Source organism: Petromyzon marinus, chromosome 25, assembly GCF_048934315.1.
Source record: "Petromyzon marinus isolate PM22_M1 ecotype Great Lakes invasive population chromosome 25, UKy_Petmar_22M1.pri1.0, whole genome shotgun sequence".
Taxonomy (NCBI): Eukaryota; Metazoa; Chordata; class Hyperoartia; order Petromyzontiformes; family Petromyzontidae; genus Petromyzon; species Petromyzon marinus.
The window spans coordinates 14,659,498-14,800,403 of record NC_133691.1 but is presented as its reverse complement, the minus strand read 5'-3'; the positions used below and the strand labels follow the sequence as shown (position 1 = coordinate 14,800,403).

General features: G+C 53.9%; 1 protein-coding gene across 1 annotated transcript; it reads left to right on the top strand.

Annotated features, from left to right (window-relative positions):
* The first annotated feature begins 60,015 nt into the window (after positions 1-60,015).
* Positions 60,016-121,413, top strand: LOC142929091 (uncharacterized). Its single transcript, XM_076069543.1, has 3 exons — positions 60,016-60,033; positions 115,108-115,258; positions 118,505-121,413. Exons 1-3 carry the CDS (start codon positions 60,016-60,018, stop codon positions 120,289-120,291), a joined length of 1,956 nt encoding a protein of 651 aa, XP_075925658.1. The 3' UTR covers positions 120,292-121,413.
* The last annotated feature ends 19,493 nt before the right edge of the window (positions 121,414-140,906 follow it).

The window sequence follows — 140,906 nt, the reverse complement described above, 5'->3', positions numbered from 1 at the left end:
CCCTGGTGGTGTCCCTGTCCCTGTCTCTGGTGGTGTCCCAGTCCCCGTCCCTGGTGGTGTCCCTGTCCCTGTCCCCGTCCCTGGTGGTGTCCCTGTCCCTGTTGGTGTCCCTGTCCCCGTCCCTGGTGGTGTCCCTGTCCCCGTCTCTGGTGGTGTCCCTGTCCCCGTCCCTGGTGGTGTCCCTGTCCCCGTCCCTGGTGGTGTCCCTGTCCCCGTCCCTGGTGGTGTCCCTGTCCCCATCCCTGGTGGTGTCCCTGTCCCCGTCCCTGGTGGTGTCCCTGTCCCTGGTGGTGTCCCCTTCCCTGGTGGTGTCCCTGTCCCTGGTGGTGTCCCTGTCCCTGTACCTGGTGGTTTCCCTGTCCCTGTCCCCGTCCCTAGTGGTGTCCCCGTCCCTGGTGGTGTCCCTGTCCCCGTCCCTGGTGGTGTCCCTGTCCCCGTCCCTGGTGGTGTCCCTGTTCCCGTAGCTGGTGGTGTCCCTGTCCCCGTCCCTGGTGGTGTCCCTGTCCCTGGGGGTGTCCCTGTCCCTTTCCCTGGTGGTGTCCCTGTCCCCGGTGGTCTCCCTTTCCCTGTCCCTGGTGGTTTCCCTGTCCCTGTCCCTGGTGGTTTCCCTGTCCCCGTCCCTGGTGGTGTCCCTGTCCCCGTCCGTGGTGGTGTCCCTGTCCCCCTCCCTGGTGGTGTCCCTGTCCCCGTCCCTGGTGGTGTCCCTGTCCCCTTCCCTGGTGGTGTCCCTGTCCCTGACCCTGGTGGTGCCCTTGTCCCTGTCCGTCCCTGGTGGTGTCCCCTTCCCTGGTGGTGTCCCTGTCCCTGTCCCTGGTGGTGTCCCTGTCCCTGTACCTGGTGGTTTCCCTGTCCCTGTCACCATCCCTGGTGGTGTCCCTGTCCCCGTCCCTGGTGGTGTCCCTGTCCCCGTCCCTGGTGGTGTCCCTGTCCCCGTCCCTGGTGGTGTCCCTGTCCCCGTCCCTGGTGGTGTCCCTGTCCCCGTCCCTGGTGGTGTCCCTGTCCCCGTCCCTGGTGGTGTCCCTGTCCCCGTCCCTGGTGGTGTCCCTGTCCCCGTCCCTGGTGGTGTCCCTGTCCCCGTCCCTGGTGGTGTCCCTGTCCCCGTCCCTGGTGGTGTCCCTGTCCCCTTCCCTGGTGGTGTCCCTGTCCCCGTCCCTGGTGGTGTCCCTGTCCCCGTCCCTGGTGGTGTCCCTGTCCCCGTCCCTGGTGGTGTCCCTGTCCCCGTCCCTGTGGTGTCCCCGTCCCCGTCCCTGGTGGTGTCCCTGTCCCCGTCCCTGGTGGTGTCCCTGTCCCTGGTGGTGTCCCTGTCCCCGTCCCTGGTGGTGTGCCTGTCCCCGTCCCTGGTGGTGTACGTTTCCCCGTCCCTGGTGGTTTCCCCATCCCTGGTGGTGTCCCTGTCCCCGTCCCTGGTGGTGTCCCTGTTCCCGTCCCTGGTGGTGTCCCTGTCCCCGTCCCTGGTGGTGTCCCTGTCCCCGTCCCTGGTGGTGTCCCTGTCCCCGTTCCTGGTGGTGTCCCTGTCCCCGTCCATGGTAGTGTCCCTGTCCCCTTCCCTGGTGGTGTCCCTGTCCCCGTCCCTGGTGGTGTCCCTGTCCCCGTCCCTGGTGGTGTCCCTGTCCCCGTCCCTGTGGTGTCCCTGTCCCCGTCCCTGGTGGTGTCCCTGTCCGTGTCCCTATCCCTGGTGGTGTCCCTGTCCCCGTCCCTGGTGGTGTCCCTGTCCCCGTCCCTGGTGGTGTACCTTTCCCCATCCCTGGTGGTTTCCCCGTCCCTGGTGGTGTCCCTGTCCCCGTCCCTGGTGGTGTCCCTGTCCCCGTCCCTAGTGGTGTCCCCGTCCCTGGTGGTGTCCTTGTCCCCGTCCCTGGTGGTGTCCCTGTCCCCGTCCCTGGTGGTGCCCCTGTCCCTGTCCCTGGTGGTGTCCCTGTCCCTGTCCCTGGTGGTGTCCCAGTCCCCGTCCCTGGTGGTGTCCCTGTCCCTGTCCCCGTCCCTGGTGGTGTCCCTGTCCCTGTTGGTGTCCCTGTCCCCGTCCCTGGTGGTGTCCCTGTCCCCGTCCCTGGTGGTGTCCCTGTCCCCGTCCCTGGTGGTGTCCCTGTCCCCGTCCCTGGTGGTGTCCCTGTCCCCGTCCCTGGTGGTGTCCCTGTCCCCATCCCTGGTGGTGTCCCTGTCCCCGTCCCTGGTGGTGTCCCTGTCCCTGACCCTGGTGGTGTCCCTGTCCCTGGTGGTGTCCCCTTCCCTGGTGGTGTCCCTGTCCCTGGTGGTGTCCCTGTCCCTGTACCTGGTGGTTTCCCTGTCCCTGTCCCCGTCCCTGGTGGTGTCCCCGTCCCTGGTGGTGTCCCTGTCCCCGTCCCTGGTGGTGTCCCTGTCCCCGTCCCTGGTGGTGTCCCTGTTCCCGTAGCTGGTGGTGTCCCTGTCCCTGTCCCTGGTGGTGTCCCTGTCCCCGTCCCTGGTGGTGTCCCTGTCCCCGTCCTTGGTGGTTTTCCTGTCCCCGTCCCTGGTGGTGTCACTGTCCCCGTCCCTGGTGGTGTCCCTGTCCCCGTCCCTGGTGGTGTCCCTGACCCCGTCCCTGGTGGTGTCCCTGTCCCCGTCCCTGGTGGTGTCCCTGTCCCCGTCCCTGGTGGTGTCCCTGTCCCCGTCCCTGGTGGTGTCCCTGTCCCCGTCCCTGGTGGTGTCCCTGTCCCCGTCCCTGGTGGTGTCCCTGTCCCTGACCCTGGTGGTGCCCTTGTCCCTGTCCGTCCCTGGTGGTGTCCCCTTCCCTGGTGGTGTCCCTGTCCCTGTCCCTGGTGGTGTCCCTGTCCCTGTACCTGGTGGTTTCCCTGTCCCTGTCCCCGTCCCTGGTGGTGTCCCTGTCCCCGTCCCTGGTGGTGTCCCTGTCCCCGTCCCTGGTGGTGTCCCTGTCCCCGTCCCTGGTGGTGTCCCTGTCCCCGTCCCTGGTGGTGTCCCTGTCCCCGTCCCTGGTGGTGTCCCTGTCCACGTCCCTGGTGGTGTCCCTGTCCCCGTCCATGGTGGTGTCCCTGTCCCCGTCCCTGGTAGTGTCCCTGTCCCCGTCCCTGGTGGTGTCCCTGTGCCCGTCCCTGGTGGTGTCCCTGTCCCCGTCCCTGGTGGTGTCCCTGTCCCCGTCCCTGGTGGTGTCCCCTTCCCTGGTGGTGTCCCTGTCCCTGTCCCTGGTGGTGTCCCTAACCCTGTACCTGGTGGTTTCCCTGTCCCCATCCCTGGTGGTGTCCCTGTCCCCGTCCCTGGTGGTGTCCCTGTCCCCGTCCCTGGTGGTGTCCCTGTCCCCGTCCCTGGTGGTGTCCCTGTCTCCGTCCCTGGTGGTGTCCCTGTCCCCGTCCCTGGTGGTGTCCCTGTCCCCGTCCCTGGTGGTGTCCCTGTCCCCGTCCCTGGTGGTGTCCCTGTCCCCGTCCCTGGTGGTGTCCCTGTTCCCGTCCCTGGTGGTGTCCCTGTCCCCGTCCCTGGTGGTGTCCCTGTCCCCGTCCCTGGTGGTGTCCCTGTCCCCCTTCCTGGTGGTGTCCCTGTCCCCGTCCCTGGTGGTGTCCCTGTCCCCTTCCCTGGTGGTGTCCCTGTCCCCGTCCCTGGTGGTGTCCCTATCCCCGTCCCTGGTGGTGTCCCTGTCCCCGTCCCTGTGGTGTCCCTGTCCCCGTCCCTGGTGGTGTCCCTGTCCCCGTCCCTGGTGGTGTCTCCTTCCCTGGTGGTGTCCCTGTCCCTGTCCCTGGTGGTGTCCCTGTCCCTGTACCTGGTGGTTTCCCTGTCCCTGTCACCATCCCTGGTGGTGTCCCTGTCCCCGTCCCTGGTGGTGTCCCTGTCCCCGTCCCTGGTGGTGTCCCTGTCCCCGTCCCTGGTGGTGTCCCTGTCCCCGTCCCTGGTGGTGTCCCTGTCCCCGTCCCTGGTGGTGTCCCTGTCCCCGTCCCTGGTGGTGTCCCTGTCCCCTTCCCTGGTGGTGTCCCTGTCCACGTCCCTGGTGGTGTCCCTGTCCCCGTCCCTGGTGGTGTCCCTGTCCCCGTCCCTGGTGGTGTCCCTGTCCCCGTCCCTGTGGTGTCCCCGTCCCCGTCCCTGGTGGTGTCCCTGTCCCCGTCCCTGGTGGTGTCCCTGTCCCTGGTGGTGTCCCTGTCCCCGTCCCTGGTGGTGTCCCTGTCCCCGTCCCTGGTGGTGTACCTTTCCCCGTCCCTGGTGGTTTCCCCGTCCCTGGTGGTGTCCCTGTCCCCGTCCCTGGTGGTGTCCCTGTCCCCGTCCCTGGTGGTGTCCCCGTCCCTGGTGGTGTCCCTGTCCCCGTCCCTGGTGGCGTCCCTGTCCCCGTCCCTGGTGGTGTCCCTGTCCCCGTCCCTGGTGGTGTCCCTGTCCCTGTCCCTGGTGGTGTCCCTGTCCCCGTCCCTGGTGGTGTCCCAGTCCCCGTCCCTGGTGGTGTCCCTGTCCCTGTCCCCGTCCCTGGTGGTGCCCCTGTCCCTGTTGGTGTCCCTGTCCCCGTCCCTGGTGGTGTCCCTGTCCCCATCCCTGGTGGTGTCCCTGTCCCCGTCCCTGGTGGTGTCCCTGTCCCCGTCCCTGGTGGTGTCCCCGTCCCTGGTGGTGTCCCTGTCCCCGTCCCTGGTGGTGTCCCTGTCCCCGTCCCTGGTGGTGTCCCTGTCCCCGTCCTTGGTGGTGTCCCTGTCCCCGTCCCTGGTGGTGTCCCTGTCCCCATCCCTGGTGGTGTCCCTGTCCCCGTCCCTGGTGGTGTCCCTGTCCCTGACCCTGGTGCTGTCCCTGTCCCTGTCCCTGGTGGTGTCCCCTTCCCTGGTGGTGTCCCTGTCCCTGTCGCTGGTGGTGTCCCTGTCCCTGTACCTGGTGGTTTCCCTGTCCCCGTCCCTGGTGGTGTCCCCGTCCCTGGTGGTGTCCCTGTCCCCATCCCTGGTGGTGTCCCTGTCCCCGTCCCTGGTGGTGTCCCTGTCCCCGTCCCTGGTGGTGTCCCTGTCCCCGTCCCTGGTGGTGTCCCTGTCCCCATCCATGGTGGTGTCCCTGTCCCCATCCCTGGTGGTGTCCCTGTCCCTGTCCCTGTCCCTGGTGGTGTCCCCTTCCCTGGTGGTGTCCCTGTCCCTGTCCCTGGTGGTGTCCCTGTCCCTGTACCTGGTGGTTTCCCTGTCCCTGTCCCCGTCCCTGGTGGTGTCCCCGTCCCTGGTGGTGTCCCTGTCCCCGTCCCTGGTGGTGTCCCTGTCCCCGTCCCTGGTGGTGTCCCTGTCCCCGTCCCTGGTGGTGTCCCTGTCCCCGTCCCTGGTGGTGTCCCTGTCCCCGTCCCTGGTGGTGTCCCTGTCCCCGTCCCTGGTGGTGTCCCTGTCCCCGTCCTTGGTGGTGTCCCTGTCCCCGTCCCTGGTGGTGTCCCTGTCCCCGTCCCTGGTGGTGTCCCCGTCCCTGGTGGTGTCCCTGTCCCCGTCCCTGGTAGTGTCCCTGTCCCCGTCCCTGGTGGTGTCCCTGTCCCCGTCCCTGGTGGTGTCCCTGTCCCCGTCCCTGGTGGTGTCCCTGTCCCCGTCCCTGGTGGTGTCCCAGTCCCCGTCCCTGGTGGTGTCCCTGTCCCCGTCCCTGGTGGTGTCCCTGTCCCTGACCCTGGTGGTGTCCTTGTCCCTGTCCCTGGTGGTGTCCCCTTCCCTGGTGGTGTCCCTGTCCCTGTTGGTGTCCCTGCCCCTGTACCTGGAGGTTTCCCTGTCCCTGTCCCCGTCCCTGGTGGTTTCCCTGTCCCCGTCCCTGGTGGTGTCCCTGTCCCCGTCCCTGGTGGTGTCCCTGTCCCCGTCCTTGGTGGTGTCCCTGTCCCCGTCCCTGGTGGTGTCCCTGTCCCCGTCCCTGGTGGTGTCCCCGTCCCTGGTGGTGTCCCTGTCCCCGTCCCTGGTAGTGTCCCTGTCCCCGTCCCTGGTGGTGTCCCTGTCCCCGTCCCTGGTGGTGTCCCTGTCCCCGTCCCTGGTGGTGTCCCTGTCCCCATCCCTGGTGGTGTCCCAGTCCCCGTCCCTGGTGGTGTCCCTGTCCCCGTCCCTGGTGGTGTCCCTGTCCCTGACCCTGGTGGTGTCCTTGTCCCTGTCCCTGGTGGTGTCCCCTTCCCTGGTGGTGTCCCTGTCCCTGTTGGTGTCCCTGCCCCTGTACCTGGTGGTTTCCCTGTCCCTGTCCCCGTCCCTGGTGGTGTCCCTGTCCCCATTCCTGGTGGTGTCCCTGTCCCCGTCCCTGGTGGTGTCCCTGTCCCCGTCCCTGGTGGTGTCCCTGTCCCCGTCCCTGGTGGTGTCCCTGTCCCCATCCCTGGTGGTTTCCCTGTCCCCGTCCCTGGTGGTGTCCCTGTCCCCGTCCCTGGTGGTGTCCCTGTCCCCGTCCCTGGTGGTGTCCCTGTCCCCGTCCCTGGTGGTGTCCCTGTCCCCGTCCCTGGTGGTGTCCCTGTCCCCGTCCCTGGTGGTGTCCCTGTCCCCGTCCCTGGTGGTGTCCCTGTCCCCGTCCCTGGTGGTGTCCCTGTCCCCGTCCCTGGTGGTGTCCCTGTCCCCGTCCCTGGTGGTGTCCCTGTCCCCATCCCTGGTGGTGTCCCTGGCCCCGTCCCTGGTGGTGTCCCTGTCCCCATCCCTGGTGGTGTCCCTGTCCCCGTCCCTGGTGGTGTCCCTGTCCCCGTCCCTGGTGGTGTCCTGTCCCCGTCCCTGGTGGTGTCCCTGTCCCCGTCCCTGGTGGTGTCCCTGTCCCCATCCCTGGTGGTGTCCCTGTCCCCGTCCCTGGTGGTGTCCCTGTCCCCGTCCCTGGTGCTGTCCCTGTCCCCGTCCCTGGTGGTGTCCCTGTCCCCGTCCCTGGTGGTGTCCCTGTCCCCGTCCCTGGTGGTGTCCCTGTCCCCGTCCATGGTGGTGTCCCTGTCCCCGTCCCTGGTGGTGTCCCTGTCCCCGTCCCTGGTGGTGTCCCTGTCCCTGTCCCTGGTGGTGTCCCTGTCCCCGTCCCTGGTGGTGTCCCTGTCCCCGTCCCTGGTGGTGTCCCTGTCCCTGGTGGTGTCCCTGTCCCTGTCCCTGGTGGTGTCCCTATCCCTGGTGGTGTCCCTGTCCCCGTCCCTGGTGGTGTCCCTGTCCCCGTCCCTGGTGGTGTACCTTTCCCCGTAACTGGTGGTTTCCCCGTCCCTGGTGGTGTCCCTGTCCCCGTCCCTGGTGGTGTCCCTGTCCCCGTCCCTGGTGGTGTCCCCGTCCCTGGTGGTGTCCCTGTCCCCGGTGGTGTCCCTGTCCCCGTCCCTGGTGGTGTCCCTGTCCCCGTCCCTGGTGGTGTCCCTGTCCCTGTCCCTGGTGGTGTCCCTGTCCCCGTCCCTGGTGGTGTCCCAGTCCCCATCCCTGGTGGTGTCCCTGTCCCTGTCCCCGTCCCTGGTGGTGTCCCTGTCCCTGTTGGTGTCCCTGTCCCCGTCCCTGGTGGTGTCCCTGTCCCCGTCCCTGGTGGTGTCCCTGTCCCCGTCCCTGGTGGTGTCCCTGGTGGTGTCCCTGTCCCCGTCCCTGGTGGTGTCCCGTCCCTGGTGGTGTCCCTGTCCCCGTCCCTGGTGGTGTCCCTGTCCCTGTCCCTTGTGGTGTCCCTGTCCCCGTCCCTGGTGGTGTCCCTGTCCCCGTCCCTGGTGGTGTCCCTGTCCCCGTCCCTGGTGGTGTCCCTGTCCCCATCCCTGGTGGTGTCCCTGTCCCCGTCCCTGGTGGTGTCCCTGTCCCTGACCCTGGTGCTGTCCATGTCCCTGTCCCTGTCCCTGTTGGTGTCCCCTTCCCTGGTGGTGTCCCTGTCCCTGGTGGTGTCCCTGTACCTGGTGGTTTCCCTGTACCCGTCCCTGGTGGTGTCCCCGTCCCTGGTGGTGTCCCTGTCCCCGTCCCTGGTGGTGTCCCTGTCCCCGTCCCTGGTGGTGTCCTGTCCCCGTCCCTGGTGGTGTCCCTGTCCCCGTCCCTGGTGGTGTCCCTGTCCCCATCCCTGGTGGTGTCCCTGTCCCCGTCCCTGGTGGTGTCCCTGTCCCTGACCCTGGTGGTGTCCCTGTCCCTGTCCCTGGTGGTGTCCCCTTCCCTGGTGGTGTCCCTGTCCCTGTCCCTGGTGGTGTCCCTGTCCCTGTACCTGGTGGTTTCCCTGTCCCTGTCCCTGGTGGTGTCCCCGTCCCTGGTGGTGTCCCTGTCCCCGTCCCTGGTGGTGTCCCTGTCCCCGTCCCTGGTGGCGTCCCTGTTCCCGTCCCTGGTGGTGTCCCTGTCCCCGTCCCTGGTGGTGTCCCTGTCCCCGTTCCTGGTGGTGTCCCTGTCCCCGTCCTTGGTGGTGTCCCTGTCCCCGTCCCTGGTGGTGTCCCTGTCCCCGTCCCTGGTGGTGTCCCCGTCCCTGTTGGTGTCCCTGTCCCCATCCCTGGTGTTGTCCCTGTCCCCGTCCCTGGTGGTGTCCCTGCCCCCGTCCCTGGTGGTGTCCCTGTCCCCGTCCCTGGTGGTGTCCCTGTCCCCGTCCCTGGTGGTGTCCCTGTCCCCGTCCCTGGTGGTGTCCCTGTCCCCGTCCCTGGTGGTGTCCCTGTGCCTGACCCTGGTGGTGCACTTGTCCCTGTCCGTGTCCCTGGTGGTGTCCCCTTCCCTGGTGGTGTCCCTGTCCCTGTCCCTGGTGGTGTCCCTGTCCCCGTCCCTGGTGGTGTCCCTGTCCCCGTCCCTGGTGGTGTCCCTGTCCCCGTCCCTGGTGGTGTCCCTGTCCCCGTCCCTGGTGGTGTCCCTGTCCCCGTCCCTGGTGGTGTCCCTGTCCCCGTCCCTGGTGGTGTCCCTGTCCCCGTCCTTGGTGGTATCCCTGTCCCCGTCCCTGGTGGTGTCCCTGTCCCCGTCCCTGGTGGTGTTCCCGTCCCTGGTGGTGTTCCTGTCCCCGTCCCTGGTAGTGTCCCTTTCTCCATCCCTGGTGGTGTCCCTGTCCCCGTCCCTGGTGGTGTCCCTGTCCCCGTCCCTGGTGGTGTCCCAGTCCCCGTCCCTGGTGGTGTCCCTGTCCCCGTCCCTGGTGGTGTCCCTGTCCCTGACCCTGGTGGTGTCCTTGTCCCTGTCCCTGGTGGTGTCCCCTTCCCTGGTGGTGTCCCTGTCCCCATCCCTGGTGGTGTCCCTGTCCCCGTCCCTGGTGGTGTCCCTGTCCCCGTCCCTGGTGGTGTCCCTGTCCCCGTCCCTGGTGGTGTCCCTGTCCCCGTCCCTGGTGGTGTCCCTGTCCCCGTCCCTGGTGGTGTCCCTGTCCCCGTCCCTGGTGGTGTCCCTGTCCCCGTCCCTGGTGGTGTCCCTGTCCCCGTCCCTGGTGGTGTCCCTGTCCCCATCCCTGGTGGTGTCCCTGTCCCCGTCCCTGGTGGTGTCCCTGTCCCCGTCCCTGGTGGTGTCCCTGTCCCCGTCCCTGGTGGTGTCCCTGTCCCGTCCCTGGTGGTGTCCCTGTCCCCGTCCCTGGTGGTGTCCCTGTCCCCGTCCCTGGTGGTGTCGCTGTCCCCGTCCCTGGTGGTGTCCCTGTCCCCGTCCCTGGTGGTGTCCCTGGCCCCGTCCCTGGTGGTGTCCCTGTCCCTGTCCCCGTCCCTGGTGGTGTCCCTGTCCCTGGTGGTGTCCCTGTCCCCGTCCCTGGTGGTGTCCCTGTCCCCGTCCCTGGTGGTGTCCCTGTCCCCGTCCCTGGTGGTGTCCCCGTCCCTGGTGGTGTCCCTGTCCCTGTCCCTGGTGGTGTCCCTGTCCCCGTCCCTGGTGGTGTCCCTGTCCCCGTCCCTGGTGGTGTCCCTGTCCCCGTCCCTGGTGGTGTCCCTGTCCCCATCCCTGGTGGTGTCCCTGTCCCCGTCCCCAGTGGTGTCCCTGTCCCTGACCCTGGTGCTGTCCCTGTCCCTGTCCCTGTCCCTGGTGGTGTCCCCTTCCCTGGTGGTGTCCCTGTCCCTGTCCCTGGTGGTGTCCCTGTCCCTGTACCTGGTGGTTTCCCTGTCCCTGTCCCCGTCCCTGGTGGTGTCCCCGTCCCTGATGGTGTCCCTTTCCCCGTCCCTGGTGGTGTCCCTGTCCCCATCCCTGGTGGTGTCCCTGTCCCCGTCCCTGGTGGTGTCCATGTCCACGTCCCTGGTGGTGTCCCTGTCCCCTTCCCTGGTGGTGTCCCTGTCCCCGTCCTTGGTGGTGTCCCTGTCCCCGTGCCTGGTGGTGTCTCTGTCCCCGTCCCTGGTGGTGTCCCTGTCCCTGTCCCCGTCCCTGGTGGTGTCCCCGTCCCTGGTGGTGTCCCTGTCCCCGTCCCTGGTGGTGTCCCTGTCCCCGTCCCTGGTGGTGTCCCTGTCCCCGTCCCTGGTGGTGTCCCTGTCCCCGTCCCTGGTGGTGTCCCCATCCATGGTGGTGTCCCTGTCCCCGTCCCTGGTGGTGTCCCTGTCCCCGTCCCTGGTGGTGTCCCTGTCACCGTCCCTGGTGGTGTCCCTGTCCCCGTCCCTGGTGGTGTCCCTGTCCCCGTCCCTGGTGGTGTCCCTGTCCCCGTCCCTGGTGGTGTCCCTGTCCCCGTCCCTGGTGGTGTCCCTGTCCCCGTCCCTGGTGGTGTCCCTGTCCCCATCCCTGGTGGTGTCCCTGTCCCCGTCCCTGGTGGTGTCCCTGTCCCTGACCCTGGTGCTGTCCATGTCCCTGTCCCTGTCCCTGTTGGTGTCCCCTTCCCTGGTGGTGTCCCTGTCCCTGGTGGTGTCCCTGTACCTGGTGGTTTCCCTGTCCCCGTCCCTGGTGGTGTCCCCGTCCCTGGTGGTGTCCCTGTCCCCGTCCCTGGTGGTGTCCCTGTCCCCGTCCCTGGTGGTGTCCTGTCCCCGTCCCTGGTGGTGTCCCTGTCCCCGTCCCTGGTGGTGTCCCTGTCCCCATCCCTGGTGGTGTCCCTGTCCCCGTCCCTGGTGGTGTCCCTGTCCCTGACCCTGGTGGTGTCCCTGTCCCTGTCCCTGGTGGTGTCCCCTTCCCTGGTGGTGTCCCTGTCCCTGTCCCTGGTGGTGTCCCTGTCCCTGTACCTGGTGGTTTCCCTGTCCCTGTCCCTGGTGGTGTCCCCGTCCCTGGTGTTGTCCCTGTCCCCGTCCCTGGTGGTGTCCCTGTCCCCGTCCCTGGTGGCGTCCCTGTTCCCGTCCCTGGTGGTGTCCCTGTCCCCGTCCCTGGTGGTGTCCCTGTCCCCGTTCCTGGTGGTGTCCCTGTCCCCGTCCTTGGTGGTGTCCCTGTCCCCATCCCTGGTGGTGTCCCTGTCCCCGTCCCTGGTGGTGTCCCCGTCCCTGTTGGTGTCCCTGTCCCCGTCCCTGGTGGTGTCCCTGTCCCCGTCCCTGGTGGTGTCCCTGCCCCCGTCCCTGGTGGTGTCCCTGTCCCCGTCCCTGGTGGTGTCCCTGTCCCCGTCCCTGGTGGTGTCCCTGTCCCCGTCCCTGGTGGTGTCCCTGTCCCCGTCCCTGGTGGTGTCCCTGTGCCTGACCCTGGTGGTGCACTTGTCCCTGTCCGTGTCCCTGGTGGTGTCCCCTTCCCTGGTGGTGTCCCTGTCCCTGTCCCTGGTGGTGTCCCTGTCCCCGTCCCTGGTGGTGTCCCTGTCCCCGTCCCTGGTGGTGTCCCTGTCCCCGTCCCTGGTGGTGTCCCTGTCCCCGTCCCTGGTGGTGTCCCTGTCCCCGTCCCTGGTGGTGTCCCTGTCCCCGTCCCTGGTGGTGTCCCTGTCCCCGTCCTTGGTGGTATCCCTGTCCCCGTCCCTGGTGGTGTCCCTGTCCCCGTCCCTGGTGGTGTTCCCGTCCCTGGTAGTGTTCCTGTCCCCGTCCCTGGTAGTGTCCCTTTCTCCATCCCTGGTGGTGTCCCTGTCCCCGTCCCTGGTGGTGTCCCTGTCCCCGTCCCTGGTGGTGTCCCAGTCCCCGTCCCTGGTGGTGTCCCTGTCCCCGTCCCTGGTGGTGTCCCTGTCCCTGACCCTGGTGGTGTCCTTGTCCCTGTCCCTGGTGGTGTCCCCTTCCCTGGTGGTGTCCCTGTCCCCATCCCTGGTGGTGTCCCTGTCCCCGTCCCTGGTGGTGTCCCTGTCCCCGTCCCTGGTGGTGTCCCTGTCCCCGTCCCTGGTGGTGTCCCTGTCCCCGTCCCTGGTGGTGTCCCTGTCCCCGTCCCTGGTGGTGTCCCTGTCCCCGTCCCTGGTGGTGTCCCTGTCCCCGTCCCTGGTGGTGTCCCTGTCCCCGTCCCTGGTGGTGTCCCTGTCCCCGTCCCTGGTGGTGTCCCTGTCCCCGTCCCTGGTGGTGTCCCTGTCCCCGTCCCTGGTGGTGTCCCTGTCCCCGTCCCTGGTGGTGTCCCTGGCCCCGTCCCTGGTGGTGTCCCTGTCCCCGTCCCTGGTGGTGTCCCTGTCCCCGTCCCTGGTGGTGTCGCTGTCCCCGTCCCTGGTGGTGTCCCTGTCCCCGTCCCTGGTGGTGTCCCTGTCCCCGTCCCTGGTGGTGTCCCTGTCCCCGTCCCTGGTGGTGTCCCTGTCCCCGTCCCTGGTGGTGTCCCTGTCCCCGTCCCTGGTGCTGTCCCTGTCCCCGTCCCTGGTGGTGTCCCTGTCCCCGTCCCTGGTGGTGTCCCTGTCCCCGTCCCTGGTGGTGTCCCTGTCCCCGTCCATGGTGGTGTCCCTGTCCCCGTCCCTGGTGGTGTCCCTGTCCCCGTCCCTGGTGGTGTCCCTGTCCCTGTCCCTGGTGGTGTCCCTGTCCCCGTCCCTGGTGGTGTCCCTGTCCCCGTCCCTGGTGGTGTCCCTGTCCCTGGTGGTGTCCCTGTCCCTGTCCCTGGTGGTGTCCCTATCCCTGGTGGTGTCCCTGTCCCCGTCCCTGGTGGTGTCCCTGTCCCCGTCCCTGGTGGTGTACCTTTCCCCGTAACTGGTGGTTTCCCCGTCCCTGGTGGTGTCCCTGTCCCCATCCCTGGTGGTGTCCCCGTCCCTGGTGGTGTCCCTGTCCCCGTCCCTGGTGGTGTCCCCGTCCCTGGTGGTGTCCCTGTCCCCGTCCCTGGTGGTGTCCCTGTCCCCGTCCCTGGTGGTGTCCCTGTCCCTGTCCCTGGTGGTGTCCCTGTCCCCGTCCCTGGTGGTGTCCCAGTCCCCGTCCCTGGTGGTGTCCCTGTCCCTGTCCCCGTCCCTGGTGGTGTCCCTGTCCCTGTTGGTGTCCCTGTCCCCGTCCCTGGTGGTGTCCCTGTCCCCGTCCCTGGTGGTGTCCCTGTCCCCGTCCCTGGTGGTGTCCCTGGTGGTGTCCCTGTCCCCGTCCCTGGTGGTGTCCCGTCCCTGGTGGTGTCCCTGTCCCCGTCCCTGGTGGTGTCCCTGTCCCCGTCCCTGGTGGTGTCCCTGTCCCCGTCCCTGGTGGTGTCCCTGTCCCCATCCCTGGTGGTGTCCCTGTCCCCGTCCCTGGTGGTGTCCCTGTCCCCATCCCTGGTGGTGTCCCTGTCCCCGTCCCTGGTGGTGTCCCTGTCCCTGACCCTGGTGCTGTCCATGTCCCTGTCCCTGTCCCTGTTGGTGTCCCCTTCCCTGGTGGTGTCCCTGTCCCTGGTGGTGTCCCTGTACCTGGTGGTTTCCCTGTCCCCGTCCCTGGTGGTGTCCCCGTCCCTGGTGGTGTCCCTGTCCCCGTCCCTGGTGGTGTCCCTGTCCCCGTCCCTGGTGGTGTCCTGTCCCCGTCCCTGGTGGTGTCCCTGTCCCCGTCCCTGGTGGTGTCCCTGTCCCCATCCCTGGTGGTGTCCCTGTCCCCGTCCCTGGTGGTGTCCCTGTCCCTGACCCTGGTGGTGTCCCTGTCCCTGTCCCTGGTGGTGTCCCCTTCCCTGGTGGTGTCCCTGTCCCTGTCCCTGGTGGTGTCCCTGTCCCTGTACCTGGTGGTTTCCCTGTCCCCGTCCCTGGTGGTGTCCCTGTCCCCGTCCCTGGTGCTGTCCCTGTCCCCGTCCCTGGTGGTGTCCCTGTCCCCGTCCCTGGTGGTGTCCCTGTCCCCGTCCCTGGTGGTGTCCCTGTCCCCGTCCATGGTGGTGTCCCTGTCCCCGTCCCTGGTGGTGTCCCTGTCCCCGTCCCTGGTGGTGTCCCTGTCCCTGTCCCTGGTGGTGTCCCTGTCCCCGTCCCTGGTGGTGTCCCTGTCCCCGTCCCTGGTGGTGTCCCTGTCCCTGGTGGTGTCCCTGTCCCTGTCCCTGGTGGTGTCCCTATCCCTGGTGGTGTCCCTGTCCCCGTCCCTGGTGGTGTCCCTGTCCCCGTCCCTGGTGGTGTACCTTTCCCCGTAACTGGTGGTTTCCCCGTCCCTGGTGGTGTCCCTGTCCCCGTCCCTGGTGGTGTCCCTGTCCCCGTCCCTGGTGGTGTCCCCGTCCCTGGTGGTGTCCCTGTCCCCGGTGGTGTCCCTGTCCCCGTCCCTGGTGGTGTCCCTGTCCCCGTCCCTGGTGGTGTCCCTGTCCCTGTCCCTGGTGGTGTCCCTGTCCCCGTCCCTGGTGGTGTCCCAGTCCCCGTCCCTGGTGGTGTCCCTGTCCCTGTCCCCGTCCCTGGTGGTGTCCCTGTCCCTGTTGGTGTCCCTGTCCCCGTCCCTGGTGGTGTCCCTGTCCCCGTCCCTGGTGGTGTCCCTGTCCCCGTCCCTGGTGGTGTCCCTGGTGGTGTCCCTGTCCCCGTCCCTGGTGGTGTCCCTGTCCCCGTCCCTGGTGGTGTCCCTGTCCCCGTCCCTGGTGGTGTCCCTGTCCCCGTCCCTGGTGGTGTCCCTGTCCCCGTCCCTGGTGGTGTCCCTGTCCCCGTCCCTGGTGGTGTCCCTGTCCCCGTCCCTGGTGGTGTCCCTGTCCCCATCCCTGGTGGTGTCCCTGTCCCCGTCCCTGGTGGTGTCCCTGTCCCTGACCCTGGTGCTGTCCATGTCCCTGTCCCTGTCCCTGTTGGTGTCCCCTTCCCTGGTGGTGTCCCTGTCCCTGGTGGTGTCCCTGTACCTGGTGGTTTCCCTGTCCCCGTCCCTGGTGGTGTCCCTGTCCCCGTCCCTGGTGGTGTCCCTGTCCCCGTCCCTGGTGGTGTCCTGTCCCCGTCCCTGGTGGTGTCCCTGTCCCCGTCCCTGGTGGTGTCCCTGTCCCCATCCCTGGTGGTGTCCCTGTCCCCGTCCCTGGTGGTGTCCCTGTCCCTGACCCTGGTGGTGTCCCTGTCCCTGTCCCTGGTGGTGTCCCCTTCCCTGGTGGTGTCCCTGTCCCTGTCCCTGGTGGTGTCCCTGTCCCTGTACCTGGTGGTTTCCCTGTCCCTGTCCCTGGTGGTGTCCCCGTCCCTGGTGGTGTCCCTGTCCCCGTCCCTGGTGGTGTCCCTGTCCCCGTCCCTGGTGGCGTCCCTGTTCCCGTCCCTGGTGGTGTCCCTGTCCCCGTCCCTGGTGGTGTCCCTGTCCCCGTTCCTGGTGGTGTCCCTGTCCCCGTCCTTGGTGGTGTCCCTGTCCCCGTCCCTGGTGGTGTCCCTGTCCCCGTCCCTGGTGGTGTCCCCGTCCCTGTTGGTGTCCCTGTCCCCGTCCCTGGTGGTGTCCCTGTCCCCGTCCCTGGTGGTGTCCCTGCCCCCGTCCCTGGTGGTGTCCCTGTCCCCGTCCCTGGTGGTGTCCCTGTCCCAGTCCCTGGTGGTGTCCCTGTCCCCGTCCCTGGTGGTGTCCCTGTCCCCGTCCCTGGTGGTGTCCCTGTGCCTGACCCTGGTGGTGCACTTGTCCCTGTCCGTGTCCCTGGTGGTGTCCCCTTCCCTGGTGGTGTCCCTGTCCCTGTCCCTGGTGGTGTCCCTGTCCCCGTCCCTGGTGGTGTCCCTGTCCCCGTCCCTGGTGGTGTCCCTGTCCCCGTCCCTGGTGGTGTCCCTGTCCCCATCCCTGGTGGTGTCCCTGTCCCCGTCCCTGGTGGTGTCCCTGTCCCCGTCCCTGGTGGTGTCCCTGTCCCCGTCCTTGGTGGTATCCCTGTCCCCGTCCCTGGTGGTGTCCCTGTCCCCGTCCCTGGTGGTGTTCCCGTCCCTGGTGGTGTCCCTGTCCCCGTCCCTGGTAGTGTCCCTTTCTCCATCCCTGGTGGTGTCCCTGTCCCCGTCCCTGGTGGTGTCCCTGTCCCCGTCCCTGGTGGTGTCCCAGTCCCCGTCCCTGGTGGTGTCCCTGTCCCCGTCCCTGGTGGTGTCCCTGTCCCTGACCCTGGTGGTGTCCTTGTCCCTGTCCCTGGTGGTGTCCCCTTCCCTGGTGGTGTCCCTGTCCCCATCCCTGGTGGTGTCCCTGTCCCCGTCCCTGGTGGTGTCCCTGTCCCCGTCCCTGGTGGTGTCCCTGTCCCCGTCCCTGGTGGTGTCCCTGTCCCCGTCCCTGGTGGTGTCCCTGTCCCCGTCCCTGGTGGTGTCCCTGTCCCCGTCCCTGGTGGTGTCCCTGTCCCCATCCCTGGTGGTGTCCCTGTCCCCGTCCCTGGTGGTGTCCCTGTCCCCGTCCCTGGTGGTGTCCCTGTCCCCGTCCCTGGTGGTGTCCCTGTCCCCGTCCCTGGTGGTGTCCCTGTCCCCGTCCCTGGTGGTGTCCCTGTCCCGTCCCTGGTGGTGTCCCTGTCCCCGTCCCTGGTGGTGTCCCTGTCCCCGTCCCTGGTGGTGTCGCTGTCCCCGTCCCTGGTGGTGTCCCTGTCCCCGTCCCTGGTGGTGTCCCTGGCCCCGTCCCTGGTGGTGTCCCTGTCCCTGTCCCCGTCCCTGGTGGTGTCCCTGTCCCTGGTGGTGTCCCTGTCCCCGTCCCTGGTGGTGTCCCTGTCCCCGTCCCTGGTGGTGTCCCCGTCCCTGGTGGTGTCCCTGTCCCTGTCCCTGGTGGTGTCCCTGTCCCCGTCCCTGGTGGTGTCCCTGTCCCCGTCCCTGGTGGTGTCCCTGTCCCCGTCCCTGGTGGTGTCCCTGTCCCCATCCCTGGTGGTGTCCCTGTCCCCGTCCCCAGTGGTGTCCCTGTCCCTGACCCTGGTGCTGTCCCTGTCCCTGTCCCTGTCCCTGGTGGTGTCCCCTTCCCTGTTGGTGTCCCTGTCCCTGTCCATGGTGGTGTCCCTGTCCCTGTACCTGGTGGTTTCCCTGTCCCTGTCCCCGTCCCTGGTGGTGTCCCCATCCCTGGTGGTGTCCCTGTCCCCGTCCCTGGTGGTGTCCCTGTCCCCGTCCCTGGTGGTGTCCCTGTCCCCGTCCCTGGTGGTGTCCATGTCCACGTCCCTGGTGGTGTCCCTGTCCCCTTCCCTGGTGGTGTCCCTGTCCCCGTCCTTGGTGGTGTCCCTGTCCCCGTGCCTGGTGGTGTCTCTGTCCCCGTCCCTGGTGGTGTCCCTGTCCCTGTCCCCGTCCCTGGTGGTGTCCCCGTCCCTGGTGGTGTCCCTGTCCCCGTCCCTGGTGGTGTCCCTGTCCCCGTCCCTGGTGGTGTCCCTGTCCCCGTCCCTGGTGGTGTCCCTGTCCCCGTCCCTGGTGGTGTCCCCATCCATGGTGGTGTCCCTGTCCCCGTCCCTGGTGGTGTCCCTGTCCCCGTCCCTGGTGGTGTCCCTGTCACCGTCCCTGGTGGTGTCCCTGTCCCCGTCCCTGGTGGTGTCCCTGTCCCCGTCCATGGTGGTGTCCCTGTCCCTGTCCATGGTGGTGTCCCTGTCCCTGGTGGTGTCCCTGTCCCCGTCCCTGGTGGTGTCCCTGTCCCCGTCCCTGGTGGTGTCCCTGTCCCCGTCCATGGTGGTGTCCCTGTCCCTGTCCCCGTCCCTGGTGGTGTCCCCATCCCTGGTGGTGTCCCTGTCCCAGTCCCTGGTGGTGTCCCTGTCCCCGTCCCTGGTGGTGTCCCCGTCCATGGTGGTGTCCCTGTCCCCGTCCCTGGTGGTGTCCCTGTCCCCATCCCTGGTGGTGTCCCTGTCCCCGTCCCTCGTGGTGTCCCTATCCCCGTCCCTGGTGGTGTCCCTGTCCCTGTCCCTGTCCCCGTCCCTGGTGGTGTCCCCGTCCCTGGTGGTGTCCCTGTCCCCGTCCCTGGTGGTGTCCCTGTCCCCGTCCCTGGTGGTGTCCCTGTCCCCATCCCTGGTGGTGCCCCTGTCCCCGTCCCTGTTGGTGTCCCTGTCTCCGTCCCTGGTGGTGTCCCTGTCCCCGTCCCTGGTGGTGTCCCTGTCCCCGTCCCTGGTGGTGTCCCTGTCCCCGTCCCTGGTGGTGTCCCTGTCCCCGTCCCTGGTGGTGTCCCTGTCCCCGTCCCTGGTGGTGTCCCTGTCCCCGTCCCTGGTGGTGTCCCTGTCCCCGTCCCTGGTGGTGTCCCTGTCCCCGTCCCTGGTGGTGTCCCTGTCCCCGTCCCTGGTGGTTTCCCTGTCCCCGTCCCTGGTGGTGTCCCTGTCCCCGTTCCTGGTGGTGTCCCTGTCCCAGTCCCTGGTGGTGTCCCTGTCCCCTTCCATGGTGGTGTCCCCGTCCCTGGTGGTGTCCCTGTCCCCGTCCCTGGTGGTGTCCCTGTCCCCGTCCCTGGTGGTGTCCCCGTCCCTGGTGGTGTCCCTGTCCCCGTCCCTGGTGGCGTCCCTGTCCCCGTCCCTGGTGGTGTCCCTGTCCCCGTCCCTGGTGGTGTCCCTGTCCCAGTCCCTGGTGGTGTCCCTGTCCCAGTCCCTGGTGGTGTCCCAGTCCCCGTCCCTGGTGGTGTCCCTGTCCCTGTCCCCGTCCCTGGTGGTGTCCCTGTCCCTGTTGGTGTCCCTGTCCCCGTCCCTGGTGGTGTCCCTGTCCCCATCCCTGGTGGTGTCCCTGTCCCCGTCCCTGGTGGTGTCCCTGTCCCCGTCCCTGGTGGTGTCCCCGTCCCTGGTGGTGTCCCTGTCCCCGTCCCTGGTGGTGTCCCTGTCCCCGTCCCTGGTGGTGTCCCTGTCCCCGTCCTTGGTGGTGTCCCTGTCCCCGTCCCTGGTGGTGTCCCTGTCCCCATCCCTGGTGGTGTCCCTGTCCCCGTCCCTGGTGGTGTCCCTGTCCCTGACCCTGGTGCTGTCCCTGTCCCTGTCCCTGGTGGTGTCCCCTTCCCTGGTGGTGTCCCTGTCCCTGTCGCTGGTGGTGTCCCTGTCCCTGTACCTGGTGGTTTCCCTGTCCCCGTCCCTGGTGGTGTCCCCGTCCCTGGTGGTGTCCCTGTCCCCATCCCTGGTGGTGTCCCTGTCCCCGTCCCTGGTGGTGTCCCTGTCCCCGTCCCTGGTGGTGTCCCTGTCCCCGTCCCTGGTGGTGTCCCTGTCCCCATCCCTGGTGGTGTCCCTGTCCCCATCCCTGGTGGTGTCCCTGTCCCTGTCCCTGGTGGTGTCCCCTTCCCTGGTGGTGTCCCTGTCCCTGTCCCTGGTGGTGTCCCTGTCCCTGTACCTGGTGGTTTCCCTGTCCCTGTCCCCGTCCCTGGTGGTGTCCCCGTCCCTGGTGGTGTCCCTGTCCCCGTCCCTGGTGGTGTCCCTGTCCCCGTCCCTGGTGGTGTCCCTGTCCCCGTCCCTGGTGGTGTCCCTGTCCCCGTCCCTGGTGGTGTCCCCATCCATGGTGGTGTCCCTGTCCCCGTCCCTGGTGGTGTCCCTGTCCCCGTCCCTGGTGGTGTCCCTTTCACCGTCCCTGGTGGTGTCCCTGTCCCCGTCCATGGTGGTGTCCCTGTCCCCGTCCATGGTGGTGTCCCTGTCCATGTCCCTGGTGGTGTCCCTGTCCCCGTCCCTGGTGGTGTCCCTGTCCCCGTCCCTGGTGGTGTCTCTGTCCCCGTCCCTGGTGGTGTCCCTGTCCCCGTCCCTGGTGGTGTCCCTGTCCCCGTCCATGGTGGTGTCCCTGTCCCTGTCCCCGTCCCTGGTGGTGTCCCCATCCCTGGTGGTGTCCCTGTCCCAGTCCCTGGTGGTGTCCCTGTCCCTGTCCCTGGTGGTGTCCCCGTCCATGGTGGTGTCCCTGTCCCCGTCCCTGGTGGTGTCCCTGTCCCCATCCCTGGTGGTGTCCCTGTCCCCGTCCCTGGTGGTGTCCCTGTCCCCGTCCCTGGTGGTGTCCCTGTCCCTGTCCCTGTCTCCGTCCCTGGTGGTGTCCCCGTCCCTGGTGGTGTCCCCATCCCTGGTGGTGTCCCTGTCCCAGTCCCTGGTGGTGTCCCTGTCCCTGTCCCTGGTGGTGTCCCCGTCCCTGGTGGTGTCCCTGTCCCCGTCCCTGGTGGTGTCCCTGTCCCCATCCCTGGTGGTGCCCCTGTCCCCGTCCCTGTTGGTGTCCCTGTCTCCGTCCCTGGTGGTGTCCCTGTCCCCGTCCCTGGTGGTGTCCCTGTCCCCGTCCCTGGTGGTGTCCCTGTCCCCGTCCCTGGTGGTGTCCCTGTCCCCGTCCCTGGTGGTGTCCCTGTCCCCGTCCCTGGTGGTGTCCCTGTCCCCGTCCCTGGTGGTGTCCCTGTCCCCGTCCCTGGTGGTGTCCCTGTCCCCGTCCCTGGTGGTGTCCCTGTCCCCGTCCCTGGTGGTGTCCCTGTCCCCGTCCCTGGTGGTTTCCCTGTCCCCGTCCCTGGTGGTGTCCCTGTCCCCGTTCCTGGTGGTGTCCCTGTCCCAGTCCCTGGTGGTGTCCCTGTCCCCTTCCATGGTGGTGTCCCTGTCCCCGTCCCTGGTGGTGTCCCTCTCCCCGTCCCTGGTGGTGTCCCTGTCCCCGTCCCTGGTGGTGTCCCTGTCCCCGTCCCTGGTGGTGTCCCTGTCCCCGTCCCTGGTGGTGTCCCTGTCCCCGTCCCTGGTGGTGTCCCTGTCCCCGTCCCTGGTGGTGTCCCTGTCCCCGTCCCTCGTGGTGTCCCTGTCCCCGTCCCTGGTGGTGTCCCTGTCCCCGTCCCTGGTGGTGTCCCTGTCCCCGTCCCTTGTGGTGTCCCTGTCCCCGTCCCTGGTGGTGTCCCAGTCCCCGTCCCTGGTGGTGTCCCTGTCCCTGGTGGTGTCCCTGTCCCTGGTGGTGTCCCTGTCCCCGTCCCTGGTGGTGTCCCTGTCCCCGTCCCTGGTGGTGTACCTTTCCCCGTCCCTGGTGGTTTCCCCGTCCCTGGTGGTGTCCCTGTCCCCGTCCCTGGTGGTGTCCCTGTCCCCGTCCCTGGTGGTGTCCCCGTCTCTGGTGGTGTCCCTGTCCCCGTCCCTGGTGGCGTCCCTGTCCCCGTCCCTGGTGGTGTCCCTGTCCCCGTCCCTGGTGGTGTCCCTGTCCCCGTCCCTGGTGGTGTCCCAGTCCCCGTCCCTGGTGGTGTCCCTGTCCCTGTCCCCGTCCCTGGTGGTGTCCCTGTCCCTGTTGGTGTCCCTGTCCCCGTCCCTGGTGGTGTCCCTGTCCCCATCCCTGGTGGTGTCCCTGTCCCCGTCCCTGGTGGTGTCCCTGTCCCCGTCCCTGGTGGTGTCCCCGTCCCTGGTGGTGTCCCTGTCCCCGTCCCTGGTGGTGTCCCTGTCCCCGTCCCTGGTGGTGTCCCTGTCCCCGTCCTTGGTGGTGTCCCTGTCCCCGTCCCTGGTGGTGTCCCTGTCCCCATCCCTGGTGGTGTCCCTGTCCCCGTCCCTGGTGGTGTCCCTGTCCCTGACCCTGGTGCTGTCCCTGTCCCTGTCCCTGGTGGTGTCCCCTTCCCTGGTGGTGTCCCTGTCCCTGTCGCTGGTGGTGTCCCTGTCCCTGTACCTGGTGGTTTCCCTGTCCCCGTCCCTGGTGGTGTCCCCGTCCCTGGAGGTGTCCCTGTCCCCATCCCTGGTGGTGTCCCTGTCCCCGTCCCTGGTGGTGTCCCTGTCCCCGTCCCTGGTGGTGTCCCTGTCCCCGTCCCTGGTGGTGTCCCTGTCCCCATCCCTGGTGGTGTCCCTGTCCCCAATCCCTGGTGGTGTCCCTGTCCCTGTCCCTGTCCCTGGTGGTGTCCCCTTCCCTGGTGGTGTCCCTGTCCCTGTCCCTGGTGGTGTCCCTGTCCCTGTACCTGGTGGTTTCCCTGTACCTGTCCCCGTCCCTGGTGGTGTCCCCGTCCCTGGTGGTGTCCCTGTCCCCGTCCCTGGTGGTGTCCCTGTCCCCGTCCCTGGTGGTGTCCCTGTCCCCGTCCCTGGTGGTGTCCCTGTCCCCGTCCCTGGTGGTGTCCCTGTCCCCGTCCCTGGTGGTGTCCCTGTCCCCGTCCCTGGTGGTGTCCCTGTCCCCGTCCTTGGTGGTGTCCCTGTCCCCGTCCCTGGTGGTGTCCCTGTCCCCGTCCCTGGTGGTGTCCCCGTCCCTGGTGGTGTCCCTGTCCCCGTCCCTGGTAGTGTCCCTGTCCCCGTCCCTGGTGGTGTCCCTGTCCCCGTCCCTGGTGGTGTCCCTGTCCCCGTCCCTGGTGGTGTCCCTGTCCCCGTCCCTGGTGGTGTCCCAGTCCCCGTCCCTGGTGGGGTCCCTGTCCCCGTCCCTGGTGGTGTCCCTGTCCCTGACCCTGGTGGTGTCCTTGTCCCTGTCCCTGGTGGTGTCCCCTTCCCTGGTGGTGTCCCTGTCCCTGTTGGTGTCCCTGCCCCTGTACCTGGTGGTTTCCCTGTCCCTGTCCCCGTCCCTGGTGGTGTCCCTGTCCCCATTCCTGGTGGTGTCCCTGTCCCCGTCCCTGGTGGTGTCCCTGTCCCCGTCCCTGGTGGTGTCCCTGTCCCCGTCCCTGGTGGTGTCCCTGTCCCCGTCCCTGGTGGTTTCCCTGTCCCCGTCCCTGGTGGTGTCCCTGTCCCCGTCCCTGGTGGTGTCCCTGTCCCCGTCCCTGGTGGTGTCCCTGTCCCCGTCCCTGGTGGTGTCCCTGTCCCCGTCCCTGGTGGTGTCCCTGTCCCCGTCCCTGGTGGTGTCCCTGTCCCCGTCCCTGGTGGTGTCCCTGTCCCCGTCCCTGGTGGTGTCCCTGTCCCCGTCCCTGGTGGTGTCCCTGTCCCCGTCCCTGGTGGTGTCCCTGGCCCCGTCCCTGGTGGTGTCCCTGTCCCCGTCCCTGGTGGTGTCCCTGTCCCCGTCCCTGGTGGTGTCCCTGTCCCCGTCCCTGGTGGTGTCCTGTCCCCGTCCCTGGTGGTGTCCCTGTCCCCGTCCCTGGTGGTGTCCCTGTCCCCGTCCCTGGTGGTGTCCCTGTCCCCGTCCCTGGTGGTGTCCCTGTCCCCGTACCTGGTGCTGTCCCTGTCCCCGTCCCTGGTGGTGTCCCTGTCCCCGTCCCTGGTGGTGTCCCTGTCCCCGTCCCTGGTGGTGTCCCTGTCCCCGTCCATGGTGGTGTCCCTGTCCCCGTCCGTGGTGGTGTCCCTGTCCCTGTCCCTGGTGGTGTCCCTGTCCCCGTCCCTGGTGGTGTCCCTGTCCCCGTCCCTGGTGGTGTCCCTGTCCCTGGTGGTGTCCCTGTCCCTGTCCCTGGTGGTGTCCCTATCCCTGGTGGTGTCCCTGTCCCCGTCCCTGGTGGTGTCCCTGTCCCCGTCCCTGGTGGTGTACCTTTCCCCGTAACTGGTGGTTTCCCCGTCCCTGGTGGTGTCCCTGTCCCCGTCCCTGGTGGTGTCCCTGTCCCCGTCCCTGGTGGTGTCCCCGTCCCTGGTGGTGTCCCTGTCCCCGGTGGTGTCCCTGTCCCCGTCCCTGGTGGTGTCCCTGTCCCCGTCCCTGGTGGTGTCCCTGTCCCTGTCCCTGGTGGTGTCCCTGTCCCCGTCCCTGGTGGTGTCCCAGTCCCCGTCCCTGGTGGTGTCCCTGTCCCTGTCCCCGTCCCTGGTGGTGTCCCTGTCCCTGTTGGTGTCCCTGTCCCCGTCCCTGGTGGTGTCCCTGTCCCCGTCCCTGGTGGTGTCCCTGTCCCCGTCCCTGGTGGTGTCCCTGGTGGTGTCCCTGTCCCCGTCCCTGGTGGTGTCCCGTCCCTGGTGGTGTCCCTGTCCCCGTCCCTGGTGGTGTCCCTGTCCCCGTCCCTGGTGGTGTCCCTGTCCCCGTCCCTGGTGGTGTCCCTGTCCCCGTCCCTGGTGGTGTCCCTGTCCCCGTCCCTGGTGGTGTCCCTGTCCCCATCCCTGGTGGTGTCCCTGTCCCCGTCCCTGGTGGTGTCCCTGTCCCTGACCCTGGTGCTGTCCATGTCCCTGTCCCTGTCCCTGGTGGTGTCCCCTTCCCTGGTGGTGTCCCTGTCCCTGGTGGTGTCCCTGTACCTGGTGGTTTCCCTGTCCCCGTCCCTGGTGGTGTCCCCGTCCCTGGTGGTGTCCCTGTCCCCGTCCCTGGTGGTGTCCCTGTCCCCGTCCCTGGTGGTGTCCTGTCCCCGTCCCTGGTGGTGTCCCTGTCCCCGTCCCTGGTGGTGTCCCTGTCCCCATCCCTGGTGGTGTCCCTGTCCCCGTCCCTGGTGGTGTCCCTGTCCCTGACCCTGGTGGTGTCCCTGTCCCTGTCCCTGGTGGTGTTCCCTTCCCTGGTGGTGTCCCTGTCCCTGTCCCTGGTGGTGTCCCTGTCCCTGTACCTGGTGGTTTCCCTGTCCCTGTCCCTGGTGGTGTCCCCGTCCCTGGTGGTGTCCCTGTCCCCGTCCCTGGTGGTGTCCCTGTCCCTGTCCCCGTCCCTGGTGGTGTCCCTGTCCCTGTTGGTGTCCCTGTCCCCGTCCCTGGTGGTGTCCCTGTCCCCATCCCTGGTGGTGTCCCTGTCCCCGTCCCTGGTGGTGTCCCTGTCCCCGTCCCTGGTGGTGTCCCCGTCCCTGGTGGTGTCCCTGTCCCCGTCCCTGGTGGTGTCCCTGTCCCCGTCCCTGGTGGTGTCCCTGTCCCCGTCCTTGGTGGTGTCCCAGTCCCCGTCCCTGGTGGTGTCCCTGTCCCTGTCCCCGTCCCTGGTGGTGTCCCTGTCCCTGTTGGTGTCCCTGTCCCCGTCCCTGGTGGTGTCCCTGTCCCCATCCCTGGTGGTGTCCCTGTCCCCGTCCCTGGTGGTGTCCCTGTCCCCGTCCCTGGTGGTGTCCCCGTCCCTGGTGGTGTCCCTGTCCCCGTCCCTGGTGGTGTCCCTGTCCCCGTCCCTGGTGGTGTCCCTGTCCCCGTCCTTGGTGGTGTCCCTGTCCCCGTCCCTGGTGGTGTCCCTGTCCCCATCCCTGGTGGTGTCCCTGTCCCCGTCCCTGGTGGTGTCCCTGTCCCTGACCCTGGTGCTGTCCCTGTCCCTGTCCCTGGTGGTGTCCCCTTCCCTGGTGGTGTCCCTGTCCCTGTCGCTGGTGGTGTCCCTGTCCCTGTACCTGGTGGTTTCCCTGTCCCCGTCCCTGGTGGTGTCCCCGTCCCTGGTGGTGTCCCTGTCCCCATCCCTGGTGGTGTCCCTGTCCCCGTCCCTGGTGGTGTCCCTGTCCCCGTCCCTGGTGGTGTCCCTGTCCCCGTCCCTGGTGGTGTCCCTGTCCCCATCCCTGGTGGTGTCCCTGTCCCCATCCCTGGTGGTGTCCCTGTCCCTGTCCCTGGTGGTGTCCCCTTCCCTGGTGGTGTCCCTGTCCCTGTCCCTGGTGGTGTCCCTGTCCCTGTACCTGGTGGTTTCCCTGTCCCTGTCCCCGTCCCTGGTGGTGTCCCCGTCCCTGGTGGTGTCCCTGTCCCCGTCCCTGGTGGTGTCCCTGTCCCCGTCCCTGGTGGTGTCCCTGTCCCCGTCCCTGGTGGTGTCCCTGTCCCCGTCCCTGGTGGTGTCCCCATCCATGGTGGTGTCCCTGTCCCCGTCCCTGGTGGTGTCCCTGTCCCCGTCCCTGGTGGTGTCCCTTTCACCGTCCCTGGTGGTGTCCCTGTCCCCGTCCATGGTGGTGTCCCTGTCCCCGTCCATGGTGGTGTCCCTGTCCATGTCCCTGGTGGTGTCCCTGTCCCCGTCCCTGGTGGTGTCCCTGTCCCCGTCCCTGGTGGTGTCTCTGTCCCCGTCCCTGGTGGTGTCCCTGTCCCCGTCCCTGGTGGTGTCCCTGTCCCCGTCCATGGTGGTGTCCCTGTCCCTGTCCCCGTCCCTGGTGGTGTCCCCATCCCTGGTGGTGTCCCTGTCCCAGTCCCTGGTGGTGTCCCTGTCCCTGTCCCTGGTGGTGTCCCCGTCCATGGTGGTGTCCCTGTCCCCGTCCCTGGTGGTGTCCCTGTCCCCATCCCTGGTGGTGTCCCTGTCCCCGTCCCTGGTGGTGTCCCTGTCCCCGTCCCTGGTGGTGTCCCTGTCCCTGTCCCTGTCTCCGTCCCTGGTGGTGTCCCCGTCCCTGGTGGTGTCCCCATCCCTGGTGGTGTCCCTGTCCCAGTCCCTGGTGGTGTCCCTGTCCCTGTCCCTGGTGGTGTCCCCGTCCCTGGTGGTGTCCCTGTCCCCGTCCCTGGTGGTGTCCCTGTCCCCATCCCTGGTGGTGCCCCTGTCCCCGTCCCTGTTGGTGTCCCTGTCTCCGTCCCTGGTGGTGTCCCTGTCCCCGTCCCTGGTGGTGTCCCTGTCCCCGTCCCTGGTGGTGTCCCTGTCCCCGTCCCTGGTGGTGTCCCTGTCCCCGTCCCTGGTGGTGTCCCTGTCCCCGTCCCTGGTGGTGTCCCTGTCCCCGTCCCTGGTGGTGTCCCTGTCCCCGTCCCTGGTGGTGTCCCTGTCCCCGTCCCTGGTGGTGTCCCTGTCCCCGTCCCTGGTGGTGTCCCTGTCCCCGTCCCTGGTGGTTTCCCTGTCCCCGTCCCTGGTGGTGTCCCTGTCCCCGTTCCTGGTGGTGTCCCTGTCCCAGTCCCTGGTGGTGTCCCTGTCCCCTTCCATGGTGGTGTCCCTGTCCCCGTCCCTGGTGGTGTCCCTCTCCCCGTCCCTGGTGGTGTCCCTGTCCCCGTCCCTGGTGGTGTCCCTGTCCCCGTCCCTGGTGGTGTCCCTGTCCCCGTTCCTGGTGGTGTCCCTGTCCCCGTCCCTGGTGGTGTCCCTGTCCCCGTCCCTGGTGGTGTCCCTGTCCCCGTCCCTCGTGGTGTCCCTGTCCCCGTCCCTGGTGGTGTCCCTGTCCTCGTCCCTGGTGGTGTCCCTGTCCCCGTCCCTTGTGGTGTCCCTGTCCCCGTCCCTGGTGGTGTCCCAGTCCCCGTCCCTGGTGGTGTCCCTGTCCCTGGTGGTGTCCCTGTCCCTGGTGGTGTCCCTGTCCCCGTCCCTGGTGGTGTCCCTGTCCCCGTCCCTGGTGGTGTACCTTTCCCCGTCCCTGGTGGTTTCCCCGTCCCTGGTGGTGTCCCTGTCCCCGTCCCTGGTGGTGTCCCTGTCCCCGTCCCTGGTGGTGTCCCCGTCTCTGGTGGTGTCCCTGTCCCCGTCCCTGGTGGCGTCCCTGTCCCCGTCCCTGGTGGTGTCCCTGTCCCCGTCCCTGGTGGTGTCCCTGTCCCCGTCCCTGGTGGTGTCCCAGTCCCCGTCCCTGGTGGTGTCCCTGTCCCTGTCCCCGTCCCTGGTGGTGTCCCTGTCCCTGTTGGTGTCCCTGTCCCCGTCCCTGGTGGTGTCCCTGTCCCCATCCCTGGTGGTGTCCCTGTCCCCGTCCCTGGTGGTGTCCCTGTCCCCGTCCCTGGTGGTGTCCCCGTCCCTGGTGGTGTCCCTGTCCCCGTCCCTGGTGGTGTCCCTGTCCCCGTCCCTGGTGGTGTCCCTGTCCCCGTCCTTGGTGGTGTCCCTGTCCCCGTCCCTGGTGGTGTCCCTGTCCCCATCCCTGGTGGTGTCCCTGTCCCCGTCCCTGGTGGTGTCCCTGTCCCTGACCCTGGTGCTGTCCCTGTCCCTGTCCCTGGTGGTGTCCCCTTCCCTGGTGGTGTCCCTGTCCCTGTCGCTGGTGGTGTCCCTGTCCCTGTACCTGGTGGTTTCCCTGTCCCCGTCCCTGGTGGTGTCCCCGTCCCTGGAGGTGTCCCTGTCCCCATCCCTGGTGGTGTCCCTGTCCCCGTCCCTGGTGGTGTCCCTGTCCCCGTCCCTGGTGGTGTCCCTGTCCCCGTCCCTGGTGGTGTCCCTGTCCCCATCCCTGGTGGTGTCCCTGTCCCCAATCCCTGGTGGTGTCCCTGTCCCTGTCCCTGTCCCTGGTGGTGTCCCCTTCCCTGGTGGTGTCCCTGTCCCTGTCCCTGGTGGTGTCCCTGTCCCTGTACCTGGTGGTTTCCCTGTACCTGTCCCCGTCCCTGGTGGTGTCCCCGTCCCTGGTGGTGTCCCTGTCCCCGTCCCTGGTGGTGTCCCTGTCCCCGTCCCTGGTGGTGTCCCTGTCCCCGTCCCTGGTGGTGTCCCTGTCCCCGTCCCTGGTGGTGTCCCTGTCCCCGTCCCTGGTGGTGTCCCTGTCCCCGTCCCTGGTGGTGTCCCTGTCCCCGTCCTTGGTGGTGTCCCTGTCCCCGTCCCTGGTGGTGTCCCTGTCCCCGTCCCTGGTGGTGTCCCCGTCCCTGGTGGTGTCCCTGTCCCCGTCCCTGGTAGTGTCCCTGTCCCCGTCCCTGGTGGTGTCCCTGTCCCCGTCCCTGGTGGTGTCCCTGTCCCCGTCCCTGGTGGTGTCCCTGTCCCCGTCCCTGGTGGTGTCCCAGTCCCCGTCCCTGGTGGGGTCCCTGTCCCCGTCCCTGGTGGTGTCCCTGTCCCTGACCCTGGTGGTGTCCTTGTCCCTGTCCCTGGTGGTGTCCCCTTCCCTGGTGGTGTCCCTGTCCCTGTTGGTGTCCCTGCCCCTGTACCTGGTGGTTTCCCTGTCCCTGTCCCCGTCCCTGGTGGTGTCCCTGTCCCCATTCCTGGTGGTGTCCCTGTCCCCGTCCCTGGTGGTGTCCCTGTCCCCGTCCCTGGTGGTGTCCCTGTCCCCGTCCCTGGTGGTGTCCCTGTCCCCGTCCCTGGTGGTTTCCCTGTCCCCGTCCCTGGTGGTGTCCCTGTCCCCGTCCCTGGTGGTGTCCCTGTCCCCGTCCCTGGTGGTGTCCCTGTCCCCGTCCCTGGTGGTGTCCCTGTCCCCGTCCCTGGTGGTGTCCCTGTCCCCGTCCCTGGTGGTGTCCCTGTCCCCGTCCCTGGTGGTGTCCCTGTCCCCGTCCCTGGTGGTGTCCCTGTCCCCGTCCCTGGTGGTGTCCCTGTCCCCGTCCCTGGTGGTGTCCCTGGCCCCGTCCCTGGTGGTGTCCCTGTCCCCGTCCCTGGTGGTGTCCCTGTCCCCGTCCCTGGTGGTGTCCCTGTCCCCGTCCCTGGTGGTGTCCTGTCCCCGTCCCTGGTGGTGTCCCTGTCCCCGTCCCTGGTGGTGTCCCTGTCCCCGTCCCTGGTGGTGTCCCTGTCCCCGTCCCTGGTGGTGTCCCTGTCCCCGTACCTGGTGCTGTCCCTGTCCCCGTCCCTGGTGGTGTCCCTGTCCCCGTCCCTGGTGGTGTCCCTGTCCCCGTCCCTGGTGGTGTCCCTGTCCCCGTCCATGGTGGTGTCCCTGTCCCCGTCCGTGGTGGTGTCCCTGTCCCTGTCCCTGGTGGTGTCCCTGTCCCCGTCCCTGGTGGTGTCCCTGTCCCCGTCCCTGGTGGTGTCCCTGTCCCTGGTGGTGTCCCTGTCCCTGTCCCTGGTGGTGTCCCTATCCCTGGTGGTGTCCCTGTCCCCGTCCCTGGTGGTGTCCCTGTCCCCGTCCCTGGTGGTGTACCTTTCCCCGTAACTGGTGGTTTCCCCGTCCCTGGTGGTGTCCCTGTCCCCGTCCCTGGTGGTGTCCCTGTCCCCGTCCCTGGTGGTGTCCCCGTCCCTGGTGGTGTCCCTGTCCCCGGTGGTGTCCCTGTCCCCGTCCCTGGTGGTGTCCCTGTCCCCGTCCCTGGTGGTGTCCCTGTCCCTGTCCCTGGTGGTGTCCCTGTCCCCGTCCCTGGTGGTGTCCCAGTCCCCGTCCCTGGTGGTGTCCCTGTCCCTGTCCCCGTCCCTGGTGGTGTCCCTGTCCCTGTTGGTGTCCCTGTCCCCGTCCCTGGTGGTGTCCCTGTCCCCGTCCCTGGTGGTGTCCCTGTCCCCGTCCCTGGTGGTGTCCCTGGTGGTGTCCCTGTCCCCGTCCCTGGTGGTGTCCCGTCCCTGGTGGTGTCCCTGTCCCCGTCCCTGGTGGTGTCCCTGTCCCCGTCCCTGGTGGTGTCCCTGTCCCCGTCCCTGGTGGTGTCCCTGTCCCCGTCCCTGGTGGTGTCCCTGTCCCCGTCCCTGGTGGTGTCCCTGTCCCCATCCCTGGTGGTGTCCCTGTCCCCGTCCCTGGTGGTGTCCCTGTCCCTGACCCTGGTGCTGTCCATGTCCCTGTCCCTGTCCCTGGTGGTGTCCCCTTCCCTGGTGGTGTCCCTGTCCCTGGTGGTGTCCCTGTACCTGGTGGTTTCCCTGTCCCCGTCCCTGGTGGTGTCCCCGTCCCTGGTGGTGTCCCTGTCCCCGTCCCTGGTGGTGTCCCTGTCCCCGTCCCTGGTGGTGTCCTGTCCCCGTCCCTGGTGGTGTCCCTGTCCCCGTCCCTGGTGGTGTCCCTGTCCCCATCCCTGGTGGTGTCCCTGTCCCCGTCCCTGGTGGTGTCCCTGTCCCTGACCCTGGTGGTGTCCCTGTCCCTGTCCCTGGTGGTGTTCCCTTCCCTGGTGGTGTCCCTGTCCCTGTCCCTGGTGGTGTCCCTGTCCCTGTACCTGGTGGTTTCCCTGTCCCTGTCCCTGGTGGTGTCCCCGTCCCTGGTGGTGTCCCTGTCCCCGTCCCTGGTGGTGTCCCTGTCCCCGTCCCTGGTGGCGTCCCTGTTCCCGTCCCTGGTGGTGTCCCTGTCCCCGTCCCTGGTGGTGTCCCTGTCCCCGTTCCTGGTGGTGTCCCTGTCCCCGTCCTTGGTGGTGTCCCTGTCCCCGTCCCTGGTGGTGTCCCTGTCCCCGTCCCTGGTGGTGTCCCCGTCCCTGTTGGTGTCCCTGTCCCCGTCCCTGGTGGTGTCCCTGTCCCCGTCCCTGGTGGTGTCCCTGCCCCCGTCCCTGGTGGTGTCCCTGTCCCCGTCCCTGGTGGTGTCCCTGTCCCCGTCCCTGGTGGTGTCCCTGTCCCCGTCCCTGGTGGTGTCCCTGTCCCCGTCCCTGGTGGTGTCCCTGTGCCTGACCCTGGTGGTGCACTTGTCCCTGTCCGTGTCCCTGGTGGTGTCCCCTTCCCTGGTGGTGTCCCTGTCCCTGGTGGTGTCCCTGTCCCCGTCCCTGGTGGTGTCCCTGTCCCCGTCCCTGGTGGTGTCCCTGTCCCCGTCCCTGGTGGTGTCCCTGTCCCCGTCCCTGGTGGTGTCCCTGTCCCCGTCCCTGGTGGTGTCCCTGTCCCCGTCCCTGGTGGTGTCCCTGTCCCCGTCCTTGGTGGTATCCCTGTCCCCGTCCCTGGTGGTGTCCCTGTCCCCGTCCCTGGTGGTGTTCCCGTCCCTGGTGGTGTCCCTGTCCCCGTCCCTGGTAGTGTCCCTTTCTCCATCCCTGGTGGTGTCCCTGTCCCCGTCCCTGGTGGTGTCCCTGTCCCCGTCCCTGGTGGTGTCCCAGTCCCCGTCCCTGGTGGTGTCCCTGTCCCCGTCCCTGGTGGTGTCCCTGGTGGTGTCCCTGTCCCCGTCCCTGGTGGTGTCCCGTCCCTGGTGGTGTCCCTGTCCCCGTCCCTGGTGGTGTCCCTGGTGGTGTCCCTGTCCCCGTCCCTGGTGGTGTCCCTGTCCCCGTCCCTGGTGGTGTCCCTGTCCCCGTCCCTGGTGGTGTCCCTGTCCCCGTCCCTGGTGGTGTCCCTGTCCCCGTCCCTGGTGGTGTCCCTGTCCCCATCCCTGGTGGTGTCCCTGTCCCCGTCCCTGGTGGTGTCCCTGTCCCTGACCCTGGTGCTGTCCATGTCCCTGTCCCTGTCCCTGGTGGTGTCCCCTTCCCTGGTGGTGTCCCTGTCCCTGGTGGTGTCCCTGTACCTGGTGGTTTCCCTGTCCCCGTCCCTGGTGGTGTCCCCGTCCCTGGTGGTGTCCCTGTCCCCGTCCCTGGTGGTGTCCCTGTCCCCGTCCCTGGTGGTGTCCTGTCCCCGTCCCTGGTGGTGTCCCTGTCCCCGTCCCTGGTGGTGTCCCTGTCCCCATCCCTGGTGGTGTCCCTGTCCCCGTCCCTGGTGGTGTCCCTGTCCCTGACCCTGGTGGTGTCCCTGTCCCTGTCCCTGGTGGTGTCCCCTTCCCTGGTGGTGTCCCTGTCCCTGTCCCTGGTGGTGTCCCTGTCCCTGTACCTGGTGGTTTCCCTGTCCCTGTCCCTGGTGGTGTCCCCGTCCCTGGTGGTGTCCCTGTCCCCGTCCCTGGTGGTGTCCCTGTCCCCGTCCCTGGTGGCGTCCCTGTTCCCGTCCCTGGTGGTGTCCCTGTCCCCGTCCCTGGTGGTGTCCCTGTCCCCGTTCCTGGTGGTGTCCCTGTCCCCGTCCTTGGTGGTGTCCCTGTCCCCGTCCCTGGTGGTGTCCCTGTCCCCGTCCCTGGTGGTGTCCCCGTCCCTGTTGGTGTCCCTGTCCCCGTCCCTGGTGGTGTCCCTGTCCCCGTCCCTGGTGGTGTCCCTGCCCCCGTCCCTGGTGGTGTCCCTGTCCCCGTCCCTGGTGGTGTCCCTGTCCCCGTCCCTGGTGGTGTCCCTGTCCCCGTCCCTGGTGGTTTCCCTGTCCCCGTCCCTGGTGGTGTCCCTGTGCCTGACCCTGGTGGTGCACTTGTCCCTGTCCGTGTCCCTGGTGGTGTCCCCTTCCCTGGTGGTGTCCCTGTCCCTGGTGGTGTCCCTGTCCCCGTCCCTGGTGGTGTCCCTGTCCCCGTCCCTGGTGGTGTCCCTGTCCCCGTCCCTGGTGGTGTCCCTGTCCCCGTCCCTGGTGGTGTCCCTGTCCCCGTCCCTGGTGGTGTCCCTGTCCCCGTCCCTGGTGGTGTCCCTGTCCCCGTCCTTGGTGGTATCCCTGTCCCCGTCCCTGGTGGTGTCCCTGTCCCCGTCCCTGGTGGTGTTCCCGTCCCTGGTGGTGTCCCTGTCCCCGTCCCTGGTAGTGTCCCTTTCTCCATCCCTGGTGGTGTCCCTGTCCCCGTCCCTGGTGGTGTCCCTGTCCCCGTCCCTGGTGGTGTCCCAGTCCCCGTCCCTGGTGGTGTCCCTGTCCCCGTCCCTGGTGGTGTCCCTGTCCCTGACCCTGGTGGTGTCCTTGTCCCTGTCCCTGGTGGTGTCCCCTTCCCTGGTGGTGTCCCTGTCCCCATCCCTGGTGGTGTCCCTGTCCCCGTCCCTGGTGGTGTCCCTGTCCCCGTCCCTGGTGGTGTCCCTGTCCCCGTCCCTGGTGGTGTTCCCGTCCCTGGTGGTGTCCCTGTCCCCGTCCCTGGTAGTGTCCCTTTCTCCATCCCTGGTGGTGTCCCTGTCCCCGTCCCTGGTGGTGTCCCTGTCCCCGTCCCTGGTGGTGTCCCTGTCCCCGTCCCTGGTGGTGTCCCTGTCCCCGTCCCTGGTGGTGTCCCTGTCCCCGTCCCTGGTGGTGTCCCTGTCCCCGTCCCTGGTGGTGTCCCTGTCCCCGTCCTTGGTGGTATCCCTGTCCCCGTCCCTGGTGGTGTCCCTGTCCCCGTCCCTGGTGGTGTTCCCGTCCCTGGTGGTGTCCCTGTCCCCGTCCCTGGTAGTGTCCCTTTCTCCATCCCTGGTGGTGTCCCTTTCTCCATCCCTGGTGGTGTCCCTGTCCCCGTCCCTGGTGGTGTCCCTGTCCCCGTCCCTGGTGGTGTCCCAGTCCCCGTCCCTGGTGGTGTCCCTGTCCCCGTCCCTGGTGGTGTCCCTGTCCCTGACCCTGGTGGTGTCCTTGTCCCTGTCCCTGGTGGTGTCCCCTTCCCTGGTGGTGTCCCTGTCCCCATCCCTGGTGGTGTCCCTGTCCCCGTCCCTGGTGGTGTCCCTGTCCCCGTCCCTGGTGGTGTCCCTGTCCCCGTCCCTGGTGGTGTCCCTGTCCCCGTCCCTGGTGGTGTCCCTGTCCCCGTCCCTGGTGGTGTCCCTGTCCCCGTCCCTGGTGGTGTCCCTGTCCCCGTCCCTGGTGGTGTCCCTGTCCCCGTCCCTGGTGGTGTCCCTGTCCCCGTCCCTGGTGGTGTCCCTGTCCCCGTCCCTGGTGGTGTCCCTGTCCCCGTCCCTGGTGGTGTCCCTGTCCCGTCCCTGGTGGTGTCCCTGTCCCCGTCCCTGGTGGTGTCCCTGTCCCCGTCCCTGGTGGTGTCCCTGTCCCCGTCCCTGGTGGTGTCCCTGTCCCCGTCCCTGGTGGTGTCCCTGGCCCCGTCCCTGGTGGTGTCCCTGTCCCCGTCCCTGGTGGTGTCCCTGTCCCCGTCCCTGGTGGTGTCCCTGTCCCCGTCCCTGGTGGTGTCCTGTCCCCGTCCCTGGTGGTGTCCCTGTCCCCGTCCCTGGTGGTGTCCCTGTCCCCGTCCCTGGTGGTGTCCCTGTCCCCGTCCCTGGTGCTGTCCCTGTCCCCGTCCCTGGTGATGTCCCTGTCCCCGTCCCTGGTGGTGTCGCTGTCCCCGTCCCTGGTGGTGTCCCTGTCCCCGTCCATGGTGGTGTCCCTGTCCCCATCCCTGGTGGTGTCCCTGTCCCCGTCCCTGGTGGTGTCCCTGTCCCTGTCCCTGGTGGTGTCCCTGTCCCCGTCCCTGGTGGTGTCCCTGTCCCCGTCCCTGGTGGTGTCCCTGTCCCTGTCCCTGTCCCTGGTGGTGTCCCTATCCCTGGTGGTGTCCCTGTCCCCGTCCCTGGTGGTGTCCCTGTCCCCGTCCCTGGTGGTGTACCTTTCCCCGTCCCTGGTGGTTTCCCCGTCCCTGGTGGTGTCCCTGTCCCCGTCCCTGGTGGTGTCCCTGTCCCCGTCCCTGGTGGTGTCCCCGTCCCTGGTGGTGTCCCTGTCCCCGTTGGTGTCCCTGTCCCCGTCCCTGGTGGTGTCCCTGTCCCCGTCCCTGGTGGTGTCCCTGTCCCTGTCCCTGGTGGTGTCCCTGTCCCCGTCCCTGGTGGTGTCCCAGTCTCCGTCCCTGGTGGTGTCCCTGTCCCTGTCCCCGTCCCTGGTGGTGTCCCTGTCCCTGGTGGTGTCCCTGTCCCCGTCCCTGGTGGTGTCCCTGTCCCCGTCCCTGGTGGTGTCCCTGTCCCCGTCCCTGGTGGTGTCCCCGTCCCTGGTGGTGTCCTTGTCCCTGTCCCTGGTGGTGTCCCTGTCCCCGTCCCTGGTGGTGTCCCTGTCCCCGTCCCTGGTGGTGTCCCTGTCCCCGTCCCTGGTGGTGTCCCTGTCCCCATCCCTGGTGGTGTCCCTGTCCCCGTCCCCAGTGGTGTCCCTGTCCCTGACCCTGGTGCTGTCCCTGTCCCTGTCCCTGGTGGTGTCCCCTTCCCTGGTGGTGTCCCTGTCCCTGTCCCTGGTGGTGTCCCTGTCCCTGTACCTGGTGGTTTCCCTGTCCCTGTCCCCGTCCCTGGTGGTGTCCCCGTCCCTGGTGGTGTCCCTGTCCCCGTCCCTGGTGGTGTCCCTTTCCCCGTCCCTGGTGGTGTCCATGTCCACGTCCCTGGTGGTGTCCCTGTCCCCTTCCCTGGTGGTGTCCCTGTCCCCGTCCTTGGTGGTGTCCCTGTCCCCGTCCCTGGTGGTGTCTCTGTCCCCGTCCCTGGTGGTGTCCCTGTCCCCGTCCCTGGTGGTGTCCCCGTCCCTGGTGGTGTCCCAGTCCCCGTCCCTGGTGGTGTCCCTGTCCCCGTCCCTGGTGGTGTCCCTGTCCCCGTCCCTGGTGGTGTCCCTGTCCCCGTCCCTGGTGGTGTCCCCATCCATGGTGGTGTCCCTGTCCCCGTCCCTGGTGGTGTCCCTGTCCCCGTCCCTGGTGGTGTCCCTGTCACCGTCCCTGGTGGTGTCCCTGTCCCCGTCCCTGGTGGTGTCCCTGTCCCCGTCCATGGTGGTGTCCCTGTCCCTGTCCCTGGTGGTGTCCCTGTCCCCATCCCTGGTGGTGTCCCTGTCCCCGTCCCTGGTGGTGTCCCTGTCCCCGTCCCTGGTGGTGTCCCTGTCCCCGTCCCTGGTGGTGTCCCTGTCCCCGTCCATGGTGGTGTCCCTGTCCCTGTCCCCGTCCCTGGTGGTGTCCCCATCCCTGGTGGTGTCCCTGTCCCAGTCCCTGGTGGTGTCCCTGTCCCAGTCCCTGGTGGTGTCCCTGTCCCCGTCCCTGGTGGTGTCCCCGTCCATGGTGGTGTCCCTGTCCCCGTCCCTGGTGGTGTCCCTGTCCCCATCCCTGGTGGTGTCCCTGTCCCCGTCCCTGGTGGTGTCCCTGTCCCCGTCCCTGGTGGTGTCCCTGTCGCTGTCCCTGTCCCCGTCCCTGGTGGTGTCCCCGTCCCTGGTGGTGTCCCTGTCCCCGTCCCTGGTGGTGTCCCTGTCCCCGTCCCTGGTGGTGTCCCTGTCCCCGTCCCTGGTGGTGTCCCTGTCCCCATCCCTGGTGGTGTCCCTGTCCCCGTCCCTGGTGGTGTCCCTGTCCCTGACCCTGGTGCTGTCCATGTCCCTGTCCCTGTCCCTGGTGGTGTCCCCTTCCCTGGTGGTGTCCCTGTCCCTGGTGGTGTCCCTGTACCTGGTGGTTTCCCTGTCCCCGTCCCTGGTGGTGTCCCCGTCCCTGGTGGTGTCCCTGTCCCCGTCCCTGGTGGTGTCCCTGTCCCCGTCCCTGGTGGTGTCCTGTCCCCGTCCCTGGTGGTGTCCCTGTCCCCGTCCCTGGTGGTGTCCCTGTCCCCATCCCTGGTGGTGTCCCTGTCCCCGTCCCTGGTGGTGTCCCTGTCCCTGACCCTGGTGGTGTCCCTGTCCCTGTCCCTGGTGGTGTCCCCTTCCCTGGTGGTGTCCCTGTCCCTGTCCCTGGTGGTGTCCCTGTCCCTGTACCTGGTGGTTTCCCTGTCCCTGTCCCTGGTGGTGTCCCCGTCCCTGGTGGTGTCCCTGTCCCCGTCCCTGGTGGTGTCCCTGTCCCCGTCCCTGGTGGCGTCCCTGTTCCCGTCCCTGGTGGTGTCCCTGTCCCCGTCCTTGGTGGTGTCCCTGTCCCCGTTCCTGGTGGTGTCCCTGTCCCCGTCCTTGGTGGTGTCCCTGTCCCCGTCCCTGGTGGTGTCCCTGTCCCCGTCCCTGGTGGTGTCCCCGTCCCTGTTGGTGTCCCTGTCCCGGTCCCTGGTGGTGACCCCGTCCATGGTGGTGTCCCTGTCCCCGTCCCTGGTGGTGTCCCTGTCCCAGTCCCTGGTGGTGTCCCTGTCCCCGTCCCTGGTGGTGTCCCCGTCCATGGTGGTGTCCCTGTCCCCGTCCCTGGTGGTGTCCCTGTCCCCATCCCTGGTGGTGTCCCTGTCCCCGTCCCTGGTGGTGTCCCTGTCCCCGTCCCTGGTGGTGTCCCTGTCGCTGTCCCTGTCCCCGTCCCTGGTGGTGTCCCCGTCCCTGGTGGTGTCCCTGTCCCCGTCCCTGGTGGTGTCCCTGTCCCCGTCCCTGGTGGTGTCCCTGTCCCCGTCCCTGGTGGTGTCCCTGTCCCCATCCCTGGTGGTGTCCCTGTCCCCGTCCCTGGTGGTGTCCCTGTCCCTGACCCTGGTGCTGTCCATGTCCCTGTCCCTGTCCCTGGTGGTGTCCCCTTCCCTGGTGGTGTCCCTGTCCCTGGTGGTGTCCCTGTACCTGGTGGTTTCCCTGTCCCCGTCCCTGGTGGTGTCCCCGTCCCTGGTGGTGTCCCTGTCCCCGTCCCTGGTGGTGTCCCTGTCCCCGTCCCTGGTGGTGTCCTGTCCCCGTCCCTGGTGGTGTCCCTGTCCCCGTCCCTGGTGGTGTCCCTGTCCCCATCCCTGGTGGTGTCCCTGTCCCCGTCCCTGGTGGTGTCCCTGTCCCTGACCCTGGTGGTGTCCCTGTCCCTGTCCCTGGTGGTGTCCCCTTCCCTGGTGGTGTCCCTGTCCCTGTCCCTGGTGGTGTCCCTGTCCCTGTACCTGGTGGTTTCCCTGTCCCTGTCCCTGGTGGTGTCCCCGTCCCTGGTGGTGTCCCTGTCCCCGTCCCTGGTGGTGTCCCTGTCCCCGTCCCTGGTGGCGTCCCTGTTCCCGTCCCTGGTGGTGTCCCTGTCCCCGTCCCTGGTGGTGTCCCTGTCCCCGTTCCTGGTGGTGTCCCTGTCCCCGTCCTTGGTGGTGTCCCTGTCCCCGTCCCTGGTGGTGTCCCTGTCCCCGTCCCTGGTGGTGTCCCCGTCCCTGTTGGTGTCCCTGTCCCCGTCCCTGGTGGTGTCCCTGTCCCCGTCGCTGGTGGTGTCCCTGCCCCCTTCCCTGGTGGTGTCCCTGTCCCCGTCCCTGGTGGTGTCCCTGTCCCCGTCCCTGGTGGTGTCCCTGTCCCCGTCCCTGGTGGTGTCCCTGTCCCCGTCCCTGGTGGTGTCCCTGTGCCTGACCCTGGTGGTGCACTTGTCCCTGTCCGTGTCCCTGGTGGTGTCCCCTTCCCTGGTGGTGTCCCTGTCCCTGGTGGTGTCCCTGTCCCCGTCCCTGGTGGTGTCCCTGTCCCCGTCCCTGGTGGTGTCCCTGTCCCCGTCCCTGGTGGTGTCCCTGTCCCCGTCCCTGGTGGTGTCCCTGTCCCCGTCCCTGGTGGTGTCCCTGTCCCCGTCCCTGGTGGTGTCCCTGTCCCCGTCCTTGGTGGTATCCCTGTCCCCGTCCCTGGTGGTGTCCCTGTCCCCTTCCCTGGTGGTGTTCCCGTCCCTGGTGGTGTCCCTGTCCCCGTCCCTGGTAGTGTCCCTTTCTCCATCCCTGGTGGTGTCCCTGTCCCCGTCCCTGGTGGTGTCCCTGTCCCCGTCCCTGGTGGTGTCCCAGTCCCCGTCCCTGGTGGTGTCCCTGTCCCCGTCCCTGGTGGTGTCCCTGTCCCTGACCCTGGTGGTGTCCTTGTCCCTGTCCCTGGTGGTGTCCCCTTCCCTGGTGGTGTCCCTGTCCCCATCCCTGGTGGTGTCCCTGTCCCCGTCCCTGGTGGTGTCCCTGTCCCCGTCCCTGGTGGTGTCCCTGTCCCCGTCCCTGGTGGTGTCCCTGTCCCCGTCCCTGGTGGTGTCCCTGTCCCCGTCCCTGGTGGTGTCCCTGTCCCCGTCCCTGGTGGTGTCCCTGTCCCCGTCCCTGGTGGTGTCCCTGTCCCCGTCCCTGGTGGTGTCCCTGTCCCCGTCCCTGGTGGTGTCCCTGTCCCCGTCCCTGGTGGTGTCCCTGTCCCCGTCCCTGGTGGTGTCCCTGTCCCCGTCCCTGGTGGTGTCCCTGTCCCCGTCCCTGGTGGTGTCCCTGTCCCGTCCCTGGTGGTGTCCCTGTCCCCGTCCCTGGTGGTGTCCCTGTCCCCGTCCCTGGTGGTGTCCCTGTCCCCGTCCCTGGTGGTGTCCCTGTCCCCGTCCCTGGTGGTGTCCCTGGCCCCGTCCCTGGTGGTGTCCCTGTCCCCGTCCCTGGTGGTGTCCCTGTCCCCGTCCCTGGTGGTGTCCCTGTCCCCGTCCCTGGTGGTGTCCTGTCCCCGTCCCTGGTGGTGTCCCTGTCCCCGTCCCTGGTGGTGTCCCTGTCCCCGTCCCTGGTGGTGTCCCCGTCCCTGGTGCTGTCCCTGTCCCCGTCCCTGGTGATGTCCCTGTCCCCGTCCCTGGTGGTGTCGCTGTCCCCGTCCCTGGTGGTGTCCCTGTCCCCGTCCATGGTGGTGTCCCTGTCCCCATCCCTGGTGGTGTCCCTGTCCCTGTCCCTGGTGGTGTCCCTGTCCCTGTCCCTGGTGGTGTCCCTGTCCCCGTCCCTGGTGGTGTCCCTGTCCCCGTCCCTGGTGGTGTGCCTGTCCCTGTCCCTGGTGGTGTCCCTATCCCTGGTGGTGTCCCTGTCCCCGTCCCTGGTGGTGTCCCTGTCCCCGTCCCTGGTGGTGTACCTTTCGCCGTCCCTGGTGGTTTCCCCGTCCCTGGTGGTGTCCCTGTCCCCGTCCCTGGTGGTGTCCCTGTCCCCGTCCCTGGTGGTGTCCCCGTCCCTGGTGGTGTCCCTGTCCCCGGTGGTGTCCCTGTCCCCGTCCCTGGTGGTGTCCCTGTCCCCGTCCCTGGTGGTGTCCCTGTCCCTGTCCCTGGTGGTGTCCCTGTCCCCGTCCCTGGTGGTGTCCCAGTCTCCGTCCCTGGTGGTGTCCCTGTCCCTGTCCCCGTCCCTGGTGGTGTCCCTGTCCCTGGTGGTGTCCCTGTCCCCGTCCCTGGTGGTGTCCCTGTCCCCGTCCCTGGTGGTGTCCCTGTCCCCGTCCCTGGTGGTGTCCCCGTCCCTGGTGGTGTCCTTGTCCCTGTCCCTGGTGGTGTCCCTGTCCCCGTCCCTGGTGGTGTCCCTGTCCCCGTCCCTGGTGGTGTCCCTGTCCCCGTCCCTGGTGGTGTCCCTGTCCCCATCCCTGGTGGTGTCCCTGTCCCCGTCCCCAGTGGTGTCCCTGTCCCTGACCCTGGTGCTGTCCCTGTCCCTGTCCCTGGTGGTGTCCCCTTCCCTGGTGGTGTCCCTGTCCCCGTCCCTGGTGGTGTCCCTGTCCCCATCCCTGGTGGTGTCCCTGTCCCCGTCCCTGGTGGTGTCCCTGTCCCTGACCCTGGTGGTGTCCCTGTCCCTGTCCCTGGTGGTGTCCCCTTCCCTGGTGGTGTCCCTGTCCCTGTCCCTGGTGGTGTCCCTGTCCCTGTACCTGGTGGTTTCCCTGTCCCTGTCCCTGGTGGTGTCCCCGTCCCTGGTGGTGTCCCTGTCCCCGGCCCTGGTGGTGTCCCTGTCCCCGTCCCTGGTGGCGTCCCTGTTCCCGTCCCTGGTGGTGTCCCTGTCCCCGTCCTTGGTGGTGTCCCTGTCCCCTTTCCTGGTGGTGTCCCTGTCCCCGTCCTTGGTGGTGTCCCTGTCCCCGTCCCTGGTGGTGTCCCTGTCCCCGTCCCTGGTGGTGTCCCCGTCCCTGTTGGTGTCCCTGTCCCCGTCCCTGGTGGTGTCCCCGTCCATGGTGGTGTCCCTGTCCCCGTCCCTGGTGGTGTCCCTGTCCCAGTCCCTGGTGGTGTCCCTGTCCCCGTCCCTGGTGGTGTCCCCGTCCATGGTGGTGTCCCTGTCCCCGTCCCTGGTGGTGTCCCTGTCCCCATCCCTGGTGGTGTCCCTGTCCCCGTCCCTGGTGGTGTCCCTGTCCCCGTCCCTGGTGGTGTCCCTGTCGCTGTCCCTGTCCCCGTCCCTGGTGGTGTCCCCGTCCCTGGTGGTGTCCCTGTCCCCGTCCCTGGTGGTGTCCCTGTCCCCGTCCCTGGTGGTGTCCCTGTCCCCATCCCTGGTGGTGTCCCTGTCCCCGTCCCTGGTGGTGTCCCTGTCCCTGACCCTGGTGCTGTCCATGTCCCTGTCCCTGTCCCTGGTGGTGTCCCCTTCCCTGGTGGTGTCCCTGTCCCTGGTGGTGTCCCTGTACCTGGTGGTTTCCCTGTCCCCGTCCCTGGTGGTGTCCCCGTCCCTGGTGGTGTCCCTGTCCCCGTCCCTGGTGGTGTCCCTGTCCCCGTCCCTGGTGGTGTCCTGTCCCCGTCCCTGGTGGTGTCCCTGTCCCCGTCCCTGGTGGTGTCCCTGTCCCCATCCCTGGTGGTGTCCCTGTCCCCGTCCCTGGTGGTGTCCCTGTCCCTGACCCTGGTGGTGTCCCTGTCCCTGTCCCTGGTGGTGTCCCCTTCCCTGGTGGTGTCCCTGTCCCTGTCCCTGGTGGTGTCCCTGTCCCTGTACCTGGTGGTTTCCCTGTCCCTGTCCCTGGTGGTGTCCCCGTCCCTGGTGGTGTCCCTGTCCCCGTCCCTGGTGGTGTCCCTGTCCCCGTCCCTGGTGGCGTCCCTGTTCCCGTCCCTGGTGGTGTCCCTGTCCCCGTCCCTGGTGGTGTCCCTGTCCCCGTTCCTGGTGGTGTCCCTGTCCCCGTCCTTGGTGGTGTCCCTGTCCCCGTCCCTGGTGGTGTCCCTGTCCCCGTCCCTGGTGGTGTCCCCGTCCCTGATGGTGTCCCTGTCCCCGTCCCTGGTGGTGTCCCTGTCCCCGTCCCTGGTGGTGTCCCTGCCCCCTTCCCTGGTGGTGTCCCTGTCCCCGTCCCTGGTGGTGTCCCTGTCCCCGTCCCTGGTGGTGTCCCTGTCCCCGTCCCTGGTGGTGTCCCTGTCCCCGTCCCTGGTGGTGTCCCTGTGCCTGACCCTGGTGGTGCACTTGTCCCTGTCCGTGTCCCTGGTGGTGTCCCCTTCCCTGGTGGTGTCCCTGTCCCTGGTGGTGTCCCTGTCCCCGTCCCTGGTGGTGTCCCTGTCCCCGTCCCTGGTGGTGTCCCTGTCCCCGTCCCTGGTGGTGTCCCTGTCCCCGTCCCTGGTGGTGTCCCTGTCCCCGTCCCTGGTGGTGTCCCTGTCCCCGTCCCTGGTGGTGTCCCTGTCCCCGTCCTTGGTGGTATCCCTGTCCCCGTCCCTGGTGGTGTCCCTGTCCCCGTCCCTGGTGGTGTTCCCGTCCCTGGTGGTGTCCCTGTCCCCGTCCCTGGTAGTGTCCCTTTCTCCATCCCTGGTGGTGTCCCTGTCCCCGTCCCTGGTGGTGTCCCTGTCCCCGTCCCTGGTGGTGTCCCAGTCCCCGTCCCTGGTGGTGTCCCTGTCCCCGTCCCTGGTGGTGTCCCTGTCCCTGACCCTGGTGGTGTCCTTGTCCCTGTCCCTGGTGGTGTCCCCTTCCCTGGTGGTGTCCCTGTCCCCATCCCTGGTGGTGTCCCTGTCCCCGTCCCTGGTGGTGTCCCTGTCCCCGTCCCTGGTGGTGTCCCTGTCCCCGTCCCTGGTGGTGTCCCTGTCCCCGTCCCTGGTGGTGTCCCTGTCCCCGTCCCTGGTGGTGTCCCTGTCCCCGTCCCTGGTGGTGTCCCTGTCCCCGTCCCTGGTGGTGTCCCTGTCCCCGTCCCTGGTGGTGTCCCTGTCCCCGTCCCTGGTGGTGTCCCTGTCCCCGTCCCTGCTGGTGTCCCTGTCCCCGTCCCTGGTGGTGTCCCTGTCCCCGTCCCTGGTGGTGTCCCTGTCCCGTCCCTGGTGGTGTCCCTGTCCCCGTCCCTGGTGGTGTCCCTGTCCCCGTCCCTGGTGGTGTCCCTGTCCCCGTCCCTGGTGGTGTCCCTGTCCCCGTCCCTGGTGGTGTCCCTGGCCCCGTCCCTGGTGGTGTCCCTGTCCCCGTCCCTGGTGGTGTCCCTGTCCCCGTCCCTGGTGGTGTCCCTGTCCCCGTCCCTGGTGGTGTCCTGTCCCCGTCCCTGGTGGTGTCCCTGTCCCCGTCCCTGGTGGTGTCCCTGTCCCCGTCCCTGGTGGTGTCCCCGTCCCTGGTGCTGTCCCTGTCCCCGTCCCTGGTGATGTCCCTGTCCCCGTCCCTGGTGGTGTCGCTGTCCCCGTCCCTGGTGGTGTCCCTGTCCCCGTCCATGGTGGTGTCCCTGTCCCCATCCCTGGTGGTGTCCCTGTCCCCGTCCCTGGTGGTGTCCCTGTCCCTGTCCCTGGTGGTGTCCCTGTCCCCGTCCCTGGTGGTGTCCCTGTCCCCGTCCCTGGTGGTGTCCCTGTCCCTGTCCCTGGTGGTGTCCCTATCCCTGGTGGTGTCCCTGTCCCCGTCCCTGGTGGTGTCCCTGTCCCCGTCCCTGGTGGTGTACCTTTCCCCGTCCCTGGTGGTTTCCCCGTCCCTGGTGGTGTCCCTGTCCCTGTCCCTGGTGGTGTCCCTGTCCCCGTCCCTGGTGGTGTCCCCGTCCCTGGTGGTGTCCCTGTCCCCGGTGGTGTCCCTGTCCCCGTCCCTGGTGGTGTCCCTGTCCCCGTCCCTGGTGGTGTCCCTGTCCCTGTCCCTGGTGGTGTCCCTGTCCCCGTCCCTGGTGGTGTCCCAGTCTCCGTCCCTGGTGGTGTCCCTGTCCCTGTCCCCGTCCCTGGTGGTGTCCCTGTCCCTGGTGGTGTCCCTGTCCCCGTCCCTGGTGGTGTCCCTGTCCCCGTCCCTGGTGGTGTCCCTGTCCCCGTCCCTGGTGGTGTCCCCGTCCCTGGTGGTGTCCTTGTCCCTGTCCCTGGTGGTGTCCCTGTCCCCGTCCCTGGTGGTGTCCCTGTCCCCGTCCCTGGTGGTGTCCCTGTCCCCGTCCCTGGTGGTGTCCCTGTCCCCATCCCTGGTGGTGTCCCTGTCCCCGTCCCCAGTGGTGTCCCTGTCCCTGACCCTGGTGCTGTCCCTGTCCCTGTCCCTGTCCCTGGTGGTGTCCCCTTCCCTGGTGGTGTCCCTGTCCCTGTCCCTGGTGGTGTCCCTGTCCCTGTACCTGGTGGTTTCCCTGTCCCTGTCCCCGTCCCTGGTGGTGTCCCCGTCCCTGGTGGTGTCCCTGTCCCCGTCCCTGGTGGTGTCCCTGTCCCCGTCCCTGGTGGTGTCCATGTCCACGTCCCTGGTGGTGTCCCTGTCCCCTTCCCTGGTGGTGTCCCTGTCCCCGTCCTTGGTGGTGTCCCTGTCCCCGTCCCTGGTGGTGTCTCTGTCCCCGTCCCTGGTGGTGTCCCTGTCCCCGTCCCTGGTGGTGTCCCCGTCCCTGGTGGTGTCCCAGTCCCCGTCCCTGGTGGTGTCCCTGTCCCCGTCCCTGGTGGTGTCCCTGTCCCCGTCCCTGGTGGTGTCCCTGTCCCCGTCCCTGGTGGTGTCCCCATCCATGGTGGTGTCCCTGTCCCCGTCCCTGGTGGTGTCCCTGTCCCCGTCCCTGGTGGTGTCCCTGTCACCGTCCCTGGTGGTGTCCCTGTCCCCGTCCCTGGTGGTGTCCCTGTCCCCGTCCATGGTGGTGTCCCTGTCCCTGTCCCTGGTGGTGTCCCTGTCCCCGTCCCTGGTGGTGTCCCTGTCCCCGTCCCTGGTGGTGTCCCTGTCCCCGTCCCTGGTGGTGTCCCTGTCCCCGTCCCTGGTGGTGTCCCTGTCCCCGTCCATGGTGGTGTCCCTGTCCCTGTCCCCGTCCCTGGTGGTGTCCCCATCCCTGGTGGTGTCCCTGTCCCAGTCCCTGGTGGTGTCCCTGTCCCCGTCCCTGGTGGTGTCCCCGTCCATGGTGGTGTCCCTGTCCCCGTCCCTGGTGGTGTCCCTGTCCCCATCCCTGGTGGTGTCCCTGTCCCCGTCCCTGGTGGTGTCCCTGTCCCCGTCCCTGGTGGTGTCCCTGTCGCTGTCCCTGTCCCCGTCCCTGGTGGTGTCCCCGTCCCTGGTGGTGTCCCTGTCCCCGTCCCTGGTGGTCTCCCTGTCCCCGTCCCTGGTGGTGTCCCTGTCCCCATCCCTGGTGGTGCCCCTGTCCCCGTCCCTGTTGGTGTCCCTGTCTCCGTCCCTGGTGGTGTCCCTGTCCCCGTCCCTGGTGGTGTCCCTGTCCCCGTCCCTGGTGGTGTCCCTGTCCCCGTCCCTGGTGGTGTCCCTGTCCCCGTCCCTGGTGGTGTCCCTGTCCCCGTCCCTGGTGGTGTCCCTGTCCCCGTCCCTGGTGGTGTCCCTGTCCCCGTCCCTGGTGGTGTCCCTGTCCCCGTCCCTGGTGGTGTCCCTGTCCCCGTCCCTGGTGGTGTCCCTGTCCCCGTCCCTGGTGGTGTCCCTGTCCCCGTCCCTGGTGGTTTCCCTGTCCCCGTCCCTGGTGGTGTCCCTGTCCCCGTTCCTGGTGGTGTCCCTGTCCCAGTCCCTGGTGGTGTCCCTGTCCCCTTCCATGGTGGTGTCCCTGTCCCCGTCCCTGGCGGTGTCCCTGTCCCCGTCCCTGGTGGTGTCCCTGTCCCCGTCCCTGGTGGTGTCCCTGTCCCCGTCCCTGGTGGTGTCCCTGTCCCCGTCCCTGGTGGTGTCCCTGTCCCCGTCCCTGGTGGTGTCCCTGTCCCCGTCCCTCGTGGTGTCCCTGTCCCCGTCCCTGGTGGTGTCCCTGTCCCCGTCCCTGGTGGTGTCCCTGTCCCCGTCCCTGGTGGTGTCCCTGTCCCCGTCCCTGGTGGTGTCCCTGTCCCCGTCCCTGGTGGTGTCCCTGTCCCCGTCCCTGGTGGTGTCCCTGTCCCCGTTCTTGGTGGTGTCTCTGACCCTGGTGCTGTCCCTGTCCCTGTCCCTGGTGGTGTCCCCTTCCCTGGTGGTGTCCCTGTCCCTGGTGGTGTCCCTGTCCCTGTACCTGGTGGTTTCCCTGTCCCCGTCCCTGGTGGTGTCCCCGTCCCTGGTGGTGTCCCTGTCCCCGTCCCTGGTGGTGTCCCTGTCCCTGTCCCTGGTGGTGTCCCTGTCCCCGTCCCTGGTGGTGTCCCTGTCCCCGTCCCTGGTGGTGTCCCTGTCCCCATCCCTGGTGGTGTCCCTGTCCCCGTCCCTGGTGGTGTCCCTGTCCCTGTCCCTGGTGGTGTCCCCTTCCCTGGTGGTGTCCATGTCCCTGTCCCTGGTGGTGTCCCTGTACCTGGTGGTTTCCCTGTCCCCGTCCCTGGTGGTGTCCCCGTCCCTGGTGGTGTCCCTGTCCCCGTCCCTGGTGGTGTCCCTGTCCCCGTCCCTGGTGGTGTCCCTGTCCCCGTCCCTGGTGGTGTCCCTGTCCCCGTCATTGGTGGTGTCCCTGTCCCCGTCCCTGGTGGTGTCCCTGTTCCCGTCCCTGGTGGTGTCCCTGTCCCTGGTGGTGTCCCTGTCCCCGTCCCTGGTGGTGTCCCTGTCCCCGTCCCTGGTGGTGTCCCTGTCCCCGTCCCTGGTGGTGTCCCTGTCCCCGTCCCTGGTGGTGTCCCTGTCCCAGTCCCTGGTGGTGTCCCTGTCCCCGTCCCTGGTGGTGTCCCTGTCCCTGACCCTGGCGGTGTCCTTGTCCTTGTCCCTGTCCCTGGTGGTGTCCCTGTCCCTGTCCCTGGTGGTGTCCCTGTCACCGTCCCTGGTGGTGTCCCTGTCCCCGTCCCTGGTGGTGTCCCTGTCCCCGTCCCTGGTGGTGTCCCTGTCCCCGTCCCTGGTGGTGTCCCTGTCCCAGTCCCTGGTGGTGTCCCTGTCCCCGTCCCTGGTGGTGTCCCTGTCCCCGTCCCTGGTGGTGTCCCTGTCCCCGTCCCTGGTGGTGTCCCTGTCCCCGTCCCTCGTGGTGTCCCTGCCCCCGTCCCTGGTGGTGTCCCTGTCCCCGTCCCTGGTGGTGTCCCTGTCCCTGTCCCTGGTGGTGTCCCTGTCCCTGTCCCTGGTGGTGTCCCTGTCCCTGGTGGTGTCCCTGCCCCTGTCCCTGGTGGTGTCCCTGTCCCCGTCCCTGGTGGTGTACCTTTCCTCATCCCTGGTGGTTTCCCCGTCCCTGGTGGTGTCCCTGTCCCCGTCCCTGGTGGTGTCCCTGTCCCCGTCCCTGGTGGTGTCCCCGTCCCTGGTGGTGTCCTTGTCCCTGTCCCTGGTGGTGTCCCTGTCCCCGTCCCTGGTGGTGTCCCTGTCCCCGTCCCTGGTGGTGTCCCTGTCCCTGTCCCTGGTGGTGTCCCTGTCCCCGTCCCTGGTGGTGTCCCAGTCCCCGTCCCTGGTGGTGTCCCTGTCCCTGTCCCCGTCCCCGGTGGTGTCCCTGTTGGTGTCCCTGGCCCCGTCCCTGGTGGTGTCCCTGTCCCCGTCCCTGGTGGTGTCCCTGTCCCCGTCCCTGGTGGTGTCCCTGTCCCCGTCCCTGGTGGTGTCCCCGTCCCTGGTGGTGTCCCTGTCCCCGTCCCTGGTGGTGTCCCTGTCCCCGTCCCTGGTGGTGTCCCTGTCCCCGTCCCTGGTGGTGTCCCTGTCCCCGTCCCTGGTGGTGTCCCTGTCCCCATCCCTGGTGGTGTCCCTGTCCCCGTCCCTGGTGGTGTCCCTGTCCCTGTCCCTGGTGGTGTCCCCTTCCCTGGTGGTGTCCCTGTCCCTGTCCCTGGTGGTGTCCCTGTCCCTGTACCTGGTGGTTTCCCTGTCCCCGTCCCTGGTGGTGTCCCCGTCCCTGGTGGTGTCCCTGTCCCCGTCCCTGGTGGTGTCCCTGTCCCCGTCCCTGGTGGTGTCCCTGTCCCCGTCCCTGGTGGTGTCCATGTCCACGTCCCTGGTGGTGTCCCTGTCCCCTTCCCTGGTGGTGTCCCTGTCCCCGTCCTTGGTGGTGTCCCTGTCCCCGTCCCTGGTGGTGTCTCTGTCCCCGTCCCTGGTGGTGTCCCTGTCCCTGTCCCCGTCCCTGGTGGTGTCCCCGTCCCTGGTGGTGTCACTGTCCCCGTCACTGGTGGTGTCCCTGTCCCCGTCCCTGGTGGTGTCCCTGTCCCCGTCCCTGGTGGTGTCCCTGTCCCCGTCCCTGGTGGTGTCCCCATCCATGGTGGTGTTCCTGTCCCCGTCCCTGGTGGTGTCCCTGTCCCCGTCCCTGGTGGTGTCCCTGTCACCGTCCCTGGTGGTGTCCCTGTCCCCGTCCCTGGTGGTGTCCCTGTCCCCGTCCATGGTGGTGTCCCTGTCCCCGTCCCTGGTGGTGTCCCTGTCCCCGTCCCTGGTGGTGTCCCTGTCCCCGTCCCTGGTGGTGTCCCTGTCCCCGTCCCTGGTGGTGTCCCTGTCCCCGTCCCTGGTGGTGTCCCTGTCCCCGTCCATGGTGGTGTCCCTGTCCCTGTCCCCGTCCCTGGTGGTGTCCCCATCCCTGGTGGTGTCCCTGTCCCCGTCCCTGGTGGTGTCCCTGTCCCCGTCCCTGGTGGTGTCCCCGTCCATGGTGGTGTCCCTGTCCCCGTCCCTGGTGGTGTCCCTGTCCCCATCCCTGGTGGTGTCCCTGTCCCCGTCCCTGGTGGTGTCCCTGTCCCCGTCCCTGGTGGTGTCCCTGTCCCTGTCCCTGTCCCCGTCCCTGGTGGTGTCCCCGTCCCTGGTGGTGTCCCTGTCCCCGTCCCTGGTGGTGTCCCTGTCCCCGTCCCTGGTGGTGTCCCTGTCCCCATCCCTGGTGGTGCCCCTGTCCCCGTCCCTGGTGGTGCCCCTGTCCCCGTCCCTGTTGGTGTCCCTGTCTCCGTCCCTGGTGGTGTCCCTGTCCCCGTCCCTGGTGGTGTCCCTGTCCCCGTCCCTGGTGGTGTCCCTGTCCCCGTCCCTGGTGGTGTCCCTGTCCCCGTCCCTGGTGGTGTCCCTGTCCCCGTCCCTGGTGGTGTCCCTGTCCCCGTCCCTGGTGGTGTCCCTGTCCCCGTCCCTGGTGGTGTCCCCATCCATGGTGGTGTCCCTGTCCCCGTCCCTGGTGGTGTCCCTGTCCCCGTCCCTGGTGGTGTCCCTGTCACCGTCCCTGGTGGTGTCCCTGTCCCCGTCCCTGGTGGTGTCCCTGTCCCCGTCCATGGTGGTGTCCCTGTCCCCGTCCCTGGTGGTGTCCCTGTCCCCGTCCCTGGTGGTGTCCCTGTCCCCGTCCCTGGTGGTGTCCCTGTCCCCGTCCCTGGTGGTGTCCCTGTCCCCATCCCTGGTGGTGTCCCTGTCCCCGTCCATGGTGGTGTCCCTGTCCCTGTCCCCGTCCCTGGTGGTGTCCCCATCCCTGGTGGTGTCCCTGTCCCCGTCCCTGGTGGTGTCCCTGTCCCCGTCCCTGGTGGTGTCCCCGTCCATGGTGGTGTCCCTGTCCCCGTCCCTGGTGGTGTCCCTGTCCCCATCCCTGGTGGTGTCCCTGTCCCCGTCCCTGGTGGTGTCCCTGTCCCCGTCCCTGGTGGTGTCCCTGTCCCTGTCCCTGTCCCTGTCCCCGTCCCTGGTGGTGTCCCCGTCCCTGGTGGTGTCCCTGTCCCCGTCCCTGGTGGTGTCCCTGTCCCCATCCCTGGTGGTGTCCCTGTCCCCATCCCTGGTGGTGCCCCTGTCCGCGTCCCTGTTGGTGTCCCTGTCTCCGTCCCTGGTGGTGTCCCTGTCCCCGTCCCTGGTGGTGTCCCTGTCCCCGTCCCTGGTGGTGTCCCTGTCCCCGTCCCTGGTGGTGTCCCTGTCCCCGTCCCTGGTGGTGTCCCTGTCCCCGTCCCTGGTGGTGTCCCTGTCCCCGTCCCTGGTGGTGTCCCTGTCCCCGTCCCTGGTGGTGTCCCTGTCCCCGTCCCTGGTGGTTTCCCTGTCCCCGTCCCTGGTGGTGTCCCTGTCCCCGTCCCTGGTGGTGTCCCTGTCCCAGTCCCTGGTGGTGTCCCTGTCCCCTTCCCTGGTGGTGTCCCTGTCCCCGTCCCTGGTGGTGTCCCTGTCCCCGTCCCTGGTGGTGTCCCTGTCCCCGTCCCTGGTGGTGTCCCTGTCCCCGTCCCTGGTGGTGTCCCTGTCCCCGTCCCTGGTGGTGTCCCTGTCCCCGTCCCTGGTGGTGTCCCTGTCCCCGTCCCTGGTGGTGTCCCTGTCCCCGTCCCTCGTGGTGTCCCTGTCCCCGTCCCTGGTGGTGTCCCTGTCCTCGTCCCTGGTGGTGTCCCTGTCCCCGTCCCTTGTGGTGTCCCTGTCCCCGTCCCTGGTGGTGTCCCTGTCCCTGTCCCTGGTGGTGTCCCTGTCCCCGTACCTGGATTTTTCATTTTGGCTGGTAAAGCCCCACCGAAGTGGCTGATATCATCATCTTCATCACGTGGAAATATATCGCGGCAGCCAAATACTGTATACCCATTTAACATGGCCACCATGACAACCCCCATCCAATATGGCTGACGTGACATCCCCCATGCAATATGGCCATCAGGACAGCCCTCATGCAACATGGCCGCAATAAAGTTCCCCTTGCAACATGACCGAAGTTACATCCCTCACGCAACATTGCTGCCGTTACATCCCCCATGTCACATGGCCACCATGACAACCCCCATGCAACATGGCCACTGTGATATCCCTCATGCAACGTGGCCATCCTATAGACTGCCATGCATCATGGCCACCGTGAAATCCCCCACGTAACATGTCCAGAGTGACGTCCCCCTTTCAACATGGCCATAGTAATGTACCCCATGCAACGTGGCTGCCGTGACATCCCCCATGCAAAATTGCCACAATGAAGTCACCCATGCAACATGGCTGCCATAAAGTCCCCTAAGCAACATGGCCACCGTGAAGTCCTCCATGCAAAATGGCGGTAGTGCCTTCCCCCCATTCACCGATGGACATGTTTGCTCACTGCTGTTCTCACCTCGAGGCGATTTACTGCAGATAGGGCCGGTGCCGGCTGCTGAAAGCGCACTCCACGTGTTGTCAGAGACTCCCTCCCTCCTTCTCGCTCCAGCTTGGCTCGTCTACACGGACATACAGACACACAAAAACGATATTGGAGTAGGCTCCTCTACACACACAGACTTCAAATAAACAATAGGCCTCAGGGTCGGGGTCGAACCCACGACCTCCTGTATACCAAGTGAGGTTGTTAACATCTCATAGCCACCGTGGTGCCACAGAGTAGTGTACAGGCATCACAAACACTCACTACATCTCGCGGAGGATCGTTCCACGGTTCGGTTCGCAAGTGCGAGTTGTAAGTCGATGTTAAACGAATATATATTTCATGGAAGCTCGTTCGTAAGTGTGGGTGGTGTTTGTAAGTGTGGGTGGTGTTCGTAAGTGCTAGTGGTGTTAGTAAGTCGAGTGTAGGGGCCCATGCGTACCTCCATGGTGCTGATGCTCAGAGTGGCTTTGCTCACGCAGCAGTCCCCAAGGTCTCTGTGTGGAAAGCTGTGAGTGGGGGGTTGGAAGGGGGGTGGAGATGGTGTAGAGAGTCACAACACGAACTCACATCCTCACCACTATCCCACATCCCCCCAACAGGTACCCACCATCCTCACCACGAACCCCCATCCTCACCACGAACTCACAACACGGACTAACATTATCACCACAAACTCACATGGACTCACATCCTCACCACGGACCCAGCCTCACAAATAACCAACAACACGGACCTACAAACGTAACACAAACCCACAAGACGGACCGACACACTCACCACGAACCAACAACATGGATCTACACACTCACCACGGACCCACACACTCACCACGAGCCCACAACACGGACCCACACACTCACCACGAGCACACACACTCACCTCGTCAAAGGTTTGGCACGGATGGCTTCAGCAGAAGTTGGACGAAGATGATGAAGCTTAAGCAGCTGAAATTTGAGAAGCAGCCGTCTCCTTCACAAACCGTCTCCAACTGTGAGGAAGCACGTGATGTTGCGACGTCACCGGTGCTGTCAGCCACGCCCCTCTGAGTGACGTGCGGTGCGAGACCACGCCCCCGGAAGCCGCCTCCCGCCCCGCCTCTTTGGGCGCCCGCCACCTCCACCCCCAGCTTCTACTTCCGCTTCCGGTCGGGGCGAATGGCGGCGATGGCGGGAAAAATCTGAACTCTGTCTGGGCCTCCTCGAGGTCGACTCAGCCTGAAGATGCCGACACGGGGCTCTGTGTGAGGTGAGTCTGTGTGTGTCTGTGTGTGGTGAGTCTGTGTGTGTCTGTGTGTGTCTGTGTGAGGTGGGTCTCTGTGTGTCTCTGTGTGAGGTGAGTCTGTGTGTGTGTCTGTGTGTGGTGAGTTTGTAGGTCTCTGTGTGTGTCTGTGTGAGGTGAGTCTGTGTGTGGTGTGTCTGTGTGAGGTGAGTCTGTGGGTCTGTGTGTGGTGAGTTTGTGGGTCTCTGTGTGTGGTGAGTCTGTGTGTGTCTGTGTGAGGTAAGTCTCTGTGTGTCTGTGTGAGGTGAGTCTGTGTGTCTGTGTGTATCTGTGTGTGTCTGTGTGAGGTGAGTGTGGTGAGTCTGTGTGTGTGTCTGTGTGAGGTGAGTCTGTGTGTGTCTGTGTGTGGTGAGTTTGTGGGTCTGTGTGTGTGTCTGTGTGTGGTGAGTCTGTGGGTCTCTGTGTGTTGAAGTATGTGGGTCTCTATGTGAGGTGAGTGTGTGGGTCTCTGTGTGAGGTGAGTGTGTGGGTCTCTGTGTGTGGTGATTCTGTGGGTGTCTGTGTGAGGTGAATCTGTGGTTCTCGGTGTCGTGAGTCTGTGGGTGTCTGTGTGAGGTGAATGTGGGTCTTTGTGTGAGGTGAGTTTGTGGGTCTCTGTGTTGTGAATCTGCAGGTCTTGGTGTGGTGAGTGTGGGTCTCTCTGTGTCTGTGCTGTGAGTCTGTGGGTCTCCGTGTGGTGAGTGTGTGGGTCTTAGTATGGTGAGTTTATGGGTCTCTGTGGTGAGTGTGTGGGTTTCAGTGTAGTGAGTCTGAGTCTCTGTGGGTGTGTGTGTACATTTCCACATGATGATGATGATGTTATCAGCCACTTGGTTGAGCTTCTGTCATTTGTAATAGCCAGCGCTACATAGCTCGTTACCTGGAAAATCTATATCGTTTAGTTTAGTATTTGGGTCTCTATGCATCTTCATGGTTCTCTGTGTGTGTCTCTCTGGGTGTCTGTGGGTCTCTGTGGGTCTCTATGTATGACTATGGGTCTCTTTGTCTCTAAGGGTCTCTGTGTCTCTATGGGTTTCTGTGTTTCTATGGGTCTCTGTGTGTCTCTATTGGTCTCTATGTATTTCTATATGTCTCTATGTAACCTTCTGGGTCTTTATGGGTCTTTTGTGTGTCTCTGGATCTCTGTGTGTATCTATGGGTCTCTGTGTATCCATGGATCTCTTTGTGTCCCTGTCAGTCTCTATGTATCTATATGGGTCTCTATGTATCAGTATGGGTCTCTTTGTGTCTCTGGATCTGTGTGTATCTATGGGTCTCTGTGTATCCCTGGATCTCTGTTTGTCTGTATCGGTCTCAGTGTATATATATGGGTCTCTGTGTGTCTCTATGGGTCACTATGCATCTATATAGGTCCCTGTCGGACTCTATGTGTCCCTGTCAGACTCCATGAATCTCTTTGTATCCCTATGGGTCTCTGTGTGTCTCTGTGTATCTATGGATCTTTGTGTCTCTCTATCGATCTATATGTATCTCTATGGGTCTCTATGTCTCACTTTAGGTTTTTATGTATCTCTATGGGTCTTTATGTATCACTATGGGGCCTCTGTGTTTCTCTATCGGTCTATGTGTATGTCTATGGGTCTATCTCTAGATCTCTGTGTCTCTATCGATCTCTATGTATCTGTATGGGTCTCTATGTATCACTCTGGGTCTCTGTGTGTCCCTATGGGTTTCTATGTATCTCTATGTGTCTCTGTGTATCTCTCTGTGTCTCATTCGGTCTCTGTATCACTATGGTTCTCTTTGGGTCTCTATGGGTATTTATGGGTCCCTGTGTATCTCTATGGGTCTCTATGTATCACTATGGGTCTCTATGTATCACTATGGGTCTCTGTGTGTCTCTATGGGTCACTTTGTATCTCTATGGGTTTCTATATAGCTCTATTGGTCTCTGTGTATCTCTGGATCTTTGTGTGTCTTTATGGGTCTCTATGGATCTCTATGGATCTGTGTATCTCTATTGGTCTCTATGTATCACTATGGGTCTCTGTGTGTCTCTGTGTCTTTTTGTATCTGTATGGGTCTCTGTGTGTCTTTATGTGTCTCTGTGTGTCTGTGGGTTTCTGTGTGTCTCTATCGGTCTGTATGTATTTGTATGGGTCTCTATGGGTCACTATGTTTACTATTGGTCTCTATGTGTCTGTATGGGTCACCATATATATCTATAGGTCCCTGTCAGACTCAATGTGTCCCTGTCGGACTCTATGTATCCCTTTTGGAGTCCATGGTTCTCTTTGTATCTCTATGCGTCTCTGTGTGTCTCTTTGTATCTATGGATCTTTGTGTGTCTCTATCGGTCTCTATCTCTATGGGCCTCTGTATTTCTCTATGGGTCTTTATGTATCACTATGGGTCTCTGTGTGTCCCTATAGGTTTCTATGTATCACTATGGGTCTCTGTGTATCTCTGGATCTCTCTGTGTCTCATTCGGTCTCTGTATCACTTTGGTTCTCTTTGGGTCTCTTTGGGTATTAATGGGTTTCTGTGTATCTCTATGGGTCTATATGTATCTCTGTGGGTCTCTACGTATCTCTATGGGTCTCTATGTATCACTATGAGTCTCTATGTATCACTATGGGTCTCTGTGTGTCTCTATGGGTCACTTTGTATCTCTATGGCTTTCTATATAGCTCTATTGGTCTCTGTGTATCTCTGGATTTTTGTGTGTCTTTATTGGTCTCTATGGATCTCTATGGATCTATGTGTATCTCTATGGGTCTCTATGTATCCCTGTAGGTCTCTACGTATCTCTATGGGTCTCTATGTATCACTATGGGTCTCTGTGTGTCTCTATGTGTCTCTTTGTATCTGTATGGGTCTCTATGTGTCTTTATGTGTCTCAGTGTGTCTATGGATTTCTGTGTGTCTCTATCGGTCTGTATGTATTTGTATGGGTCTCTATGGGTCACTGTTTACTATTGGTCTCTATGTGTCTGTATGCGTCACCATATATATCTATAGGTCCCTGTCAGACTCAATGTGTCCCTGTCGGACTCTATGTATCCCTTTTGGAGTCCATGATTCTCTTTGTATCTCTATGCGTCTCTTTGTGTCTGTATGTGTCTCTTTGTATCGATGGATCTTTGTGTGTCTCTATCGGTCTCTCTCTATGGGCCTCTGTATTTCTCTACGGGTCTTTATGTATCACTATGGGTCTCTGTGTGTCCCTATAGGTTTCTATGTATCACTCTGGGTCTCTGTGTATCTCTGGATCTCTCTGTGTCTCATTCGGTCTCTGTATCACTTTCGTTATCTTTGGATCTCTTTGGGTATTAATGGGTCTCTGTGTATCTCTATGGGTCTCTCTATCTCTGTGGGTCTCTACATATCTCTATGGGTCTCTATGTATCACTATGGGTCTCTGTGTGTCTCAATGGGTCACTTTGTGTCTCTATGGGTTTCTATATATCTCTATTGTTCTCTGTGTATCTCTGGATCTCTGTGTGTTTCTATCGGTCTCTATGTATATCTATGGGTCTCTATGTGTCCCTGTCGGTCTCTATGTTGCTCTATGGTTCTCTGTGTATCACTCTAGGTCTCTGTGTGTCTCTATGGGTCTCTGTGTATCTCTATGGGTCTCTATGTATCACTATGGGTCTCTGTGTGTCTCTGTGGGTCACTATGTATCACTATGGTTCTCTATGTATCACTCTAGGTCTCTGTGTATCTCTATGGGTCTCTATGTATCACTATGGGTCTCTGTGTGTCTCTATGGGTCACTATGTATCACTATGGTTCTCTATGTATCACTCTAGGTCTCTGTGTGTTTTATATGGGTCTCTGTGTATCTCTATGGGTCTCTATGTATCACTATGGTTCTCTGTGTATTGCTATGGGTCTCTGTGTATCTCTATGTGTCTCTATGTATATCTATCGATCTCTACATATCTATATGGGTCTCTGTGTGTCTCTATGGGTCACTATGTATCTCTATGGGCCTCTATGTGTCCCTGTCGGTCTCTATGTTTCTCTGGTTCTCTGTATATCACTCTGGGTCTCTGTGTGTCTCTATGGGTCACTATGTATCTCTATGGGTCTCTATGTGTCTCTATGGGTCTCTATGTTTCTCTATGGTTTTCTGTGTATCACTCTGGGTCTCTGTGTGTCTCTATGTATCACTATGAGTCTCTATGTATCTCTGTCCGTCTCTACATATCTCTATCGGTCTCTTTGTATTACTATGGGTCGGTGTGTGGCTCTATGGGTCCCTATGTATCTCTTTGCTTCTCTGTGTATTGCTATGGGTCTCTATGTGTCTCAATGGGTCCCTATGTATCTCTATGGGTCTCTATGTATCACTATGGGTCTCTACGTATCTCTATCGTTCTCTGTCTATCTCTATGGGTCTCTATGTATCTCTATGGGTCTCTGTGTATCTCTATGGGTCTCTATGTATCTCTATCGTTCTCTACATATCTCTGTCGGTCTCTTGTATTACTATGGGTCACTGTGTGTCTCTATGGGTCACTATGTATCTCTATTGTTCTCTGTGTATTGCGATGGGTCTCTATGTATCTCTGTGGGTCTCTATGTATCACTATGTATCTTTATGGGTCACTATGTATCTCTGTGCTTCTCTATGTGTCTCTATGGGTCTCTATTTATCTCTATGTATCTCTATGGGTCACGGACCCACACACTCACCACGAACCCAGAACATGGACCCACACACTCACCACAAACCCACAACACGGACCCACACGCTCAACACCAACTCACAACACGGATCCATACTCTTTGGTTCTATTCAGTAAAGTCACGTAAAAGTATAAACAACAACAACAAATTCAATCCTTGCAGTCACGAAAGCTTCAAATCTAGAATTCACAACACGGACCCACACACTCACCACGAACCCACAACACGGACCCATACACTCACCACGAACCCATAACACAACACGGACCCACACACTCACCACGAACCCACACGACACGGACCCACACACTCACCACGAGTCCACAACACGGACCCACACACTCACCAGGAACCTACACAACTCACCTCGTCAATAGTTTCGCTCGGATGGCTTCAGCAGAAGTTGTTCGAAAGGCGACGATGATGAAGCTGAAGCAGCTGAAGTTTCAGAAGCTGCCGTCTCCTTCATGCCCGTCTTGTACTCTGAGTAAGCACGTGGTGATTGCGACGTCACCGGTGCTGTCACAGTCCGAGGGACGTGACCACGCCCCCTTGTTGTATATGTGGGTGTGTGAAAATTGATGAAAAGTAATGAAAATTAAATGAAATTCGAAATTTGCTTAATTAATCCAAAATTATGTTAATTCGTGTAATTATGCGTATAACTATGCTAATTAGCGAGGTAATCGTATTAATTTATACGACTGGGTGTGGTTGTGTTAATGATAGCCTTTTTGATAATCAGGCCCCGCCTCGTTGACGAGGTGGGGTTATCAATCAGGATAACGCAATCAATCGTTTTTAGTTACGCTAGTGTCAATTCGGCCTCGTTGTCTAACTTCGTATTATTGATCAGCATAATACAATGATTCTCGCTTTAACACTCCCCGAGTGTTCATATTTTAGGTCCCAAGTTCATATCATTTGCTTTAAAGTTTAATGAGTGTGGATTGGTGTGTTTATACTTTAGGTTCCCGAGTTCATATCTCATCGCAGGATACAGGTCTTATGCAAAAATTTCAGGAAAGAATCACACGACCACAACTGTATTAATCAATTTATTTCTAATTAAACCTTAACTATAATATGTATGTGAACTCTCAATCTCGGAACTTCAGCACGGTATCCACACGGTATCAAGACAGTATCATCCACGTCTGTACGATTTCACTTTGATAGCACATGGACCCCGCATAAAGCGATTGCTGTTAGTGAGAGAGAGAGTCAGAACATGCCAATGCTATGCTACACAAAAGCTTATACATTATAATATGAACGATCATTATACTTGAAATGGTCAGCACATTATCACAGGCGATTGATTAACATGCAACGGTATTCATATAAAAAGACAATCAAACAGTTATTATTTCCAAAGGCATAAATGTAACAACAGATCCACCGGACAGACTATAAGATTACCAAAATGGCTTAGTGTGAGGGTATGCGGCGGAACGTGTTATCTCATGGGAGATTAATTAATCCGTGAATAAGATTGTATGATCAGAAAATCGGTTTAGCACGATTCCTCCCCGGGAGCGTAGCTCCGTGGCGAAGGTGCCAAGGGTTAATTCGTATTGATGGATCGGTTGGTAACTTATGCGATTAGAAGTACAGTCCAAAACAAAATATTAAAGAGGAAAATTACGAATATACTTATAAACGACGGACTGTTATCACACGGCCAGAAAGTTCACGGACTTGAGTGTGTTTTTGTGTGTCATGAATTGTGTGGAGTAGTCATTGTTTGGAGTTGAGTCTTTAGGTCCAGCGAACGTCAGATTGGTCGTGTAGTGGGGCATAGCACATCATCGTATCGTTGAGTTCTCTTTTTAGGGTAATGTGAGTGTGGTTGGTCTTCTTGCGTTAACATACGTCAACGTGTCCCTTGTATGAAAGGGATACTCGCTCCCTTTAGAGCGGTCAGGGTGAGTGGGGGTTGTGCATCATACGTATCAGCGTTCCCTCCTCCACACAGCAGCCAGCCTCTGTCCACGGGGGAGAGTTGCTTGATCGCTCTCAGTGCTGCTCAGTGGCCACCTCTCTCCACTGCTGGACGAGCTGCGCGATCACGCTCGTGCTGGTTCGCTGACAGCAGTTTCTCTCCGCTGCTGGATGAGCTGCATCAGCACGCTCCCTCTCTCTGGGTGGAGAACTCGAACGTGCTCGTTGCTGGTTTGCTGAAAGCAGGTTTTTCTCCACTGCTGGATGACTCAAGTCGCACGTGCTCTTGCTCTGGTTTGCAGAAGCTCTTGCTTGGTGCATTGGTCGCTGTGCAGCTGGACTCAATGTAGAATAAACTTTCAGCAATACTCTTTCTTTCAGCTCTTTTAAAATCACACTCGGTGGCGCCTCACTACCTTGCGAGTCTTGCCAACGTCAGTGGGTAGCGACGGGGCCACTTTGGCCTCTGCTCGCCGCCCCTTGCTCTGCAGCTCGCCGGCTGGCGACCTGTTGCTCTCGTTCCCGATTTGAACTGCTCCTGAGCCGACCCACTGGTCGAACTCTCTCGCATGTCGAACTGCCCCGAGTTCCGACCCCCCTGGTCGAACTCCCCGAGTTGAACTCCTGCGAGTCGAACTCCCCGAGTTCCGACCTCCTCCGAGTCGAACTGTCTCCCGAGAGTCGACCCCCCCGGTCGAACTCTGGTGAGCCGACCCCCCCCCCCCCGGTCGAACTGAGGTTTCAATGCTCAGGATCCTCTTTTTATGCCCAAAAATCCCTTCACTCGGATTCTGCCCACAAGGCGGGGTTTCTTTCGATTTTTGCTGTGTCAGGATTTGTCCGTATGTATCTACGTCCGTGTGTGTGTCCGTACGTATGTCAGTGTGTGTCCTTGTGTGGATCACCCACGGTATATTCCGTTGTCATACTCCTATCATAAAACCCGCAAGTAAAACAATCAAATGTTATAACTTGTCTCGAAGGCCCCTCTCTGTCTGAGTGCACAACCTGGAGGGAGGGGCGATATTCCCTCCGACTTTCACCGACGCACAAAGAAATGGTTAAAAAGTTTTAAGTTAACATTTCATTTCATTAGAGTTCCACAGTTATGATTCTGTATTAATCCAAGGTCTGGGTCACCTTCCCGTTGTGGTGTTTGACTCGTGTTTCCTCGAGCGTATACACACTCCTACCCCGCGCTGCGGGGATACAAAGACGGCCGGGATCTTCCTTTCTCTCCGACCCTGGGTTTAACATCGCCCTTTGCTTATGTTGCAGTTTTGCTGTGCGCTTGCATTTCTTTTCCTCTCTACTCTTGCTTTAACCCGGCTTATTATTTGCGTATGGGTGGATTAGAGCATTCATGTTGACTTAGGAAAACCTGATTGTTAGGTTTCGGGTCAAGTCGTATAGAAATTATTAAAATATGTAAATACATTTAATATTAAATTTATAGACGGGTGATGGTTACATTGACGTAGCTTGTGGCAGGGTTCAATTGAAGTGGGTGTGAAGATCAATAACTTTAGCCTACCCTGTCGTTAAATTCCGACTTTAAGTTACTTTAATAGTAATGCAGAACCAATTAGCTTTTTTGACTTAACTAGATCTAGGCTAACGCAACCTCCCAGGGACCCTGGCTTTGTGTTTACGTCAGCCCCTTGCAATCCGCTGCGCTCTGCTCTCTATCTGCTCCCTCTGACCCTGGGAGGGCTCTGAACGTAAAAATTGTGTTAGTGGGTCAAGGTAAATATGACCTCCACATGCCATGCTGAGGCCTGGTTTGGTGTTTTTATTCATTATTAAAATTAAAAGAAACAATAGAAATATGTATCTATATGTATTGAAAAAATACTTGTTAATATTAATATGGAAAGGGGGACATATACAACAGAGATGGCGCGGGACGGGGCGGTGTGGAGAAGGTGGCAAGGACGGCGGACCCCACGTGAGTGGAACAAACGCGTGGAGGAAGAATACATCTCACATTTATCATTACTTATAGAGGAAACATACTAATTAAATGATTACTAATCAATTATATCATTTCAATAATCCCCCTCCCCGACTCTGATTTCTGGACCTGATGGGTTCAGTGATGACATCGCCTTTCTCTATTTAAGACCGGAAGCAGGTGGATGGCTTCACTATTCTGGCAAATCGCCCGATGATGTTGGATGTAATTACCAGTGAAACGTCGTACTCATCTTGTGGATTTACTCTCCAAAACACCGGTGGGCTGAAGTAGTAACTAAGTGGAGTTTTGTTTACGTGACAAATTCCTTACTAATTGGCTGTGTCAGGTAGTGTAGGGTTATGACACATTTATAATTACACGATCTAACCCAAAAACCTTTGTTATGAAATTAGGACAATTTATTAAATATATTGTATACCATAAAATACAGCAATTGACTAAAAATATACGGCAATAGATGTAACCTCGCAGCAGTGAACGTGACGAAATTTCATCATGGAAATGTCCGCTGCACAAAACCTTGCGTTCATCGCCCCACATGTGGTACCTCAGCCTCAGGATGAAATAAATCATCAGGGAGTTCTCCGTGAGCATCGTGCGCGCTCCAAATCCAGAGTTGAGCCGTGGTCTCGGCACCCAGCCAGCCGCCTTCTCTTCTTGGGGCAGTCGGAGTCCAGCACGCTATCGAAGGGCACGTGGTGAACGCTCAGGACGTGTCTCTTGAGCTTCGACTTCTGCGTCGCTCCGTACGAGCAGTCACTGCACGGGAAGGGCTTTTCCTCTGGAACACAAGACATCCACCGTTGAGCACACGCACGCGCTAATACATAATTTATTTATCACCATGCAGTGGATGTCATAGCATTACTATGTATATGGGACGTTTTATCAATCACGGTTGCTGACCACAGGCCCAAAGGCCCAAAATGCCAAATGGCCAGCAACAAATACCTCTGATTAGCACGGTTGGCTACGTATGGTACGAAAGAAGTTCAACATACGTACAAATAGTAGAAAAGCAAGATACTGATTTCCTGAAAAATATCATAATACATTTTTGGGGCTTATTTTGAAGCCCCAACATTTTGCACTTCTTCGTGTGGTTGATGTTGATGCAGAGCAACAACTATAATTTAACATTGAGGTGGTTGAGCCAGATTATTCTATTACAGCTCATTAATTACACAATAATTACCTGCAATAGAACGAGTAAATACACATGGAATTTAGGTGTTAGTACAATGAAGAGGAAATTCCCATTGTGGAAATGACTCGGTCTATACATTCAAAAATGTTCCCTAAATTTACCCACTTGTTTAAGTAAAATTTACCCCGGTTAAGAAATAGATACTTTTTGGAATTTGTCAAGCAATGTATTTTGCTCAGTTTCCTTCCAATGGTGCTATTGGCTCCATGTCATGAGATGAAGAATCCCTGTGCAACTCTCACACAGCAGTGAACCACCTCATGTAAGAGAACAGCTCGTGGAAGGAGATATCATTGCACTACTCATGACATCCCTTCGTGACCGTTTTTTATCCACTAGGAGGTTATTGCAATTTCCTACACATCACGCGACATCAGAAGTGTTTGCTGGAAGAAGTGTTTGGTAACTGGATAAGACCATCAATGAGAAGCCAGTTTAATCATGGCTCGGTGACTGAAACCCAGAGTTTCACGGTTTAACCCAACATCCGAGCAGCACCACATCAGATCTCTAGACTCCTCAGCGCAGGCATACAGATATGGTCAACATATGCGTACATTAACTAATTTGTGAAATTATGAATTACATCCAAATGAAATGTAGTGTGTGCATTACTAGGACGTACCTAAAGGTGCCAGGTTGGGTTCATCCACCTTGGGGATGCTCTGCTCCACGCAGCCTCCTGCTTCCGTGCAGTCCATCCTCTTGATGTCCGAATTCTGGCTGTTGCTACTGCTGCAATTGGTGACGCTGGTGGTGGTCTTCTTTATTTTAATGGACTTAGGTCTACTTCGCTTTTCCTTCTTCTTCTGCTGCAAGGCCATCAACACTTTCATGCTCGTAATAGGATCAAGAGCAGCGTATGGTTTATTCTCACTGACTGGTGAAGCAGTTTGATGATGTGGAACTAGGCCAAAGCATTCAAGAAAATTGGATTTCATGTCATTTATCTTAACGCCGCTATCTTTTGTCGAAGTGTAATCATGTTCAGGCTTCGGTCTGTACAAGAACTATGCTTGAAGACTTTCATGAGTTTTCAGGATTTCAATAGGACTTAAAAATCCGCAGACTGAGCACATCTCATAGGGCGACGGTGGATTCAACACCGCATTGGCAAAACTGCTGTTATTCACCAAGCCTGGTGCACCCTTTATCATATAATCCTTTTCGTGGCTCTTCAAATGCCTTTTGAATTTTCCTGGCTGATCAAACCTTTGTCCACATATGCCGCACCATTGCTCACGGATCTCCTTATGCGTTCTTACGTGGGCTTCTAGGCACCATGCCAGCTGGAATTTTTTCCCACAGACGTCACAAGAGATGAGTTTTTTAGCTCTTGTAACTCTACCGGATTGAGGTGGGGTTGAGACGGGTGCTGGTGAAGTGCCATCGATGGTAAAGGCAATTCTCCCAGCACCACCATGACTCGCAGCGGAGTTGCTCTCGCACATCTGAAACAAAAGACAAAGGTCACGCGCATGACACCCGTGTCACGAGTGTACTCACAAAGGCATACTTAAGGTGACATAAGATTCATATATACCACAACTCATTATACCAGAACTCCACAATTTCCTAATGTTATCCACCCAATAGGCCTTTCTGTATATACACACCAACAATATAATGATGGCGCCACACGTTCACTCCACTATTCACAACACTCTGACTCGCAATCTCCATATAAGATTGTAATATAATTTCTGTACGAGGGCCGGTCAAAAAGTTTTGGGAATGGACACTTTTTTACAAAAAACTACCTAAAATAGTCTTCATTAAAAGTACAGTATAGTACTATTAATGGCACTTATAAGTGAACGTCATTATCTCTCATGCTAAAATTACAATGTTAACTAGTTACCCAGGAAAGCTTCATTGAGTCTAAGTACTGCATTTTCAGAAAGGTCCCATTGCATTGAGATGTTTGTGTGAGTGGAACCCAGAGAGACCCCACCTTGCATATTGGGAAATAACACAACTCCACACAGATGGATTCAACCCACAAGCTCAAAGCATTCCCTGTTCAACAACGTACTCAGTGTAATGTTTAATATAATTTATTTGGTAATATATAGTATCGTAATTGTATAGTGAATCTACAGCAGTGTGGTATACAGTAGGGTTGGTAAAATAATACATAGTGTAATATTACAAGTCTAATATTATTATAATCTAACGTATAGGGTAGTGTATAGTAACTCAGTGTATAATTCAATGTTGTGGTCTGTCTATGCCAGTTTATAATAAAAAAAAATTATTTGGAGGCATATTATAATATTTTTTGCGACATAGAAGTGTAATGTATAATAACTTATTGTTAGTAGCTCAGCTTAGTGGAGAATATATTGAGTACATTGATTATATTGATGTAGTTTATATTTAGTTCTTTCACATCGGTTTATTGTATGATAGTTGGGTAGTTGCAGTTCTTTAGCATCAATATACTAAATGCCTCTGTTGATATGTAAACTCTGACTTTAACATAGCTACTTCCGTGACCAGTTACATGCTATTCCTCACATTAACATCATGCTAATCTCCCAGTTACATGCTAATTTCTGACTTTAACATCCTGCTAATATCTCACATTAACATAGCTACTTCAATGCTAAATTATTCTGTTGATATGTAAACTCCTTTGTCAAGGCGCTCTGCTCCTCCCACCCAGCTTAAAATACGCTGCCAAGCTTAGCAGTGTTCATTGGTGCGCTGTCTTTCCGACAGTTCTGTTTCTTCACCTGAGGACGGCTGCTTGTGTTGTGGCCGAAACGTCGTGAGAATTTTATTTTATTATGTTTTATTTTATTATTTCCCTTCTACGTGACTTTACCGAAAGAACCAAGAAGATGAATCCCTGCAGTCACGAAAGCTTTCAATCGAAATTTATTCAAATCAAGTTGTTTTCTTTTTACCACAGTACTTTATGGAATCCTCAAGAATAAATGCATTTTTTGAAGTATTAAACTACACTTGAAGATGTGTGAGAATGTAATTCTGCAGATGCAAGCACAGGCAAACTCGTATCTGCATATACAAGTTTCTGGGCCTCCTCACTTCACCAAACCCGCATTGACCGGCATGGTGAAGTATGGTTAAACAACTCCCACGAACGACATGGTGTGGGGGAGGCCTCTATCAAAATGCTGGATCGACAAAGGGCTGATACATGTCACGACATTGTACGTTAAGATCGTTCTCTCGTCAGCACAAGCCGTCTATGTGGACAATAAAGGGCACGACACACGTGTACACGATGTTTGTGTGCGTATATTCAGCGTGTGTATCACGTAATAATTATATAAGGTCGCGATTATGCTCAAAACGAACCAAATGTATAACATCACGAATAACTTTGGAGGTCTCCAGAGCCTGAACAATATTTGAAGTAGACACTGACCCAGTTACTATTAATAGCTCAGATGTGTAGGCTTTGACTTTAACATAGCCATTTCTGTGACGAGTCACAAGCTAATCACTCAGTTATTTCCATGCTAAATTCTCCTAGTTATTTCAATGCTAAATTTTCCTGTTTGATTTTTACTAGGTGCCTCTGTGAATGTGTATGCTTTGACTTTAACATAGCCATTTCTGTGACCAGTCACAAGCTAATCACTCAGCTATTTCAATGCTAAATTCTATGCTAATTCCTTTGTCAAGGGGTGCCTCTGTGGATGTGTATGCTTTGACTTTAACATAGCCATATCTGTGACCAGTCACAAGCTAATCACTCAGCCATTTCAATGCTAAATTCAATGCTAATTCCTTTGTCAAGGCGCTTTGTTCTTCTCACACAGCTTAAAGGTCTCGATCTGAGCTTGGCTTTGTTCGCTCCAGCGCTGTCCTCCAGACAGTCTCGTCCCTTCACCTGATGAAGGCCGCTTGTGTTGTTGCCGAAACGTCGTGAGAATTTTATTTTTTTTTTTCAATTTATTATTTTATTCTCATGCTACGTGACTTTACCGAAAGAAGATGAACCAAGAATATGGCGTGTAGATGCTGCCATCTGCCGGCCACCAACGTGGCGTGTAGATTCTGCAAATTGAAAAATTAAAATAATAAATTGAAAATAATAAGCAAAAATCCAGATTCATATTCTTGGTTCTTTTGGTAAAGTCACGTAGATTTAAAAATAATGAAATAAATTAAATTAAAAATAAATCGGAAATAATAAAATTACTTTTATTTGTAATTTTTAAATTGGCATAATCTACACGCCATATTCTTGGTTCTTTCGGTAAAGTCACGTAGATTTGAAAATAAAAGTAAAATAATTAAATGAAAATCATGAATTGTTATTATTATATTTTGATTTAAAGCTTTCGTGACTGCAGTGATTCATATTATTGGTTCTTTCAGTAAAGTCACGTAGAAGGGAAACAATAAAATAAAATAAATATTTTTTAAAATATTATTAATATTTTTATTTTATTATTTATATTTTCTATCTACGTGACTTTACCCAAAGAACTAAGAATGTAGCGTGTAGATTCTACCAATTTAAAAATACAAAAAAATAAATGGAAAATAATAAAAGCTTTTATTATTTTCAATTTATTATTTTAAAATCAAAATTTTGTTTCATTTTTTTTTTATCTCTGTGACTTTACCGAAAGAACCAAGAATATGAATGTGGGTTTTTTGCTTTTATTATTTTCCATTTCACACTTTTTATTTGATTTGATTATTTTTTTTATTTTCTATCGACGTGACTTTACCGATAGAACCAGGAATATGGCGTGTAGATGCTGCCAATTTCAAAATTTAAATAGATTGAAAATAATAATCAAAATCCAGATTCATATTCTTGGTTCTTTCGGTTAAGCCATGTAGGTTGAAAATAAAAATAATAAAATTAAATAAAAAATACAAAAGATAAATGGAAAATAATGAAAGCTTTTATTATTTTAAATTTATTATTTTAATTTGTAAATTTTTTTAAAATTGGCAGAATCTACACGCCATATTCTTGGTTCTTTCGGTAAAGTAACGTAGATTTGAAAATGAAAATAATAGAATTAAATGAAAAAATACTAAATCATGAATTTTTTTTTACTTTTCTTTATTATTTATATTTTACCCAAAGAACCAAGAATCTGGCGTGTAGATGCTGCCACCTGCCAACGTTGTTGGCCACCAGATGGCAGCATCTACACGCCATATTATTGCTTCCTTCGGTAAAGTCACGTAGATAGAAAATAATAATAAAATTTAAAAAATGAAAATTATGAAAGCTTTTATTATTTTCAATTTATTATTTGTATTTTTAAATTAAATTATATTATTTTAATTTTAAAATCTACGTGACTTTAACGAAAAAAAACAAGAATTCGGCGTGTAGATGTTGCCACCTGCCGGCCACCAACGTCGCGTGTAGATTCTGCCAATTTAAAAATTAAAATAATAAATTGACTATAACAAAAGCTTAAATAATATTAAAAGCTTTTATTCAATTGATTATTTTAAAATTGTATTTTTTTTTATCTCCGTGACTTTACCGAAAGAACCAAGAAGATGAATGTGGGTTTTTTGCTTTTATTATAAAAAATTTCACATTTTTATTTGATTTGATATTTTTTATTTTCTATGGACGTGACTTTACCGAAAGAACCAAGAATATGAATTCCTGAAGTCACGAAAGTTTTAAGTCACAATCTACACCCAACAATGGTGGCCAGCAGATGGCAGCATCTACACGCCAGATTATTGCTTCCTTCGGTAAAGTCAATACTGGTAGGAACGAAGTTGTAAACTGAGTGTACCAGCCTGCAATAGATTAATGTGTCCGTCCGTCCCCTGTCAATACTTTAACGAAGTGAAATCTCGTGCTGTTGGGTGTAAAATCAGCAATAGGCAGCGCAGAGACTTGCCCTACCAGCCCACCCTGCAGGGACCTGTTAATAAAATTAAAATAATAAATTGAAAATAATAAAAGCTTTTATTTTCAATCTATTATTAAATAATAAAAGCTTTTATTATTTTCAAATTATTATTTGTATTTAATTTTTTTGTATTTTAAAATTTTACAATAATGAATTGAAAATAATAAAGCTTTTATTAGTTTAAATTTTATAATTTATATTTTTAAATGAAATTTAATTATTTTTATTTTCAAATCTACGTGACTTTACCTGAAGAACCAAGAATATGGCGTGTAGATTCTGCCAATTTAAAAATTAAATAATATTTTTTAAATAATAAAAGCTTTCATTATTTCAAATTTTTTTGTATTTTTAATTTAAAAAGCTTTTAGTATAGCTTTTATTATAATATCATAATATTATAATCAAAGCTTTTATTATATAATAAAAGCTTTTATTATTTTAGGATTCTCCTCCATGGCGGCCTTTGTCTCCCCCAGTAGCGATGTTTACGACACACCGCACCAGGTACTCATCTGAGGCTGAGTCGACCTCACACTCTCTTACTGTCTCAAAACAACAACCGCCATGCGCCACTAAGTGGCGGTGACGTCACCACGACGCTTATGCCAGGCTATGTGCACCTTGAGGCTACGTGAAGTGTCGATCGCCGGCTGGCAGGAGGTCACGGGGCAGACCCAGGTGCCACTGGTCGACTGACTGAGATGACTGAGATTACTGGCTGATGCACCACCTGTGCCCCTTACTGTGCCAACTTGCTGGGCTTTAGCCACCCGACGCTCCGCTCGTTTTTCTGAGCGTCGCTCCTCCGCCCTCCGTTGTTGTTGGAGGGCGACTGCCTCCAACTGCCCAGTAGAGACACCGCTGGTACCAGTCATTGGCAAGTCCACTCAGCTCCACATCCTCCTGTACCACATCACTCCATCTCTTCTCTAGTCCGTGCCATGCCCGTTTAGCTCCCTCGATCCGGCCGAACAAAAGCTGTTTGGGCATACGGTGATTGGGCATGCGGGCTACATGGCCCAGCCAACGCAGCCTTGCCTGCTGGAGGAGCTCACCGATGGGTCTTTGTCCAGATCTTTCGAGGATTTGTGAGCTCCTCACACAATCCAGCCTGATTGATCGTATGCAGGCCAGCCTAAATGTTTCTAACCGGTGAAGATGCTGCATTAGGGGGGTCCACGTTTTGCAAGCGTAGAGAAGGGAGGGAATGACTGTGGCCGAGAAGAACCGAAGCTTCATGCGGAGCGACAGACCAGGTAGCTTCCACACAACGTTACACAACCGATGAAAAGATAATGCCGCTCGACTAATTCGGAGTGAGACCTCTGCTGTTAAACCGGAGCCGATCATGAGCACACTGCCCAGGTATGGAAAACTCTCCACTCTCTCCCCAACTGCCCCATCACCGATTGGGAGTTGTGGGGGTATAGTGCCCGATGGCACAACATACCCAGGCAGGTGCTTCGTTTTGGTGGGGCTGATGGTAAGGCCCCACCTCTTAGTGGCACACTCCAGTTTCAGCAGCAGCGCCTCCAACTCCTCCTCTGAATGAGCAGCAATTACCAGGTCGTCGGCATACATAATGTGGTTGACCAATAGGGAGACACCCCTTGACCGCACCTGGGCATCGATCAGCCTCCCATTGTATCTGTACCAGACGTAAATTCCTCTGGTACAGCTACTGAAGGCTTCACGAACTATGTGGTCGAAATAGATGTTAAATAATGTTGGAGCCAGAGGACATCCCTGTCGCAGGGAATGGCTCTGACTCCCGGCTATGTAGTTTTACTCGGGTCTGCTCACCATCATGAAGGTCCTTAATGAGTGTGAGCAGAGGATCAGGGACTCTGAAAGCACGAAGAACAACCCAGAGCCCTGGCCTACTGATGGTATCATAGGCCTTAACCAGGTCAATAAAGGAGAGATGTAGGTCTAGTTGGAATTCCCTCCACCTCTGCTGTAGCAGACGGACAGAAAATATGACATTTTTGCAGGACCGCCCTTTCTTGAAACCGCATTGGGGCTCCGCAAGCCTCTCCTTAGCGTACCTAGCAAGGCCGATGTTGAATAATCCTTGCCAGGACCTTTCCCGGCACACTGAGTGAGATGCCCTGTAGTTGTTACAGTCTGTGCGGTCCCCCTTCTTAAAGAGGGGGACCACCAGGGCATCCTTCCAATCCTGCAGAACCCGTCCAGTGGCCGACTGTTGTTATGATGTCATGTAGGGCAGTCTACGCACAAACGCAACCCTCCCTCAGCATTTCGCTTGGAGATCATCTCTGCTCGGTGCCTTTCCTGTTCTCGGACTCTGGATCGCCCTCAGTACTTCCTCAACGGATGGTACCTCAGCCAGCCACTCACAGAGGGTGACTTCCTCCTCTAATATTTGAGGCACCGCATCCTCAGCAGGGTCATCCCCACTTTGTCCCATGATGTTTTCCAGGCTGAGGGATTCCCCCTCCCCCAGGACCTCACAGAAATTCTCAGCAAATCTGCAAACCTGTCCCTGGGGGTCGGAGATTGGATCACCCTTCGTTCCCCTAATGATGTAGTGGGTATAAATTGACGAATAAACTTCTGATGAGGCAACACGATATTTATTGTCTTCCTTACAAGTCCCTAACACAAAGGGTATATCGGTCCCTTTATCCGATCCCTGGGGAGGTATGGCCTCCGGATTATAGGGCCCTATCACTGGGTACCCCGTTACCCTTCCTCCGGCTGGGACCCTAGGAGAGGCTATTTGACCTGACCGTACCCGGTCCGTGGGTCCTGACCACTGGCCTCACTGAGCTCCGGCCCTTAGAAGGACAACGGAGCTTGGGGTCCAGAGTCCTATCTTCAGCCCAGGTCTTCGTTCTTCAGCTTGCAGATGACTGAGCCAGACCTCTGAGAGGTCCGGCTTATGGTTCGTGGCTTGCTCCGCCCTAGCCACGCTTCCCTTCAAGAACGTTCTGGAAGGTGACATCATCCCCCGGTTCCCTCCTCCCGGGGCCCCGGGGAATGTGTCCCAGGATCCGTTTGCTAGGGTTTGTCGTTGGCCCCTTTTTGGGCCATGGACATTAGCCCTGGCGTGATAGCGCTTCCGCCCCCTATTGACGATAAGGGGAAGCTACCAGCCCACAGAGTGGTGAGTGACGATTACCCCTACAATGGTAATAGGTGTGGCGCTGTAGGTTACTTTTTTGATGGAGTTAAATAGGGATTTGTGATCGCGGGCCATTGAGGCAGACTCCATCTCCTCAGCAACCCACGACCACCACCCATCCTTGCAGCGCCTCACGGCTCTCCGAACCTCCGAGCGAAGGCTGCGGTAAGCCTCCTCATTCTCTGACGTGGGATGCTGTAGACGATTAGAGTGAGCCTGTCGCTTTTTCTCAACCATCCTGAACACCTCCTCTGTCAGCCAGGGTCTCTGGGGAGGTCTGGACCGCGTACACAAAGCAGCCATTGCAGCTGCATGAGTCACAGGCCTAAACCTCGCCCATTTACCCTCGACATCAGGAGGAGTGGGGGACGATGCTGTCTCACTCACACTCACTCACAGCGCGAGGCCGACTCATTACATCTCGCGGAGGATCGCGCTGCTGAACAAAAAAAGTTCCGCGGTTTCAGTTTGCAAGCGCGAGTTCGCGTTTTAAGGCGATGGGGGCCATCCATAAATGACGTCACGCACCTGGGGAGGGGGGGGGTCAGACATTTGTGACGGGGGGGGGGTTTGAGAAATGTGACGTCACGTCAAAATGCGCAACTTTAAATAAATATAGACAACACGTTCTATTTAGTTAAATAGACTTTTTAATACATGTTTTCTCCTACAACATCAGAGTGCAGCGCCACATTAAATACAATGACAATAGTTTAAAGCGATTTGAAGCATGTTTTATTTTCAAAATGAAAATATGGTTTTGGGGGGGGGGGGGGCAGAGCTTTGTGACGTCATACTTGAGGTGGGGGGGTCTGACTTTTTGTGACGCCGTGTGACGAGGGGGGGGGGTAAAAAATCGTCCAAAATCTCGTGACGTCATTTATGGTCGTGATATATTATTTTTTATTTTATTTTTCCTACCTACGTGACTTTACCGAAAGAACCAAAGAGTACTTATTTTGGTGGATAAGGAGTAAAATAGTAGATGATAGGATCTGCACTATTGAGGAGTTCTGTTATAATGAATCTGTTGTAATGAATCTTATGTCACCTTAAGTATGCTTTTGTGAGTACACTCGTGACACGGGTGTCATGCGCGTGAACTTTGTCTTTTGTATCAGATGTGCGAGAGCAACTCTGCTGCGAGTCATGGTGGTGCTGGGAGAATTGCCTTTACCATCGATGGCACTTCACCAGCACCCGTCTCGACCCCACCTCAATCCGGTAGAGTTACAAGAGCGAAAAAACTCATCTCTTGTGACGTCTGTGGGAAAAAAATTCCAACTGGCATGGTGCCTAGAATCCCACGTAAGAACGCACAAGGAGACCCGTGATCAATGGGGCGGCATATGCGGACGAAGTTTTGATCAGCCAGGGAAATTCAAAAGGCATATGAAGACCCACGAAAAGTATTACATGATAAAGGGTGCACCAGGCTTGGTGAATAACGGCAGTTTTGCCAATGCGGTGTTGAATCTGATAGAGCCACTGGAATCCGATAGAGTCACTAGAGTGAGAAAACGAATCTCTTGCGACGTCTGCAGGAAAACATTCCAACTGGCATGGTGCCTAGAGTCCCACATGAGAATGCACAAGACCGGTGGTCAAAGCTGCAACATCTGCGATCAAAGCTTTGATCAGCCCTACAAACTCAGAAGGCATATGGAGACCCATGGAAAGAACTCAAGGGGCGCACGTGGCATGGTGAATGACGGCAATTTTGCCAATGTGGTGTTGAAGGTGTGTCAGAGCTACTCGGCTGCGAGTCATGGTGCTGGAAGAATTGCCTTTGCCATGGATGGCACCAGCAGCTCCAGCAGCAGCAGCTTGTGGAGTCCTGGTGGTGAGGAGGCAGAGTTGCAGACAATGCCACCTTCTGCAAAGGGCGCACCTGCGTGCAACGAAGTTATTGCTATCACAGCGACCGCGCATGGAACGAAGGCGCTTGCTGGGAAACGCCACGCCTGACCAGCGCCCGTCTCGACTCCACCTCACTCCCATAGTCACTAGAGTGAGAAAACAAATGTCTTGCCAAGTCTGTGGGAAAGCATTCCAACTGCCATCATGCCTAGAGTCCCACATGAGAACGGACAAAGAGACCCCTGACCAATGGCATCTGTGGTCGAAACTTTGATCAGCCAGGCAAATTCAGAAGGCATATGGAAACCTACGAAAAGGACTATTGGATATTTCGTTGCTGTTCTATTACTGAAGCTATCAACAGAAGGTGTGTACCGGATTAATTGCACTTGTGGAATGCTATGTTGGGCAAACAGGACGAATGATCAGCACGAGACTAAAAGAATACCACAGAAATATGAAATGCTCACAAATACAACTGTCAGCAGTAGCAGAACACGCGTGCCCACAAAGACACTCAATTGATTTTGATAATGTTGAAGTTTTGTGCAAAACTTGTTACTACTGGCCAAGACTAATTACAGAATCTATCGAAATTTAAAGAAATAAAAATAACTGCAATCGTTTGGATAGCTACCGACTTAGTGCTGCATGGAAGAGAATCATCAAATTACCGTTTGTACGGCTATTTTAGTACACACAATGGACACTAACTACAAGATTAATGGGCTAGCATAATGTGCATGTATAATGTACGTTGATTCATTAATCCCCCCCCCCCCCCACTGTGCGCTCAAAGAGAGCACAAGTGTTGTCATCACATCTACGCCTCTATATAAGGAATTAAACAGGTGGACTTCTCCCAAACCTTGTGTTGCCTGATGAAGCTAGTTGTAATTACTGAAACGTCGTACTCTGATAGTAAATGTTGTGGCTTGGCTCTCCAACACACCACACACCGGTGTGCTGTACTAGTGATGAATTGGCATGTTCTGTTTACGTGACAACCCTTACTAGTTGGCTGTCGGGTGGTGGCGGGTTTAACGACATATTTACGCGATCCAACCCATAAAACCTGTATTATGGATATTTGTCGCGAAAGCCTACGTGTTAAACTGCCATGTATTTTTACGTCTATTGCTGTATTTTCTTACGTGCAATATATTTAATAAACCATCCTAATTTATTCATATTTTTGTTCATAGTTATATCATTGTTGCGCGTGCGGTTTGGTCAGTGGATATTGTTCAGTGGATCAAACCGAGACAAATATTTTTACAGCGGCTGTGGCTGCACATTGCAACAGCGCATTCCGAATGGTGTAGAACGCATCGCCCATAATCTGTATCTGTGTGCAAACACCAGGTATGGTTGGTAAGACACACGTTTGGTTTTAAATGAATAGAACTCGAGCTTCAGCCATATTGTTCATTATAGACCCCACTTTGTAAGAATTAATCACGCAAACCTTGCGGCTGATTCATTTGAGTCGGTGTGCTCATGAGCAACAGGGCATTTGTGGCAAGGTGTTAATGTACCACAGATTAGCACGGTTGGCTACGTACACTGCGAAAGAAGTTCAACACATATTCTTTGGGTCTTTCCGTAAAGTCACGTAGATAGAACAATAAAATAATAAAAATAAAGTGAATAAAAAAGTAAAATATATCACGACGTTTCGATCGCAACACAAGCAATCGTCATCAGGAGAAAAATGATGAAGATTGCTTGTGTTGTGATCAAAACGTCGTGATATTTTTATTATTATTTTGTATTCACTTATTTTTATTATTTTATTGTTCTATCTACGTGACTTTACCGAAAGACCCAAAAAATATGAATTCCTGCAGTCACGAAAGCTTTAAGTCAAGATTCAAGTTGAACACACTTTCATACATTGTGGAAAGCGAGTATCCTCGCACGTACAATGCACTGGACCGCATGTTCATGTTAAGTGAGTCAGGGGCTTTGTCACTGCCTACCCCATGATATAAATAATCTCAGGGAATTAAATTGCAAGTGTGCAATCTCCCTTCTGGTGGGCATCGAGGATGAGTCATACCCTGGCTTGTCAGGAGGCAGTGGAACACAACTGTGGAATCCTTTCCATCTGCACGGGATAGAACGTTGCCCCCTTGCTCACATTCGTTCGTTTTCTGCGAGTGTACTGGTTTCCCCCCACATGTAAACACTCAGTAAGTGGCTGCAAATATCGGAATGTAAAGAGAACCGCAGAGCTTGGGCGATTGTTGGGAGTGCCGGCTCACCGCCTGGCTGTTGTCTCCCCGCTCGTCTGTGGGAGACATATAGAGGTACTGAATTAGATTTATATTCTCTACATAACATGATTCCTATCTACACAAAGCACTCATCGCGTGGAGTACAGCAAATGATATTCCACGAAATAAAAAATAAACGTACATGACCATAACAGAAGCCAATGGGTACAGCTGTGCATACACATACACACATATACACGATTCCTACTGATGGTTGGAACGATTCACCACTGCCGGAGAGGCAAGGAATTGTCATGATTCAGGATCATGAATGCAAACTGTCCCCGTTCTCAAACCTGAGTACGATTTAAAAGGTCATAGAACGCCTTTGTCGGAAGCAATTCCTTCCCCATGTCACTGCGATGGGCAGATTCATGCAATTGCAGTCGGCTTACATATTGTCAGTAGACCCCCCCATACGCAAGCGTACGCATTTGGGTTAACCCCTCCTCCCCCCTCCATGCATACATACTAAATGGATGCCCCCTTAACAGCCACACCACCACTCCTCACACGAGACAAGCACGTGACTCTCGGTGTAAATGGAGCCGGAGCGTGAATACACGTGCCGATGCCCCAAGTACAGTTGCCACCATTTCAACGACAGAGCAAACCCAGGCACATTTCTCAGCGAGCCCAGGTCTATTGTTAAAACTGTGCAGTTCGCGGTGATAAAATTAACCATAGCCATACCAGGGGTACCAGATCTCGACACAAATCAATTCCTGCTGCCACCCGAACACTGTCCGGGGGTCAAACGCGGACAGGTGGCAGCCCCAATCGCGAGGCCACATCTGCACCGACTCACGGTAAATGTGTGCAGGGCCAGCAGGAAGAGCCCCGGGATCTCGGAGCGCAGCCACTGGTTCCACGCGCTGTCTCGGTCCACGTCCTCGCGTGACGACGACGACACTTCAAAATGACCTGACCGGACGAAGGGGGGTGGGAGGGAGAGTAAGAAGGTACGAAGGGGAACCTTCTAACTCTTTCACAGTGACGCGTTCTTCGTGTGCGTCACCCTGCAGCCAACCTCTCTGCTCTCGTGTGTGAACGTGGGTCAGTTTGGTTTAATCGTTCAGAATGAATGGGGCATGATCCTGGCCCTTGTGCAACTTATTATTTTCCATGAGATAATACCAAACACATCATTCATGTGTGTGTGTGTGGCCTGCAAGCAAAACCTACATGCTCTCGAGTCATATATCGGGAGCAGTCACATGTGGGAAAGCATTGCCGAATTCCTAGAAAGGCTCAGCTCTCTCCAACTTATGTTGAAAGCATTTATGCATTAGTTCTGCCCGTACCTCTTTGTGCCTGTGTAGTGGGCAGGCAAGTGTGGTGGAGCAGCAGGTCCAGCACACGGGGTGTCCAGCAGAGGAGAGGAACTCCCCGTGGCCGTGGCCGGGGAAGCAGAGGTCGGCGGCGCTGGGAGCGGCGTCAGTTGCGCGGCGTCTGTGGGAGAAGGCACAGGCCTCTGCTGAAGATTATCATCCGCAGACACATCACACGGCTTGCCGGACACGTCACACACTCGGCCCTGTGATTGTGGAGGTGAGACAGGTTCGCGCGTGGCAACGAATGGCTTGTCGCTGGACAAACATCGACGGCAACATCGGGAGAACGCGGCACGAACTCGTGCAGAGTTTCTGGCACCATATGAATTTACACTCCTTGTAGGTATGTGCGTTGAACCTCTTTCGCGCCGTACGTCAGCCAGCCGTGCTAATCGGAGGTGCAGATGGATGCAATTGAAGGAAGTGGAGCAGAGATTTCAAAATGAAACAAAAATAATTGATACAGAAATTACACAAGTCCAGGGGACTTCACCAAGGCCGTGTTATCCCAGAATCTGACAGAGCACAAAGGAAGATTGGCAATGGCAAAAAATGGCTTCATAACTATCATTGTCAGATGGCACACTTGCATCTTCAGTCTTCAGTCAGCGTCAGTAATTTAAGAATGCACGCATGATGCGTGACACCAACTAAAATGGCATCGATGCTGACTAATCACATCCTCTCCAAGATGTGGAACTCAAGAGACAAGGATGCCTCTTCCAAACAGGACTACCCTTGACAATTGAGTTGTCGCCTGGGTAAAAATTAAATTGACTAGATTTCAACTTGAAAATCCAAACCATCGCACCAACAGTAATGGATGGAATCCTATATGAGGCGCACACTGCAGTAGCTTCAGGTGGACTCTGGTACCTGCTTTAACGTCTGTGTGAGAAGCATCTTCTCCCACTGAAATTCAAACAAAGTTGACAGTTAGACAGGAAATGTTTTAAAACATCCGCAGTAAAATTCAAGTATGTATACCATTAAAGTAAACTATTTTTTATTTACCAGGTAAGGCCCATTGAGAGCTATATAGCTCTTTCTCAGAAGCGACCTGGCCACAAATTATAGCTTAACGAAGTGGCTTATCACGTTGAAATTTATAGTAGCCAAATACTCTAAACGCATTACTTACAAATAGCTCACAAAGCGGTTATCCTCCCACTACCCTTGGGTTACCTCCTGTCCCGGTCCAGCCGAGACAGTCTGTGAATTGGCATCTGTGTTTGGGTGGCATTAATTAATTTGTACCGAGATCTGGTACCGGTACTGTGCTGAACTTTACTACTGCATGGTTGTTGACAGACCTAGACAGACTGAAACATAGGTCTGGGTTTGATCTCCATAGTGGAAAAGGTGGTAACCCGAAAACTAACCCAAACCCTTCCACATTCAACGATAAACACTTCTAAAACCGAGTTCGCTCAGAAATGACCCCACTAAACCGCACGTAAGTAAACGTTTGACTTCAGTGGTTCCTCCGCCGCGTGCGAACGATGAAGTGCACGGCCTCTCGTTATGATGACCTCACACCCGCATGGCTGCACGAAAGGCGGTGCTGACGAGCATGAGGCAGGTGGAAGAGGCAAAACGAGGAGGCAAGATTAGAGTGCTGTAGTCGGTGGGGTATAGTGGGGCCTATTTCCAAATGATTGATTTATGTGGAAATGAAATTGGTCAAGAGCCCGTTACTTTGTAAACATTAGCATGTATCTACTTTAATACCAAGTCTGCAGGGGTGGGAAAGATGAGGTCTATTCATTCTGGTGGGCAAAGAGAATTTAGACACTCCAAGTTAAGTCTGGTGGCATACGGATAAATGCACCTTACAAATGTAAATAATGATTATTAATCAATCTTCTTCTTCACTCCCACGGTGTTTCCAACCAGGGTTAGGCCATGTAATGATCTGACGTGCTGTACACTTGTACAGTGTTTCTGAATTATTGTATCATTATGAATTCAGTGCCCCTTCTGCGACCTTTCCCTAGATCCCCCTCTTGTGTATAACCTGGCCTGCTGACGTCAGGGCCGTAAGCCTCAGATCACTTTCCCTGCCAGCAGCAGGCGCTATGCTGTTACATTACGATTCTATGCCACTACACAGGGACTCCTCTACTTACGAACATTCGACTTACGAACTTTCAGAGATATGATCAAACCTGTCCGTATGTCCAGTTTCCTGTTCGGACCGAGAGTCGCAAGTTCAACCACCGCACAATAGGTGGTGATGGTGGCATCTACATCTGCAGAACGTGAAGAACCAGAGGCAACTGTTAAAGCCATTCCCCGTGTTTAGTGTACAAGTCGTAAAACGTGTTTGAAATCGACGGGAGTAAAGTTGGACTCACGAACACATTAGACGTGTCACAACAGGTCACGTTTAATAGTCTAACCTTGTCTGGAGTAAGTCGCATACGGTAGACATTTCTGCGCATTTGCAGAATTACATGTCTATGACAAAGGAACCAAGTGTATTGCATTACAAGGGGTGCTTGATCATGTGTGGATGCAGATTCCCGCAGCAATAGAGGGAATAGATTGTTCGCAGCGCCACTGATTAATCAGAATCAGAATCTATTTTATATCCTGGAGGAATCCGATGAGCTATGAAGATCTTTTTCACATATGTCCAGTAGGGGAGGGTCAGCGAGCTATTTCCAAAACCGATGAGAGGCAAGATGGAGAAAATGTAAGCAAATTGCTAAAAATACAAAGTACATACATTCCTGCCAATTTGTCAACCAATGCAAGCTTGGGCAAGGTAGCAACACAACAACCACAGCTCCAGACCACGACAAGACTCCACAAAGTCCCTCAATTGCATTGCATTAAAATTGAACGTTTAATGAGCGATATTTGAAATAGCGTTACCAAATGACAATATTCCCTTCGAATACCTGACTAATGAATGAGGCTAAGACGCTTGCAGTAATGTTCAAATATGCATCACAAGCCATTCAGAAGTGGTAGGCCTCACGTGACCACAGGGCTCCACAGTGGCAATATGTTAACTACCTCGCCTGGTACGCAGGAGGCCGTGGATTCAATCCGGACCCTGTCGCCTGCTGTATATTTTGAGGTTGCATGTCTCTCTCACTACATTTAGAATAAACATCACGCGTTTAGAGTATTTGGCCTCTATAAATTTCCACGGGATAAGCCACTTCGTTGAAGATAACATTTGTGATAGCCAGGTTGCTTCTGAAAAATAGCTCCATAGCTCAGTGGGGCCTCAAACTGGTAAAATAAAAAATATAGTTTGTATTCTTGGTTCTTTCGGTAAAGTCGCATAGAAGGGAAACAATAAAATAATAAAAATATAAAATAATAAAATTCTAACGACGTTTCGACTGCAACACAAGCAATCATCAGGTGATGATGATCATCATCAGGTGATGATGATTGCTTGTGTTGCAGTCGAAACGTCGTGAGAATTTTATTGTTTTATATTTTTATTATTTTATTGTTTCCCTTCTACGTGACTTTACCGAAAGATCCAAGAATATGAATCCCTGCATTCACGAAAGCTTTAAATCAAAATATAGTTTAGTTTAAAAGTTATAGTTTGAGAACGGCGGTCCGATGGGAGGGAGTGAAGGGGTATTGTGAGGAGGCGTCATCGGGAGTGGAAGCTGCTGGTGGGAGCATGGGAGGTGTGGGGAGTGTGAGGTGCATCGGCATTGTGGAGAGGGAAGGGGTGAGAGTGTTGTAAGCGATGGGTCTGGGGGAGGAGTGGTGGATATGACGATGTGGAAGCTGTGTCGGTGATGAGGTGTGTGCTTGAAGTGAGGATTACATGGGGAGCGGTGCCGAAGTGGTTAGCGCACCGTGCGACGGGATCCGGCGACCCGAGTTCTATTCCCACTCACGGCCAACATCGGTGACGAGTATCTGAACCAATCTCGGTCCCATCCCAGGTCTATTCTGCCTTAAAATGAGTATCCAGGTTCGGTGAATGGGAGGAGACAAAGGCGGCCAGGCGTGGTGCTGGCCACCCATCCCATCTCAGCGTGTCGACCCCATGGCACCTGGGTAATGGAGGTGGTGATGAAGATGATGACGACGGTGATGATGATGTTGATGACGATGGTGATGACGAGTCACTCACTCAGACTCACAGAGCCACACTCAGAGACTCACAGCCACACTCAAGAGACTCACAGTCACTCACTCAGACTCACAGAGCCACACTCAAGAGACTCACAGCCACACTCAAGAGACTCACAGTCACTCACTCAGACTCACAGAGCCACACTCAAGAGACTCACAGAGTCACTCACTCAAAATCACAGAGCCACACTCAAGAGACTCACAGCCACACTCAAGAGACTCACAGTCACTCACTCAGACTCACAGAGCCACACTCAAGAGACTCACTGAGTCACTCAGAGAATCACAGTCACTCACACAGACTTACACTCACTCAAGGAGACCCACAGACTCACTCACAGACTCACTCACACAGACTCACAGAGTAACTCATACACAGACTCACACTCACAGACTAATTCTGACACACACAGACTCGCAGAGTAACACGCACTCAGAGACTCACAGAGTCACATTCAGTCACTCACTCAGGGACTCACAGCCACTCACTCAGAGACTCGCACGCACTCACAGAGCCACACTCAGAGATCCAGTCACTCACTCAGAGACTCACAAAGTCACTCACTCAGAGAATCAGAGCCACACTCAGAGACTCGCAAAGTCACTCACTCAGAGACTCAGAGTCACTCACTCAGAGACGCAGAGCCACAGACTCACAGAGCCACACTCACAGACTCAGAGCCACACTCAGGGACTCACAGTCACTCACTCAGAGACGCACACTCAGACTCAGAACCACAGACTCACAGAGCCACACTCAGAGACGCACACTCACACTCAGAGACTCACAAAGTCACTCACTCATACACTCACAGACTTACACAGTAACTCACAGTCACTGCCACTGAACTCAGTCTCACCGGGTAACACACTCACAGACTCGGAGTAACTCACATGAACTCACAAAGTAACTCACTCACACAGACTCGGAGTAACTCACATGAACTCACAAAGTAACTCACTCACACAGACTCACAGAGCCACAGAGACACACGGAGTCACTCACTCAGAGACTCACATAGTCACTCACTCTGACACTCGGAGACTCACTCACTCACACAGACTCAGAGTAACTCACACACTCACAGACTTACACAGTAACTCACAGTCACTCCCACTCAACTCAGTCTCACCGGGTAACACACTCACAGACTCGGAGTAACTCACATTAACTCACAAAGTAACTCACTCACACAGACTCACAGACTAACAAACAAAAACAAAGATCCCCAGTGAACCCTTAATAGACTGTAGGGGCAAGTGCTGTTAGCGAGCACCTACGAAGGCCGGCACGGCACACGAGGGGGTGGGTGGCCAGCACCACGCCCGGCCGCCTTTGTCTCCCCCATTGGCGATGTTTACACACCGAAACCAGGTACTCATTTGAGGCCGAGTCGACCTAGGGGAGGCCCAAGACCTGTTCAGATAATCGTCACCGGTGTTGGTGGCCGTGAGCGGGAATCGAACTCGGGTCGCCGGGTTCGTAGCGCAGCGTAGCGCTAACCGCTGCGCCACCGCTCCCCACACCCTCGCTCACAAACACAACGCAGGCAGCGTGGGCAGCCCTGGTCCATCCACTGCTGGATGAGGGCCTTGCCATGCCGTGCGAGTTATTTGACCAGAAGCGCAGTGCGTGTTGTTAACATTCCCCGTGTGGTGGATAGAATCGGAGGGCTTTCCCCAGCCCTCACCCACCAGGAATGGTGAAGTATAGTCAAATACTTCCTGTGACCAACACGGCGTTAGGAGACATTCATACAACCCACAGATGGACTAATAATTATTGTAAGTACTGTGGTGTACTTAAAATAATGTGTGGAGGAGGAGGAAGAAGCTCCAGAAGTCGCACTTCAGCAGCCACCACTGCCCCTTCGCAGTATCAACAACCACGCAGACAAATGCACTGCCACATCCTACAACACGCGTTTGTTCCTTCAAAGTAGTGAATTAGCGTCCCAACACGCTGGTTCACGAAGATGGAGCGGTCATATAATGAGCTGGACAGCGACAACAACTTAAATCAGCGGTAATAATGCGGCAGACACGCAGGAAGCAATACTTAGGTAGGCCGCGATGAGACCACGGGGCTCGGATGGCGACCCTGCCTGGGAAGGTGCACACAAACTCCTCACAGAGTGAGCACCACAATGTTGTCCTTACAACACACAGTGGTATCGCTTTTCTTTCATATCCACGAGCACAGCAACATCCAGCAACACATATCTCCTCACATTGTGCCCAGGACTGCTTTAAATAAATATTTTAAATAAACTTTCCCGCCAAAAAATGAAATTGAGGCGTGTGTGAGTATCGATGTGGAACTTGTGATCACATTGCTAAGAGCCGAAACACAAGGCACCCACCACCACACACATCCTACTACTGCTGCTGTTGTTGCTGCCTTGTGAAGTCTATGATGATGAGCAGCAGCAGCAGCAGCGAGATGTCATGTGAGCCCCCATCAAATTTGATGTACCCCCCCTGGTGAGACATTGCTTAACCAACACATACTTCACCTGGAATGGAACTTTCTACAAACAAACTGAGGGCACCCCAATGGGCTCCCCCCTATCTCCGATTGTAGCCAACGTATTCATGGAAAAATTTGACGCCATCCAGACTGCCACTCTACGCCCGACCTTATGACACCATTGTCATCTGGCCACATGGCCAGCCTGCTCTAGACCAATTCCGTGACCACATGAATTCCATACACCCAGCCATCAGATTTACCATGGAGGTCGAAAAAGATGGCAAACTACCCTTTTTGGATGTCTTAATTAAAAGGAGACATGATGGTTCAATGAGCCACTCTGTCTACAGGAAAGCCACCCATACAGATGCTTACTTGAAACCGGATTCCCACCACCATCCATCCCAGAAGAACTCCCTCATCAAGACTCTATACCATAGAGCCCAATGCATTTCCGACCAGGAACACATTACCAGTGAACTCAAGCACGTACACCAGGCTCTCAGGGCTAATGGTTACTTCGACTACACAATCTGCAAAGCCATCATTCCAGTCATGAAGAAGGATTCTCTTGTGGAGCCACTCAAAACCATCACCTTACCCTACATTGCAGGGGTCACTAAAAAGATCTCCAAAATCCTGAATAAACACAAGATCCAGGTCCGATTCAACACAATACATAAAATCCGTGATCTAGTTCCATCTGTAAAAGATGCTGTTCCAGACATACAGTACCCGGGCGTTTACAAACTAAAGTGCCTCTGCGGTAGTAGCTACATTGGATAAACCAAACGACATATCTCGGACCGCATCCGTGAACATAAAGCAGACTTGAAACACGGTAGGACGAACTCCTCTGCCGTGGCAGATCACTGTTATAATTCAGTGGGCTCACATGACATTGACTTCTCCAAGACGGAGGTTCTTTGCAAACCAACCGGCTGCCATGAGAGATTCGTTCATGAGGCCATTCACATATACAAGCACAGAGACAATTTCAACCGAGAAGATGGATTCTGGCTTAGTAACCATTGGAAAGATGTTTTAAACCATTTCCGTTCTTAATTAATTGTATTTTACGATGACCTTCAGACCGCAGCTCTTTCACCAGCATTGACTCTTAATACCTATCACACCACGGTTAATGGTATGGTTTACAACATGGAGTATAATAGCACCTCGCAGCTGTCTCTCTCCCCCTCCTCTGTTCCGACCTTGGACGAGCATTGTGATATATAACGACTTATTGTTGGTAGCTTAGCTGATTGGAGAATATAGAGTTTATTGATAACATTAAGGTAATTTCTATTTTAGTTTTTTATTGGTTCACTATATAGTATTCATTATACATTGTATTGTATACCCAGTTACTGTGAATAGCTCAGATGTGTAGACCTTGACTTCAACATAGCCATTTCTGTGACCAGTCACTAGCTAATCACTCAGTTATTTCAATGCTAAATTCGCCTAGTTATTTCAATGCTAAATTCTTTTGTTTGATTTGTACTAGGTGCCTCGGTGAATGTGTATGCTCTGACTTTAAACATAGCTATTTCTGTGACCAGTTACAAGCTAATCACTCAGCTATTTCAATGCTAAATTCTATGCTAATTCCTTTGTCAAGGGGTGCCTCTGCGGATGTATATGCTTTAACTTAGCTATTTCAATGCTAAATTCTATGCTAATTCCTTTGTCAAGGGGTGCCTCTGCGAATGTATATGCTTTAACTTTAACATAGCCATTTCTGTGACCAGTCACAAGCTAATCACTCGGCCATTTCAATGCTAAATTATATGCTAATTCCTTTGTCAAGGCGCTTTGTTTCTTCTGACACAGCTTAAAGGTCGTGATCTGAACGTGGCTTTTTTCACTCCAGCGCTGTCCTACCAGACAGTCTCGTCCCTTCACCTGATGAAGGCTGCTTGTGTTGTGGCCGAAACGTCGTGAGAATATTATTGTGTTATTTTATTTTATCAATTTATTATTTTATTCTCATTCTACGTGACTTTACCGAAAGAACCAAAGAAGATGAATCCTTGCAGTCACGAAAGCTTTTAATCGAAATATAACTGCAATTGTCTGAGGACTTTGAGTGCACGAGTTACGTGAAACAGTTCTCGGTGGCAATTGTTATTTTGTTAGTTTTAGATGTTTGTTTGGACTCCTCCATACAATTGTCCTACTGGTGGTGTATTTAATGGGCTGTGAGCTGCTGTTGGTCATTGCTGGTCGATGATGATGATGATGTGTGGATGTTCAGAGTTGGGACGTGGCGGTGGTGGGGAGGTGAGGTCAGAAAACTTTGGGCATAACCCCCCTGACTCTACTCCACATTATCATCATCACATTCAACCTCCTCATTATCTCGCTGCTGCTGCTGCTCATCATCATCATCATAGACTTCACAAGGCAGCAACAACAGCAGCAGTAGTAGGATGTGTGGGGTGGTGGGTGCCTTGTGTTTCGGCTCTTAGCAATGTAATCACAAGTTCCACATCGATACCCACACACGCCTCAATTACATTCTTTGGCGGGAAAGTTTATTTAAAATATTTATTTAAAGCAGTCCTGGGCACAATGTGAGGAGATATGTGTTGCTGGATGTTGCTGTGCTCGTGGATATGAAAGAAAAGCGAGACCACTGTGTGTTGTAAGGACAACATTGTGGTGCTCACTCTGTGAGGAGTTTGTGTGCACCTTCCCAGGCAGGGTCGCCATCCGAGCCCCGTGGTCTCATCGCGGCCTACCTAAGTATTGCTTCCTGCGTGTCTGCCGCATTATTACCGCTGATTTAAGTTGCTGTCGCTGTCCAGCTCATTATATGACCGCTCCATCTTCGTGAACCAGCGTGTTGGGACGCTAATTCACTACTTTGAAGGAACAAACGCGTGTTGTAGGATGTGGCAGTGCATTTGTCTGCGTGGTTGTTGATACTGCGAAGGGGCAGTTGTGGCTGCTGAAGTGCGACTTCTGGAACTTCTTCCTCCTCATCCACACATTATTTTAAGTACACCACAGTACTCACAATAATTATTAGTCCATCTGTGGGTTGTATGAATGTCTCCTAACGCCGTGTTGGTCACAGGAAGTATTTGACTATACTTCACCATTCCTGGTGGGTGAGGGCTGGGGAAAGCCCTCCGATTCTATCCACCACACGGGGAATGTTAACAACACGCACTGCGCTTCTGGTCAAATAACTCGCACGGCATGGCAAGGCCCTCATCCAGCAGTGGATGGACCAGGGCTGCCCACGCTGCCTGCGTTGTGTTTGTGAGCGAGGGTGTGGGGAGCGGTGGCGCAGCGGTTAGCGCTACGCTGCGCTACGAACCCGGCGACCCGAGTTCGATTCCCGCTCACGGCCACCAACACCGGTGACGATTATCTGAACAGGTCTTGGGCCTCCCCTAGGTCGACTCGGCCTCAAATGAGTACCTGGTTTCGGTGTGTAAACATCGCCAATGGGGGAGACAAAGGCGGCCGGGCGTGGTGCTGGCCACCCACCCCCTCGTGTGCCGTGCCGGCCTTCGTAGGTGCTCGCTAACAGCACTTGCCCCTACAGTCTATTAAGGGTTCACTGGGGATCTTTGTTTTTGTTTGTTAGTCTGTGAGTCTGTGTGAGTGAGTTACTTTGTGAGTTAATGTGAGTTACTCCGAGTCTGTGAGTGTGTTACCCGGTGAGACTGAGTTGAGTGGGAGTGACTGTGAGTTACTGTGTAAGTCTGTGAGTGTGTGAGTTACTGAGTCTGTGTGAGTGAGTGAGTCTCCGAGTGTCAGAGTGAGTGACTATGTGAGTCTCTGAGTGAGTGACTCCGTGTGTCTCTGTGGCTCTGTGAGTCTGTGTGAGTGAGTTACTTTGTGAGTTCATGTGAGTTACTCCGAGTCTGTGTGAGTGAGTTACTTTGTGAGTTCATGTGAGTTACTCCGAGTCTGTGAGTGTGTTACCCGGTGAGACTGAGTTCAGTGGCAGTGACTGTGAGTTACTGTGTAAGTCTGTGAGTGTATGAGTGAGTGACTTTGTGAGTCTCTGAGTGTGAGTGTGCGTCTCTGAGTGTGGCTCTGTGAGTCTGTGGTTCTGAGTCTGAGTGTGCGTCTCTGAGTGAGTGACTGTGAGTCCCTGAGTGTGGCTCTGAGTCTGTGAGTGTGGCTCTGTGAGTCTGTGGCTCTGCGTCTCTGAGTGAGTGACTCTGAGTCTCTGAGTGAGTGACTTTGCGAGTCTCTGAGTGTGGCTCTGATTCTCTGAGTGAGTGACTTTGTGAGTCTCTGAGTGAGTGACTGGATCTCTGAGTGTGGCTCTGTGAGTGCGTGCGAGTCTCTGAGTGAGTGGCTGTGAGTCCCTGAGTGAGTGACTGAGTGTGACTCTGTGAGTCTCTGAGTGCGTGTTACTCTGCGAGTCTGTGTGTGTCAGAATTAGTCTGTGAGTGTGAGTCTGTGTATGAGTTACTCTGTGAGTCTGTGTGAGTGAGTCTGTGAGTGAGTCTGTGGGTCTCCTTGAGTGAGTGTAAGTCTGTGTGAGTGACTGTGATTCTCTGAATGACTCAGTGAGTCTCTTGAGTGTGGCTCTGTGAGTCTGAGTGAGTGACTGTGAGTCTCTTGAGTGTGGCTGTGAGTCTCTTGAGTGTGGCTCTGTGATTTTGTGTGAGTGACTCTGTGAGTCTCTTGAGTGTGGCTCTGTGAGTCTGAGTGAGTGACTGTGAGTCTCTTGAGTGTGGCTGTGAGTCTCTTGAGTGTGGCTCTGTGAGTCTGAGTGAGTGACTGTGAGTCTCTTGAGTGTGGCTGTGAGTCTCTGAGTGTGGCTCTGTGAGTCTGAGTGCGTGACTCGTCATCACCATCGTCATCAACATCATCATCACCGTCGTCATCATCTTCATCACCACCTCCATTACCCAGGTGCCATGGGGTCGACTCGCTGAGATGGGATGGGTGGCCAGCACCACGCCTGGCCGCCTTTGTCTCCTCCCATTCACAAAACCTGAATACTCATTTTAAGGCAGAATAGACCTGGGATGGGACCGAGATTGGTTCAGATACTCGTCACCGATGTTGGCCGTGAGTGGGAATAGAACTCGGGTCGCCGGATCCCGTCGCTCGGTGCGCTAACCACTTCGGCACCGCTCCCCATGTAATCCTCACTTCAAGCACACACCTCATCACCGACACAGCTTCCACATCGTCATATCCACCACTCCTCCCCCAGCCCCATCGCTTACAACACTGTCACCCCTTCCCTCTCCACAATGCCGATGCACCTCACACTCCCCACACCTCCCATGCTCCCACCAGCAGCTTCCACTCCCGATGACGCCTCCTCACAATACCCCTTCACTCCCTCCCATCGGACCGCCGTTCTCAAACTATAACTTTTAAACTAAACTATATTTTGATTTAAAGCTTTCGTGACTGCAGGGATTCATATTCTTGGTTCTTTCGGTAAAGTCACGTAGAAGGGAAACAATAAAATAATAAAAATATAAGACAATTAAATTCTCCCGACGTTTCGACTGCAACACAAGCAATCATCAGGTGATGATGATCATCAGGTGATGTTGCAGTCGAAACGTCGTGAGAATTTTATTGTTTTATATTTTTATTATTTTATTGTTTCCCTTCTACGTGACTTTACCGAGAGAACCAAGAATATAAACTATATTTTTTTATTTTACCAGTTTGAGGCCCCACTGAGCTATGGAGCTATTTTTCAGAAGCAACCTGGCTATCACAAATGTTATCTTCAACGAAGTGGCTTATCCCGTGGAAATTTATAGAGGCCAAATACTCTAAACGCGTGATGTTTATTCTAAATGTAGTGAGAGAGACATGCAACCTCAAAATATACAGCAGGCGACAGGGGCCGGATTGAATCCACGGCCTCCTGCGTACCAGGCGAGGTAGTTAACATATTGCCACTGTGGTGCCCTGTGGTCACGTGAGGCCTACCACTTCTGAATGGCTTGTGATGCATATTTGACCATTACTGCAAGCGTCTTAGCCTCATTCATTAGTCAGGTATTCGAAGGGAATATTGTCATTTGGTAATGCTATTTCAAATATCGCTCATTAAACGTTCAATCTTAATGCAATGCAATTGAAGAATTTTGTGGAGTCTTGTTGTGGGCGGGAGCTGTGGTTGTTGTGTTGCTACCTTGCCCAAGCTTGCATTTGTTGACAAATTGGCAGGAATGTATGTACTTTGTATTTTTAGCAATTTGCTTACATTTTCTCCATCTTGCCTCTCATCGGTTTTGGAAATAGCTCGCTGACCCGCCCCTACTGGACATATGTGAAAAAGATCTTCATAGCTCATCGTATTCCTCCAGGATATAAAAAATATTCTGATTAATCAGTGGCGCTGCGAACAACCTATTCCCTGTATTGCTGCGGGAATCTGCATCCACACATGATCAAGCACCCCTGTGTAATGCAATACACATGGTTCCTTTATCATAGACATGTAATTCTGCAAATGTGCATAAATGTCTTCCGTATGCGACTTACTCCAGACAAGTTTAGACTATTAAACGTGACCTGTTATGACTCGTCTAATGTGTATTGTGTGGTCGTTAGCACAGAAAGATGTGTCTGGTAATGTCCTAATGGACCAAAAAAAGTAAAAAAGAGGCTGGGTCTGTGTTGTTCAGAGTGACCACCATATACAGACTCTTGTACGTACAAACGAGTTCGGTTCCAGAGGTCTGTTCGTAAGTCGATTTGTTCGTGAGTCCAACTTTTCTCCCGTCGATTTCAAACACGTTTTACGGCTTGTACACTAAACACGGGGAATGGCTTTAAAAGTTGCCTCTGGTTCTTCACGTTCTGCAGATGTAGATGCCACCATGAACTTGCGACTCTCGGTCCAAACAGGAAACTGGACATACGGACAGGTTTGATCATATCTCTGTATGTTCGTAAGTCGAATGTTCGTAAGTAGAGGAGTCCCTGTGTAGTGGCATAGAATGGTAATGTAACAGTATTGCGCTGGCTGCTGGCAGGGAAAGGGATCTGCGGCTTACAGCCCTGACGTCAGCAGGCCAGGTTATACACCAGAGGGGGATCTAGGGAAAGGTCGCAGAAGGGGCACTGAATTCATAATGATACAATAATTCAGTAACACTGTACAAGTGTACAGCACGTCAGATCATTACACGGCCTAACCCTGGTTGGAAACACCGTGGGAGTGAAGAAGAAGATGGATTAATAATCATTATTATTTACATTTGTAAGGTGCATTTCATTCGTATGCCACCAGACTTAACTTGGAGTGTCTAAATTCTCTTTGCCCACCAGAATGAACAGACCTCATCTTCCCCACCCCTGCAGACTTGGTTTTAAAGTAGATACATGCTAATGTTTACAAAGTAACGGACTCTTGACCAATTTCATTTCCACATAAATCAATCATTCGGAAATAGGCCCCACTATACCCCACCAACTACAGCACTCTAATCTTGCCTCCTCGTTTTGCCTCTTCCACCTGCCTCATGCTCGTCAGCACCGCCTTTCATGCAGCCATGTGGGTGTGAGGTCATCATCACGAGAGGCCGTGCACTTCATCGTTCGCACGCGGCGGAGGAACCACTGAAGTCAAACGTTTACATACGTGCGGTTTAGTGGGGTCATTTCCGAGCGAACTCGGTTTGAAAGTGTTTATCGTTGAATGTGGAAGGGTTTGGGTTAGTTTTCGGGTTACCACCTTTTCCACTATGGAGATCAAACCCAGACCTATGTTTCAGTCGGTCTAGGTCTGTCAACAACCATGCAGTAGTAAAGTTCAGCACAGTACCGGTACCAGATCTCGGTACAAATTAATTCATGCCACCCAAATACAGATGCCAATTCACAGACTGTCTCGGCTGGACCGGGACAGGAGGTAACCCAAGGGTAGTGGGAGGATAACCGCTTTGTGAGCTATTTGTAAGTAATGCGTTTAGAGTATTTGGCTGCTATAAATTTCCACGTGATAAGCTACTTCGTTAAGCTATAATTTGTGGCCAGGTCGCTTCTGAAAAAGAGCTTAATAGCTCTCAATGGGCCTAACCTGGTAAATAAAAAATAGTTTACTTTAATGGTATACATACTTGAATTTTACTGCGGATGTTTTAAAACATGTCCTGTCTAACTGTCAACTTTGTTTGAATTTCAGTGGGAGAAGATGCTTCTCACACAGACGTTAAAGCAGGTACCAGAGTCCACCTGAAGCTACTGCAGTGTGCGCCTCATATAGGATTCCGTCCATTACTGTTGGTGCGATGGTTTGGATTTTCAAGTTGAAATCTCCTAGTTCATTTTATTTTTACCCAGGCGACAACTCAATTGTCAAGGGTAGTCCTGTTTGGAAGAGGCTATCCTCGTCTCTTGAGTTCCACATCTTGGAGAGGATGTGATTAGTCAGCATCGATGCCATTTTAGTTGGTGTCACGCATCATGCGTGCATTCTTAAATTACTGACGCCGACTGAAGACTGAAGATGCAAGTGTGCCATCTGACAATGAAAGTTATGAAGCCATTTTTTGTCATTGCCAATCTTCCTTTGTGCTCTGTCAGAGTCTGGGATAACACGGCCTTGGTGAAGTCCCCTGGACTTGTGTAATTTCTGTATCAATTATTTTTTTCATTTTGACACCTCTGCTCCACGTCCTTCAATTGCATCCATCTGCACCTCCGATTAGCACGGCTGGCTGACGTATGGCGCGAACGAGGTTCAACGTACATACCTACAAGGAGTGTAAATTCATATGGTGCCAGAAACTCTGCACGAGTTCGTGCCGCGTTCTCCCGATGTTGCCGTCGATGTTTGTCCAGCGACAAGCCATTCGTTGCCACGCGCGAACCTGTCTCACCTCCACAATCACAGGGCCGAGTGTGTGACGTGTCCGGCAAGCCGTGTGATGTGTCTGCGGATGATAATCTTCAGCAGAGGCCTGTGCCTTCTCCCACAGACGCCGCGCAACTGACGCCGCTCCCAGCGCCGCCGACCTCTGCTTCCCCGGCCACGGCCACGGGGAGTTCCTCTCCTCTGCTGGACACCCCGTGTGCTGGACCTGCTGCTCCACCACACTTGCCTGCCCACTACGCAGGCACAAAGAGGTACGGGCAGAACTAATGCATACAGTGAGGGAAAAAAGTATTTGATCCCCTGCTGATTTTGTACGTTTGCCCACTGACAAAGAAATTACTAGTCTATAATTTTAATGGCAGGTTTATTTGAACAGTGAGAGGCAGAATAACAACAAAAAAATCCAGAAAAACGCATGTCAAAAATGTAAAAAATTGATTTGCATTTTAATGAGGGAAATAAGTATTTGACCCCCTCTCAATCAGAAAGATTTCTGGCTCCCATGTGTCTTTTATACAGCTAACGAGCTGAGATTAGGAGCACACTCTTAAAGGGAGTGCTCCTAATCTCAGCTTGTTACCTGTATAAAAGACACCTGTGCACAGAAGCAATCAATCAATCAGATTCCAAACTCTCCACCATGGCCAAGACCAAAGAGCTCTCCAAGGATGTCAGGGACAAGATTGTAGACCTACACAAGGCTGGAATGGGCTACAAGACCATTGCCAAGCAGCTTGCGGAGAAGGTGACAACAGTTGGTGCGATTATTCGCAAATGGAAGAAACACAAAATAACTGTCAATCTCCCTCTGCCTGGGGCTCCATGCAAGATCTCACCTCGTGGAGTTGCAATGATCATGAGAACGGTGAGGAATCAGCCCAGAACTATACGGGAGGATCTTGTCAATGATCTCAAGGCAGCTGGCACCATACCAAGAAAACAATTGGTGACACACTACACCTTGAAGGACTGAAATCCTGCAGCACCCGCAAGGTCCCCCTGCTCAAGAAAGCACATATACATGCCCGTCTGAAGTTTGCCAATGAACATCTGAATGAATCAGAGGACAACTGGGTGAAAGTGTTGTGGTCAGATGAGACCAAAATGGAGCTCTTTGGCATAAACTCAACTCGCCGTGTTTGGAGGAGGAGGAATGCTGCCTATGACCCCAAGAACACCATCCCCACCGTCAAACATGGAGTTGGAAACATTATGCTTTGGGGGTGTTTTTCTGCTAAGGGGACAGGACAACTTCACCGCATCAAAGGGACGATGGACGGGGCCATGTACCGTCAAATCTTGGGTGACAACCTCCTTCCCTCAGCCAGGGCATTGAAAATGGGTCGTGGATGGGTATTCCAGCATGACAATGACCCAAAACACACGGCCAAGGCAACAAAGGAGTGGCTCAAGAAGAAGCACATTAAGGTCCTAGAGTGGCCTAGCCAGTCTCCAGACTTTAATCCCATAGAAAATCTGTGGAGGGAGCTGAAGGTTCGAGTTGCCAAACGTCAGCCTCCACACCTTAATGACTTGGAGAAGATCTGCAAAGAAGAGTGGGACAAAATCCCTCCTGAGATGTGTGCAAACCTGGTAGCCAACTACAAAAAAACGTTTGACCTCTGTGATTGACAACAAGGGTTTTTTCACCAAGTACTAAGTCATGTTTTGCAGAGGGGTCAAGTTCTTATTCCCCTAATTAAAATGCAAATCAATTTAGAACATTTTTTACATGCATTTTTCTGGATTTTGTTGTTATTCTGTCTCTCTTACTGTTCAAATATACCTACCATTAAAATTATAGACTGATCATTTCTTTGTCAGTGGGCAAACGTACAAAATCAGCAGGGGATCAAATACTTTTTCCCTCACTGTAAATGCTTTCAACATAAGTTGGAGAGAGTTGAGCCTTTCAAGGAATTCGGCAATGCTTTCCCACCTGTGACTGCTCCCGATATATGACTCGAGAGAATGTAGGTTTTGCTTGCAGGCCACAGACACACTCACACATGAATGATGTGTTTGGTATTATCTCATGGAAAATAATAAGTTGCACAAGGGCCAGGGTCATGCCCCATTCATTCTGAACGATTAAACCAAACTGACCCACGTTCACACACGAGAGCAGAGAGGTTGGCTGCAGGGTGACGCATGCGAAGAACGCGTCCCTGTGAAAGAGTTAGAAGGTTCCCCTTCGTACCTTCTTACTCTCCCTCCCCCCTCCTTCCGGTCAGGTGATTTTGAAGTATCGTCGTCGTCACGCGAGGACGTGGACCGAGACAGCGCGTGGAACCAGTGGCTGCGCTCCGAGATCCCGGGGCTCTTCCTGCTGGCCCTGCACACATTTACCGTGAGTCGGTGCAGATGTGGCCTCGCGACTGGGGCTGCCACCTGTCCGCGTTTGACCCCCGGACAGTGTTCGGGTGGCAGCAGGAATTGATTTGTGTCGAGATCTGGTACCCCGGGTATGGCTATGGTTGATTTTATCACCGTGAACTGCACAGTTTTAACAGTAGACCTGGGCTCGCTGAGAAATGTGCCTGGGTTTGCTCTGTCGTGGAAATGGTGGCAACTGTACTTGGGGCATCGGCACGTGTATTCGCACTCCGTCTCCATTTACACCGAGAGTCACATGCTTGTCTCGTGTGGGGAGTGGTGGTGTAGCTGTTAGGGGGCATCCATTTAGTATGTATGCATGGAGGGGGGAGGAGGGGTTAACCAAATGTGTACGCTTGCGTATGGGGGGTCTACTGACAATGTGTAAGCCGACTGCAACGGCATAAATCTGCCCATCGCAGTGACATGGGGAAGTAATTGCTTCCGACAATGGCGTTCTATGACCTTTTAAATCGTACACAGGTTTGAGAACGGGGACAGTTTGCATTAATGATCCTGAATCATTACAATTCCTTGACTCTCCGGCAGTGGTGAATCGTTCCAACCACCAGTAGGAATCGTGTATATGTTGTGTACGTGTATGCACAGCTGTAACCATTGGCTTCTGTTGTGGTCATGTACGTTTATTTTTTATTTCGTGGAATATCACTTGCTGTACTCTACGCTGTGAGTGCTTTGTTTAGATAGGAATCATGTTATGTAGAGAATATAAATCTAATTCAGTACCTCTATATGTCTCCCACAGACGAGCGGGGAGACAGCAGCCAGGCGGTGAGCCGGCACTCCCAACAATCGCCCAAGCTCTGCGGTTCTCTTAACATTCCGATATTTGCAGCCACTTACTGAGGAAACCAGTACACTCGCAGAAAACGAACAAATGTGAGCAAGGGGGCAACGTTCTATCCCGTGCAGATGGAAAGGATTCCACAGTTGTGATCCACTGCCTCCTGGCAAGCCAGGGTATGACTCATCCTCGATGTCCACCGGAAGGGAGATTGCACACTTGCAATTGAATTCCCTGAGATTATTTATATCATGGGGTAGGCAGTGACAAAGCCCCCGACTCACTTAACACGAACATGCGGTCCAGTGCATTGTACGTGCAAGGATACTCGCTTTCCACAATGTATGAAAGTGTGTTGTGCTTGAATCTTGACTTAAAGCTTTCGTGACTGCAGGAATTAATATTTTTTGGGTCTTTCGGTAAAGTCACGTAGATAGAACAATAAAATAATAAAAATAAAGTGAATACAAAATAATAATAAAAATATCACGACGTTTTGATCACAACACAAGCAATCGTTATCATTTTTCTCCTGATGACGATTGCTTGTGTTGCGATCGAAACGTCGTGATATATTTTACTTTTTTATTCACTTTATTTTTAATATTTTATTGTTCTATCTACGTGACTTTACGGAAAGACCCAAATAATGTGTTGAACTTCTTTCGCAGTGTACGTAGCCAACCGTGCTAATCTGTGGTACATTAACACCTTGCCACAAATGCCCTGTTGCTCATGAGCACAGCGACTCAAATGAATCAGGCGCAAGGTTTGCGTGATTAATTCTTACAAAGTGGGGTCTATAATGAACAATATGGCTGAAGCTCGAGTTCTATTCATTTAAAACCAAACGTGTTTCTTACCAACCATACCTGGTGTTTGCACACAGATAAAGATTATGGGCGATGCGTTCTACACCATTCGGAATGCGCTGTTGCAATGTGCAGCCACAGCTGCTGCAAAAATATTTGTCTCGGTTTGATCCACTGAACAATATCCACTGACCACACCGCACGCGCAACAATGATATAACTACGAACAAAAATATGAATAAATTAAGATGGTTTATTAAATATATTGCACGTAAGAAAATACAGCAATAGACGTAAAAATACATGGCAGTTTAACACGTAGGCTTTTGCGACAAATATCCATAATACAGGTTTTATGGGTTGGATCGCGTAAATATATAAATGTGTCATTATGAGACCTCCTTTGCCAGTCGCAAGATATAGTAATAGGTTTTTACCCTTTTATCTGGCACCAAAACTGACACCGTTATACAAGAGATCATGTTTGCAATAACCACAACACAAGCAGTCAAAATGCAAACAAAAAGAGACAACTCTGATAATGATATACACTGTCCTTGAAGTTGATTGGTCCACACCCGAGACAGCTTTTCTTAGAGCCTAGTCTCCACTGGTGTTGGACCAGATGACGCCAAAAGGCATACAACTCAAAAACAGCGCACTATCAGAGTATTGAGAGCTCGGGGTATGAATTTTCATTATGAGACCTCCTTTGCCAGTAGCAAGATATAGTAATATGTTTTTACCCTTTTATCTGGCACCTAAACTGACACATTTATACAAGGGATCATGTCTACATACAGGTGTCAGTTTTGGTGCCAGATAAAAGGGTAAAAACCTATTACTATATAAATGTGCCGTTAAACCCGCCACCACCCGACAGCCAACTAGTAAGGGTTGTCACGTAAACAGAACATGCCAATTCATCACTAGTACAGCACACCGGTGTGTGGTGTGTTGGAGAGCCAAGCCACAACATTTACCATCGGAGTACGACGTTTCAGTAATTACAACTAGCTTCATCAGGCAACAGCAAGATTTGGGAGAAGTCCACCTGTTTAATTCCTTGTATAGAGGCGTAGATGTGATGACAACACTTGTGCGCTCTTTGAGCGCAAAGTGGGGGGGGGGGATTAATGAATCAACGTACATTATACATGCACATTATGCTAGCCCATTGATCTTGTACTTAGTGTCCATTGTGTGTACTAAAATAGCCGTACAAACGGTAATTTGATTATTCTCTTCCATGCAGCACTAAGTCGGTAGCTATCCAAACGATTACAATTATTTTTATTTATTTAAATTTCGATAGATTATGTAATTAGTCTTGGCTAGTAGTAACAAGTTTTGCACAGAACTTCAACATTATCAAAATCAATTGAGTGTCCTTGTGGGCACGCGTGTTCTGCTACTGCTGACAGTTGTATTTGTGAGCATTTCATATTTCTGTGGTGTTCTTTTAGTCTCGTGCTGATCATTCATCCTGTTTGCCCAACATAGCATTTGCCACAAGTGCAATTAATCTGGTACACACCTTCTGTTGATAACTTCAGTAATAGAACAGCAAAGAAATATCCAATAGTCCTTTTCGTAGGTTTCCATATGCCTTCTGAATTTGCCTGGCTGATCAAAGTTTCGACCGCAGATGCCATTGGTCAGGGGTCTCTTTGTCCGTTCTCATGTGGGACTCTAGGCATGATGGCAGTTGGAATGCTTTCCCACAGACTTGGCAAGACATTTGTTTTCTCACTCTAGTGACTATGGGAGTGAGGTGGAGTCGAGACGGGCGCTGGTCAGGCGTGGCGTTTCCCAGCAGGCGCCTTCGTTCCATGCGCGGTCGCTGTGATAGCAATAACTTCGTTGCACGCAGGTGCGCCCTTTGCAGAAGGTGGCATTGTCTGCAACTCTGCCTCCTCACCACCAGGACTCGACAAGCTGCTGCTGGAGCTGCTGGTGCCATCCATGGCAAAGGCAATTCTTCCAGCACCATGACTCGCGGCCGAGTATGTCTGACACACCTTCAACACCGCATTGGCAAAATTGCCGTCATTCACCATGCCACGTGCGCCCCTTGAGTTCTTTCGGTGGGTTACTCCATATGCCTTCTGAGTTTGTAGGGCCGATCAAAGCTTTTATCGCAGATGTTGCAGCTTTGACCACCGGTCTTGTGCATTCTCATGTGGGACTCTAGGCACCATGCCAGTTGGAATGTTTTCCTGCAGACGTCGCAAGAGATTCGTTTTCTCACTCTAGTGCAGTGGTTCTTAACCTTGTTGGAGGTACCGAACCCCACCAGTTTCATATGCGCATTCACCGAACCCCTCTTTAGTGAAAAATAAAATGTGATTTTTTTCAAATTCAAGACATAGATATGTTTTTTACTTGTACACAAAATGAGCCGTGCATGAACATTACCTTGTTCAAAGAATAAAACCAACACAATGCATAAACTCACAACAAATTACATACCTGGAAATCAATGTGACTTCTGCTGTTGCCTTTGAGAGATCAGTTCAGATATGCGTGGCTTCACCTTGGCAAGTGCCACTCTCATGTCATTTTCACAGCAAAGTCTGTTCCTTTTCTTCGTTTTTATGTCCAGCATCCTCGAAAAGGATTGCTCACAAAGATATATTGTAACAAATGGTATAAAAAATCCAGGGCTTTCTTAGCAATAACTGGATACTTGTTCATTTGTCGACACCAAAACGTTGAGAGCGTTGTTGTTCTGAAGAGTTGCTGTTGAACCTGGCTCTGCTGAATTTCAATTATTTCGTCGAGGAATTCATCATTGACATCTGCTGTTTCAACAGCAAACGTGAACGGCTGTCTCACCCATGCTGGATATGACTCTCTTGTAGGGAAATATCCGTCGAGAGACTTTGCAAGCTCATCTAAGTGCGTGGCAATTGTTTGCTTCAGTTCCGTGGATACAGAAATATCTCCGATTCCAGACACATCTTCGATCTTACTTGCACAGTCGTCCAGAAGCGGGAAGTTTGCGAAGTTATTGTTCTCTGTTCGTCGTTTCCATAACGGTAGCTTTTTTTGAAAAGCCTTCAGGTGTTCTTCCGCTTCCATGATATTGACTCCACCACCCTGTATCTGCTGATTGAGATGATTGAGAGCTGCGAATATATCAGCCATGTACGCTAAAATGAGAATGAACTCAGGATTTTTGAAGCAATCTGCATGGCAGTGTTGGTGCTCTTGCAAAAACAGGGCTAATTCCACACGCATGGCAAAAACACGATTCAGCACCTGTCCCCGGGATAACCACCGAATATTAGAATGGAGCAGAAGTACCTCAAATTCAGAGCCCATTTCTTTACACAGCTCACTGAAGATGCGGTGCCTCAGAGCACTTTTTCGCACATAGTTCACACATTCCACCACAGTTTTTAATACTTCTGCCATTTTTGGAGGTAAGGTTTTTGTTGCCAACGCATGCCTGTGCAGAATACAATGCGTCACAATGATGTGTGGTGCATCGGCCTTTACTAGCGCACCAAAACCAGACTTTCTTCCCAGCATGACTGGAGCTCCGTCCGTAGAAACTGCAGAAACCATATCCCATGAAAGATTGTTGTCTCTGAAGAAGTCATCCACAAGCTTCTTCACATCGGCTGCCTTCGTTGTTGTTGTAAGAGGCTTACAAAATAAAAACTCTTCTTTTATCATGTCGTCTTTCACATAGCGTACAAAAACAGCAAGCTGGCTTAGATCAGAAACGTCTGTGGTTTCGTCGAGTTGAAGGCTGAATTTTGCCGGGCTTGAAATCAGATCCGCGACTACTTGAGCCAAGATGTCTTTACTCATCTCTTCTATTCTGTCACTGACGGTGTCATTTGAAAGGGGAATTTGGGATAATTTACCTTCGGCCGCTGTTCCGAGTATCAGATTCGCCATCTTTAATGCAGCTGGTTTCACAAGTGTTTCACCAATGGTGTGTGGCTTGCCCTGCTTTGCGATCAGGTAAGCAACTTCGTACGATGCTGTCAGGATCGGTTTGTTAACAGGTACAAATCCAAGAGCAGGCAGAGTGGCCCTTTCATCGAATCTGGCTCTCTTCACCCTGAATTCAGCAAGTGTTGTGTTCTTGTATTCCCCGTCTCCATGCAGCTTCAAGAAGTGTTCCTTTAGTTTTGCCGGTGCAAGACTAGAGTTGCTCAACTTGGCGTTGCAAATCATGCAGATAGGACGCTCACTCCCATCACGTTCCGTGATACATGAGAATCCATGTTGTACATATTCGTCCGACCACTTTCTTCTTTTGCCCGACATAGTTAGTATAGATAAAATATTAAAGAAATCACACGACGTACGACAACAACAGTCACACGTTGAGTACTGAGTACGCACTAAATTCCCTGCAGCGCTGATTGGCCAAGCAGTGTAGCATGATCATCTGCAGCCAGTGATGGCCAAGCGGGCCGTGTGTGTCATCACAAATTTACACAATAATTCAAGTGTGTCCGGACCTCCGTGGCGGGGGCTCTGCCGAACCCCTGAGATCGACTCACCGAACCCCTGGGGTTCGATCGAACCCAGGTTAAGAACCACTGCGTACAACTCAAAAACAGCGCACGATCAGAGTATTGAGGGCTCGGGGTGAGTATTAACATTATGAGACCTCCTTTGCCAGAAACAAGATATAGGAATAGGTTTTACCCTTTTAACTGGCACAAAAACTGACACCTTTATTCAAGGCATCATGTTTGCAATGACCACAACACAAGCAGTCAAAATGCAAACAAAAAAGACAACTCTGATAATAATATGCACTGTCCTTGAATTTGATTGGTCCACACCCGAAACAGCTTTTCTTAGATCCTAGTCTCCATTGGTGTTGGACCAGAAGACGCCAAAAGGCGTACAACTCAAAAACAGCGCACTATCAGAGTATTGAGGGCTCGGGGTGAGCATTAACATTATGAGACCTCCTTTGCCAGAAACAAGATATAGGAATAGGTTTTACCCTTTTTAACTGGCACAAAAACTGGCACCTTTATTCAAGGCATCATGTTTGCAATGACCACAACACAAGCAGTCAAAATGCAAACAAAAAAGACAACTCTGATAATAATATGTACTGTCCTTGAATTTGATTGGTCCACACCCGAAACAGCTTTTTTTAGAGCTTAGTCTCCATTGGTGTTGGACCAGAAGACGCCAAAAGGCGTACAACTCAAAAACAGCGCACTATCAGAGTATTGAGGGCTCGGGGTGAGCATTAACATTATAAGCACTTTGCTCTGCCCTGATACGCCTCTCTAAATCATTTTCATTCCTCTTCCCATTCAACAACCGCCCTACGTGTCAATGCACTTCTGTGTTTTCAAGGCTGTGTCCCTGTTCTTTTTGCGTTCAGTTTGTCATTCCCCCGCACCTCCAATTAAAGCATGGTTGGCTGCGTACGGTGCGAAAGAAGTTCACCATGCAAACATACGCTGCGTTGAAAAATTATTCTACTGACTGCAGACCAATCCTGGACAGATTTCTCAATACGAGTGCAATATCGAGGGTACAGATCAATGCCACCTGAACACAGATGCTAATTCCCGGACGGGTGGCAACTCTAGCCATGCCCATGCAAACATACACAACATCTTGACCATGAATCGCCTATGCGGCAGATTAAATGTCAAGCATTTAACATTGAATTCCGATCTACTTTTGTTCGTTTTGATTTATTTTGGCGCAGTTTCAAGTAAGTATGTTTGATAAAATTATTGTATTGTCATTTACTGTATAATTATGATAATAGACCACGCACTGAGACATTGCCCAGGAATGGTCTACAATCGAAAAGGTGGCAACCCCATAGCACACCCTAACGTGTTCCAGTGTTAACACATCGTATATTTGTATCTTGAACTTCTTTCGCACCGTACGTAGCCCACCGTGCTAATCGGAGGTATGAGGTAAGGACAAGAAACTAAACACAATAAGCAATTACTTAAGAAGAGTTTTCAATTGAGTATGGGATGGTTGCGAGTGCTGTCAATGTGGCGGTGTTGACAACAAGCATCCACTTGAAACGAACGCGCTTCCTAAAATCCGCGATTTTTCATTTCATGCCGATACGTGGAGATGAGCGGGTTCACCGCGGGTCTTAAACAGCCCTTCCCCAGCCAACATGCACTGGGGGAAATTCCATCAATATTCTCATTAATTATCTGCTTTGGAAGACGAAGAATAAAAAAAGCTAATCCTGCAGGCATCGCGGATAATAAGATTAGATTTAAACTTCGCCCCACATCACGGCGGATACGCACGAATGTTGAACTTTTTGGGGCCGTTCATAAATGACGTCACGCACCTGGGGGGGGAGGGTTCAGACATTTGTGACGATGTGTGACGAGGGGGGGGGGGGGTTGAGAAATGTGACGTCACATCATAATGCGCAATTTTAAATGAATATAAACAACACGTTCTACTTAATTAAATAGACTTTTTAATAAATGTTTTCTCCTACAACATTAGAGTGCAGCGCCACGTTAAATACGCACTACAATGACAATAGTTTAAAGCGATTTGAAGGATGTTTTATTTTTTTAGGGGGTGGGCAGAACTTTGTGACGTCACATTTGATGGGGGGTCTGACTTTTTGTGACGCCGCGTGACGATGGGGGGGGGGGGTCAAAAATAGTCAGAAATCGCGTGACGTCATTTATGGACGGCCCCATTGGCACCGTGCGTCGCCGAATCATTGCTCATCGGAGTGTCAGCTGTATGACAACGCGACGTGGCACGCAGTGCCAACGCACACCTGTCACCCCCTAACCATTGCCTCTCTTATTACAGACCAATTCAGACCTTATTGGTCACCCCGTGCCCTTTACAAATCTCAACGTTCATCCTACAAAGTCCCATCAAACAAAACATTGGTTTGCCCGTTTTGAAACGGCTGTAGTAAGCCGTATGGACCTGAAAACTCAATCTCCCTGTACACGAATACGGGGTAACCCGGTACGGGTTGACACGGCATGCCAACGTGATACTGGATCGCGCCTTCGGCTCTAAGAGATTCGTTTGTGACTGAACTGGAGATTAATGAATGATAAACCAGCCAGGGCTTCCCTCGCTGTACGCGGGTTCGGTTTGTTGCGCTATTTCAAGCTGTGGAGGCGTCCATAAATGACGTCACGCGATTTTGGACGATTTTTGACCCCCCCTCCATCGTCACACGGCGTCACAAAAAGTCAGACCCCCCCCCTCAAATATGACGTCACAAAGCTGTGCCCCGCCCCTCCCCAAAAATATAAAACATGTTTCATATCGCTTTAAACTATCGTCATTGTAGTGCGTATTTAATGTGGCGCTGCACTCTGATGTTGTAGGAGAAAAGATTTGTTAAAAAGCCTATTTAATTATGTAGAACGTGTTGTCTATATTTAATTAAAGTTGCGCATTTTGAGGGACGTCACATTTCTCAAACCCCCCCCCTCGTCACACATCGTCACAAATGTCTGACCTCCCCCCCCCTAGGTGCGTGACGTCATTTATGGACGGCCCCAGTGCAATGTGGCTACCTCTGACCCAAAAGTTGCTCTCTGGAGCTGCTGTGCGCGTGTGTGGTGGGGGGAGCGGTGGCGCAGCGGTTAGCGCACTGCGCTACGAACCCCGACTACACGAGTTCGATTCCCACTCACCTCATACCTCCGATTAGCACGGTGGGCTACGTACGGTGCGAAAGAAGTTCAAGATACAAACATACGATGTGTTAACACTGGAACACGTTAGGGTGTGCTATGGGGTTGCCACCTTTTCGATTGTAGACCAACCCTGGGCAATGTCTCAGTGCTTGGTCTATTATCATAATTATACAGAAAATGACAATACAATAATTATATCAAAAATACTTACTTGAAACTGCGCCAAAATAAATCAAAACGAACAAAAGTAGATCGGAATTCAATGTTAAATGCTTGACATTTAATCTGCCGCATAGGCGATTCATGGTCAAGATGTTTTGTATGTTTTCATGGGCATGGCTAGAGTTGCCACCCGTCCGGGAATTAGCATCTGTGTTCAGGTGGTATTGATCTGTACCCTCGATATTGCACTCGTATTGAGAAATCTGTCCAGGATTGGTCTGCAGTCAGTAGAATCATTTTTAAACGCAGTGTATGTTTGCAGGGTGAACTTCTTTCGCACCGTACGCAGCCAACCATGCTTTAATGGAGGTGCGGGGGAATAACAAACTGAACGCAAAAAGAACAGGGACACAGCCTTGAAAACACAGAAGTGCATCTACACGTAGGGCAGTTGTTGAAGGGGAAGAGGGATGAAAATGATTAACGAGACATATCAGGGCAGAGCAAAGTGCTTATTGTTATCTTGCCTTAATAATGAAACGTTAATAATGAAACGCTAATCACTCAGCTGTTTCAATGCTAAATTCTATGCTAATTCCTTTGTCAAGGCGCTCTGTTTCTTCTCACACAGCTTAAAGGTCGCGATATGAGCGTGGCTTTTTCGCTCCAGCGCTGTCCTCCAGACAGTCTCGTCCCGTCACCTGATGAAGGCCGCTTGTGTTGTGGCCGAAACGTCGTGAGAATTTTATTGTGTTATTTTATTTTATCAATTTATTATTTTATTCTCATTCTACGTGACTTTACCGAAAGAACCAAAGAATATTAATCCTTGCAGTCACGAAAGCTTTAAATCGAAATGAAACGTAACTGAGCCATATGCCTTAGGCAGAACGTTTTTTTTTTCAAACAGATGCATCACAAACGGAAAATAGAATCAATGTTTAGAAATGCACAAGGAAGCGTAGAGATGATGCACATCCTAAGAATTACACTGATACTGGAAGACGGACACGTCAATTGGACATCATATGCAAATTAAGGACGTAATTTTAGTTTAGAAAGGTGGGGTGAGGCAGGACACACAACTTGAAGTGATGAAGGCCGGTGGTCGAGACTAACGTGGGAATGGGAGCTAAGGAGGGAACACAACCGGCAGTGTCAACTGCAGAGATGGAGAGAATAAATCAACAGTATATGAATTTTGACATGTGAGAATTTTATTGTTTTATATCTTTATTATTTTATTGTTTCCCTTCTACGTGACTTTACCGAAAGAACCAAGAATATAGTATATGATTTAGATCATTTATTTATTTTGCTAACTTTACAATTAATCGTACATTTTAATTGTACTAGTTTAATGTCCTAAGGTTTAGTTTCTAAATCTCTAGGTTAAAACAAGTTATTTTTTCAAAAAGAATGACGTTAATTGGCGCATACATTGAAAGTGCATTTTTAAATTAACCGTGTCAGTCTTCAAATACTGTTCTGGTAATTCCCACGTTGTTGGTGTCCCTATTGTCTCCTGCACCCACTAACAACGGAGTTATTGTTGGGGTGGAGAGAAGCACAGCCAGCAGCCAGCCAGGAAACTCGAGACATAGAATATTTTAATAGCAGCGTGACTTACACTGCTACAGCAGCGATGTTGTCATGTAACTATTTGCATTCTCTGTGTCGCAAACATTAAACGGCAACTAATTTTTCCGTGGTAGGCTTGTCCCCACGATTTGAGGACAAATTCCTTAGCGAAGGATTAACTACTAATTGAAGGATAATACAAGTGAAATGTGAAGTGGTAAGATTGATCATAGACAGTAGCAAGCCAATCCCAAATTCTGAGTGCGGAGCGACTCGGCAGGGCCGACGGCGTGAGCCTGGTACCTTGGGAGTTGTCACGGACAGGGAGCAATGAGGCCGCGTTAACGGTTGTCTTAGTTTTGGGGAATTCTGTGTCCAGAACTCTGATCCACAGTAACGATGAAACAAACACAATGTAGAAAAAAGAACAGTTGCAACTGTTGCAGGAAATTGAAAGGCATTTTATTACAAAAAACAAACATCATTTACCATTCACACAAATAGTATAGTATTATAGTAGTTCGAAAATTAGACTGTGCAAAATAGTCATTTGTAATGATGAAAAATAATTGAAGATAACATTTATCATTATCTTATTGCAATATATGAACGTGTAATGGCAAATTAAACGAAGCGATACGATTTGACAATCCTTTACAGCGATAAACTTAATCCAATGAAGGTGAATGTGAACGCTGAAACACGTAAATATTACTAAACATATCGTGAATAGAAGAAACTGATTTAACAAAATATCCACGCAATTAAAACATCAATAAAGTAGGCTGCTGGAATGGATGCTCCAGGCGCCACTCTACGCGTGAGTGGTGCCAGTGGACTGAGAGGCCGTGCCAGGAGTCGTTGTTGTTGGCTGCTCAATGACCACCACCCTCTCGGCCGCTGCAGGGAGGGCGCGGCGCTGAGCCTTGAACTTCAGCTTCCCGTCTTCAGTCAAGCAGCAGCTCACGCTCTGCGGGTCCACGTCCCTGGGCAGCTGCGTCTCCCTGTGGAACTCCTGGCAGCTGTGGCTGTAGCTGCCGCTGCTGACTTCTCCGCTCTTCACCTCGCGCCGTCCGGCCACCACCAGCTTGTCTCCAGACACCTTCACGGCCAGGTCCTGTGGGGAGAAGTCCTGCACGTCCAGGGACGCGACAAACCCGCCTCCCTGCTCCTTTGGATCTTCAATCTGGAACCCACTGCTCACGGCCGGCTGCTGCAGCAGTGCGTCTCCGAGGCTGCCCGGAGCCCGCGTGTGGCTGCTGAGCTGATCGACTCCACGGAAGATTCTCTCCATCCTCTCAATCTCGCTCCTCATGTCTCGCTGCAGCTGCTGGAAGAGACTTTCACCGCGGGGGTTCCAGACCGGCCAGCCTGGCCAGACGTTCCTCTCCTTCACGTGCATCGCAGGGAAGTAAACACTCAGGGCCATGCTTGTTGATGTGCTAGTTTAGAGAAGGCGTCACACAGCTGAACCCCAGGTTTGAGTCACTGCTATTTGCTGTGGATGAGGGAAGCCCTGGGAGCAGCTGCGTCATTCTGGACGCTTCTGGCTCCCCTGGAATCTGCTCGTAGCTACTGCCAGGGCTATAAAAGCAGCTCCTGTAGCTGCACTGGCAGAACATCGGCAGAGGAAGGAGCAGCGCTCACAGCTGAAGCGAGCCTCACTGTGAAGCACATCAACAAGCATGGCCCTCAGTGTTTACTTCCCTGCGATGCACGTCATGGAGAGGAGCGTCTGGCCAGGCTGGCCGGTCTGGAACCCCCGCGGTGAAAGTCTCTTCCAGCAGCTGCAGCGAGGCAAGAGGAGCGAGATCGAGAGGATGGAGAGAATCTTCCGTGGAGTCGATCAGCTCAGCAGCCACACGCGGGCTCCGGGTAGCCTCGGAGACGCACTGTTGCAGCAGCCGGCCGTGAGCAGTGGGTTCCAGATTGAAAATCCACAGGAGCAGGGAGGCGGGTTTGTCGCGTCCCTGGACGTGCAGGACTTCTCCCCACAGGACCTGGCCGTGAAGGTGTCTGGAGACAAGCTGGTGGTGGCCGGACGGCGCGAGGTGAAGAGCGGAGAAGTCAGCAGCGGCAGCTACAGTCACAGCTGCCAGGAGTTCCACAGGGAGACGCAGCTGCCCAGGGACGTGGACCCGCAGAGCGTGAGCTGCTGCTTGACTGAAGACGGGAAGCTGAAGTTCAAGGCTCAACGCCGCACCCTCCCTGCAGCGGCCGAGAGGGTGGTGGTCATTGAGCAGCCAGCGACAGCGACTCCTGGCACGGCCTCTCAGTCCACTGGCACCACTCACGCGTAGAGTGGCGCCTGGAGCAGCAACCTGCTTTATTGATGTTTCAATTGTATGGATATTTAGTTTGACCGACCCTCTGTGCTGCATATTATTGTTTCCAAACTTTACTAAATCTTGTTCAATTTGACGTGCTTCTCCATCTCTCTGTGTTTCCTCTCTCTTAAATTTAGCTATTCTATACCTGATGATGATTGCTTGCGTTGCAATCGAAACGTCGTATGCTATTCTGAAATTTTATTTTATTATTTCTTATTTCTACGTGACTTTACCGAAAAAACCAAAGAGCAGTTTCTTCTATCCACACTATGTTCAGTAATATTTACGTGTTTCAGCGTTCACATTCAACTTCTTTGGATTAAGTGTATCGCTGTAAAAGATTGACATTAAACTGGTACAATTAAAATGTACGATTAATTGTAAGGTTAGCAAAATAAATGATCTAATTCATATACTATATACTTGGTTCTTTCGGTAAAATCACGTAGAAGGGAAACAATAAAATAACAAAGATATAACACAATAAAATTCTCACAAATCAAAATTCATATAACGTTGATTTATTCCCTCCGTCTCCGCACTTGACACTGCCGGTTGTGTTCCCTCCTTAGCTCCCATTCCCACGTTAGTCTCGACCACCGGCCGTCATCACTTCAAGTTGTGTGTCCTGCCTCACCCCACCTTTGTAAACTAAAATTACGTCCTTAATTTGCATATGATGTCCAATTGACGTGTCCGTCTTCCAGTATCAGTGTAATTCTTTGGATGTGCATCATCTCTACGCTTCCTTCTGCATTTCTAAACATTGGTTCTATTTTCCGTTTGTGATGCATCTGTTTGAAAAAAAAAACGTTCTGCTTAAGGCATATGGCTCAGATATGTTTCATTATTAAGTTAAGATAACAATAAGCACTTTGCTCTGCCCTGATACGCCTCTCTTAATCATTTTAATTCCTCTTCCCATTCAACAACCGCCCTACGTGTCAATGCACTTCTGTGTTTTCAAGGCTGTGTCCCTGTTCTTTTTGCGTTCAGTTTGTCATTCCCCCGCACCTCCAATTAAAGCATGGTTGGCTGCGTACGGTGCGAAAGAAGTTCACCATGCAAACATACGCTGCGTTTGAAAAATTATTCTACTGACTGCAGACCAATCCTGGACAGATTTCTCAATACGAGTGCAATATCGAGGGTACAGATCAATACCACCTGAACACAGATGCTAATTCCCGGATGGGTGGCAACTCTAGCCATGCCCATGCAAACATACACAACATCTTGACCATGAATCGCCTATGCGGCAGATTAAATGTCAAGCATTTAACATTGAATTCCGATCTACTTTTGTTCGTTTTGATTTATTTTGGCGCAGTTTCAAGTAAGTCTTTTTGATATAATTATTGTATTGTCATTTACTGTATAATTATGATAATAGACCAAGCACTGAGACATTGCCCAGGATTGGTCTACAATCGAAAAGGTGGCAACCCCATAGCACACCCTCGTGTTCCAGTGTTAACACATCGTATATTTGTATCTTGAACTTCTTTCGCACCGTACGTAGCCCACCGTGCTAATCGGAGGTATGAGGTAAGGACAAGAAACTAAACACAATAAGCAATTACTTAAGAATAGTTTTCAATTGAGTATGGGATGGTTGCGAGTGCTGTCAATGTGGCGGTGTTGACAACAAGCATCCACTTGAAACGAACGCGCTTCCTAAAATCCGCGATTTTTCATTTCATGCCGATACGTGGAGATGAGCGGGTTCACCGCGGGTCTTAAACAGCCCTTCCACAGCCAACATGCGCTGGGGGAAATCTCATAAATATTCTCATTAATCATCTGCTTTGGCAGACGAAGAATGAAAAGCTAATCCTGCAGGCATCGCGGATAATAAGATTAGAATTAAACTTCGCCCCACATCACGGCGGATACGCACGAATGTTGAACTTTTTGGGGCCGTTCATAAATGACGTCACGCACCTGGGGGGGGAGAGTTCAGACATTTGTGACGATGTGTGACGAGGGGGGGGGGGTTTGAGAAATGTGACGTCACATCATAATGCGCAATTTTAAATGAATATAGACAACACGTTCTACTTAATTAAATAGACTTTTTAATAAATGTTTTCTCCTACAACATCAGAGTGCAGCGCCACGTTAAATACGCACTACAATGACAATAGTTTATAGCGATTTGAAACATGTTTTATTTTTTTTAGGGGGTGGGCAAAACTTTGTGACGTCACATTTGATGGGGGGTCTGACTTTTTGTGACGCCGCGTTACGATGGGGGGGGGGGGGTGAAAAATCGTCAGAAATCTCGTGACGTCATTTATGGACGGCCCCATTGGCACCGTGCGTCGCCGCATCATTGCTCATCGGAGTGTCAGCTGTATGACAACGCGACGTGGCACGCAGTGCCAACGCACACCTGTCAACCCCTAACCATTGCCTCTCTTATTACAGACCAATTCAGACCTTATTGGTCACCCCGTGCCCCTTACAAATCTCAACGTTCATCCTACAAAGTCCCATCAAACAAAACATTGGTTTGCCCGTTTTGAAACGGCTGTAGTAAGCCGTATGGACCTGAAAACTCAATCTCCCTGTACACGAATACGGGGTAACCCGGTACGGGTTGACACGGCATGCCAACGTGATACTGGATCGCGCCTTCGGCTCTAAGAGATTCGTTTGTGACTGAACTGGAGATTAATGAATGATAAACCAGCCAGGGCTTCCCTCGCTGTACGCGGGTTCGGTTTGTTGCGCTATTTCACGCTGTGGGGGCCGTCCATAAATGACGTCACGCGATTTTGGATGATTTTTGACCCCCCCTCCCATCGTCACGCGGCGTCACAAAAAGTCAGACCCCCCCTCAAATATGACGGTACAAAGCTGTGCCCCCCCCCCAAAATAAAGCATGCTTCATATCGCTTTAAACTATTGTCATTGTAGTGCATATTTAATTTGGCGCTGCACTCTGATGTTGTAGGAGAAAATATTTATTAAAAAGTCTATTTAATTACGTAGAACGTGTTGTCTATATTTATTTAAAGTTGCGCATTTTGATGTGACGTCACATTTCTCAACCCCCCCCCTCATTTATGGACGGCCCCAGTGCAATGCGGCTACCTCTGACCCAAAAGTCGCTCTCTGGAGCTGCTGTGCGCGTGTGTGGTGGGGGGAGCGGTGGGCTACGTACGGTGCGAAAGAATTTCAAGATACAAACATACGATGTGTTAACACTGGAACACATGAGGGTGTGCTATGGGGTTGCCACCTTTTCGATTGTAGACAAACCCTGGGCAATGTCTCAGTGCTTGGTCTATTATCACAATTATACAGTAAATGGCAATACAATAATTCTATTAAAAATACTTACTTGAAACTGCGCCAAAATAAATCAAAACGAACAAAAGTAGATCGAAATTCAATGTAAAATGCTAGACATTTAATCTGCCGCATAGGCGATTCATGGTCAAGATGTTGTGTATGTTTGTATGGGCATGGTTAGAGTTGCCACCCGTCCGGGAATTAGCATCTGTGTTCAGGTGGTATTGATCTGTACCCTCGATTTTGCACTCGTATTGAGAAATCTGTCCAGGATTGGTCTGCAGTCAGTAGAATCATTTTTCAACGCAGCGTATGTTTGCAGGGTGAACTTCTTTCGCACCGTACGCAGCCAACCATGCTTTACTGGAGGTGCGGGGGAATAACAAACTAAACGCAAAAAGAACAGGGACACAGCCTTGAAAACACAGAAGTGCATCTATAGGGGGGCTGTTGAAGGGGAAGACGGATGAAAATGATTAAGAGAGGCGTATCAGGGCAGAACAAAGTGCGTATTGTTATCTTAACTTAATAATGAAACGTAACTGAGCCATATGCCTTAAGCAGAACGTTTTTTTTTCAAACAGATGCATCACAAACGGAAAATAGAACCAATGTTTAGAAATGCACAAGGAAGCGTAGAGATTATGCACATCCTAAGAATTACACTGATACTGGAAGACGGACACGTCAATTGGACTTCATATGCAAATTAAGGACGTAATTTTAGTTTAGAAAGGTGGGGTGAGGCAGGACACACAACTTGAAGTGATGACGGCCGGTGGTCGAGACTAACGTGGGAATGGGAGCTAAGGAGGGAACACAACCGGCAGTGTCCACTGCGGAGATGGAGTGAATAAATCAACAGTATATGAATTTTGATTTGGAGAATTTTATTGTTTTATATCTTTATTATTTTATTTTCTTTGGTTCTTTCGGTAAAGTCACGTAGAATGAGAATAAAATAATAAAATGACACAATGAAATTCTCACGACGTTTTGGCCACAACGCAAGCGGCCGTCTTTAGGTGAAAGGTACAGTACTGTCGGGACGACAGAGCTTCAATTAACGATGTTAAGATTCGTAGCGACTTTTAAGCTGGTTGGGAGAAGTGAGGCACCTTGACAAAGGGGTTTACATATCAATAGCTGAGGGATTAGCTTGTGACTGGTCACGGATGGCTATGTTAAAGTAAAAACCTACACATCCACGGAGGCAACTAGTAATTTAGCACTGAAATAGCTAAGGGATTAGCTTGTGACTGGTCACAGAAATATATGTTAAAGTAAGGCCTACACATCCACAGAGCTTCAATGAACGCTGTTAAGATTCGTAGCGACTTTTAAGCTGGTTGGGAGAAGTGAGGCACCTTGACAAAGGGGTTTACATATCAAATAGCTAAGGGATTAGCTGTATGACAGTTGAGTTGTTGCAGCCCCCTTTGGCGTCCATGTACGAGGTGCCTCTGTGGATGTGTAGGCTTTGACTTTAACATAGGTATTTCTATGACCAGTCAGAAGCTTATCCCTTAGCTATTTCAATGCTAAATTCTCCTGTTTGATTTGTACTAGGTGCCTCTGTGGATGTGTAGGTTTTGACTTTAACATAGCCATTTCCGTGACCAGTCACAAGCTAACCCCTCAGCTATTTGATATGTAAACCCCTTTGTCAAGGTGCCTCACTTCTCCCAACCAGCTTAAAAGTCGCTACGAATCTTAACAGCGTTCATTGAAGCTCTGTGGATGTGTAGGCCTTTACTTTAACATCTATTTCTGTGACCAGTCACAAGGTAATCCCTTAGCTATTTCAATGATAAATTACTAGTTGCCTCTGTGGATGTGTAGGTTTTGACTTTAACATAGCCATTCCTGTGACCAGTCACAAGCTAATCCCTTAGCCATCTCAATGCTAAATTACTAGTTGCCTCTGTGAATGTGTAGGTTTTGACTTTAACATAGCTATTTCCGTGACCAGTCACAAGCTAATCCCTCAGCTATTTGATATGTAAACCCCTTTGTCAAGGTGCCTCACTTCTCCCAACCAGCTTAATTGTCGCTACGAATTTTAACAGCGTTCATTGAAGCTCTGTGGATGTGTAGGCCTTTACTTTAACATCTATTTCTTCGACCAGTCACAAGCTAATCCCTCAGCTATTGATATGTAAACCCCTTTGTCAAGGTACCTCACTTCTCCCAACCAGCTTAAAAGTCGCTACGAATCGTAACATCGTTCATTGAAGCTCTGTCGTCCCGACAGTTCTGTACCTTTCACCTGAAGATGGCCGCTTGCGTTGTGGCCGAAACGTCGTGATAATTTTATTGTGTTATTTCATTATTTTATTCTCATTCTACGTGACTTTACCGAAAGAACCAAGAATATAGTATATGATTAGATCATTTATTTATTTTGCTAACTTTACAATCAATCGTACATTTTAATTGTGCTAGTTTAATGTCTTCAGGTTTAGTTTCCAATTCTCTAGGACAAAACAAGTTATTTTGTCAAAAAGAATGACGTTAATTGGCGCATACATTGAAAGTGCAATTTTAAATGAACCGTGTCAGTCTTCAAATACTGTTCTGGTTATTCCCACCTTGTTGGTGTCCCTATTGTCTCCTGCACCCACTAACTACGGAGTTATTGTTGGGGTGGAGAGAAGCACAGCCAGCAGCCAGCCAGGAAACTCGAGACATAGAATATGCTAATAGCAGCGTGACTTACACTGCTACAGCAGCGATGTTGTCATGTAACTATTTACATTATCTGTGTCGCAAACATTAAATGGCAACACATTTTTTCCGTGGTACGCTGTCCCCACGATTTGAGGACCAATTCTTTAGCGAAGGATTTACTACCAATTGAAGGATGATACAAGTGAAATGTGAAGTGGTAAGATTGATCTTAGACAATTGCAAGCCAATCCCAGATTCTGAGTGCGGAGTGACTCGGCAGGACCGACGGCGTGAGCCTGGCACCTTCGGAGTTGTCACGGACAGGGAGCAATGAGGCCGCGTTACCGGTTGTCTTAGTTTTGGGGAATTCTGTGTCCAGAACTCTGATCCACAGTAACGATGAAACAAACACAATGTAGAAAAAAGAACAGTTGCAACTGTTGCAGGAAATTGAAAGGCATTTTATTACAAAAAACAAACATCATTTACCATTCACACAAACACTATAGTATTATAGTAGTTCGAAAATTAGACTGAGCAAAATAGTCATGTGTAATGATGAAAAATAATTGAAGATAACATTTATCATTATCTTATTGCAATATATGAACGTGTAATGGCAAATTAAAACGAAGCGATACGATTTCACAATCCTTTACAGCGATACACTTAATCCAATGAAGTTGAATGTGAACGCTGAAACACTAAATATTACTGAACATAGCGTGGATAGAAGAAACTGATTTATCTAATTATCCATACAATTGAAACATCAATAAAGCAGGCTGCTGGAATGGATGGTCCAGGCGCCACTCTACGCGTGAGTGGTGTCAGTGGACTGAAAGGCCGTGCCAGGAGTCGCTGTCGCTGGCTGCTCAATGACCACCACCCTCTCGGCCGCTGCAGGGAGGGCGCGGCGCTGAGCCTTGAACTTCAGCTTCCCGTCTTCAGTCAAGCAGCAACTCACGCTCTGCGGGTCCACGTCCCTGGGCAGCTGCGTCTCCCTGTGGAACTCCTGGCAGCTGTGGCTGTAGCTGCCGCTGCTGACTTCTCCGCTCTTCACCTCGCGCCGTCCGGCCACCACCAGCTTGTCTCCAGACACCTTCACGGCCAGGTCCTGTGGGGAGAAGTCCTGCACGTCCACGTCCAGGGACGCGACAAACCCGCCTCCCTGCTCCTGTGGATCTTCAATCTGGAACCCACTGCTCACGGCCGGCTGCTGCAGCAGTGCGTCTCCGAGGCTGCCCGGAGCCCGCGTGTGGCTGCTGAGCTGATCGACTCCACGGAAGAGTCTCTCCATCCTCTCGATCTCGCTCCTCATGTCTCGCTGCAGCTGCTGGAAGAGACTTTCACCGCGGGGGTTCCAGACCGGCCAGCCTGGCCAGACGCTCCTCTCCATCACGTGCATCGCAGGTATGTAAACACTCAGGGCCATGCTTGTTGATGTGCTTCACAGTGAGGCTCGCTTCAGCTGTGAGCGTTGCTCCCTCCTCTGCCGATGTTCTGCCAGTGCAGCTACAGGAGCTGCTTTTATAGCCCTGGCAGTAGCTACGAGCAGATGCCAGGGGCAGATAGAAGCGTCCAGAATGACGCAGCTTCTCCCAGGGGCTTCCTCCATCCGCACAGAATCTAGAGCGTCACTCGTGTCTCAGATGTGAATAATTAGTATTGTATTACAATTCTATAAACAATACAGTGTTGTAGTGCATCACGTGTTGATGTTCCATTGCACAGCCACGTTCCAAATGCTATAATGACATAAGAGCCGTGGAAACCTCTGACGTCACGGTGACGTCATGACCGGTGACGTCACGGCAGAGGTCAGAGTGGAGTCGGCTCCTGGAGAGGCAACCACCTCGCCCCACGCTGCTCCTCCACTTCGAGTTCTTCAGAGAACTTCGCCACCACCACCACCATGGCGATCTTCACGGCTGTCCTCACTTTGGTTCTGCTGCTCACGCAGCCGATGGTGGAGCTCCTCGGAGGATCTCGGCCTGGGGGTTCGGTCATCAACGGCTCCAACACCACCACCACCACGATCAACTACTCCGGACTCATGAAGAACGTCTCTCCACCAGCAGGGGTCGCCACCTGGGGACCGATGTTCAGTAGCCACAGTGAGGACATTGTGGACAGCGTGCTCCCTGCCCTCCTGCAGGCTATGGGTGAGCTGAGCAGCAGCTGCCAGGCCATAGTGGACAGCGTGCTCCCTGCTCTGCTCCACGCTGTGGGTCAACTGTACAGCGGCTGCAAGGAGGCCATCAGCTCCACCGTGCTGCTGAACACCCTGCACATCGCCGTGCATCTCTGGCGTTTCATACGTCGCCAAGTGAGTGAGCAACATCCATCATCATCACCACCATCAGCCATGGTCAATCCACTAGTGGGTAGAGACCAACACGACCCGTCGCCACCTCCCACGATGCCGCTGTGCAGTAATCCACCCAGCACCTGCACGTGGAGCGATTTCATTGCTTCATCTCCCCACTGGGCACCCTCTCGGATGACCCCCTCGCAGCCCGTCGGCATCACTCGCCGCCTTCACACCTCCACCGATCCCCCTCAACTCCACTCACGGTGTCTTCAACAGCCTGGTTGGGCACTGGAACAGTATCCCGGACAGTGCCGGATTAAGCTCGTGCGGGTCCTGTAGCTTATATTATAAAGGTGCCCAGAATAAATAAAAAAACACAATTATAAAACACGAAGTTTTTAACTTGCATTGTAAAGTAATTGTAATTTTACTATAGTAATAGAGCAAGTACAGAATCACTGACCGGGATTTATAGCGTGAGATCATTTAGCACGGGGCCCTTGAAAGTGCGGGGCCCCCAGCTAATGATTATTTTGTTCCGAGGATAATCCGGCACTGATCACGGATTGAGTATGAGGAGCAGTGATGAGATTTAAAGTATTTTTTTACATGTTATTAAAATGTTATGTTTAATAGAAAATATAATGTTGTTTGTCTCTTAGCTGTGATTCTTAAAAACACTGTTGTTACTCAATGGTCTTTCGGTAAAGTCAGGTAGAAAAAATAAAAAAAATAGAATACGACGTTTCGATTGCAACCCAAGCAGTCGTCATCAGGTGAAACTAAATTTGAGAGAGAGAGACCAAACACAGACAGGGAGACACAAAGATCCCCCGTATAGCCTGAACAGACTGTAGGGGCAAGTACTGTTAGCGAGCACCTGTGAAGGCCGGAACAGTACACGAGGGGGTGGGTGGCCAGCACCACGCCCGACCGCCTTTGTCTCCCTAGTGGCGATGTTTACACACCGCACCAGGTACTCATTTGAGGCTGAGTCGACCTAGGGGAGGCCCGGGACCGGTTCAGATAATCGTCACTGGTGTTGGCCGTAAGCGGGAATCGAACCCGGGTCGCCAGGTTCATAGCGCAGCGTAGCGCTAACAGCTGCACCACCGCTCCCCACAACAGGGAGACACACAAGCAGAGAAGGACGGTGATCAACCAGGCAAAGTATTATTTGTTGTGTTGGCCGACTCAATGAGTTGCATTACATTTCTAAGTTTGCTGAGTTTGATCTTCTTTCTATCAGCTTGTACCCTCTGTAAATTTCACCCCCACTATCTCGCCCGTTACGGCAGCCCCTCCGCTCCCACTCCCCCTCGGAGTAGCCGAGGGATTAGCCGGGGTATGCTTGCTCTGCGATCTTACATTTACTTGCAAATCCCACCACAAAAGTATATAGTGTAACCTTTGGTTGCAGTAGCTCTCTCGCTACATTTCTTCCTGTCTCAGCAGTCCGCCTGCTGTATTATTTCACCTGAAGACGATTGCTTGTGTTGTGACCACGTGTATATTGTTTACTACAGTACTGTAGTGTTGTGACCACGTGTATACTGTTTACTATAGTACTATGGTGTTGTGACCACGTGTATACTGTTTACTATAGCACTATAGTGTTGTGACCACGTGTATACTGTTTACTACAGTACTATAGTGGTGTGACCACGTGTATACTGTTTACTACAGTACTATAGTGTTGTGACCACGTGTATACTGTTTACTACAGTACTATAGTGTTGTGACCACGTGTGTACTGTTTACCACAGTACTATAGTGTTGTGACCACGTGTATACTGTTTACTATAGTACTATAGTATTGGGACCACGTGTATACTGTTTACTACAGTACTATAGTGTTGTGACCACGTGTATACTGTTTACTATAGTACTATAGTGTTGTGACCACGTATATACGGTTTACTACAGTACTATATTGTTGTGACCACGTCTATACTGTTTACTACAGTACTATAGTGTTGTGACCACGTGTATACTGTTTACTATAGTACTATAGTGTTGTGACCACGTGTATACTGTTTACTACAGTACTATAGTGGTGTGACCACGTGTATACTGTTTACTACAATACTATAGTGTTGTGACCACGTGTATACTGTTTACTACAGTACTATAGTGTTGTGACCACGTGTGTACTGTTTACCACAGTACTACAGTGTTGTGACCACGTGTATACTGTTTACTATAGTACTGTAGTGTTGTGACCACGTGTATACTGTATTTGCTATCGTACTATAGTGTTGTGACCACGTGTATACTGTTTACTACAGTACTACAGTGTTGTGACCACGTGTGTACTGTTTACTACAGTACTATAGTGTTGTGACCACGTGTATACTGTTTACTATAGTACTATAGTGTTGTGACCACGTGTATATTGTTTACTACAGTACTATAGTGTTGTGACCACGTGTATACTGCGGGATTGTGGGTAATCGTCTCCCATGCTCGGTCTCAGTCGGTGTGCCTCACTCGTATAGTCAACATCCGTGCGAACTTATCTTGTTTACTATAGTACTATAGTGTTGTGACCACGTGTATACTGTTTACTACAGTACTATAGTGTTGTGACTAAGTGTTTACTGTTTACTACAGTACTGTAGTGTTGTGAATTCGTGTGTGTGCGTAAAGCATTTTTTTATTTTGTGTCCATGTGTAGTGACTGTTCTTTAGTAACTGTACTGCAAGTGAAAGTCGTCCTACACAATAACCATCCTCTATCTCGTCTCCCTCACACCAGCCACGATTAAATGTAATTAATAAATTTGATTACTTTATATTAAATAATAAAAATATAAAAAGGTATTTTGTATTAAAAAAATTTATATGAATACGGTATTTTTGGTTTGTGGAACGAATCATCTGAGTTTCCATTATTTCTTATGGGGGAAATTCGCTTTGATATACGAGTGCTTTGGATTAAGAGCACGTTTCCAGAAGGAATTATGCTCGCAATCCAAGGTTTCACTTTATTAGTTATTTTTCTATCTACGTGACTTTACCGAAAGAAACCAAAGAGTATGCTGTTGTTAGTTTAAATGTTTGGTAAGTAAGACTTAGTCTGTGCTGCTCTCCAGTTGCCTGGATGAAAAGTGGCCCAAGTTTTTCCCAATCCTGGCCTCCTGGCTCAAAAACGTAAAAAACAAACTCGCAAGTCTGTCCCCAGGGTCACAACGCACTCACAGACACGGAGCAGGGAGATTCAGCTAATGACGCAGTTGATGTTTTTCGTAACTTTTGCAGAGAGCGATGAGAATGAGGATGACGACCGGAAGGAGGAAGATTTCCCGGGCGCTGCAGAGAAAGAAAGGTGGAGGTCTCGGCCGAGCACCGAGTCCCCGGGCTCGTATGGCCGCCGTACGGAGACGAAAGCGGCGGGCGCAGGGGAGGGGAAGCAACCCCGGCACCAAGCAGAGCTGCGCTCCTCACCTGAAGAATCCAGCTCCACTCAGGCCATCGCTCCCACTGGGGCCATCGCCTCCACCTCCACTCGGGCCATTGCCTCCATCTCTACTCGGGCAATCGCCTCCACCGCTGCCATCGCCTCCCCCGCTGCCATCGCCTCCACCTCCACTCAGGCCATCGCCTCCATCTCTACTCAGGCCATCGCCTCCCCCACTGATATCAACTCCACCTCCAATGCTTACATCGCCTCCACCTCCACTCGGGCCATCGCCTCCACCTCCACTCGGGCCATCGCCTCCACCTCCACTCGGGCCATCGCCTCCACCTCTACTCAGGCCATCGCCTCCACCTCTACTCAGGCCATCGCCTCCACCTCCACTCAGGCCATCGTCTCCATCTCTACTCAGGCCATCGCCTCCCCCACTGATATCAACTCCACCTCCACTGCTTCCATCGCCTCCACCTCCACTCGGGCCATCGCCGCCACCTCCACTCGGGCCATCTTCTCCACCTCCACTCGGGCCATCGCCTCCACCTCTACTCAGGCCATCGCCTCCACCTCCACTCGGGCCATCGCCTCCACCTCTACTCAGGCCATCGCCTCCACCTCTACTCAGGCCATCGCCTCCATCTCTACTCAGGCCATCGCCTCCACCTCTACTCAGGCCATCGCCTCTACCTCTACTCAGGCCATCGCCTCCACCTCTACTCAGGCCATCGTCTCCATCTCCACTCGGGCCATCGCCTCCACCTCTACTCAGGCCAACGCCTCCACCTCTACTCAGGCCATCGTCTCCACCTCAACTCAGGCCATCGCCTTCACCTCTACTCAGGCCATCGCCTCTACCTCTACTCAGGCCATCGCCTCCATCTCTACTCAGGCCATCGCCTCCACCTCTACTCAGGCCATCGCCTCCATCTCTACTCAGGCCATCGCCTCCACCTTTACTCAGGCCATCGCCTCCATCTCTACTCAGGCCATCGCCTCCACCTCTGCTCAGGCCATCACCTCCACCTCTACTTATGCCATCGCCTCCACCTCTACTCAGGCCATCGTCTCCATCTCCACTCAGGCAATCGCCTCCACCTCCACTCGGGCCATCGCCTCCACCTCTACTCAGGCCAACGCCTCCACCTCTACTCAGGCCATCGTCTCCACCTCAACTCAGGCCATCGCCTCCACCTCTACTCAGGCCATCGCCTCCATCTCTACTCAGGCCATCGCCTCCACCTCTGCTCAGGCCATCGCCTCCACCTCTACTTATGCCATCGCCTTCACCTCTACTCATGCCATCGCCTCCATCTCTACTCAGGCCATCGTCTCCACCTCTACTCAGGCCATCGCCTCTACCTCTACTCAGGCCATTGACTCCATCTCTACTCAGGACATCGCCCCCACTGCTGCCATCGCCTACACCTCCAATTGGGCCATCGGCTCCACTGCTGCCATCGCCTCCATCTCTACTCAGGCCATTGCCTCCACCACTGATATCAACTCTACCCCCACTGCTGACATCGACTCCACCTTTACTCCTGCCATTGCCTCAACCTTCACTTCTGCCATCGCCTCCACTGCCACTATCGCCACCACCGCCACTCGCACCATCATCTCCACCCATGAGTAATCAAGCTAACCCCCAGGATTGGGAGCTCCCTGCTTTCCACCTGCCTCCACCTCCACCAGAGCCCTGGGCACCTCCACCCCACCGTGATACCAGACCGGGCCCGGCACACGAGTCTTTTGCTCCCTGTTCTTCACGGCAGCGTTACCGCAAGTCCCGCAACAGCCGCCTTCCTCCCCGCCTCCGCAAACCTCCTCTCGAATCCTCAACTCCACTGCTGCCATCGCCTCCATCTCTACTCAGGCCATTGCCTCCACCACTGATATCAACTCTACCCCCACTGCTGACATCGACTCCACCTTCACTCCTGCCATTGCCTCAACCTCCACTTCTGCCATCGCTTCCACTGCCACTATCGCCACCACCGCCACTCGCACCATCACCTCCACCCATGAGTAATCAAGCTAACCCCCAGGATTGGGAGCTCCCTGCTTTCCACCTGCCTCCACCTCCACCAGAGCCCTGGGTTCCTCCACGCCACCGTGATACCAGACCGGGCCCGGCACACGAGTCTTTTGCTCCCTGTTCTTCACGGCAGCGTTACCGCAAGTCCCGCAACAGCCGCCTTCCTCCCCGCCTCCGCAAACCTCCTCTCGAATCCTCAACTCCATCCGCATTGATTCGTCCCAACCACCCAGACCGAGAGCACCTTCCCCCCCGCCTCGCTCCACCTGCAGGGCAGTGGATCCCCCCCCAGCCCAGGTGCAACGGCCGGGGTCCCGCGTACGGAGTCCCAGGTGCCCCTTCTGCCTGGCACCACTCCCACGAGTCGCGCTTCACGCGGCGTCCCGCCCTCCTCCCCACGCCTCCACCGGATCAGTGGATTCCTCCCCACCTTCGTCCCAGCCGAGCGGCTCCTGCTCCACACTGGGCCACCCGTCCCACTTTTGTTCCGTGCCGCTCCACAGATTTCCACGATAGACATCATCATCCGCCCCTTGTTCAACCCACACCACTGCATCACCATAGCCCGGCGACATTCACGGACTGCTCACACACGTGACTCCTGCTGGTCGGGTGACCGTGATGAACTATATGTGTCGCGTTGATGGCCATGTGATGGACATTGTTTTGAGTGGCAGAGCAGGTGGTTGTCAGGATTAATACATTTGTGTTGTTATTGGACACTGCAGTGTGCGTGTGAGTTGCTGTGCGGTGCAACAGAGCACGTATTTGGTGTCGATCTTCGCGTGTGTGTGATTGTGGGGAGCGGTAGTGTCATGGTTAACGCTACACCGCGCTTCGAAACCCAGGTTTGACCCGAGTTAGCTTTCCGCACACGGCCACAGCCGGTGCAAGCAGTTGCGCAACTCGGTTGCACACAACTGAAGTCACTCTACACGTGGAAGTCTCTGCAACAAATTTGCTTGGCGATTGGTGGCCAGAACCACGAGCGATCCACACAGCACAGGGTGCTGGTCAGTCTGACCAACCACCCATTTCACCTGACTTTCCACAAAATCACCATTAATGTTCCTTTCCGGGGCAGTGACACCAACTCTGCCAAAGTGTTTTAGGAACTAATGCTGTGTATGTTCGGCAGAAACTCTGCACGATTCTGCTGATAAGACACTTAATTTCGAAACCATTTGAGAATGTCGTATTTATAATAAACGTGCACCATTTTTTAGCTGCTTGCCGCCCCTGTACATAGTACCTCTGTATTGATTACAAGTCCTGTGTGCTCACCATTGTACCATGGCATGTGCCTAGGTGGCACTACCGGATGGCTCCCATCCATAGCTGCCAGGCCATCGGCCAGCGCGATAAATATTCGACGCCAACCAACAAATATTTATTCCCACGAGGGGTGATGGGAACCGAACCAGGGATGTCCAGAGCAATCAACTCGTTAATGCGGGAGACCTGAATAGTTCCCGGCGCGTGACACAGTAACGCTGTTCGGCTGGCGACAGCACTCTGCTGCCGTATGCAACAACACACTCCACCCCGTTGACAACCTGGGACAGAACCGCGCCAATGCTGGTGTTGGTTGCGTCAGTATCAAGGACACACGGCATGGCAAAGTCAGAGTAGCGGAGGGGAATTGCGAAGCGCAACAAATGCGGCTTCCTCCTCCCCCCAATGAAACCTCTGACCCATAACCGTCAAGGCGTGGAGAGGTTTTGCGAAGGTAGCGAACCCAGTGACAAACCGGCGATAATAAGACGCAAAACCAATAAAACTCTGCACCTGCATCATCAACGTGGGGGTCGGCCACGTCCGAACACACGTGGTTTTGTCGGGATCTATCGCAATGCCCGATTTACTGACAATATGACCGAGATACTGCACGGATTTCTCAAGGGGGTAACACTTCTGCGGCTTGAATTTGAGATGGGCCGCTCGCATTTTAAGAAAGACAGCGCGTAACCAATCAAGATGTTCTTTGAACGTACGGCTGAAGACGATGACATCGTCGAGGTATTGTAAGCATGAGTCCCATTGAAGTCCAGCCAGCACCAGCTCCATCAGTCATTGGAACGTAGCCGGTGCTGCGTGGAGTCCCATGGGAAGCTGATTTAATTCAAACAGGCCTTGAGGTGTTCGAAAAGCCGTTTGGGTTTAGAGGCCTCATTTAGTGGCAAATGCCAAAATCCGGACAGGAGATCAAGGGTGGAGAAGTTCTGTGCTCCCGCCAGAGCGTCCAGGGAATCGTCCATCCGAGGGAGAGGATACGCGTCAGCCACCGATATCTTATGAAGCTTCCTAAAGTCGACACACAACTGCAAGCTACCATCGTGCTTCTTAATGTGGTGGGTAATTGTCAGGCGTAATACGCCGCCACCACTACTGGAAAATATGTAGCTGCAGTCAGGGCCCAACAGGGGGCAATAGCGGGTCCGGCCTGTACCAAGTAGGACTCGTAGGTAAGGCAATTTGGAGGGTGGTTTGGAACCGGAGGTGGACACCCCAGGCCCCCAGTGGGGGCTGGGGGATTGCGCCGACATCTCCGGGGCCGGTGGGTCGTCGTCCTCTTCATCTGGAGACCTGGTACGTATTGTTCGCCTAGTCTCCATAATCTATAGTTAATTAACTAATGTTTGGCCACTTCCAACACCAGTTGTAGTGGGCTCAAATGGAGACTCAGGCTTCTATAGGAGACAACACGTTTATTTAACATTAACACGCTAAAACTAGATTCAAAGTTTTCGTGACTGCAGGAATTACTCTTTGGTTCTTTCGGTAAAGTCACGTTGACAGAAAATAAATTAAATAATAGAATACGCCGTTTTTCCAGTGTCGCTCCTCCTATAATTTTGTTGACGGACAAATGGACAAAGGGCACAATAGCTTAGTGTTTGTGTATGTTATGTTTTTAAGAGAAGACAAGTTTGTAAATATATTTTTCCCCCCGGAAACGCTGGGTACTTCCCGCTGGTACTGATATGAAAATATATATTTTAAACTGTGCCAAAATCAATCAAAACGAACAACAGTAGATCAGAATTAAATCTCCAATGCTTGATATTTTATCATCCGCATAGGCGAGTGATGGTCAGGATGTTGTGTATGTGTAGTCACATAGAATTGGTCACTACGTAGCATAGCGCTGGCTGCTGGCAGGGAAGGGGATCTGCAGAGTGAAGCAGCCCTGATTGACAGCAGACCACGTAATAGACCTGAGAAGGATCTCGGGTAGGACACGTCGAGAGCCTGCTAGTAGATTCTAGAAGGGGAGCGTGGCCGGAGTGGAGCGAGGCCACGCTAACAGGATTAAAGGGGACCCCGAGCAGGGGATGAGGGCCATCGTTTGGAGTGGGATCGCCGTCGTCGTCGTCGTTGCTGTTGAAGATCGTCGCCTTCGCCGCTGTCGTCATCCACTTGATAATTGTGCTGCTAGCAGTAGTTGCCTGTCTTAGTTCAGCGCCGTCAGTGTCAGATGGCGAGCGTTGTGTTGTAGGCTAGCCACGAGTGCAGAGTTGCGTTTAAGCGAGGGACAGAGCGTTGTATTACAGCAGAGAGTGTGTAACAGTATGCTCGGTGTGTAATTAAAGAATTGCCTCGAAGAAGTTACGTCTCCAAGTTAGTCACTATATATTTTTTTCATGGGCATGGCTAGAGTTGTCACCTGTCCAGGAATTACCATTTGTGTTTAGGTGGTGGGTATTCATTCTTACGAGATATAGCACCCGCATTGTGTCGTTTACTGTGTAGTTCTGATAATTCTAGACTGAGTGCTGACTGAGAAATCTGTCCAGGCTTTGTCTACAGTCAAAAATGTGGCAATCTCATAGCAGCACCCTCCTGCGTCTCCAGTGTGAATATGCTGTAGAGTAAGTTTTCAACGCAGCGTATGTTTGCATGCTGAACTTCTTTCGCACCGTACGCAGGCAACCATGCTTATTGGAGGTGCGGGGGAATAACAAAATGAACAAAAAGAACAGGGACACAACTTGAAAACATAGAAGTGCATTTATACATGGGGCGGTTGTTGAAGGGGGAGAGGGATGAAAATTATTAAGAGAGGCGTATCAGGGCAGAGCACAGTGCTGATTGGAATCTGAACTTAAATCATGAAACGTAACAAAGCCATTTTCCTAAAGCAGAACGTTTTTTAATCAGTGGATATGACCTGCAACAACAGATGCATCACAAACATGGCCATTGACGAAGACAATGGAACCAATGTTGAGAAGTGCACAAGGAAGCATAGAGATGCACATGCTAGGAATTAAACTGAGAATGGAAGACGGACACGTCAATTGGGCATCATATGCAAATTAAAGGCATAATTTTAGTTTAGAAAGGTGGGTTGAGGCAGGACACACAACTTGAAGAGATGACGGCCGGTGGTCGTGACTAACGTGGGAATGGGAGCTAAAGGAGGGAACACAACCAATAGAGCGTCCACTGCGAAGATGGATCGAATAAATCAACCGGTGGGCAGTAGCCAGACAGATTTTTGCATTGCAAATCCGCAAGAGATGGTGATGGCTTCGGACAGAAGTGGAGAAATCACGGCTGGAGATGGTGACGGCTGCATAAGCAGCTTTGGAAAACATTTACACGATATCACCTTCAAAAACAACCATTCACTAAAACACATTTTCATTAAATGTGTATTCAGAAAGATAAACTAAAACAGTACAGGAATTATATCGTCTTTATTTTGCTAATTTTACAATAAAGGGTATTTTTTTCATTGCACTAGTTTAAGATAAAAACATTTTTTGCCGAAATAATGACATTAATAGGCACATTAATTGAAAGTGCAATTTTAAATTAACCGTGTAATTATTCGATAGTTTTGGTTAGAGTCTGTGCCTGTGTTAGAGTGCCGGAAAAAGTCCTGGCAAGGATTATTCAACATCACCTTGCCAGGCATGCTGAGAAGAGGATTGGGGAGCCCCATTGTGGTTTCAGGCCAGGGCAGCCACAGATGCCACATCTTCCTTCCGTTTGCTACAGCAGAGGAGTGTTGAATTCCGATAGGACTTACATCTCTGCTTTATTGACCTGGTCAATGCCTATGATACCATCAATAGGTCTGGACTCTGGGTTGTTCTTCATGCTTTCGGAGTCTCTGACTCTCTGCTCACAATAATTAAGGACTTCCATGATATTGAGCAGGGCCGAGTAAAGCTACTTTGCCGGAAGACGAAGCTATTCCCCGTTAACCTTGGGGTTCGACAGTAATGTCCTCTGGCTCCGTACACTGTTTAAAATATTTTTGGTCCACGTCGTTCGAGAAACCTTCCATGTCCGTACCGGAGCAATCTATATCTGATATAGATACAATGGGAGGCGGATTGATGCCCGGGTGCGCTTGAGAGCTTGCTCCCGATTTGTCATCCATGTTACGTATGCGAATGATCTAGACCTGGAGCGTGCCACTAGACAGGGGTGGGGAACGTCCGGCCGGCCGGCCATGAGGCCTGCGAAATCATTTGGTCTGGCCCTGCCAAGGCAACCGCAGGCGGGACTCGAAATTCAATCAATCTTGGAGCAAACCTGGAAAAGCAGTTGCGAGTAGCAACATCATCAATACCAGCTAACATCATCAATACCAGCTAACATCTCCACACGCCTCACCAAAGAGAAGCAGTTCCAGCCATCGCATTCGGGGTGAGTTAATTAAATGTTTGACCAAATATAATAGGCTAATTTTTAAGTTGATGATTTTGTATGGCCCCCGAATGATGTTATAAATATCCAAATGGCCCTTGGCACAAAAAAGGTTCCCCACCCCTGCACTAAGAGGTGGGGCATTAACCATCAGCCCCACCAAAACTAAGCACCTGCCTCGCTATGTTGTGCCATTAAACAAGGGGTGGGCAATTTTTTTTACTCGCGGGCCACAATGGGTTCTAAAATTTGACAGAGGGGCCGGGCAAGGAACAGATGGATGGAGTGTTTGTGTGAACTAATATAAATGACATGTAAAAATCATTACATGAAAGGATTTGGCCTTTAACAGGTAGCAAAGCATTTATTTGCAAGGCAATTTAACAAATTGCACGAACATGAACAATACAAAAACATGTCGTAACGTGACTGATCAAACATCATGAAAACATCTGAGGCCTGTGCTCAAACCAATTACCACACTCCCGGTCAAAGTGCTCCATCTAATGGGGAAATGAGGGCATTACAGGTGAAAGGTAAAATTTAATTTAATAATATTTGGACACGTTCAGGGGGCCGGATTAAAAAGCCCAGCCCATGTCTGCATTAAACCCTCCACCCCTTAACTCCCCATTGGTGATGGGGCAGTTGTAAATTGGATAGTTTTCCACATCTGGATAGTGTGCTTATGACCAACTCCGGTTTGACAGAAGAGGTCTCACTCCGAATCAGTCGAGCGGCATTATCTTTTCATCGGTTGCATAACGCTGTGTGGAAGCTACCTGATATCTGTCGCTCCACAGCAGTCTTCGGATCTTCTCGGCCACGGTCATGCCCTTCCTTCTCGATGCTTGCCAAACGTGGACCCCCCTAATGGAACATCTTCGCCGGTTATAAACATTCAGGATGGCCTTCCTACGATCCATCCTGGGTTTAACCAGGCTGGATTGTGTAAGCTCACAATCCTTGACAGATCTGGACAAAGTCCCATCGGTAAGCGCCTCCAGCAGGTAATGCTACATTGGCTGGGTCATGTACCACGCCTCCCTAACCACTGCATTAAAGGGGGATAAACAGGCGCGGCACGGGCTAGAGAAGAGATTAAATTATGTGGTACAAGAGGATGTGGAACTGAATTGACTTGCGAATGACTGGTACCAGCAGTGTAAAGCGCGGCCTATGTGGAGGAGACTCATGATGGACGATACTGGGCAGTTGGAGGTAGTCGCCCTCCAGCAACAACAGAGGGCAGCAGAGAGACGCTCACAACAAGGAGCAGAGCCTTAGGCGGCTAAAACACATCAAGTTGGCACAGTAGGGGAGGCACAGCTGACGCATCTGCCACTCATCTCTGTCAAACCATGGCAGCTGAATCTGACCCGTGATCACGTGGCCATAAAGTGCACTTAGCCTGGCACAAGTGCCGTAGCAACGTCACAGCCACTTAGTGGCGGTTGTTGTCTGTGTGTGTGCAATTGTAGTGACTCATTTCGCCCCTTACGACAAGCAAGCCAGCATCAGGACGCAAGGTATTTGAACATAAAATGTTTTTATAAATTTGTATGTATTTTATGTTTCATACACGATCCCGACAGTCCTCGACTTATGAACTCAATTAGTTCCTGGGACCCGTTCGTGAGTCAAACGGTTTGTAAGTGGGAACACAATAATGTACACACGTGCGTGCACGCACACACGAGCACAAACACTGGAAGCGCGAGGATGACACAACTCGTGGAGGATCGCTCCGCTGAAAAAAAATAGATCCTCGGTTCAATTTGCAAGTGCGAGTTCGCGTTGTAATTCTCAATGTTAAAACACATTTCATGGAAGCTGGTTCCTAAGTGCGGAAATTCGTAAGTCGAGTGGTTCGTAAGTCGATGCCTGCATGTATGTGTAATGTTTATTTGTGACTGTAAACGGAAAAATCCGTGTAGCCAGTTACCCAGTTAGTTTCGGTGGAAACAGCTGGAACCCACTAACAGAGTTAATTTTGTGGTGGAGAGAAACCCAGCCAGTAAGGAAACTCGAGGCATACATTATTGTAATAGCAGTATGACTTACATGGCTATAGCAGCTTTGATGAAAAATCTTGAAGATAACATTTACCATTATCTTATTGCAATATATGAAAGTGTCATGGCAAATTAAAACGATGTGAAACAATTTAACAATCCTGTACAGCGATACACATAATCAAATTAAGTTAACTGGAAACGCTGAAACACCTACATATTAGTGAACATATCGTGAATAGAAGAAACTGATTTAACAAAGTATCCACACAATTAAAACATCAATGAAGCAGGTTGCTGGAATGGATGCTCCAGGCGCCACTCTACGCGTGAGTGGTGCCAGTGGACTGAGAGGCCGTGCCAGGAGTCGCTGTCGCTGGCTGCTCAATGACCACCACCCTCTCGGCCGCTGCAGGGAGGGCGCGGCGCTGAGCCTTGAACTTCAGCTTCCCGTCTTCAGTCAAGCAGCAGCTCACGCTCTGCGGGTCAACGTCCCTGGGCAGCTGCGTCTCCCTGTGGAACTCCTGGCAGCTGTGGCTGTAGCTGCCGCTGCTGACTTCTCCGCTCTTCACCTCGCGCCGTCCGGCCACCACCAGCTTGTCTCCAGACACCTTCACGGCCAGGTCCTGTGGGGAGAAGTCCTGCACGTCCAGGGACGCGACAAACCCGCCTCCCTGCTCCTGTGGATCTTCAATCTGGAACCCACTGCTCACGGCCGCCTGCTGCAGCAGTGCGTCTCCGAGGCTGCCCGGAGCCCGCGTGTGGCTGCTGAGCTGATCGACTCCACGGAAGATTCTCTCCATCCTCTCGATCTCACTCCTCATGTCTCGCTGCAGCTGCTGGAAGAGACTTTCACCGCGGGGGTTCCAGACCGGCCAGCCTGGCCAGACGCTCCTCTCCATCACGTGCATCGCAGGGAAGTAAACACTCAGGGCCATGCTTGTTGATGTGCTTCACAGTGAGGCTCGCTTCAGCTGTGAGCGCTGCTCCCTCGTCCGCCGATGTTCTGCCAGTGCAGCTACAGGAGCTGCTTTTATAGCCCTGGCAGTAGCTACGAGCAGATGCCAGGGGCAGCCAGAAGCGTCCAGAATGACGCAGCTGCTCCCAGGGGCTTCCTCCATCCGCACAGAATCAAGAGCGTGACTCGTGTCTCAGGCTGCAGTTTGTGACAAGTTCACTACAATAGCATTTAGTTCACCCTGCCAATGTGTAAGTATCAAACTATAGCATTACGTATATTTTAAAAATAACCATTGTACAGAATTGATAGTTTTTTATTAAGTGAAATGTAAGGGACATTCGTTGTCTTTGTGTGACTCAGTCTTTCCTGATAAGGCTGATGATGTCATTGTGCTGTGTAAGCGAGAATTTAAGTTTCGGTTTGTATCACCCTTCAAAGTGTAGTAATTTCAATTAAATATAGAAGAGCGCATCACTCTGTTTTACATTCATTATCAGTGCAGAGTGAATTTCATGGCAGTAAACTGCTCACAAACTGCAGCCTGAGACACGAGTCACGCTCTTGATTCTGTGCGGATGAGGGAAGCCCTGGGAGCAGCTGCGTAATTCTGGACGCTTCTGGCTGCCCCTGGCATCTGCTCGTAGCTACTGCCAGGGCTATAAAAGCAGCTCCTGTAGCTGCACTGGCAGAACATCGGCGGAGGAGGGAGCAGCGCTCAAGCTGAAGCGAGTCTCACTGTGAAGCACATAAACAAGCATGGCCCTGAGTGTTTACTTCCCTGCTATGCACGTGATGGAGAGGAGCGTCTGGCCAGGCTGGCCGGTCTGGAACCCCCGCGGTGAAAGTCTCTTCCAGCAGCTGCAGCGAGACATGAGGAGCGAGATCGAGAGGATGGAGAGAATCTTCCGTGGAGTCGATCAGCTCAGCAGCCACACGCGGGCTCCGGGCAGCCTCGGAGACGCACTGCTGCAGCAGCCGGCCGTGAGCAGTGGGTTCCAGATTGAAGATCCACAGGAGCAGGGAGGTGGGTTTGTCGCGTCCCTGGACGTGCAGGACTTCTCCCCACAGGACCTGGCCGTGAAGGTGTCTGGAGAAAAGCTGGTGGTGGCCGGACGGCGCGAGGTGAAGAGCGGATAAGTCAGCAGCGGCAGCTACAGCCACAGCTGCCAGGAGTTCCACAAGGAGACGCAGCTGCCCAGGGACGTTGACCCGCAGAGCGTGAGCTGCTGCTTGACTGAAGACGGGAAGCTGAAGTTCAAGGCTCAGCGCCGCGCCCTCCCTGCAGCAGCCGAGAGGGTGGTCGTCATTGAGCAGCCAGCGACAGCGACTCCTGGCACGGCCTCTCAGTCCACTGGCACCACTCACGCGTAGAGTGGCGCCTGGAGCATACATTCCAGCAACCTGCTTTATTGATGTTTCAATTGCGTGGATATTTTGTTAAATCAGTTTCTTCTATCCACGATATGTTCAGTAATATTTACGTGTTTCAGCGTTCACATTCAACTTCATTGGATTAAGTGTATCGCTGTAAATGATTGTCAAATTGTATCGCATCGTTTTAATTTGCCATTACACGTTCATATATTGCAATGAGATAATGATGTTATCTTCAAGAATTTTTCATCATTACACATGACTATTTTCCACAGTCTAATTTTCGAGCTACTATAATACTATACTGTTTGTGTGAATGGTAAACGATGTTTGTTTTTTGTAATAAAATGCCTTTCAAGTTCCTGCAACAGTTGCAACTGTTCTTTTTTCTACATTGTGTTTGTTTCATCGTTACTGTGGATCAGAGTTCTGGACACAGAATTCCCCAAAACTAAGACAACCGGTAACGCGGCCTCATTGCTCCCTGTCCGTGACAACTCCCAAGGTGCCCGCCTCACGCCGTCGGCCCTGCCGAGTCACTCCGCACTCAGAATCTGGGATTGGCTTGCAATTGTCTATGATCAATCTTACCACTTCACATTTCACTTGTATCATCCTTCAATTGGTAGTAAATCCTTCGCTAAAGAATTGGTCCTCAAATCGTGGGGACAGCGTACCACGGAAAAAATTTGTTGCCATTTAATGTTTGTGACACAGAGAATGTAAATAGTTACATGACAACATCGCTGCTGTAGCAGTGTAAGTCAAGCTGCTATTAATATATTCTATGTCTCGAGTTTCCTGGCTGGCTGCTGGCTGTGCTTCTCTCCACCCCAACAATAACTCCGTTGTTAGTGGGTGCAGGAGACAATAGAGACACCAACAAGGTGGGAATAACCAGAACAGTATTTGAAGACTGACACGGTTCATTTAAAATTACACTTTCAATGTATGCGCCAATTAACGTCATTCTTTTTGACAAAATAACTTGTTTTATCCTAGAGAATTGGAAATTAAACCTTAAGACATTAAACTAGTACAATTAAAATGTACGATTAATTGTAAAGTTAGCAAAATAAATAAATGATCTTATTCATATACTATATTCTTGGTTCTTTCGGTGAAGTCACATAGAAGGGAAACAATAAAATATTTTTTTTCGATTTGAAGCTTTCGTGACTGCAAGGATTCATCTTCTTTGGTTCTTTCGGTAAAGTGACGTAGAATGAGAATAAAATAATAAAAAAACACAATAAAAATTCTCACGACGTTTCGGCCACAACGCAAGTGGCCGTCTTCAGGTGAAAGGTACAGAACTGTCGGGACGACAGAGCTTCAATGAACGATGTTAATATTCGTAGCGACTTTTAAGCTGGTTGGGAGAAGTGAGGCACCTTGACAAAGGGGTTTACATATCAATAGCAGAGGGATTAGCTTGTGACCGGTCACGGAAATGGCTATGTTAAAGTCAAAACCTACACATCCACAGAGGCAACTAGTAATTTAGCATTGAAATAACTAAGGGATTAGCTTGGGACTGGTCACAGGAATGGCTATGTTAAAGTCAAAACCTACACATCCACAGAGGCAACTGTTAATTTATCATTGAAATAGCTAAGGGATTAGCTTGTGCAAATAGCTGAGGGATTAGCTTGTGACTGGTCACAGAAATAGATGTTAAAGTAAAGTCCTACACATCCACAGAGCTTCAATGAACGCTGTTAAAATTCGTAGCGACTATTAAGCTGGTTGGGAGAGGTGAGGCACCTTGACAAAGGGGTTTACATATCAAATAGCTGAGGGATTAGCTTGTGACTGGTCACGGAAATAGCTATGTTAAAGTCAAAACCTACACATTCACAGAGGCAACTAGTAATTTAGCATTGAGATAGCTAAGGGATTAGCTTGTGACTGGTCACAGGAATGGCTATGTTAAAGTCAAAACCTACACATCCACAGAGGCAACTAGTAATTTAGCATTGAAATAGCTAAGGGATTAGCTAGTGCAAATAGCTGAGGGATTAGCTTGTGACTGGTCACGGAATTGGCTATGTTAAAGTCAAAACCTACACATCCACAGAGGCAACTAGTAAGTTAGCATTGAAATAGCTAAGGGATTAGCTTGTGACTGGTCACAGAAATAGATGTTAAAGTAAAGGCCTACACATCCACAGAGCTTCAATGAACGCCGTTAAGATTCGTAGCGACTTTTAAGCTGGTTGGGAGAAGTGAGGCACCTTGACAAAGGGGTTTACATATCAAATAGCTGAGGGGTTAGCTTGTGACTGGTCACGGAAATGGCTATGTTAAAGTCAAAGCCTACACATCCACAGAGGCACCTCGTACATGGACGCCAAAGGGGGCTGCAACAACTCAACTGTCATACAGTAAAGCGATGTGAAAAACCTAATTCTAAATTACATCAATATAATAAATGTACTCAATATATTCTTCAATAAGCTGAGCTATTAACATTAACTGGGTATACACTACACTATATAATGAATATCATATAGTAAACCAATAAAAACTAAAATATAAACTTCCTCAATATTCTTAGTTCTTTCGGTAAAGTCACGTTGAAGGGAAACAATAAAATAATAATATATAAATCAATAAAAATTCTCACGACGTTTCGACCATAACACAAACGGTCGTCTTCAGGTGTGTCGGTTTGCATTAATTTATTTATTTTTAAACGGTGTAAAAATAAGAAGAAGGACCCTCTTGAGGAGCCTTTCAAAACCATCACTTTACCCTACATTGCGGGGATCACAAAAAAGATCTCCAAAATCTTGAATAAACACAAGATCCAGGTCCGTTTCAACACATTACATGAAATCCGTGATCCGGTTCTGTCTGTAAAAGATGTGATTCCGGACATACAATACCCTGGTGTCTACAAACTAAGTTGCCTCTGTGGTAGTAGTTACATTGGAGAAACCAAACGCCATGTCTCGGACCGCATTCGTGAACACAAAGCAGACCTTAAACACGGTAAGACCAACACCTCGGCCGTGGCAGATCATTGTTATAATTCAGTAGGCTCACATGACATTGACTTTTCCAAGACAGAGGTTCTTTGTAAGCCATCTGGCTACCATGAGAGATTCGTTCATGAGGCTATCCACATATACAAGCACAGAGACAATTTCAACCGAGAAGATGGATTCTGTCTTAGCAATCATTGGAAAGGTTTGATAAACCATTTCAGGTCTTAATTGATTGTTCACGCTTACAGTGGCTTTCAGACAGCATACATTACATTTTTCGTCTCCCCCCTCCTCTTTTTAGAACATAGATGGACTCGTCCTTCTAAATAAACTGCCAAATGGCTGCACGTGGCGCTAACGTTTTTTTTTATAAATAAATAAATACACCGTTTAAAAATAAATAAATTTATGCAAACTGACACACCTGAAGACGACGGTTTGTGTTATGGTCGAAACGTCGTGAGAATTTTTATTGTTTTATATATTTTTATTATTTTATTGTTTCTCTTCAACGTGACTTTACCGAAAGAACTAAGAATATGAATTACTGCAGTCACGAAAGCTTTAAATCAAAACTACCTCAATGTTATATCACAATGTTATAAAAAAAACGGGTGGATTCTTACCTTACTCACCACGGACAGCTACGTTCAGACGGACGAGTCCATCCATGGTTGGAGCAGAGGAGGAAGGAGGGGAGAAACAGCTGCGAGGCGCTGTTATACTCCATGTTATAAACCATACCATTAACCGTGGTGTGAGAGGTATTAAAAGTCAGTGCCAGCGAAAGAGCTGCGGTCTGAAGGTCCTCGTGAAATACAATTAATTAAGAACCGAAATGGTTTAAAACATCTTTCCAATGGTTACTAAGCCAGAATCCATCTTCTCGGTTGAAATAGTCTCTGTGTTTTTATATGTGGATGGCCTCATGAACGAATCTCTCATGGTAGCCGGTTGGTTTGCACATCGCTTTACTGTATGACAGTTGAGTTGTTGCAGCCCCCTTTGGCGTCCATGAACGAGGTGCCTCTGTGGATGTGTAGGCTTTGACTTTAACATCTATTTGTGTGACCAGTCACAAGCTGATCCCTTAGCTATTTCAATGCTAAATTACTAGTTGCCTCTGTGGATGTGTAGGTTTTGACTTTAACATAGCCATTTCCATGACCAGTCACAAGCTAATCCCTCAGCTATTTGATATGTAAACCCCTTTGTCAAGGTGCCTCACTTCTCCCAACCAGCTTAAAAGTCGCTACGAATCTTAACAGCGTTCATTGAAGCTCTGTGGATGTGTAGGCCTTACTTTAACATACATTTCTGTGACCAGTCACAAGCTAATCCCTTAGCTATTTCAATGCTAATTTACTAGTTGCCTCCGTGGATGTGTAGGTTTTTACTTTAACATAGCCATTTCCGTGACCAGTCACAAACTAATCCCTCAGCTATTTGCACAAGCTAATCCCTTAGCTATTTCAATGCTAAATTACTAGTTGCCTCTGTGGATGTGTAGGTTTTGACTTTAACATAGCCATTCCTGTGACTAGTCACAAGCTAATCCCTTAGTTATTTCAATGCTAAATTACTAGTTGCCTCTGTGGATGTGTAGGTTTTGACTTTAACATAGCCAATTCCGTGACCAGTCACAAGCTAATCCCTCAGCTATTGATATGTAAACCCCTTTGTCAAGGTGCCTCACTTCTCCCAACCAGCTTAAAAGTCGCTACGAATCTTAACATCGTTAATTGAAGCTCTGTCGTCCCGACAGTTCTGTACCTTTCACCTAAAGACGGCCGCTTGCGTTGTTGCCAAAACGTCGTGAGAATTTTATCGTGTCATTTTATTATTTTATTCTCATTCTACGTGACTTTACCGAAAGAACCAAAGAAAATAAAATAATAAAGATATAAAACAATAAAATTCTCCAAATCAAAATTCAGATACTGTTGATTTATTCACTCCATCTCCGCAGTTGACACTGCCGGTTGTGTTCCCTCCTTAGCTCCCATTCCCACGTTAGTCTCGACCACCGGCCGTCATCACTTCAAGTTGTGTGTCCTGCCTCACCCCACCTTTCTAAACTAAAATTACGTCCTTAATTTGCATATGATGTCCAATTGACGTGTCCGTCTTCCAGTATCAGTGTAATCCTTAGGATATGCATCATCTCTACGCTTCCTTGTGCATTTCTAAACATTGGTTCTATTTTCCGTTTGTGATGCATCTCTTTAAAAAACACGTTCTGCTTAAGGCATATGGTACAGTTACGTTTCATTATTAAGTTAAGATAACAATAAGCACTTTGCTCTGCCCTGATACGCTTCTCTTGATCATTTTCATCCCTCTTCGGCTCTAAGAGATTCGTTTGTGACTTAACTGGAGATTAATGAATGATAAACCAGCCAGGGCTTCCCTCAATGTACGCGGGTTCGGTTTGTTGCGCTATTTCACGCTGTGGAGGCCGTCCATAAATGACGTCACGCGATTTTGGACCACCCCCCCCCCCCCCCCATCGTCACGCGGCGTCACAAAAAGTCAGACCCCCCCCTCAAATATGACGACACAAAGCTCTGCCCCCCCCCCACGCCCCAAATATAAAACGTGTTTCAAATCGCTTTAAACTATTGTCATTGTAGTGCGTATTTAATGTGGCGCTGCACTCTGATGTTATGGGAGAAAAGATTTATTTAAAAAGTCTATTTAATTAAGTAGAACGTGTTGTCTGTATTTATTTAAAGTTGCGCATTTTGATGTGACGTCACATTTCTCAACCCCCCCCCCCATCGTCACACATCGTCACAAATGTCTGACCCCCCACCCCAGGTGCGTGACGTCATTTATGGACGGCCCCAGTGCAATGCGGCTACCTCTGACCCAAAAGTCGCTCTCTGGAGTTGCTGTGCGCGTGTGTGGTGGGGGGAGCGGTGGCGCAGCGGTTAGCGCACTGCGCTACGAACCCCGACTACACGAGGTCGATTCCCGCTCACCTCATTCCTCCGATTAGCACGGTGGGCTACGTACGGTGCGAAAGAAGTTCAAGATACAAACATACGATGTGTTAACGCTGGAACAGGAGGGTGTGCTATGGGGTTGCCACCTTTTCGATTGTAGACCAACCCTGGGCAATGCCTCAGTACTTGGTCTATTATCATAATTATACAGTAAATGACAATACAATAATTATATCAAAAAGACTTACTTGACGCTGCGCCAAAATAAATCAAAACGAACAAAAGTAGATCGGAATTCAATGGTAAATGCTTGACATTTAATCTGCTGCATAGGCGATTCATGGTCAAGATGTTGTGTATGTTTGCATGGGCATGGCTAGAGTTGCCACCCGTCCGGGAATTAGCATCTGTGTTCAGGTGGTATTGATCTGTACCCTCGATATTGCACTCGTATTGAGAAATCTGTCCAGGTTTGGTCTGCAGTCAGTAGAATAATTTTTCAACGCAGCGTATGTTTGCATGGTGAACTTCTTTCGCACCGTACGCAGCCAACCATGCTTTAATTGGAGGTGCGGGGGAATGACAAACTGAACGCAAAAAGAACAGGGACACAGCCTTGAAAACACAGAAGTGCATCTACACGTAGGGCGGTTGTTGAAGGGAAGAGGAATGAAAATGATTAAGAGAGGCGTATCAGGGCAGAGCAAAGTGCTAATTGTTATCTTAACTTAATAATGAAACGTAACTGAGCCATATACCTTAAGCACAACGTTTTTTTCAAACAGATTCATCACAAACGGAAAATAGAACCAATGTTTAGAAATGCACAAGGAAGCGTAGAGATGATGCACATCCTAAGAATGACACTGATACTGGAAGACGGACACGTCAATTGGACATCATATGCAAATTAAGGACGTAATTTTAGTTTAGAAAGGTGGGGTGAGGCAGGACACACAACTTGAAGTGATGACGGCCGGTGGTCGAGACTAACGTGGGAATGGGAGCTAAGGAGGGACACAACCTGCAGTGTCAAGTGCGGAGATGGAGTGAATAAATCAACAGTATATGAATTTTGATTTGGGAGAATTTTATTGTTTTATATCTTTATTAATTTATTGTTTCCCTTCTTGGTGACTTTACCGAAAGAACCAAGAATATAGTATATGAATTAGATCATTTATTTATTTTGCTAACTTTACAATCAATCGTACATTTTAATTGCGCTAGTTTAATGTCTTCAGCTTTAGTTTCTAATTCTCTAGGATAAAACAAGTTATTTTGTCAAAAATAATGACGTTAATTGTCGCATACATTGAAAGTGCAATTTTAAATTAACCGTGTGAGTCTTCAAATACTGTTCTGGTTATTCCCACCTTGTTCGTGTCCCTATTGTCTCCTGCACCCACTAACAACGGAGTTATTGTTGGGGTGGTTAGAAGCACAGCCAGCAGCCAGCCAGGAAACTCGAGACATAGAATATATTAATCGCAGCGTGACTTACACTGCTACAGCAGCGAGGTGGTCATGTAACTATTTACATTCTCTGTGTCGCAAAACATTAAATGGCAACTAATTTTTCCGTGGTACGATTGTCCCCACGATTTGAGGACCAATTCCTTAGCGAAGGATTTACTACTAAATTGAAGGATGATACAATTGAAATGTGAAGTGGTAAGATTTATCTTAGACAATTGCAAGCCAATCCCAAATTCTGAGTGCGGAGTGACTCGGCAGGGCCGACGGCGTGAGCCTGGCACCTTGGGAGTTGTCATGGACAGGGAGCAATGAGTCCGCGTTACCGGTTGTTTTAGTTTTGGGGAATTCTGTGTCCAGAACTCTGATCCACAGTAACGATGAAACAAACACAATGTAGAAAAAAGAACAGTTGCAACTGTTGCAGGAAATTGAAAGGCATTTTATTACAAAAAACAAACATCATTACCATTCACACAAACAGTATAGTGTTATAGTAGTTCGAAAATTAGACTGTGGAAAATAGTCATGTGTAATGATGAAAAATACTTGAAGATAACATTAAACATTATCTTATTGCAATATATGAACGTGTAATGGCAAATTAAAACGATGCGATACAATTTGACAATCCTTTACAGCGATACACTTAATCCAATGAAGTTGAATGTGAACGCTGAAACACGTAAATATTACTGAACATAGCGTGGATAGAAGAAACTGATTTAACTAAATATCCATACAATTGAAACATCAGTAAAGCAGGCTGCTGGAATGGATGCTCCAGGCGCCACTCTACGCGTGAGTGGTGCCAGTGGACTGAGAGGCCGTGCCAGGAGTCGCTGTCGCTGGCTGCTCAATGACCACCACCCTCTCGGCCGCTGCAGGGAGGGCGCGGCGCTGAGCCTTGAACTTCAGCTTCCCGTCTTCAGTCAAGCAGCAGCTCACGCTCTGCGGGTCCACGTCCCTGGGCAGCTGCGTCTCCCTGTGGAACTCCTGGCAGCTGTGGCTGTAGCTGCCGCTGCTGACTTCTCCGCTCTTCACCTCGCGCCGTCCGGCCACCACCAGCTTGTCTCCAGACACCTTCACGGCCAGGTCCTGTGGGGAGAAGTCCTGCACGTCCAGGTACGCGACAAACCCGCCTCCCTGCTCCTGTGGATCTTCAATCTGGAACCCACTGCTCACGGCCGGCTGCTGCAGCAGTGCGTCTCCGAGGCTGCCCGGAGCCCGCGTGTGGCTGCTGAGCTGATCGACTCCACGGAAGATTCTCTCCATCCTCTCGATCTCGCTCCTCATGTCTCGCTGAAGCTGCTGGAAGAGACTTTCACCGCGGGGGTTCCAGACCGGCCAGCCTGGCCAGACGCTCCTCTCCATCACGTGCATCGCAGGGAAGTAAACACCCAGTGCCATGCTTGTTGATGTGCTTCACAGTGAGGCTCGCTTCAGCTGTGAGCGCTGCTCCCTCCTCCGCCGATGTTCTGCCAGTGCAGCTACAGGAGCTGCTTTTATAGCCCTGGCAGTAGCTACGAGCAGATGCCAGGGGCAGCCAGAAGCGTCCAGAATGACGCAGCTGCTCCCAGCGGCTTACATCATCCGCACAGAATCAAGAGCGTGACTCGTGTCTCAGGCTGCAGTTTGTGACAAGTTCACTACAATAGCATTTAGTTCACCCTGCCAATGTGTAAGTATCAAACTATAGCATTACGTATATTTTAAAAATAACCATTGTACAGAATTGATAGTTTTTTTTATTAATTAAGTTAAATGTAAGGGACATTCGTTGTCTTTGTGTGACTCAGTCGTTCCTGATAAGGCTGATGATGTCATTGTGCTGTGTAAGCGAGAATAGAAGTTTCGGTTTGTATCACCCTTCAAAGTGTAGGAATTTCAATTAAATATAGAAGAGCACATCACTCTGTTTTACATTCATTATCAGTGCTGAGTGAATTCCATGGCAGTAAACTGCTCATAGACTGCAGCCTGAGACACGAGTCACGCTCTAGATTCTGTGCGGATGGAGGAAGCCCCTGGGAGCAGCTGCGTCATTCTGGACGCTTCTGGCTGCCCCTGGCACATTCACCTTCATTGGATTAAGTGTTTATTTTCCACAGTCTAATTTTCGAACTACTATAATATATACTGTTTGTGTGAATGGTAATGATGTTTGTTTTTTTTGTATTAAAATGCCTTTCGATTTCCTGCAACAGTTGCAACTGTTCTTTCTTCTACATTGTGTTTGTTTCATCGTTACTGTGGATCAGAGTTCTGGACACAAAATTCCCCAAAACTAAGACAACCGGTAACGCGGCCTCATTGCTCCCTGTCCATGACAACTCCCAAGGTGCCAGGCTCACGCCGTCGGCCCTGCCGAGTCACTCCGCACTCAGAATTTGGGATTGGCTTGCAATGATCTAAGATCAATCTTACCACTTCACATTTCACTTGTATCATCCTTCAATTGGTAGTAAATCCTTCGCTAAGGAATTGGTACTCAAATCGTGGGGACAAGGGTACCACAGAAAAATTAGTTGGCATTTAATGTTTGCGACACAGAGAATGTAATAAGTTACATGACAACATCTCTGCTGTAGCAGTGTAAGTCATGCTGCTCTTAATATATTCTATGTCTCGAGTTTCCTAGCTGGCTGCTGGCTGTGCTTCTAACCACCCCAACAATAACTCCGTTGTTAGTGGGTGCAGGAGACAATAGGGACACCAACAAGGTGGGAATAACCAGAACAGTATTTGAAGACTGACACGGTTCACTTTTAATGTATGCGCC

What these genes read in the sequence shown, in the direction of transcription:
- LOC142929091 (XM_076069543.1), top strand. An exon ending in GGCGTTTCATACGTCGCCAA is followed by an intron (nt 115,259 to 118,504) that starts GTGAGTGAGCAA and finishes TAACTTTTGCAG; the next exon opens with AGAGCGATGAGAATGAGGAT.